The following is a 144,179-nucleotide window of genomic DNA, read 5'->3' as shown; positions in this document are numbered from 1 at the left end:
CTGCCTTCCTTGTTCTGTCCTCTCCCAGAAGATCATCAGGCTATGTTCTGTTCATTAAGTGTTCATGAAACACAATGGCATACACAGAAATGCAGAGTCTTCTAAATCCTCATGTCCCCAAGTGATTTGACACTGTTTTTTGCATTGTTTTCCTTAACATTTCTTATTATCTCTGGTAAGAGTCTTGTTCCATGGAATGTAAGTTTGGGAAACAGTATTAGCACATCGGAAATTTTCATTGACACACCACCTTGAAGTCTCAGCCAAAAAAGCAAACACTTGAATTTCCAAGCACCCTGATGAACAGCTTACTCACTCAAGGGGCTACCAGGGCTGTGGTCTGGATCTTGTCACCATCTGGGATCATGCGACCTCTGAAGACCTCATCTTCAATTCCTGAGGTTCTCAGCATAACATCTTCTGCCACATTCTCACTCCTTTTCTTCCTCTCCCTCCACTTCTGCTGTCAATATTAAGTCCTATAATGTGTACCCCAAAGTTAAAGTGCGACCCCAAACTACCAGACTCATCTACTAAAATGGTATTTGCCAGAAACCATGGATGAATTAGGCATGGAGCTGGCTCATCAGTCTTCATTTCAACAAACTTCCCTGGAGATATCCATAGCTGTACAAACTGAGACTCCCTCCACCCCTCCAATTTCACCTTCTCTCATCACCTTCTTGGTTTCACTTCCTTTGCAGCTGCCCTAACTCTACAGTATCAATTTGCTCACTTCTCTGTGTGCACCCGATCCTGAATCCCATCAGCATACCATCTTTCTCCTTACCTCAGGAGATACCTTTAAGACCCATACTGGATGCCTGAAACAAGATAGTACTGAGCCCTATACATATCATGTTCTTCTTAGGCATGCATGCTTATGAAGAACATTAATTTACAAGTTGTGCACATGAAGACATTAACAACAAGAGGTAATAGTAATAAATTAGAACTGGCATAACAATATACCAAAAAAATGTGATGTGAACACGGCCTCTCTGCCAAATATATTGGGACTGTATTCACCTTTCTTCTGGTGAAGACAGGAAATGATAAAATATCAATATGATGAGATGAAATGAGATAAAAAAACAAACATTATGATGTAGTTTTAGGCTGCTGTTGACCTTCTGACAATAGAGCAGGAGAGGATCATGCAGGTAAGATGTGACCATTCTTCCATAGCCACGAGACCCACAAAGAAAATGAAATGGTGGCTACAGAGGACTAACTACAGTCCTTCATTGCTCCACCAGTAAACCCACATACTACTGGGCTGAAGGTCTTCCTAGCTTTACGGTGCTGGTGCCAGCCAGGGAGAGAGAAGCCCCCACAGCGGTGCTGTGATGAACCCAGAATCTCGAATCCCAGTGTGCTCTTCTGCGTCTTTCAGTTTTGGACTACCTGCATCTCCGTTCTGGACACCGGCTATTCCAGGCCTGTGCTCACCCACCTCCCTGGTATCTCTGATGTCATCACCTGCCTATCGGAGGCCTACTGGACATGGGCCAGCTGCCTCACTTCAATATTGTCATGTGCTTTTCAGCTTCACTTCTGGTCCCTCTCAAAGGTGATTCACCTCGCATTAGCTTCATTTCTTTCCATATGGTATGATTTTCCAAGATTTGTTGTGTTAGATTCACCCCATGCCCTTCCATATCTTTAATATTTGATAGCAAAATATTTTTATATTCTAATTAGTAGAAATCTCTGTCTTCCCTGTACTTCCCCTCCCCCGCCACCACACACACTGCACAGACTAACATGAAAGCAATGGACACATTTAAAGAAATTTACATTTAAGGAATTTTTAAAGAAAAAAAATAAGCACTGACTTTATAATCCAAATACTTTTTATGTTACACATATTTCTTACTTTGATGTGATGAAATTATATTTGATGATTTTAATAGTTACATTGTGTCTTTTAAAAACCATATTGCTGGGCCCAGCACAATTGCAATAGCTAAATCTTCATCTTGCCAGAGCCAATCTCTCTTTCGAGTACCAGTTCATGTCCTGGCTGCTCTGCTTCCCATCCAGCTCCCTGCTTGTGGCTTGGGAAAGCAGTCTATGATGGCCCAAAGCCTTGGGACGCTGCACCTGTGTGGCAAACCTGAAGAGGCTCCTGGCTCCAGACTGGCTCAGCTCCAGCAGTTGAGGCCGATTGGGGAGTGAACCAGTAACCCAGGCCATGAGAAGGACACACAAATTGCATCTACAAGGATCAGAACCAAGAGTCTTATGTCAGTAAGAGAGGCTATAAAACAAGTGTCTTCAATTATTTAAGAAAAATACTACATTTTGGGGGAAAAAAAAGAAACAAAGTAGTAATTCTTGGAATTTAAAAATGAATTAAAGTAAAAATACTAGTGACTGAAATGAAAAACCTAGTGGGCTGATATAATCATAGATTAAATGCTGTTAGCAAGAGATACAGATCTGAAGAAAATAAATAGTGACTAACTGTGGAATGTTACCTTTAGCAACTGTCTTACAAACGTGTGTTTAAAGGCAACACCAAAAACATTAGCCAAAACTCCTTTTTTCTTAGTGCTAATACAAAGCTGCAATATAAAAGCTGTGACCTTCACAATTCAGTGCCTGATCCAATAAAATATTGATCAAACATCTGACACAGCATAAAAAGTGCTATAATAAAGACTTATGGCAAATTTTGGCTTCAGATGAGGTGCCAAGAATTTTCAATAATGGGAAAAAAACCACTGTTTGTCACCAGTGTGAAGACACAGCTGGCTGTGTACTTACAACCAAATTTCCATTTTCTCTTCTTATTTCAGCTCATAGAGGCACTGTTAAGACTAAAATAAGTAGCACTGCCATTTGCCTTAGATATGAGAAATATAGAGCAGATAACTTAATGAGAGAAGTTTGAAAACACAAGTCTATGATTTCCACAAATTAGTAATACAGCATTATTATAGTACTGATAGACTTCTGGACAACTTATTTGGAAATATTCTCACAAACAAAATTATCCATACTTTTATATATATTGATTTATTGACTCTAAACTGAGATATGATGAAGCAAAAATTTCATTATAGTTTAAGATTTATGTATTTTTATTGTAAAAGATTTACAGAGAGAAGGAAAGACACAAAGAAAGATCTCCCACCTGCTGGTTCACTCCCCAAGTGACTGCAATGGCCAGAGCTGAGTCGATCCGAAGCTAGGAGCCAGGGACTTCCTCCGATGCTCCCACGTGGATGCACGGTTCCATGGCTTTGGACTAGTCTCGATTGCTTTCCCAAGCCACAAAGAGTTGGAAGGGAAGTGGAGCAGCCGGGTTACGAACCAGCATCCATCGTGGATCCTGGCACTTGCAAGGCAAGGACTTTAGCCACTAGACTACTACACGGAGCCCTCATTATAGATTTGAAAAAAAAATAATAATGCTGTAATAGTTTCCTAGGAAGTATTGTAATCAATCAAAAGAACATATATGCGTATCTATGATCTTAGCATAAATTATAGGAAGGATCACAGATCAGTGAGAAAGAATGATTTAGTAATTATAAGGAAAAAATAGGAGATGTTTGGAAGAAAGTTAAATATTGCAATTACACCTCAGAAGAAGCTAAATTTTGAGCAAATTAAAAAGTTAATCTAACAGTAACAACAAAATTTTCAAAGAAAATGTGGGTTAACATGTAAATAATTGTTTGAATCATGAGTCAATGAATACAGTTAGTGAGGAGCAGAGATTAAGATAGTAGGTGCTGGAATCGAGAAAAGTGAGTTAAATTTTTAAAAGTAGCAAAGGGCTAAACATATATATTATTTTAAATATTTATATATTTTTATTGGAAAGGCTGATATACAGAGAGGAGGAGAGACAGAGACAAAGAGGAAGGTCTTCCATCCGATGGTTCACTCCCCAAGCAGCTGCAACAGCTGGAGCTGAGCCAATCCAAAGCCGGGAGCCAGTAGCTTCTTTTAGGTCTCCCAGGCAGGTGCAGGGTCCCAAACTTTTGGGCCGTCCTCGACTGCTTTCCCACGCCACAGGCAGGGAGCTGGATGGGAAGTAAGGCTGGCGGGATTAGAACCAGTGCCCATAGGGGATCCCAGTGTGTTCAAAGCAAGGACTTTAATCACTACTCTATCACGCTGGGCCCAGGGCTGAACTGTATTAATGCAAATGTGATATCAATTTGTTTGGTCCAAAGCTTTGCCTTAAGACAGCCTGTGAAGTTACATATGATATAACAAAATAAAATTCTTTAAAATTCAATGAGACAGTAAAGAAAATGGATTCTGGCTATTTAAATGGACTTAATAGTGAGAACGGTGCAAAAAAAAAAATCATGTTTTAAATTTTAATATACTTCCTTAGAAAAACTAGCTTCATTTTGTTTGAAAGGCAAATGTATCAAGAAAAGAGAGAGAAGTGGAGAGAGTTTCCATCCATTGGTTCACTTCTAATGCCGTTAACAGCTGGGACTGAATTAGATTGCAGCCAGCGGACTGGAATTCCAAGTGCCCACATAGGTAATAGGACAATAACTACTTATGCTGTCACTTCCTGCATTTCAAGGTGTATTTTGTAGGAAGCTGTAGTGGAGAGTAGAGCCAGACCTGAGCTCAGGCATTCTGGTGCAGGAGGTAGCCAGCCCAGATGGTAACGGAACAACATTGCCAAATGCCTCTGCTCTGCTTCTTGCAAGGATACTGACCATCAAATTCGGTTCCTGTCCTACTTTGGCAGGATTTGTTGAATCATCCAGCAGCCATCATAATCTGTCTTAACTTAGTTACATCTGTAGTGAGCATGCCTCCACATAAGTTTCCGCTCCTCACTCCCCAGGGGAGGACTTCAGTATGTTGTTGCGCAGCACGCGTTTCAACCCGCAGTCACACTATGCAGGCAGCACCGTGTTTGGCAGAGAGGATAGTTCATGTTGCTTCTCTGGTCCTGCAGGAAGGTTTTTTTTTTTTGGTCTGGCCTCTGTTGTATTTATTTCACATCACAGTGGATTTCAGCTACTTCCAGTAAAGTTCCAAATGACTAGCTCCTGGCTCAGGAATAAACGAGAGATATCGGAGCCAAGTCAACTTGTATTATGCTGGTATCTTCTTGGAAATATCAACAAAACCTTGTAAGATTTACTTTTTTTTTTCTTTTGAAAGAGTGTCAGAGGAGAGATGAGAAAGAGAGGGATAGAGAGAGCTCGTCCATCTGCTAGTTCATTTCCTCCAATGCCTGCAGCAATCAGGCCTGGGTCAGGCCAGAGCCAGGAAGTCTGCCTGGATCTCCCTCAGAGATGGCAAGTACCCAAGAACTTAGATCATCATCTGCTGGTCTCCAAAACGAAGTAGCAGGAATGCTGGGTCAGAAGCAGAGGCGTCTAAAATGGCAGTTTTTTCTTTCCTTCTTTAACCTCTGAGCCACTGCGCCTGCCTGCAGTAAAACATTTTACATTTCATTCTTGTAAGAAGTTACCTGGATACAGCCTATGTCCATCTGGAAGTACACCCTTAAAAGCTGATACTCCAGAACATTTCATTTGCCTTAATTTGTTTTAAAGAGTCAAGACCCTTCTGAAAACAAGACCAATTTAAAACATCATGGAAATTCTGAAATGTATAGAATTGCCATTATAAAATCTGCAATTTGTATGTTAACCATTAACTACATTATTCTTTTTGACAGCATCGTTAGAACATATAAGAAAAATGTTCAAAGATTGTATCCAAGAAAAATTGAAGTTATTTTAAATAAATTTAAGTATTTAGAAAAATGAGGCCTGCATTTGACCAGTGGTTAAGTTACCACTTGGCATATCTGGATCCCATTTTGAAGTCAAGTCCTCACTGTTCCTAATGCCAGCCTCTGATAGTGCCTGCCCTGGGAGGCAGCAGTGATGACTGGAGTCATTTGGAGACTTCCAGCCATGCGGGACACCTGCCCTGAGTTCCTGTCTCCTTGCTTTAGTTTCATTCAGTAACAACTATTACAACCACTTGGGAAATGAACCAGTGATGGGAGTTGTCTGTCTGTTTCTATCTTTCAAATAAAATGAATTAAAATAAGCATTGTAAATAAAATTTAAAGTACTGCTGCTACTACTAAATATATAGGAGCAGGCATTTGGCCTAGTGATTAAAACCCTGGTTCAGACTCTGACGTTTCAACTCACCCTGCCTGGCTTTAATGACTAGTTGTGCTTCCTGACTGCAGCCTCCTGTGAAGGAAGACACGGGGAGGCACCAACAATGGCTCCAGTGACCAGGTCCCTGCCACACGTACAGCAGACCTGACTTGAGATCCCGGCTCCTGAATTGAGCCTCAGCCCAGTCCCAATCATTGTGGGTATTTGGACAGTAAGCCAGCAGATGGGAGCACTGTCTGTCAACCAGACAAATAATTCTAAACTTTTACACACAATAAACTTGTGTTAAACCTTGGCCCATGCCAAGAAATATCATAACCTAAGAACTCATTCAACAAGAGTATGAAAGTGGAATTTGATCAATCACATGCATCTAAGATAAGCCATATTATCAATTCAAGAAAAAAATATATTTAAAAGCTAGTGGCACTCAATCAACGAATGAAGAAAATTCTATATAAATATAAATGTTTCTTATAAGAACTATATAATCAGGAAGATCTCTGACATTCTGATGGTCAAAATTAGGTTTCCTTATAAACTGCCACTGTTTGTATCAGCTTGTTTTCAAGAGAGGGCAGGAACTGGCGAGCCAGCTGCTACGTACTGCCGGTGTCAAGTTTGCCCAGAAAATAAAAATCACATTCTAGCATTTTCATCTCAGATGAGACACCCACAAGCACAGGAAAATTTATTGCAAAAGGCACAATTTTATAAGTGATAAAAGAAGCAGAATTATTAGCAAATCTATTATTTCAAACTTAACACTTAGTCCGTGGGAAAGACAGCAACTGAACAGCAGTTGAATGCTAGAAAATTCTGGAAAAGGCATATGGTGTTGTGTCAAATGCTGAAGAACTGAAGATTCCTTTCTTACAGATAAATCAGAATGCCAAAAAGCAGCCTCGTTCTATTTAATAGATTGCATGTCAAATGTTAGGAAATGGTTGAGAGCTGAATAGATCCGATCAAGACTTACACATGTAGGAGTTCAGCGAGGGATATTTTCAGAGTTCCGCCATGACAAAAAAACTTGATGCAATTGACTGCAAAAAAAAACAAAAAACAAAAAACCCAACAACTTTTGTCCCCTGGAGTTCTGAAATAAAAGGGACCGAAGGCCAGGGAAACCAAGAAGCTGCCCCATGATGAACAATGGCAACAAAATCACCTGTCCAGGTGCTGTGTATTTCAGCCATCTACTACTTAACTAAGACTGGACATGGCAAGTTTCTAGAGGAAAATAGGGAAAGAACATGTACCAAGTGTTGAGAGAAGAGCCAGGGCAGCTGACAGCATCATGCTAGGGAGGCAGTGGGGGTGGGGTCGGAGTGAAGCCTGCACAGTCACTGGCCATCAGCATTAGACTTGAGTGCAGGCATTTGACACCATGGTTAAGCCTCCCTCTCTCGCCCCTCCCCTTGCTTTGGGATGCTTGCATCTTATAACAGAGTTCCTAGTCCAAGCGCTATGTCCTCTGCTCTCAGTCCACCTCTCCGTTTATGCATTCCCTGTGCGCCAGTTGGTAATGGCTCAAGTAGTTGAGCTCCTAGCACCCTTGTGGCATGGCATTCCCAGTTTATGTCCCCAGCCAGGCCCAGCCCTGGGTGTAGCAGGATTTGAGGAGTGAACAAATGGCTAGAAAAATCTCACTTTTTCTTTCTCTTTTTCTGCCTTTTTAACTAAGTAAAATAATTTACACATTATATATGTATTTTTAAGTAGAGCTTAAACAAGAGCGGAAGTTAACTCAGACTATGGATTCAGCCTGTTTCAAATCCCAGCTTCTCTTTTTGAGACTTTGTGATATCTGCCATCCATCAACTACTAACTAGTAGCCAATGTTTATTTACCAATTCCTGTGTGCCACACCCTGTTCTAAGCTTATTGTGTTAGCTTCTCCAGGCGCACCACCCAGTGAGTGAGTGAAAGCAGGCTTCCTTTTCAAGAAGCCTGGCTGTGGGCCTCACATTGTCACCTGTGTTTAACATTGCTCTTGTGTAACTATCAAGAGATGCCAAAATGCCTGTGTGACCTTGGGCAGATTTCCAAACCTCTCTGTTCTTTCTTTCATCTCATCAAGTTGCTATGAGATCCAGATGAAATCATGTTCACATACTCTATGTACTGTATCTGACACATAGCAATTCACAGGAAGATCATTTTTATACTCTTCCCCTTGACCATGTAATTCAATTCTGCTAAACTCAATAGTAGCCCAGATTCTCTCAGGTCTGTACAGTTAATACCCATGGCCAAAGTCACATGACCATAATAACAAAAGGTCCCAGAATCTTGACTGTGTGTGGTTTTTTTTTTTGCTGTTCTTCATGGCACCAACTCCTCCTCTGTCATCTCCACCCCATCATTTCTTCTTCTATCCCTTATTGCCTCTTGGGGTCTTGGGTTCACCTCACATCTGTTCATGTAGAGATCAATGATCCTTTTCCCCTGAGCCTGCAGGGAAGGCCTAGTGCCCATCAAATCCACGGCAGGGAGCTCCTGGTCCTTAGTCTGCTGCCCCCAGACTCTTCTGGGATGAGGACATGACCAGTTGAGTTGACTTCCACAGTTCACAAAGGTACAGCTTGGTAAAAACTCAATGATTTCAATGATTCGTTCTAGATGATTAGAAATAATTTCTTTTTTTTAAAAAAATTTTGTCTCTCCGGACTTCACTGTGGAACATTTGCTCTTAGTTGGTCACATCCACCCTTTGGTGAGAACAACAACAAAACTGTCATTCAACCTCTGACTAGTCTCTCTCCATGGGACTTAGGCCAAGTCTATGTTGCTGGCCTGGGTAACAGATACCATCTGCTAAGCCATAGCCCTGGCTAAACAACTTTAACAGTTGCCAAACACTGCCCCAAACCATTCAATCTAAGTTTAAATCACCCTACGTGCCCAAGATTCTCTTGTGTTTAGCCATAAAAACCTCATGGATTGGGGTGCCCCTTCTACCCCAGGCATCTCAGGGAGCAGGTCACGCTCACTGGAAAACACCCACAGGACTTTGGGCAATGTTTCTGGTATGGTCGCCTAGCTTGGAGTAGGACTGAGGGTGCTTAAATACAAGATCACAGGTTACATTAACACTGCTTCCAGGGACATGTGCCCTGGTTTATTCTCTACCAAAATGTTTGTTGTGGTGTAGACATGTGCTTTGTCTCAAGTTGCTGTGTTATAGAAGGTTCCTCCATCTGGTTCAGACAACTTAAGATTATTTGAAATGTCCTTTCTCAGATTCCTCCTCCTACCTCCCCCCCGCCCGCCATGCCTGTCTCTATCTATTTTCTGAGAATTTCCAATTCTCTATTTCCTTTAACATTGTCCAGAAAGTCTGCCTTCTGTGTGTGTGTGGCCTCACAATGTCCCACACTGCTGTTAATTGGGGGCTGTGGTTTATTCGCTCTGTGTCATTTCAGCAGTGTTTCTCTTTTGGCAAGGAAGCCTTTTTGCATCCCACACTTCCCATTACAGGCGTCTTAGGCTAGGTGCCTGTGGACTCTCTGCTTCTTTTTATCCTTTCTTTTTCCTTTTTCTCTTCTCTCTATTCTCTCTCCCTCTCCCTCCCCCATCCTTCCTTCCTTCTGTCTTATTTAGTGAAAAACCAAGGTTGTTTTTGAATCAAAATATACTTTGGTTAAATGGGAGGCTATCACAGCAGCCTCAAGCTTGGAAAGGTAGCTACCCTGACTGTGTGGGAGCCAGGGCATGAGCATCTAACACCATTTCTCTTTTGTGAAACGCTCTGCAAATGTTTCTGACTTCCTGCTTTGACCCAGTTTCTGAGGTTGAAGGTGAGCAATTGGCATGGCTGTAAGGATGCCAATGGGATGTTCCATTCCCATATCAGAGGTCCTGCATTTGAGCTTGCAGCATGAGCACACGCTCTGGGAGGCAGTGTTGAGAGCTCGAGTTGTTGGCTCCTTGACACTCACAGGGGAGACTTAGACTGAGTTCCTGGATCCCTTTTTGATGATTCTCTCTCTCTCTCAATTTATATCTCTCTCTTTTTCTCTCTCACCTTCCCTTCCTTCCTCTCTCTCTCTCTCTCTCTGCTTGATACTCATCTCTTCAACTAATTTTTTAAATGATAGAATTTAAACTTCACATACATGCACATTCTCTTCGTGTTAGTTGTTTTGCACTAAGCTTAGAGTAAAGAATTGAAGTGTCTCCCGCTTCCCATTCCAAATTTATACATTGAAACCTTAACCCCTAATTGTGATTATATTTGGAGACAGAACCTGTAAAAGAATGATTTTGGACACCCAAACATTTGTTCTTCATCAAACAGGACATTCTTGTACAACCAGCATTATAAACATGTTAAAGGCTCTTATGCTGGGAGTATAAATCATTTTCCTGGTGTCAGTACCAGAATCCAGGTTCTAATGACCAAACTGGGCATCTGTCAAGTGCCCCTATGGCATTGCCTAAAGTTTTTTAACCCTGGAATTTTTTGAAGATTACAAATGAACTAGTTGTAAATGTTCAAATCTTCACTATGGACTCAATTGCGTATCTCCTGTTCAGCAGCTGTGATCATTCAAGAAATGATGCAATTTCAATTTCCTGCTCAGTAGGAGATGGTGAAAATGTTTGCCCTGCTCTAGTCAGATCTGTTTTCACTGAATGCAGGTTTCTCTTAGTTTTTGGTTGGTAACACCTGCTTTTTCTCTGCATTTTCTGGGTAGGATCTCACCCATCTTGTGTGCCTTCAGACATCACTTTTTTTTTTTAATTGAAAGACTCCCCTTTCTTACTCTTTGCTTATGCACCTGCTCAAAGTTCATTTTAAGTCCATTTTCTGTCTGGTGATATTACTGCAAATGTTTGCTTTTTTTTCTCAGTTGTTCCCACAGAAAAGCCCACTGTAAGCATGTATTTTGTGGAAATGTCTTATTTTCCAATTAAAAAGCAAATAAGCCAAAGGGTCCAACTGCTGGCATAGGTGAAGATTTGAAACCAATTAGAAACACACACATACTGATTGGAATATAGCAACAAGGGAGTTTAGGAGACAAGTTTAATCTTCCAGATTCTGTGTTTCTCTAAGATGTATGTGGTTTCAGTGTGCAGGATGGATAGAATTAGTGTCCCAATTTGGGCATCCACCTGGCCAACCTTATGCTTTCAAAACACAGGTAGAATATCCTTCGTGCTAAATGCTTGATACCAGAAGTGTTTGAAACAAACTAAGACATGAATTTATTTAAAAAAAAAAAAACAATCTTTATGTATTTAAATGAATTACAAAGAAAGAGACAGAGAAAGATGTTCTATTTGCTAGTTTATTCTCCCAAAGATTACAAAGGCTTCTAGTGGGGCAGGCTACAGCCAGAATCCTAGAACTCCTTTCAGTTTTCCCAGGTGGATTCCAGGGCCCCAAGAACTTGAGATGTTTTCCAGTATTTTCGCAGGCATGTTAGCAAGGGGCTAAATCAGAAGTGGAACAGCAGAGACTTGGATGGGCAATTGTTTGAGATGCTGTTGTCCTAGGAAATGGCTTAACCTGCTGCACCATAATGCAAGCCCCTAGTTTATTTTATACATTCATTGTATCATGAAGATAATTTTATCAATCACAGGATTGCTATTAGGCATCCAGCTCTTAAAAGAGAATAGTGAGGGCTAGATAAGATGATTCAATGGGGCCACTATAATGTAAGCAATGAATACATTAATTCAGGAGGTTCAATACATTAAGTTAGGAGGTTCTTGTTTCCTGCAGAGGTAGAACATGAAGCAGAGTCCAATATTGTGGGCAAGTAATCTACTTAACATAATCTGTTTAGGAGTGAGGGGGTAGACACCCATTTGCACAGAGAAGGACCCATCAAGAGTGGCCAATGACTTGTCCATACAGGAAAATGAAAAACTGAAAACTATGCTATTAAGGGGATGTTAGAAAAATTCCTTGTAGATCCACTTGTGTCAGAAAAGGACTTGCTCCTGCTTTCCATCTCATATGGAAGAGAGTGATAGCCCAATCACATACACAAATGGGGTAAGGTCCAAGCATGTGCCCTGGTGGTGGATGCTGGGAAGACAGATGTATCAAGCCAGCAGTTAGAGTGGGGTTAGATAGCACAAGTACAAAGGTTCCAGCTTGAGAACCAGTGTTGTGGCATAGTAGTGGAGTTGCCACCCATGACAGCAGCATCTCATAGGGGTGCTGTTTCACATTCTGGATATTCCACTTCTCCAGGCAGTATTTTCTTCTGAACATCACCCTTCAGCCACAATTGAAGTACTACATCAAACATGCCTTGAAAGAATTCGAGTCTGTTTCTCACTTCTGAAGTAGAACTTTTGGTTACACTTTGCCCTGGTATAGCAGACTTTCCAACCTGTGGTAAATGGTTCATCATGGTTACATTTTTGAATTCTCAAAGAAGAGTCCTGTGATATTAGCAAAGACATTGAATGAACAAGCATGTAGTGTCACGATGAAGGTTTCTCCTGTCCAAAATGCCTAATAGCCCAGAACACAGAACACCCTGCAGAGAAAGGGTTAGAGTGCAGGCAGCTGGCACAGGGCCTTCACATAAATTTGTGTTGCTTCTCCTTCCATGAGGTGTCTTGGGGTTATTGAGGGAGGATATTCTTAAAGTGGCACGAGGAAAGAAATTATACAGGATAATACATAAAAACAAACACCCCAAGAAGTCACAGCAGTCAGAACTTCTCTCATTCTGCACAAACGTTAACTGTCCTGTAAATTATTTTCATACTGAAAATGCTAAAAGGAAAAGTTGTCTTCCCCTTTGTGTAGATGTGGTTACAGAACTGCTTCCACCGCTGCATACTCAGAGTTGTATGAGACTCTGCAAAGGGGTAGAGTGTTGCTCTGAGTAAGCTCAAATGATCCTGGACTGATCCCTGCATCCCCAAAGCCCCTGTTCCATGGCTTCTCCTGCTCCCCCTTGGCTGGCATCATCGAGGCCTCCAACACACGGCTCCAGTGTGTTCTGATGAAGCATAACCTAGGCTGTGATGTCCTTAAAAAAGAGTTGAAATGTTGCCAGTGGAATCATCTTTATACGCAGTATAACAACTAACATATTCAGGTTAGGGACTTGTGTTTGCAGCAGGTTAAGCTGCTGCGTAGGAAACCGACCCTCCCTATTGGAATGCCCTGGCTACTCTGCTTCCTAGCAAGTTCATTGCCTATGCAGCTGGGAAGACAGGAAAAGATGGTCTAAATACTCGGTAAGAAATTTATGCATTGACATGGAAGCCCAGAATGGAGTTCTTTACCGCCAGCTTCCACCTGGAGAAGATAAGGTTGCATTTAGGGAATGAACCAGTAAATGGAAGGTCTAGAGAGACCTTCAGTCTCTCCCTCAATCTCTCTCTCTCTCTCTCTCCCTCCCTCCCTCTCTTTCTCCCTGTTTCTCTCCTACCCCATCTCATTTACTGTGTGTCTCAAGAGGTATGTAAGTAGATGTGAAATCTTTTTAAAAGTCAAATTCTGAAGTTGTTACTCTCTGTAGATGAATCCTTGTCTGTCTTCCCCATGACGTTAATAGTGATGCTTGTTTTTGCTTAAGTCTGAGGCACCAAGTTCAGCTCCATCAAGCTACCCTTTAGATACCGATTCAGTCCATTCCAATTTTGCCTCCTAATTTGTTTTTGCATCGGATACCATCTTTTGTCTGACATGTATTCAGTTCATCATCTCAATAGCATCTAACATTCACATCTTTAATGATACTTAGAGCAGGATTTATAAAGTTACTAGCCTGAATATTTGTCGCATCTCCGTTCCATTGCACTTGGAACTCTATGAGAATAGTTGGCAAGTGCATTGCCTCCAGGGCATTGTATTTAGTTCTTTTTTGCACAATTTTTATTTGTTTATTTGCTTGTTTGTTTTTAGAAAGAGGCTTTTGTTCACTCAGTATGAGTTGTATAAATCAAAAATAAATTAATACACTAAATTAAATAATATATATACTTTCACTATAGAAGAAATGGCTTTTGTAGTGGAAAATACATCACAAAATGTAAGGACAATCCACTCCTGGAAGCGGAGGCATGCTTTCTGTTCTGGAGAACTGAAAATGCTGAGGAAAACACGAGAAGCAGCCAACATGTGGTTATCGGGCCGAGCGAGCAGTCCAGCAGGAACTAGCCTGGCATGGGTTTTGTTACAGTGTATATAAAACAGAGACCAATCATAATTTTGGATCTGTAATTAGGGCTTTGATTTAATCTCTATATACCTCATTTCCTTGCAAGGAAAATGAAAAGTAATAACATCAACTGTTCTTTTAAGTAGAAACATTTTTATTTTGTTGGAAAGGAAAAAAGGAAATGAAGAACAAATTTGTAAGAGGAAATGGCAATGGATTTCCAAATAGGGAGGTTTGGAAAACACTTTGCTTAAGGCTCACATCTCCATACTGTCCCTCCAACATGTCCAGCGTAGTTTTACCACAGGTCCTTTGCATGTACTCTGTCTTTGGCTTAGAAAGCCCTCGCCCAAGATTTCTTTCAAAAAGTCTTAATTATCTCAGTCACTTCTTTGTGTGGGCTTTGCCTAACTCCATTATAAAAATCAGACCAGAAACTTTCTGCTTTCTTAGTTCCTATGAGTCTCACTTTGCCTCTTGTAATTTGTTTCATTTCTTCACTGCATGAATAACCAAATGACACAGACATTACTCCAGCCTTTGGCTTATTTTTCATTGCCTGTCACCCTTTACTATTATGTCAGTCCCATGAGGGAGACAACATTGCTTGTTTAACAGAGATATTGTTGCCTCCTAGATTGCCACTTACAGCATGCTAGGTGCTCTGTGAAGTTTTAGAGTATAAATATTTGAGTATGATTGGACTGAGTGGAGTTTACATACATTGACTGTGAGTGTAACCTAAACGTTGATCAAGTCTGTTCAGTGGGGGTTTGAATGGGTTCTTAGCAGTTCAAGAAGCTGACCATGCTTATTTCTTCACAACGCTGTAGGCATTGATGTCACATTGGCAATTTTCAATTGGACATCAGAGTATTCACACCACAGAAATGGGTATATATTACCCCTCATAGCTCTTCTTTTTCCCTAGAGGCAATTGTTAAACATTTCCAGCATCCCATGGACCCTACCCAGACACCTGACTAAAGAATGTGAAGCATGTATTTGTAAACCACATGGATGTCACATATGCTGAAGCCTTGTGTTGACATGGATGGATACGCTTATTAGTCAGATTATCAATCCAATCCACCTAGGGAAAGGGGTTTTTAGAGGACTCAGAATAGAACACAAACTTGATAAAATAGATGACAGGCAGAAAATTCACTTAAACAAGAGTGAACTTAAGAGATTTTGAACTTTGATTGCAATCATTTTGAATTGTAAAATGAATTCAAAGCATAAAAAAAAATTGACCGCAAGTTATGAGAGGTTCTGTAAAACGACTGTCATCAATACATGATTGAAAATTATATCTGAGAACACATGGAAGGCACGTAATCACCCCAGAGTCCTTTCCTCCCTGTGGTCTCTACCCAGGGCCTGGATACAGTCTTTTATGAATGAAAAAAACAGATTGCGGGAGACCTAAGTACACATCAGATTTGCTGTTTTCACTTGTAAGCTAAAAACCATGAATACGCCTCCCTATGTGACATGAAACCATAGCACTTCTCAAAGTTGCAACCACAGGAAATTGCTCCCTAACCAAATTTTCATCATCTCTTTTACTCATTGACCTTTTATGTTGTAACCGTACAGGAAAGCCCTACTCTCTGGACGTGGTTCCCGGTGAGGAGACCGGCCGTGGAAGATGTAGTGTCTCTTGAATTCCCCTAGGCCTGTGGCCACACATGCTCCTTCCTCTTGCTCAGCTTCAGCAGTAGAAAAGCGATGCACTGTGGCATCACTGATGTAGCTACTTGTCTACCTAACAGCCTTTCTACCTGGAAAGCAAATTTCATTATTTAAGTTCCATCTCCAATAGAAAGGCACTTCAAAAAGTTTGTGGAAAATGAAATTAAAATTTCAACTTATTTTGGTGCAAAAACAAACTACACATAATAAGGGTTCTCACAAAGCTCATGGAAAATGCTTATGAAAAAAAAAATGCATGGCTCTCAAAAGAAATGTTTTTGCCAAAATAAACTTATCTTTTCATTTTCCCATGAACTTTTATAAGTCTCTTCATATGTCATTTATTTGCAATTCTCCCTTGCTTTCCAGTTTGTTGGGGAACAACTGAAGATTCTCATTCTCAAAGCATATACGCCTAGATGACCAAAAAAGAAAATAAGGAAAATACATGATGCGATGAAACAAACAAAAAAAAATCATAAAAACTCCTATTTCTGTGAAAACATGACTGTAATTTAATAATCTCAATTATTTGGAACCCATTACTCTGCATGTCTGCTGGTTCACTAACTTAAAATACACTGGAGAGAGATAGGTATTTCTGCTGTTTCAATGAAGTGAGTCCACAAGCATGAATTTGAGTCATTTAAATCAGACAATACAGGAATACATGGTATAAAAGTCTAAAATCTTGCCACTTCTACTGTATCTACTGCACTAACTACAGGAAATCCTTCACAACAGGCTCGGTGCATTCTTCTAGGTGATGTGCATGTGTAGGTTTGAGTATCCATAATGTCATAAGCACATCAGCTTCTTTTTGCTATGCAAGTACATCCTTTAGCTATATTCTTTTATGAAATCTCTTTCTTCTTCTTTTTTTTTAATTTCATGGGATGCCTTAGCAAATTTGTTTTAATCAGAGCTTTAATTCTGAAGTTATTTATTTAAAAATAAAATGAGTCGATTCTAATTTTTGACCACACATCACCAAATGGTGAAAGGTGTACCCACATCTTCCTGAAGAGTTGAGATTTCAACAGAAGCTGGGTACGGGTGCAATGATCCTACCAGCTGGATTTCTGAATTTGGGAGTCAAAATATAGGTACATTACAGATTTTGGAATGTGTTGTCAAAACGCTGTCTGAACAGGATGATCTAACTTATATGCCTATTTTCAGTGTATGTGAGGACATAATTCCCATTGTTGGTTACAACCAATGCATCTTTTCCACCTCTTACAGCCCAGTAGAATGGATTTAAGGGCAGGAAGTTGAACTGCTCCATGTTTGAGGCTAAAAGTCAAACACTTTAAAGCTTCAAGATCTCTGTGTGTGTGTGTTCTCATAAATGCCCATTTGAATCTTTGTAAAAGCTTCTGACCCATAATTTCTGTGACACTGTATTGCCACCTGACACCTAGAAAAATCTCAACTCTTTAGCTGGACTTCGAGGTCTGTTTCAATGGAAGCAGGCTGACCAAGGTTATCACCAGGGGTTGGTTCTGTTGCGTGTATACCCTGGTGGTACAGATCTGGCCTGTGAAACCTTTGCTTGCGTGAGGCAGGTGTCCCTAACACTGAGGATGCCAGGGGACAGTACCATTGCAGAAAGCTGTGGTTTTGAGGAGGACACCGAAGGCTTTGGTGGAGACAGCCTGCCTCCTCGCTGCCCTGCAGGGGTAGTCTGGGTGGATGTGGATGCAGGCTCAGACACTGCAGGGCTCCCAGCCTTCCTCTAGGCATGCTCATTTATCAGGAGAGGGGCTGATTAAGTGTAAATGGCTAAGGGTCACAGGGCCAGGTGACTTGGTGCGTGCTGCCATTCACCTCTGAGGAGTGAGGGTCAAGTGTCAGCCCTGGACACTTTCCAAGTGCTTTCTCTGAAGGATTGTGGTGCCTTCTTGTGGGAACAGAAATCTTTTTGTTAACACACAGAGAAATTCTCATTCCACACAGAGCCTCTAAGACAGGAGAAGCCCTGTGTGAAATGCTTAGGGGAAGAGTGAGTACTAAGGTGAGAGAGATTGTGTTACATATAAAGACAGGGGTATGTGGAGCCACTAATGTTCAAAATAGTCATATGTTCTCACAAGTCCACATGCAGAGGGAGGATGCAAAAACTGCAGTGAGGAACAACAATTCGTGGATGTGGTTTAACGTCTGTTTATCTTTTTCAAAAATGTAGTATTATTATTATGTCAGAGGTCATTTTCCTCATAGCATAAAAAAATGAACAACCTTAAAATAATCTGACTCACTTTGCACTTTTCTCTGATGAAAAGTGCCAGAAATGTAAAAGATGTAATCATACAGTAAGGACACTGAAATATCCGTGTCATCTTTCCTGGGGATAAAGTATATACAAACTGAGCATCCTCCTCCTGAAAATCAAAACCTTGAAATGCCTCAGAATCTGATCTTATGAGCCCTTCCACAATGGAGTGAGTGGAAAATCCCACAGCTGACCTCATAAGATGGTTCATAGTCCAATGCAGGTGCACCGCATGTATTATATACAATTAGCTTCAGTCTACTTTTGCGTGGTATGTACGAAAGATAAATAAACCTCATGTTTAGGTTTGGATCTCATCCCAAAGATAACTCATTATTTATATGTAAATATTCCTGAATCTTCCCAACCCCTGACCTGAAATCTGAAGCTTAGATTCTGATCTTGATTAAGAAACTCAGGGCATAACAAGAATGTGTTTGTTGAAGCACCCAGAATCCTTTCATATTTACACTGTTGAAGCGAAGATCATTGTCACTTTTATAAAGGTTGGGTGACTTTTACAAATGTGAAATATGGGGCCTTGGCTGACAGCAGCGCTCTGCTGTTTCAATTGAAGGGGCTATGTCTTCTTGTCTCCCCTAGGAAGCTTGTTCAAAATTCTTAAAGGAACTAAAAATTGGAAAGCAAGTTTTAAAAAGCAACTTAAGTATAAATTCTTTGTGGTCATATTTTTTATTGTTATAATTTCCGTATGTGAAAATACTTATGTCTTAAAGATATAGTGTGATAAATGATGGTAAATGTGGTTTTAAAATGTATATTTATTTGAGAAAGAGAGACAGAGAGGCTTCCTGTCCCCTGATTCATTCCTCAACACCTGCAATTACCCTGCGCTGAGCTGCAGACAAATTCCAACTATCCTACCCAATTGCTTAAGCCATTACCGTTGCCTCCAAGGGCCAGCAAGAAGCTGGAATGCAAAGTCAGACCAAAGTATCAAATCCAGACACCCCCTTCAATCACTAAGACAAATCCAATTCTCCTTCCACCTCTACCCCACCTGGAATATATAGGGACTGTTTTTTTTTTTTTTTAATGCAGGGCAATACTTATTTTCCTATAACTTGATGTTTTATTTGTAAGTAAACTTTGATTTTTAGATAATTTTGGGTTCATAGCAGAATTAATGAGAGGACACTTAACCCTATCACTCCAATACACGGCTCTCCACAACATAAACACCCCTACCAGAGTGGTGCATACGAACAACTGATGAAGTTGCATGGACCTCATCATGATCACCTAAAGTTTGTGGTTTATTTCTTTTAGCTGTGCACACAGTGCATGTCATTCATTTGAGGATTCTTTGGCCATGGTTCACATATACTGTATGGAGATAGGCTTGTTTAACTTTAAAGACTAAATTAGAATTGGAAACGGAAAATTGGAGTGGATGAGCAAAAGGAGCATTAGAAGTATTACTTGGTGTCTCCAGTCATATTGTGTTTGATTGCTTCATTTTTAATTTTTACATAAATCAATCTTTTACAGAATTTTATTTTGGATTTTTGTGTAGGCAGTTTTTGTTTTGTTTTGTTTTGTTTTGTTTTGTTTTACTGGAAGCCCAACGCAGGAGATGTTTATCTGAAATCGTCTAGAGAGAAGTTCATGTCATTTCAACTGGTAGGGGAAATGACTATTCAGAAGCCAAGTGGTACATATAACTAGTTTTATAAATCCCATTCTATAGGAGTAACTGCATAGGAGGAAAAGCTCAACAAATATATCAAAAGAATAAATGATTATTTTGCCATAGATTATGGTGTGTGTTCATAACTTGGCATGAATTGTTCATATATGAAATATATCAGGCACCTTATACATACTGATTCCCAGAATCCTCCTTGCAGATTGATTCTGAATGCTTTTGGTAGGTTTTGGAATTTGTATTTTATTAGTATGCAAGGTGAGTCATGGTTCCAAACCCTTTGCCGCAGTACCAGGGAAGGTGGCAATACTGCCGGTTCCTGAACCACCTACAATACAGCTAGCATGTACTTATTCAATGCCTGCCATAGGTGAGGTTCCATTCAGGTACTCATAATCATGAAATTATGCCCACTCCTTCAAGAGTAGGTAGTCGATTCTCTTAGAGGGCTACTTCTCATACCAATGAATTCAGGAGGTTATCTTATTAAACCATACTGCCTTACCATGGCAAGTGAAAGTATTTCAAAAAACTTGTGGAAAAATGAAATTAAAAGATAATATCATTTGGGGGCAAAAAATAAAATCCATGCATAAGTTTTTTTCACAATATGCATTTCTCTGTGAATTCCTAATGTTCTCCTTTTACGTTCTTGAAAATTGCTGCATAATTTAAATGCCATTTTTGGTCACTTATAATGTTGATTATGCATTCTGAAACTTTCCCAGTCCACTCCTCGAAAGAAAATTTCCTAAAACTAAATCTATTGTATCACCTAAAAGAACAACAACTCAATAGAGTCAAGTCGTTGTGATCAGATATCAGATTATAGCTGCATTCAGGTGTTCCTCTTCCATCCTGCAGGAAGTGTTAAAATATAGCACACTTGAAGTATGGTCAATATTACCTCCTCATATTGGATTATCAATACATTTGCTTTAATCTCATTATGTGGCCCAAGATCTTGATTATGGGAATAGAATGGTGTTTAAGAAAAACAGTCCCAGTTTCAGGTAATTAACAAATACTTTTGTGCAACAGAAGGAATCACCACTAAATCCCACATGATCCAAAGTAAGATCATGAATGTCAGAGTCTTTGACACAACTCCTTCCCAGAACAGGGAGAACAAAGTTGAGCATTGTATCCGGCCAGGAGTTGCAGTGACACACCATTTCTCAGATAACATAGGCTCTTCCAGAACCTGATGGATGGATGTGAAGTTACCTGTCTTTTCAGTGTGTGTGTGTTTACTTCAGCTGAATGGTTTCATCTTAAATGTTCCACATTATATATCTATTTTTTATTTTTTATTGAGGTTTTGTTTATATGAAATAATGAGATCAAAACTTCATTTCAATCTCTATTCATCTGTTTAGTCTTCTTGTATTGAATTGGATTCTTTTAGGAATTGGCAAAATAAAAAGCATTCTGTGCATTTTCTGAGGAAATGAAAAAGTTATTACTGTGTCTATGCACAGATCTTCCAAGAGCCAGGAGCACTGTTTTGATAAGGTCAGGTTCACCCTGGTTTGAAGAGGTCGCATCAAGCAAATGGAAATGCATAATGGATCAGAAGCGGGGTCAGTTGTGCCATGGCATTTTAAGCTGAGCTGATGGCTCTACTTCTGCTTCAATATTATGAGTTACATAACCTAGTACTTGCAAAAGATTTATCAAAACGCTGGGTATAAACAGAAGCCTTAGATAAGTTCCAGTTAGAACAAGTATATCGACACCACTTTTTGCCACATTGTAGGAAATCTCTTGCTCATTAACTTTGTTAATCTGCCAGTTTTGTAACTGAAAGTAAATTTGTCAGCATACACAACCCCAGCATCCCTAATGGCTATCAGGATTCTCAGAACCGTGCACCTCTTCTCGATGCTCATCCCCATTGTCAACATCTTCCCCCTGGCTTCTGGAGAACAGCTCTTCTGCTTCCACACAACAAATGTGTGCTTTGCTATACAGAATTCCAAATGAGTCAATTCATTTTCTCATTCTCTGGTATATTCATTCTTTCATTAACCAAATTCTGCCATATTTAAAAAGAGTGAGCATAGTTGGCGAGAAAACTAAGAGGTGGAGATATAGAGTCCAAAATCCATTATTGAAGCTTGAGAACAAAATAGAAGCCTGGTTTAGAAGATCAGATGTAATTGCTCTAATGCTCTGCCTTCCTTTCCATTTCTCTTCTATCTTTCATGGGGTCTAGTTCTCAAGGACAGAACACAGAAAAGGTAAAATTTCAAATTTTATTTTTCTTTTTGTCTTTTGAAAAATGCAGCCCAAAAATGATCATGAGAAGGAAAAGTCAACTACATATACTCATAAATTATAACATTTGAATCAACCTTGAGCATCATCTAGTCATTGCACAGAAATGAAAAACTCACATTTTCCACATGATGAAATTTGATTTGGGGCAAAATATTTAGAATGAGAAGCGAGGGGCTTGTGGCCATTTAAATGTTTCTCTCATCTTTATACACTTACTTTGACAAGTATTTGACACAAATGTTAGATAAACACTTGGGAGCCTACAACCCACATGAAAATACCCTCATTCAATTTCCAGTTCTGCTTTCCACTCCTTCATCCTACTAACACACATCACGGAAGACAACACATGATGGCTCAAGTCATTAAATTCTTGCCACTCAAGGGAAATCCAAATTGAATTCCAGGCTCCTGACTTTAACTTTGCCCAGTCCTAGCTACTGCTACCACTTGTGGGAAATGAATCTGAAGGTGAGAAATTTGTACCACCCAATTCCCCTTTAAATAAATAAAAATTTATTTTAAAAAATCACTTTTATATCTGCTTTCCTCCCTTTTCTCATGTAAAAATACAGAGTGCATTGAAAGGCGCTGCTTCCAAAGGTAGAGCTGAACCCTGTCAGCCTCTGTCTTTTAGAAGAATCAAGACAGATGTATCCTCTTGAAACAATGAGTTTTGACAATCTGTCAGACAGTGGCAGCCGTCTCAGCTTGTCTTTGAGAGTTTGTGGTACATGAGAAAGTGGGGGACCTGAGGTTGTGAAGAGGGGACAGCCATTGAGAAAGGCGATTGTCCCATTGGTGGAAGGAAGAATTGTCAAAGATGAGCCGATCAGCCACCAACTGACAAAAGCTATTCCAGATCTTCAGTTAAATCTAAACCAGTTGTTCCTCTTTGAGAAAAGTAACCAATTATTTGGTTCTTTACCAGGGTGGAAAGAAAAGCCTTCAGGGCATGTTCTGATGTGCTTGTAGGAAGGGGTCACCCTATGGAAATCATAAATCAACAAATTTCATGCTTAAAAATATCAGATTTCATGCCCGCTTACTTTCATCCCCATGTTGTATTAAAACTATGAAGCGTGTGCTACAGCTGGGACACCCAGAGGCCCCCCTTAAGTTCCCCTTTGTGCTATAGCTTTTTTTTATTGTTATTAACATTGCATTATGTGATACAGTTTTATAGGCACTGGGGATCCCCCCACCCCTCCCACACCCCTCCCCCCATAGTGGATTCCTCCACCTTGCTGCATAACTTCAGTCTACGGCCATACCACCCTGAACGCGCCCGATCTCGTCTGTGCTATAGCTTTTTAAAAATTATTTCTCAGGCTGTCTGAGTTACAGACATGCTAAAACAATGTATTAAGAATATCTGGTTATTTTCAACTTTATATTGCTATTTAAAAATTAACTCAGTACTGCTTAGTTGTGACGCCATGAAAAGACACAAAATGGACAAGATGATCATCTTCTCCCCTACATCCCTGCTGTGGCCCACGTTTCCTCCTATCCCTAACATCGGAGGTGATGACCCAGAATTGTCCAATCTCCTCCAGCAGTTTCTTTCACCAAAGACACCTTGGATCCTGCCAAGAACTCTAGGAGATGAGCAACAGACTTCCTTCCTTGTTGAACGCATAGAGAGCCCCCACCATCTTCTTCTTGAACCTCAAACTCTATATCTACTGTCTCTGAAGTTTGATGTCTTGGGACACGCTGGTGAGGAACTAACTTCTTTCTGCCAGTGCTGTTTGAATAGCTTTCCAAGGTCAACAACCATGACTTGGAAACTGGCTTTGCCTATTACTACCTGTTGTTGCACCAATACAAAAGAAAGAATCTTCTACAGCAGTCTCATTTCCAAGTCATACAGAGTCTTAGTCTTTGTGCAGAGCAGAGCTGGAAGGCAGTCAGACTCTCCTGTGTTGCACAGCGCTCAGTGTTGCCTCTCCACAGTAGTCCATCACTGAAATTCTCTATCACGGTGAGCCTTTCCTATCAGAAATGCAGCTCGGCGAGATGAAGAGGTTAGCTACTTGTCCTGTGACCCACAGGAATATGCTTTGGGAAGGAGGCCTGATCTTTCCCACGCGAATCCCAAGTAGATCAGTATTGCAGGTTAGCTTTCGCCTTACCCTAGTCTTCTGTGAAAACCTGGGTAGACCTAAATATAAAAGGCCACATTTAGGACACCTCTGACTGTCTGTTTTTACATTCTCTTCCTAACAAGCTTTTGTAGATGCAGATGAAAATTTTTATACTTTTAAGAAGTTATATTTGTATGACATTCATGTCATTTCATCACAGGATACAATATTCCCTACTTTTGACATAATTTGCTTATTCTTACACTCTTCATAGAGATTTCATCTCTACCTCTGGCTCAGATTTCTGTTCAGATCCCCTAGTATTTGGCATAGATCTTCACTGAAATGGATATTGTATCATGGAATCAGCGTCATGAGTTTGTGAATTAATTGAGTAAATAATTATGTAATATGTGTCAGGTTCATTCTGGGTTTCAAAAGTATTTACTGACTTCAAGCATGATAACAATGTAACAACAAGTTGTTAATATTGTTCCCCATCTTACAAGGAAGGATATTGAAGAACAGAGCAGAAAGATAATAGGTTCAAGGTCACTCAGTTCTAATTGATAAAGCCAGGAAAGGAATCAGTACCGTTTCTACATGGAATGATGTTACTATGGCATTTTCCCTTTGATGTGTCAGGTGAGGTTGTCAGAAAGAGAAGTTGGTTCTGTTCAGTAGACAAATTCCTTTCCAGCTTGGACTTGCTGATTCTGCCTCATGCTGCTTCTTGATGCTCCCCAAAATAATGGAAATACTGGGATGCTCTCACTTCCCTATCGTCTTCCTCCTTTGGCTCAGGGAGACCTGGCCGTTTAGATACTAAGGTATACACATTTTAGAAATATCTCAGATACACTTAAAGAGGTAGATTATGAAGTTTGGATCACAAAAGTTGAAATCTATGAGTTATTTTGCCTCGAGCTTGCTGTGGGACATTTGGAAAGCTAGCCCCTCTCTGAACTTGTGATGTGTCCTAAGTGGAAAGAAGAGACTGGACTGGAATCATGCTAAACTTCCTGGGAGTTCGGATGCTCTGCAGTATCCACGATCTACACCCAACCAATATTTCAGCAAATGTTCTGAGAATGTTGAAAAAACAACTTAAAAATATCTAAGCTATTGTCAACGTTTTGTGTTAAAAAAAAAAAAAGAAAGAAAACACAGGGCTTTTTCTTCAGTTTTCCTCTCACTCTTGTTTTTGTTTATATCAGCGTTCATATTTGTTGTCCCAGAAGGAGAGAGAAGCGTCATACTGCCTAATCAGGTTTTACTGATTTTAATGGTATTATTTTACATTCTATTATTTTCTTTTATCTCAGTTTGAATGTCATAATACAAATCAGAGTAGTCCAAAACAGTGCAAAACCTGTCAAGATTTTCTTGAGGAAATTCACAGCAACTCCCTTTATTTTCACCAACTATTTAGCATGTGCCAGATGGAGAAACTAATGCCTTGCTTCCCAAGGCAGTGAGACCTTCAGAGAGGCGTGTGCACGTGCACACACGCGCGCATACGGACACATACGCCCTGGATTTATGTCTGAACACCCATGAGTCTACGAAGCGGAAAGACCGCCTGGAATTTCCCAGGGTTTTTTGGCAAGAAGAAGTCACTGTGAATGAGAACCCACTGAGCCTCTGCTGCATGTGAGAACTCTCAAGGGGCTGTGGAGATTTTAAGAAAAAGAGGCTCAACCCAAAGAGATTAAGCTTTCAGCAGATCTCAAGAATGGGTCCACACTATATGTTGCAAGCAGGAATTAAGAGGTTAGAGTACAAGATGGCAGCTTTGAGGACTTCTTCAAGGACTTTGAAGCCTCTGACAACTCTAAATGCTTGTAACCCGACTTCATGTCTCAGAGAATTCCGGCTGCCTTTGTCCCCCACTTAATGCTTTAGTTTCTACTGTTAGAATCATCTCACCACACGTGTAACAGGCTTCCACCTCCCTGTCTAGACGTTGCCTGGGACAGCCTGACAGTGCTACGCCTCCAGGGGGCGCCCCTGAGGTCTTGTCTGTGGATGACTTCTCAGCCCTACATCAAGTCATTCATCCTTGTTCCCCCTTTCTCTGATAGACCACAACCAATCCCTGAGAAAGTTCTCGGCCTTCAAGACACATGGAACGTGCTTACTTGCCTCCAACTCCGCTGCTTAACGATGACCAAAGCCATCTTCAACCACAGCCCGGGTTCCCATAGCCGCTTCTGAGCTGGATTTTCTCCTTGACCCTTGCTCCATTCCAATGACCTACTGTCAGGAAACAAGCCGTTGCTATGCTTAATTTTTTTTTTTTAAATTGGAAATTCAGATATACAGAAAAGAGGAGAGACAACGAGGAAGATCTTCCATCCGCTAATGCACTGCCCAAATGCCTGCAACGGCCAGAGCTGAGCCGATCCAAAGTCAGAGGCCCAGAGTACTCTGCAGGTCCCCCGCGAGGGTGCAGGAGCCCAAGGCCCTGTGCTGTCCTTGCCTGCTCTCCGGGGCCACAAACAGGGAGCTGGACAAGAATCGGGGTGTCGGGGCACAAACCAGAGCCCACATGGGATCCCAGCACATACAAGCCAAGGACTTTAGACGCTGGGCTACCACGCCAGACCCTAGGCTTAATGTTTTAAAACAACACTCGTCTTATTTCTTCTCGGGATTTCAGGGGCTTAAACAGGGCTCAACTGGATGTATTTCTTTCAGATTCTATCATGTGACAGCTTAAGATGCAGATGGATTTGTGGCACCCAAGATGGCTTCCCACACCTTCAACTTCTGCTTATGGGCAGCTTGTCTGGGTTAAGCCAGGTTCAGCTGGACCCTCCTTGTTCTGTAGTAACAGCGCCTCTTCCACTCCACCCAGCTGCTTTGCACGGTTCTCACAGCTGCTCTAACAGCCGGGAGTCCCAGACTTGCCCATGTTTCCCAAACGGAAACGACTAGGCATGTGTGAGTACGGCGTTACTTTTATCTAACTCTTTGCTTAAGCTTGACTCAGAGCCGTCCTTCATTGCGTGTAGGAGTGGGGTATGGAAGCAAGTGAGGGCTGACGGTGGGCTAACTCACTCCAAAACAGCGTTAGATTCTGAAGTCCTCAATCCGTGTCCCGAGCTGTGTGGAGAGCGGTCACAAGATTGTTACCTGTGTGCGGACCTTCCCCCTCAGCTCAGAACTCTCCAGAAACTCACAGGAACAGTTAGCACCTTGCCAGTGGGATCCAAGGCTGAGACCATGGTTGTATCCCTTAGCTTCCCGCTCTTCTCTCTCTGCTGGCGAGCTGGGTCTCCTGCCTCTGGCTGTGCTCTTCTCGCAGATGCACGTCCTCCCCTCCTCCTTTAAGTCTTTATTCAGATAGCCCCTTCTCAATTATTGTTTTCCTTGGAACCCTTGGAAATACTACCGCACACAGACTCACACCCACAAAAACAGAAGTTATGGACAGCTGAAGTGAGATTCACCAGAAATAATTTCCTATTTTCTTTTATAATTTCCTATGTTTCAATTTTTTTTTCAAGATATGTGCCTACAAAATGAGCTGAACAAGTTTCAATTTATCAAATGTTGTAAAAGAGAATTTGATTTTTTTTTCTCTGCCTGCCTGCCTTCCTTCCTTCCTTCTTTCTTTCCTTTCTTTCTTAGACAGACATGTTGTCACAGAGAGAGAACTTCATTTACTAGATCAGTTCCCAAATGTCCACTTGGTTCCAGCTGGTCCAGGCCAGATCCGGAAGCCTGGAACTCAATCTGAATCTCCAAGTTGTCAGGGATCCAGCTTCTGGAGCCATCACCCGCTGTCTCTCAAAGTCGGAATTAGCAAAAAGCGTCAATAAGAAGCAGAGCTGAGACTCAATCCCAGGCACTCGGACACAGAAGGCTAACTCAGGATTGTATTATCAATCACTTCCTGAAGTCATCCGTGCTGGTATCCCTGCTCATATTGTTCCATTATGCTTTGGAAATGTGTGTTCTCATCTTTCAGTATAAATTACACTCATCAGAAATTGGAAAACTTGTGACACTTTTCTTTCATGGAACATTTAAAAAGCGTGGGAATCACCTCTTTCAAGAAGATCTGAAATAATACTCCTGTAAAATTGTCTGGATCCAAAGTCCTTTTTGGAAAAAATTTCCTGACAAACTCTTTGTTTTTTTTTTTCTTTTTCTAATTATTATTGGCTCATTGCATGTTCTTCTTTTTCATATTTCACTTGGTGGCTTGCATTTTTCCAGAAATTTATCTTTCAATAGAGTTTTAAATATAATTATCACATTACATCATTTTTCTAAAAATGGTGTCTATACTATGTACCTTTTCCTGTTAATTGTTATTGATACTTCAATGGCTTTTAAAGTCTTTCCCCTGTGTGATTCAAGTTGACTAAAGTTGTCTAAACTATGCCTTTTTTGTTTTACTTTTTGAAGATCTAGTTTCTAAATTTATTAGTTGACTTTTTTTATTATTGATCTCATTGAATTCTGCATTTTAGTCATTTTCTATGTTCAATGTGTTTGAGGTTTATTTGTTATATATTTTAAAACATCATGAAATTAAAATTCAATTACTTTCATTCTTTAATTTGCATTAATGATACTATTAAAGGCATTAATTTGCCTGTGGGAAGAGCTTTGGCAAATCCACATTTTCTTTTAATTAAGAAGCTGATTTTTACTGGAGTTTATAGGTCTGCAACAAAACAAAATATTGAGGACTCTGACTTCCCATATACCGCCTACTCCATAAAGTACAAAGTCCATAGTTTATAATAGGGTCTAGTTTTGACAATTATGAATATAGCCGATGTAAACCTCTTTGGGCAGGTTTGTGTAGACATAAATTTTCATTCCTTTGGGCAAATATCAAGGAGTCTTATTGCTGAATCATGATGTAGGATACTTTACTGTTACACATTGCTAAGTTGTCTTTTAGAGTGGCTTGCGTTTTATATGGTCATCAACAACGAATAAAAGTTCCCAGGGCTTCGCAACACCTTCGTCATTTGAGGTTGTCAGAGTGTTGGATTTTGGTCTTTCTAATAGGTATGTAGTCATAGTATTTCACTGTTGTTTTAATCTGTGATTCTCCAATGACAAAGAATTTTGAACACCATTTTGCATGATTTCCTTGACATTTGCATATCTTCTTTGATGAAGCATCTTCAGGTCTACTAGATTTTTAATCAGCTTCTCTGTTTTGTTATAGTTGAATTGTAGGAGTTCTTTGCATATTTTAGATAACTGTCCTTTACCAAATAGGTCTTTTGTAAAATCTTTCTCCAGTCTATGGCTTGTCTTTTCCTTCTCTTGACAACGACCCTCACGGCGCAGAACTATTTAATTGTGATGAATTCCAGTTTATCACAGATGACACTTTGAGTGTAATAGGTAAGAAATTATTGCCCTGCTTGGCATCATGTAGACTTTCTTCTACCCTATCAAGGTTTTATCCTTTTACATTTATTTTTAGTTCAAAGACTCATTTTGAGTTATTTTGTTGGGAAACATGTTTAAGTTCTGCACCAAGATACACTATTCTCTTTCTTGGGTGTGGGTGTCCAGTTGTTTTAGCACCTTTTCTTGGAAAATTTTTCTTTGATTTTTTTTCTTTTTTCCCTTTATTTCTTCATGTGTACTTTTGGGTAGAATTTTATCTTTCAAGGAGTTAGTTCAATTTTTCTCCTGGATTATCAATTCAGTGGGCACAAAGTGTTCGTAGTATTATCTTATTATCTTTTTGATGTTTATTGTAATGTCTTCCATTTCTTATATAAATATTTTTTGCTCTTTCTTACAATCTGCCTAAATAGTTATTGATGTTTTGATATTTTAAATAACTAGAATTTGGTTTTCTTGTTTCTCCTTTCAGATTTTCTGATATAATTTCATTGATATGTACTAGAATTTTTTAATATTTTCTTTCATTTGCTAATCTTGGGATTTAACTTGCTCTTTTTTTTCTAAGTTCCTAGTGTGGAATCTTAGATCTTTCTTACTTTCTATTATAAGCATTCAATACTGAGCCCAGCACAGTAGCCTAATGGCTGAGGTCCTCGCCTTGAGTGTGCTGCGATCCCATATGGCTGCCAGTTCTCATCCCTGATTCCCATCCAGTTCCCTGCTTGTGGCCTGGGAAAGGAGTCGAAGACGGCCCTAACCCTTTGGACCCTGCACCCACATGGGAGACCCTGAGGGGGCTTCGGGCTCCTGGTTTTGGATTAGTGCAGCTCCTGTCTGTCTCTTCTCCTTTCTGGCTCTCCTTCTCTCTGTATATCTGACTTTCCAATTTAAAAAAATTTAAATAAATATTGTAAAAAAAAAAAAAACCTTTAATCCTATAAACTTTCTTCTCTGTTCCTATAAATATTGAAATTTTATTTCCATCAAGTTCAAAATATATTTTTAGAGTTTTTTTTTTTAATTGGAAAGGCAGCTTTACAGAGAGAAGGAGGGACAGAGAGAAAGATCTTCCAGGCAATAATTCACTCCCCTAAATGACCGCAATAGCCAGAGCTAAGCTTATCCAAACTCAGGAGCCAGGAGCTCCTACATTGGTGGGCCTAGATAGGAAGTGGAGCACCCAGGACATGAACCTGTGCCCATATGGAATCACGGCATTTGCAACGGGAGGACTAGTTCATTGAGCTGGCACACCAGGCCTCTAGTTCAAAATATTTTAAAGATTTATTTATTTGGAAAGCAGAGCTATTTATTTTGATAGAGAGAGAAAGAAAAAGAAAGAGAGAAGGAGATTGAATTTTCCATGTGCTGACTCACTCACCAAACATGTGCAAAGGACAGGGCTGGGTGAGGCTGAAGCCAGGAGCCCAGAACTCCAGCCAGGTCTCACTGGGAGGAAGCAGGGGGCCCAAGTACTGAGCCCAAGTGCTTTCCAGGCACATTAGCAGGGTTTGGATCGTAAGTGGAGTAGCTGAGAGTCGAGTTGTCGCTCACATGGAATACAAGCCTTGTTCGAGATGGTTTAACTGCTTCACCAAAATGCTGGCCCCTAGCTCAAAATATGTCAAGTTTTTTCTTGATACCTTTTCTTGGTTTCATGTGTTACTTACAAGTGCATTTTTTTTTTTTTTTTTGGAATCTCCAAGTGTTCTGGATGTTTTCAGCTATCTTTTGTCATTCCTTTCCGACTTAATTTTATTTCAGTGTAAAAGCAGATATTGTGTTATTTTTTTTTAAATGTCTTAGGGTATGTTTTATGATCCAGAACTTGGACTATTTTGGTAATTGTATTACGGAATGTACACTCGGTTAGTGCTGGATAAAGTAACCCTTTCCTGTCAGCTGGCGGTGCTGTTGGGAGCAGCTAGGTCCTCATGGACATTCCCTCTGCTGGATCTGCCCTTTGTGATGGGAGAACCTGGAGCTTTCCATTTCAATTCATGTGGTCTTCGTTTCTCCTGCATTTTTGTATATGTGCTGCCGAGGCAAGCGCTCTCCTGTAATTTTGAAAGACCATTTCACAAAGTACAGAAATCTAAGTTGATGTTCCTCCTCCTTTCTCATCGCCGGATTTCACCCCATTTTCACATCTGTGTGGTTACCAGGAAGCCTACTCCTTATGTGCAAGGTGATTGTCCCTCCCCTTCAGACTCCTTTCAAAACCTTCTTCTTTCTCTGATTTTTCTTTCTTTTTTTTTAAGTTTTATTTATTTTTATTGGAAATTCAGATATATAGAGAGAAGGAGAGACACAGAGGAAGATCTTCCATCCGCTAATTCACTGCCCAATTGGTCGCAATGGCCAGAGCTGCATCGATCCGAAGCCAGGAGCCAGGAACGTCTTCCAGGTTTCCCACGCAGGTGAGCAGGATCCCAAGACTCTGGGCTGCCCTTGACTGCTTTCCCAGGTCACAAGCAGGGAGCTGGATGGGAAGTGGAGCTGCTGGGATTAGAACCGGCACCCATAGGGGATCCTGGTATGGTCAAGAAGAGGACTTCAGCTGTTAGGCTACCATGCTGGGCCCTTTCACTGATTTTCTGTCTTTGAATATGATACGCTCAGATCTCCTGACTTTGACTTCGTGTTTCTTGGTATTCTCTGAGGTTTTTGGAATTGTGCTTTGGTGTCTGACATTAAACTGGGGAAACTTCTCGGTCATTGCTGAGACCAATCTTGTTTTGTGTCCTTTATCTATTTCTTCTCCTCCCAGTATTTGTATTCTACATTTGTTACATCTTTTGTAATTGTCCTACAATTCTTGTGAGTTCTGTTCTAATGTTTCTTTCTGTTTTCATCTTTCTCAAGCTTCTGTTGTCATATGGTCAAGCTCAAGGATTTTTTTCTTCAGCCACACCCAGTGTATTGATAAATTCACCAAAGGAATTTCTCATTTTTCTTACAGTGTTCCTTTTTAGTGTTTCTTTGATTCTTTCACTTTTTAAAAAGATTTTTTTTAAATTGAAAATGTAGATTTACAGGGAGACACAGAGAGAAAGATCGGCTGTCTGCTGATTCACTTCCCAAGTGGCCACAGCAGCCAGAGCTGAGCTGATCCAAAGCCAGGAGCCAGGGGTGTACACCCTCCATGGTAACTCCCCTCACGTCTTCAGAGATAGTAAACACCTAGACTAAATTATGAGTTGGGATAAGCATACTAATATAAGATGTCAAGCATGGAAAACTCTTTACACAACTCCCCAACCACTGTTTCCTAAGTTTAAACTATTACGAAATAAAAGAAGTAAAGATGTATTTGTGCCACAATCTTCTCCTTAGAAATTCTGGTCTTGTGAGGTTGTATTCTCAGCGTATTGCCTCAGCGCCATCTGCCTTGCCTGCTTTTTCTCCATAGCACTTACCTATCTGATGGACTATGCACTGTAATGATTAACCTTGTTTTATCACATAGCTCTCATTCCTAGAATGTAAACTCCATGAGGAAAGAAATTTATATCTAGTTCTTTCCACGTCTTTACCCCCAGGGCTTGGAACTTCTGAGAGTAAAACTCACAAAGCTATTAAATAACAGGAAATTATGTTAGTTTTGTTTATCTATTTTTTAAAAAAATGTTTATTTTTTGATAAGGGGAGAGATAATGTTCTTGTTCACTGGTTCTCTCCTCAGAGGATGTCAAGACTGACTGGACCCAACCTGAAAGCCAGGATCTCAATCCAGGCACACTACACGGTGACAACTAAGTCAAGAATTCAATTATGTCACCATCACTAACTCCCAGGTCTGTATTAGCAACATGCTGGAGTCAGAAGTCAGAAACAGGTATCAAATTCCATTTCTTTTTTAATCGGAATAGCTTCTCATAGAATGTATAGGCTTCTAAATACATAACCCTGCCAAACTGTAGCACCTTCGTGGTGATTCTAAAAACCGGAAGTTCAGAAGAACACTTTCTCCTAAATTCTGAAAGCTGAAATCCAGGTTGTGCCATTTTTTTTTTTTGTTGTTGTTTTGAGTCTTCAGGAATTGCCTCTGAAAGACAGCTTGATTCCTTTTTCTAAAAAGAGCTCTGACCCAAGACATCCTTCTAAAGGAAAATTGAAGGAGTCACTAAGTTTTCAAAGACCTTTGAGATGATGTCTGTAGCTCATGTCATGAATTAATATGAAACGATTGCATTTCAGGATATCATTCACTGCAAAATACATGATACCTTATAACATTTCTCAATCCTTGATCATGAAATCTGAAAGTGAAGCTAAGGCAAAAGTGAACAGAGAAGTACTTGTAGCCATCTTTAAGATAATGGTCAGGGCTGTCCATTAATTAATGTGAATCAGTCCAAATTTGCCCTTTTGGTCCATCAGACAAAAATTCAACTGTTGGAAAACGCCCTTTTAAATCCCTAATAATGTAGTAATGTCCCTTCAGAGAGAAGGGAGATAACAATGGATGAGAATTGTTCAAATGTTTTCTAGGAGAAGACTTTAGTTGCAAATGAGAGCAAATAGAACTTAGAGAGAGAAAGAAAACAGTGTATGTCATGTTGGAAGCTATGACATGGCAAAAGACTGAAAGAATGCTTAAGCATGGACTATCTCACGCATCTGTGTGCAATTAGGCAGCTGTGAGAATATTAGGCTGACTTAATTTAGAAGTTATATTAGAAAGTTTATTGAAATAATGTTGGAAAGAAAAGTTTGGAATTACCCTAGGTACAGGGTTAGGGCCTTGAAAGACAGGGAAAGTGGGCATGACACAGAGGGTAAGCCTGTAATATATTTTGAATGTCACCTTGAATTCTGATCCAACTTTCTATTGACGCACCCCCTGCCCAGGAGACATCAGACAATGACTCAATTACTCAAGTCCCTGCAACCCACGTGGGATACCCTAGCAGAGTTTCTGTCCAACCCCAGCTATTGCATACCTTTGGAGAGAGACCCATTAGGTGAAAAATATCTCTTATATTTCTTACATTTTCTTTGTCTCTCTCTCTATATATCTTTGCCATTAAAATAATAAATAAATGTTTTAAAATTGGGCAGAATCAAGGAGACTTGCAATAACAAATAAGAGAAAACTTTGCAGAAACTCAGCAAAGGGATGTCATGGTTTATACTGCAACAAGTTGAAAAAGAATTCTTTACCCTCAAGATAAGCATTTGTCCAGGAGGAGAATAAAATTAGTAGTATCTAACATGATATACTAGACATGAAGTCATCAGGCCTCAAAAATGAAAACATTCCCAGAAATTTAAGATTTTTCAAAAAGTTCACTAAAACGTGAAGGATTTCAAATGAAATTAGGAGTTTTGTAAATGTGAACTTAGTCTTTAGTTTTGGTAGTACAAGGTTCATTTGGTACAATTTAATTTGCTCTTAAATGATCATTTGTTGCATACAAAATCTGAAAGTACTTTTTATTCACAAACTACTGTCAAATGTACTGCTTAAATTTGCCTTTACACATTATTAGTTGTTTTACAAATGGATATGCAACGGCTAAACTCATTTTTCCTAAGCCAAACTGTGGGAAACAGACATACATTGGAGAGAATAACATGTACACATTATTGGTAACATAAGGAAAGTGATTTTATTTTCTGGCTTTTGTGATCTTCCTTGTGTTGAGCAGATACAGAGAGCACTTGGTTTCAGAAAGAGTCTAAAGGATGAAATAAACAAATGAATGAACCTACAAAAATACCTAGGCTATAAGGGACTTCATCTAATGAATCTTGTGTGTGAAACAATCATTATCGTCAGTTTCTGTTTCTTCCAATGAATCGTTTCTATAAACTTGGTGAACCTTTGGAAGTCAAAGTTTATTTGGATATCAAGTCTCTTTCATTTGTTAGCTTACTTTTGCATTTGGTGTGAACACTGGCTGACCGACTTCTTGGAAGACTGCCTCAGCTGGGGAAGCCAGGGGTGTTTGTGATGGAGGTTATGAACCATGTGGTGTCACAGATCTGGTGGTCTTAGCTGCCATAGGATGAGGGGTAAGGCTGGGGGGCCTCGATTCTTAGTGAAATTGCCCCCCATTCACTTCTCAACTTAAGCTGCCCTTTCTCTTCCCAACTGTTAGAGCTGCAGCTCTAAGCTACCTTTTCCTCCACTCTCAGATAAGAATAACACGGATGCCTTATAGAGTTGTGGGGAGAGTGAAATGACACAACTTACATAAATACCCGATACATTTGCCATCTACTATTTTAGCAGTTGTACTTATGTGTTCAATCCTGAGATACTCTTCCTTGCAGCGTGGATACAAATAAGTTCCACCTATTTCTGACAGCTTCTTTTTTCTTGCATAGATGCATTGGCAAAGTCCTTCTAACAGCCTCAAGAAGACCCCACTGGCTTCTAAGTAATTTTAACCTGCCATACAACCAATAGGGGTTTTTTTTTTCCCCATTCATTCATTTGTTGCTTTCCCTCTTTTGTTATAGATTGGAGTCTCCCTGGCCTATTTTCTTCCTCTGTTAATAATGAGATAACGGCTCAGTCTGATAAAGTTGCATCATTTTCTGTCTAACCATAAAACTGGCATCAGCAGTGGAGCTCCATTTTTCTTCCCTTGCCCCACATCACCACCCATTCAAGTTCAAAGGGGGCAAAGACCCATTCAAAACTCTCCAGGGTGGGAGGATGGAGACCTGGGGGAGACTTCCCCTTGCTGGGCTCGGTACTGAGCTGTTCCCTGCCAACTTTGACAAAGACAAGGCCCGAGGAAACAACAGAGGCGCTTGCACCAAGTTGTTTGTCTTGACCGTCAGGTATCATCTTGTCTACAAATGTAGATGTTGGAGTCTCTTTTGTTTTGTTTTGTTTTCTGGTAGACAGCTGCTTGCAACATGTGGTTATTTGGGGATAATTGAGCAAGCCTGGTGCTGAGGCCCGTGACACAGAAACAACAGCTGAGGCTGGCCTTCCTGTCTGTCTGGAACAATGTAGGAGAGCTTCTTGCACTTTTTCCCCTACTCATTTGCAGCCACAGAGGATTTTTCTGATTCTTCTTCTTTTTCTTTTCTTTTACATCTGCAAGACACTTCTGACACATGAGGATGTGTTTGAACATCATAGTAGCATTTGGAAGCGCCTGTTTCATTTGACAGAATTTGCAAATCACATTTTCCCCCTCAGAATAACTCCCAGTGTGGAAATGTTTCCATATGCTACAAGTTGTTCTCATCATTTTGCTGAAGGCAAAACAAAAAGAGGAGAGCTGTAGCTGCGTTGGTGACTTGCAGGAAGGAGCAGGCTACAGTAAGTAACACATGCTTGGCAGTGGTGCCCCGACCCCCGCTGCTTCCGGAACACGGAAGGAACACCTAGACATCTCTTTGCAGAAACCAGGTAAGCAGCTTCTCCTTAGAAAGAAAAACTTACCTGAATATTAATTTATTCACAATTTTGCAAGCTACCATGCTGAAAGGCTCACTTGTCGTGACAGCACTTAAGCTCTGCTGCATCAGCTGTTCCCGAAGCTTCGTATCTCAGTTGTCTCGTTTCTGCAAATCAGAGAGAGCAAACAACAAACAAAAAAACCAAAAACAAAAAAACAAAAACAAAAGCCCACTTTTTTCTGTGTTTGTGCTCAGTGCATTCCAAGATGCTTCATGATACAAATGTGGGCGAGGTGGATGTAGAGGCAACAGCTACCTTAGGGAGAGGAGCGCTTGTCTCCTTCTCATCCTTCTGAAAAAAGTGACTGTGGTTTATCAAGGCAAAGGTACAGAAAGCAAAGTAACAAGCAGACAAACACTCATCAAAAACCGTGATTTAGAAGAACATGTGAATAGGCTTTAAAAACATGATGGGGCAGATGTTCGGTTTGATGGAAAAAGACACCGGTTAGAATGCCACAGCCCGCATCAGAGTGCCAAGGCCGCTTCCCGGCTCCAGCTCCTGTTTCCCGCTTCCTGCTAATGGCAACTGGGAAGGCGCTGGTAGTGGTTCATGTCATCAGGCTCCCGCCAGCCGTTGGAGATGCCAGGATTCAGGTCCTGGCTCCCAGCTTTAGCCCAGCGCAGTGGGTACTGTTGCAGGCCTGCAGGAAGTGAACTTCCGGATGGACATGTTCTTTCACTCATTCTCTGAAATAAATAATGAATTTTAAATAGGCGTGATAAACTGTTGATTCTGTCTTCATTGTTCTCTATTCAAAATGGCTGATATTTATCTATACATTTATTATTTCAGCAAAGATGTGTCAGGTATCTATTCTGTGAATAGGCAAAGATACCAAATGAAATCATGGGCCCCCAAATGGATGGTAAACAAATTTTAAGGGGCAATAAGTAACAGGATTTCATATTGAAACACAGAAGAGCAAGCACATGTGAAGACTTGAGAGCAGTAATGTGCAGGGAGCAGAGGAAAGGCCCACTTCTCACGCAGGAGTCACTGGCACAGTTATGGGAAAGGAGCAGGTCCCACCAGTGTTCATGGTGGGATCTCAAGACTGCTCACATCATCAGGAACTTTATTACGGTAAAGTGACTAGCAGCAACATGAAGAAAAGAAAATGAGAGAAAGAGATGGAGGTGGGGCTGGGGTGGGGAGCATGGAGAAGGAGAGAAGCAATAGGTAACTCGCCAGCTTGTAGTCTGCTGTCAATCAAAATTGATTCTTCCACAGAATCCATACATCCACAGATCCATACATCACAACTTTACTTTGTACTGATTGTAAAGACTAGAGTACCACAGGAAAGTGACTTAAATACTATATTCCAAATCAAGCTGAAAAAATCAGAATAGCCGCAGGCCAGTATTGTGGCCTCACAGATAAAGCCACTTCACCTAAGGGAGTCCATTCAAGTCCTCACTACTTTTCTACTGATCCAGCTCCAGACAAATGCCCCCTGGGAAAGCAACAGAAGATGAGCCAGAGGTCTGAGATGCTGCACACCTGTGGAAAATCTGGAAGAAGCTCCTGGCTCCAGCCTGGCCCAACCCTGGCCACTGGGGAGTGAACCAGTACAGGGAAGCTCTCTCTCTCTCTCTAACTGCTTTTTCAGATAAATAATTTTTTTTTTTAATTTGTCTAGCTACTCTGCTTTAGTTTGACTTGACTTTAAGAAAATTTAATCCTGGGAACCAGCAATTGGAGGTCTAGAAAAGCGCCCAGAAAGTTTGACATAGGGCTCTGGGATCTCAAACTTCTCTTTGAAGACTCGGTTCAGCAGGCAGTTTCTAAGTGTCATTGTGTCTCAGCAGTTTCAAAGGTTTTCTTTTAGATTTTGGCCCATCACCTAGTCCTTTCCAGAGCCTTCGTACGTGTGTTGCTCTTTTTTCTCTCTGTGAGGTAGATCCTGTCTGGGAGCATATTTGAGAGAAAGAAAGAAGGGGCCATTGGGCGTTTTATTTCTTAACCAAATTCCATGAGTCACATCTGAGATGACGAATTTTAAAATAAATACAATCAGGTCTCCATCCCAAGGCTTTTTTGCCTTTGAACAATGAGTCGTCTGCTCATTGCCCTAACATATGCTAAAAACAAAACAAAACCAAAGAAAAACCTTGGCTATAACTTCTGAAGCTGAGGTGAACTTGTTGGGGAAAAGAAAAAGCATTTCAGATCCTGGGAGGGAAGTTTCTCCTTGTGTTTGAGCCAGGTCCCAGCCTCAGTGATTCTGTTACATTCTCTGATGCTTGGCGTGCTATTGAGCAGGGCCTTCCCCATTGTTACAGGCTGGGTGTGCCCATGTGAGAAGTGCAACATGAGGCATCCAAACGATGAGAGATAGAGAACTTCAAGGGAAGGAGAATGAACTAAATAGTGTTCTTTGTTTTCAAAGCACATGGTGGCCAGATAAGCCATTTCATAAGCAGCATCCTTTGGGCAAAGAAGGCAGGCAGTACAAGGTTCAATGCCCATGCTCCAGGTAGACAATTTGGAGTTTATGCTGTGCCTAGAGCCACACCTTTTACTCTTCTTACTGTCTCCTTATCATGAACTCTGATTGAAGCTAAGTCTCTGTGACCAATCTAGCACACACACCAAAAATGATAGTGATTTAATTGTATTAGATCATTTAAAATCAAATGTAGGTGAGTCTCCCTTTGAGTGGCAGCATCATATGCCCAACAGCAGGTCTGATGGAGCAAATGATGCTCATCATGGATTCCTTTTATCCTTCTGTCCCTTGCCCTACTCACTTGTGGCCCAGAAATAACCCGAGGGGAGATTAAAAAAAAAATTTTTTTTTTTCAAAGCCAGATGAAATGACAAATGCCTACTACAATGGCTGGAACACAAAGAACACGGCCAGGGATCTGATACCCAACAAAGAGCATGCCCACTCAACCCACTGTTTGTGAGCTCCCAAAGTTTGCACAATGAGAGCACTTCAGGCGAAGTTCTCAGCAGATGTAACAAGATTCAGCCACATGATTTTCATTAATGTTCCTGGGAATCCTGCAGTGCAAACCTCAGGCCTGTGCTGAGAATTTTGTCTATTGTTTTATATCCCCCAAAGTCATAAGCAGCTGTTACGTAAATGTCATGTTGCTTAAATCCCAATGTACCTTTAGTCCTTGCACTCTGCTGGTAGACAAGTATATATCCGTCCAGTGTGGTCAGATGTTGTCCACAAGAAAAGCATATAGCCAGTGCTGAGGGAGATAGGATGGTTTGTATCTATATTTACCTTCCCGGTGCTTAGAGGAGTGAAAAAGGCAGGTTGTGCAGTTCACAATAGTGAGTGCTACAGAGTCAGGGGTGGCCTTCCACAGGCAGGACAGTGGTGCTTGCAATTGCCTTCTTAATAAAACCATCATTGAAATGAACAGAGGGAGAGAAATAAAAACCAGTTAGCCAAACCCTTTTAATTCAATGTCCCAAAGAAATGAATATGCCATTGCTAAACAAAGATGTCAAACAACCCAAAGAAATGAAACAGACCTGCCCCAAACTATCCTGTTCTTAAACTGAGATTTGCCAGCAAAGATCCAAGCAATGACCCCCCTTCTTCCAGATCAAAGCCCAGCCAAGTACTTCAGCATTTAGTCTTCCCCTGACTGCTCTCCGGATGCAAAGAGCCCGAGCAGCGAATACCACTGCAAAATGGCCAAGATCTGCACCACGCGAGTGTCCACTGCCTCCGCCTGGGAAACAAGTCACACACGTTGATGGCAACAAATAGACTTTGAGGGTCAAGTTTTCCATTCTTTATCAAGGGTTTCATTATGTCATCAAAGGTTGATGGTTTGGGGAGTACCATGACAAATTTTCCCTATCTCCTGCAAAGTGACAGAAAATAAATCACCAATGGTAAACTTAGTTTGATTCTGCCCTGTATGCTGGAATGTCCACACTGGGTCGTGTAATTCCAATCTTTGTTTTGCTGCTTGAAAACAGAATCCCAGGGATGATGAGTGACCTACCCAGCATTAGGACCAGAAGGAGCACTGTCCCCACCAGCTGGTTCACACGACTGTGCTCTTTCAAATAGCCTGAACAGAGGAGAATTTTTAATGTTTAACTATTAGCTCACAGTTGATTCATGTAATTCTCAAGTTTGGGTGTAAATACCCTTTGATTCAGCCACAATCTTGTGCATTTTTTGTTATTAAATGGGCAATTTTCATTTTAATTTTTTTATGTTTCTTCTTATTTCTACTTTGTTCAAAAAAGATCTTTTAATAGGTAAATATTTGTGTAATGACATAGGTTGGGTAATTTCTGAAAAGAAATGTAGTTCCAAATACTCATCAATAATTTGCATTTATGGTATATATATTTTTTCTTTTTGAGAATGTGCCCAACATTGGGCAGCAGAATTATCGTTGAAAGACAAAGCCCTGGAGTCCAGTTCAGGTCTCTGAAGACATCTGTATGGAATGTCACTGAGCTGAGCTATTGATCGCCTGGAGTTTCCTAGTGGCTTTCTCTGGGAAATCAGTGTGTTGGTTTCACTTGCCTCACAGTGATAGAGAACAGATACAACATAAATAAGAGGCCTGGTAAAATGCCAGAGTCTTTAGGTGTTCAACCAGTAATTTCCATTACTTTCATACCCTAGTAGAAACGAGATTTATCTCTAGAGATTTCTAACTTTGTCAGTGTCTGATATGCTAGCAATGTTCAAGCTCTTCTGTAGCCAGAAAAGCCAACACACACACATGTGCAAATATAAGGCAAATGCTCTGTGTCTCCTGCATTCTCTCCCTGCCCTCATTCCCATCTTTCTCTCCCTCTTCCTCCTCCTCCTCTTCCTTTTTGTTCTTCTAGTGTGACTTAGCATCTCGTAGCTTCCAGTCCTCCACTAATCACCTGCCCTGAGCAATCAATGGAGCCAAAACATCTAATAGATTCCGAGTTGCTAAATTTTTCATTATTGGTATTATTTACACTTGCTTTGTTTCAAAAACTGTATTCAATTAACTTAAGGCTTTATAAATCTCAAAACAATTTCAAAAGTGTACATTAGATTTAAGTGAGGAAGACAGCATCCCATATAATTTTACTGCTCTAAGTAAATGAAATTTTGCTATTTTCTTGCTTGCTTATCATAATCCAGTTAAAAATTAAAGTTTCTGGCTATAAATCTCCATGATTTAAGATTATATACATATTTTTACCCCATTCAATTTTAACCCCTACCACACACAAACATGAACTCAAGCTGGATCAGAAAGATTTCTTTATTTTTATTTGAAAAGCAGATTTACAGAGAAGAAGAGACACAGAGAGCGAGTTCTTCCATGCACTTTCCAGCGGCCACAGTGTAAGCCAATCCGAAGCCATGGTCCAGGAGCTTCTTCTGGGTTTCCTACCATGATGCAGAAGCTCCTGCATTTTTACATGTATTATTACTATTAAACTTGTGGAGGAAGGAATAAGATTATTTTATAACCTTGTGTTGTACAAATATTTCTTACGTATTCTAACTAAAGTTTGACTCATAAAAGAACACATTGATAGAGATTTAATGAAAAATTGGACCAGTGCCATGGCTCGGCAGGCTCATCTTCCACCTTAAACTGCCGGTATCCCATATGACACTGGTTCGTGTCCCAGTTACTCCAGTTTCTATCCAGCTCCCTAATTAAGGCCTGGGAAAACAGCTTAGCATGGCCCAAAGCCTTGGGACCTATATCTGCGTGGGGGACCTAGAAGAGACTTTGAGCTTCAGATTGGCCCAGCCCTGACCACTGGGCCATTTGGAGACTGAACCAGCAGAATGAAGATCTTTCTGTCCCTCCTTCTCTATGTAAATCTGCATTTCCAACAAACTTATTTACTTTTATTGGAAAGGCAGATATACAGAGAGGAAGACAGACAAACAGGAAGATTTTTTGTCTGCTGATTCATTCCCCAAGTGGCTACAAGGCCAGAGCTGAGCTGATCCGAAACCAGGAACCAGGGAGCTTCTTATGTGTCTCCCACGTGGGTGCAGGGTCCCAAAGTTTTGGGCCGTCCTCCACTGCTTTCCCAGGCCACAGGCAGGGAGCTGGATGGCTGCCAGGTCACGAACCAGTGTTCATATGGGATCCTGGCACTCACAAGGTGAGGACTTTAGCCACTGGTTTTCTGTCCTGGGCCCAAAAATAAATAAACTTATTTTAAAAAAAAAAAAAAAAGTTAAAATTTCTCTGTTAAAGCCATTGTTTGGAGAATGAAATGTCTAGAAGAAAGTATTTCCAAATTATCAATGTGATACAGCACACATATATATGTACTGTATCATGAATTCCCAACATTGAGTAAGAACACAAATACTCCTCTATCAAAATTACAAGAAGATGTGAGCAGACATCAAAGGAATTGTTAACTATAGAATAATTAACTATGGAAAAGTATTCAATGTTATTTATCATTGGAGAAATGCAAATCAAGCTAACATGAGATGTTACTGGGCACCCATTAAAACACTTACATTACAAAGATTGAAACAAAGTGAGTGAATTTGGAATAACTCGAACCTTCCTATTGTGCTGGTGGGGATGTTAAATGCTCTAATGACTTTGTAACGCAGCTCAGCAATTTCTTTAAATGTTTACCATACTTTCTACTATGTTATCCCACCATTCCACACGTAGGTGTTTACAAGAGAAACAAAAGCATACGTGTAGTCAAAATCTTGTGCGTAAAGTTCTTGGTATACTGAAATGATAGAGAACTGGAAACAAATGCTCACCAACACAGGAGTGGCTAAAAACTGCGGTATATCCATATCATGGAATACTACTGAACATGAAGGAATGAACTACTCATACATGCAGCAGCGTGAATGGACCTCAGCATCATTATGCTCAGTGAAAGCTGCCATTGGAAAAAAAAATAGCATAAATTATGTAATTACAATGACACATCTGAAGAGTGAAAGCTAATCTGTATTGATACAAACCAGTTCCGTGTTAAGTTGGAGGAGGGAGTGTTGAAAAGGGACAGCGAGTAAAGATGCACAAGAATCTCTTAGTCCAGAGCAGGTAATTCTCGCTGTCACTTACTGAGGACATAAGTGATGCGTGGACAAATGCATGAAAAACAGGGGAGGTGGGAGGCTCATCTAGGCACCCAATCTAAGCTTGGGTTGTTCTAACTCTGGATCCAGTAAGGGATTGGTCGTTCTAAACAACAACAACAACAAAAAGGTTTAGAAATCATGGAGAAAATACGAAGTGGGAAAGTATAAAGCAGGTTCTTTTTGTCCTGCTATTCTTTGTGTCCCACCCTCTGGCTTCAGCCAATGGTCTTTTCTGGGGATGGCACCAACACTTTCACCCTTCTATAGTTTCTTTCATCACTTTTCAAGCTGTGGATTGGCTATCAGTAAATCAGTTCCTATCGGGTTGCCCAGCAAACAGCCTTCCCATTGGCTCCCCAGTGCTTGCTGGCCTACCTTATCTTTAAAAGCCTTTTAAACTCCATGTAGACACACAATCCTAAGAAGGGAAACGTTTGGGATTAAACAATCCAGTACAGTTTGTAAACATTTGCCTTATATAGACCTGGGTATTATGCATGAGATACAGGTGGCTCCTTTGTTGTAGGAAAGAGACACACAATACTTCTGAAATTTGAATAGCTTTAAAAGTTCATCAGTTTCCCAGTTGTGATTCTTTTATTTTTTTGTTTTGATTTTTGTATTACTACAAATATTTTTTGGGGATAAATTTGATCTGTACCCTTTGCGGACTACACTTTCCCACCTTCATACCGTTTTGTCTTTTCCCCTCAATCTTTATCATCTTTCCTTCTAAGCCCTATTTTACAGTGAAAACCTTGTCCATGACCATGAAAGGAAAAACGATATCCTGAATGGTACCTGAGTATTAAGATTGCCATCAGAAAGTGTGAAAACTTTTTTTTCTCTTGGGAACAAAGCATTCAGCAGCCTGTTGTATTGTTGCATGGGTAGAGGAGTATTATGCACGGTGAGGTTCATGAGAGACAGAGAAAGTTTGCAAACTAAGCAGCAATCAGGCTGCACCTTGCACACAGCAGTAGTTCTGCTGGCCAGTGATTAATGTGGATCTGCCTAGAATTGCTTTCTGAGTAGCTTTGAACCTCTCTTAGAGTGTGACCTGGCAGTTGAAGAGAGAGCTAACTAGTCCACAATGAAGCCGACCTCTGACCTTGGCCTCATTAGCTAGCAATAGGCTCTCAGCCCTTGTACTTCCCATCTTCAGATAGACTGAAACACGATCAGATCAGCTGTAATTCAGCCTTTAGGGTTATAAGGGCATGTAGGAATGAACAGAGTCCCTGACTGGTAGCATTTACAAACTTTTCTCACTGTGAGTGCTTTGACTTGTGTTGTGGTTAATGCCATCATAAATGCGATATTTTTAGAACATCAACGTACCCCAATGAAAAAATAAACTGAGATGGTCATTTCTTTTTTCATTTTATAAAGCATTGGAAGGGTCTAGAGAAAAAGTGATTAGTCTGTTTCTGCACAGAGCAGCCATGCTGGGGGTCTGGGCTGGTCTCAGATTTTCCTCTGTGCAATTTTCTGAAGAACTATGTCTTTACACTGAGTCTTTCTTGTGAAACAGTAGGATTTGGGCTTCATTCCAGGTATACGCAAGTATTTATTATTAGTTCTCGTAATCATAATCACTATAAACATTAATGCGTTTTAACAATCTGGCAGCCGGTATCTTAAATCCCCAGGAATCTTAGTGAAATCCCAAAGAAAACTTTGTAACAGTTGTTTGGGGGCAAGAGGGGTAGCATTTACAAGCAGGCAAAGACCAGTTTTCCCAATTTCAAAAAGGCCTGATTGATGGTTCAGGATTGAACTTGTGTTTTGGTTTCCTTGGCCTTTGGACTGTTGCATCATTTGAGCAGAGAAAAAAAAAAATGTAATTGGGGCACATATAATCCAAATACCTCCCGGCAGGATTTTTGATGAAGGGCCTTAACCTGGAAAAAAAAGTGTGTAATTGCACCAACATCAACGTGTTTGAGTTTGTTACAGGCTCTGCCAAGCTCATGGGCCATTTGAATTCCTTGGGTTTATAATATTGGGCATTTGCTTGCTTCTCTGCTATCAGAGGGCATTGTCTCTTGGTTCAATCAATGTGCTGTTGACAAAAAGAAAAAGAGAGGGAGAAGGAAGGAAGAAACGAAGAATGAGCCCCAAGAGTTTTTAGAATCTTCACAGCTCTTACAAATTATGATGATTTAAGTATGATTGATTCAGAAACATATGGATTGAATTTCCTTTCACATACATGTGGGTTCAGACATTAAAAGGGAAAATTCCTTGGAAACCTGTTTGGAGGTTTATCAGTCTCATGGATTTGCATTACATCTTTAAACACACTGGATTTAACAAGTGGGCTTGAAACCACAAGGCAGGCACCAGCAGGTCTTCCTCAGCCTCCACTGTACTTGGAGATGCTTTATTACGGCAATTAGCCATCACATATACTTGACTGTTTGTCTCTCTGAAACACGGGCTTCTCAAGGCCGAGGATTGTGGTTATGCCTCTGCAATCCCTAGCACTCAGGACACTACTTGCTAGAGATCCCCAGATGCCTAGACTGACTGAAGCCTCCACTTGAGCCCCCTGAGTCCTCTTAGGACCTGACCCTTCAACCGCTGAGCTTATGTGACAGGTTGGTTCACCCTGGAAAAGCTGTAGGTGGCCGAAGGCACTGACTCATCCTCAGGGGCCATACCACAAGGGTTTCAAAACCTTCCAGAAACCACATTTAGAATTGAATTCTGGGTGGGTGATTCTCACTAGGGCTGTCAACTCTCTGAGATTGTTTTTCCCCCTCGAAAGTTTGGGTTTACTAAAACTCAGAACATGTTTTCCAGAGAACATCCTTCCACAATCTAAACCCATGTATATGTTAGAGGAAATTTAATCCCTGCACCACTCAGTTCATTCACATAGCTCATCCACAGGCTCTTTAGTTAGAACAATTGGGTAAAGATGTTATTGTCGGCTCACTGTAAAGCTGTGTTATTCTAAGTGATAGCTGGGGCACATCATGTTACCTGCCTATTCAGTGGCCTTCATTCTGCTTTTCTAATTGTAATTTCCATTCTACTCTGGAACTGGGAGTTAGGCCATAGGGAACTGGGGTTGAAGGTGTGATGTCTTTTAGGCTATGCTTGGAGGTAAATTCATTCTCTTTTCTAATTGGTTTGTTTGAGCCTGTGCAAATGACCCCCTGAGCACTGTAGGCTACAGGAAAGACTTCTAGCAGCATGTCTGACACTTAAACAGTGACTGGAACTAAATCCTTCTTGTCTTTGCACATTGTTCTTGGACCTATGGACCCTTGCTCTGAGAGGAAGCACAAGAAACTTTAATGAAGGCAACCTGGAACCCTGAGGTTTCTAAACTTCTGAGTCAACCAACTCTGGGAATGAACTTTCCCAAGATATCTTGTCATGAGAAATGCAGAGCCCACAGAATTTAATTAAGTAGCCTGCTATTCTGACTTCCAAAACTATTCCAAATAAGTATAGCACATAAACTATGGCTTTAGAATATCTAGCTTAGAGTCTGATGCAGAGGCTCAACAGGCTAATCTTCCATCTGCAAGTGCCAGCATTCCACATGGGCACCAGTTCATGTCCCAGCTGCTCCACATTTGATATAGCTCCCTGCTAATGTGCCTGGGGAAGCAGCAGAGGGTGGCTCAAGTCCTTAGGTTCCTGAACCAACATGGAGGACACAAAGGAGGCTGCTCGTTCCTGGCTTCGGATTGGCCTGGCTCTAGCCATTGTGGCCATGGAGGACCTCTCCATCTCTTCTTCTTTCTGTAATGCTACTTTTCAGATGAAAATAAAATAAGTCTGTAAAAAAAAATGGATGTCTAGTTTAGCATAGAAAAATTTAGAACCTAGATGAAAACAAAACTCTCAATTGCAAAACTTGACTTTTTATCTTTCATAGTTAACTGCTTGTGAAGTTGAATGGGAATCAAAAATTAATCTTAAGTAATTACACACAATAGTAAATTGGCATGTGTGTGTGTTCATCCTATCCTCATTTGCATGTATTCAGTTGCTGGTTATATTTATTTTTTTAAGTAAAAGCAAATTCTAGAATAGTGTAGCCAAACAATCAGAAGTACAAAAATCATTAATATTTCACCCATACTCTTTCCAGCAGTTAAATCTGACTCTTATAATTCATAAGTGAGAAATTGCCAAATTATTTGAGTGTGGTAAATTACTTAAGATGATTAAACAGGAATTACTGTAATTTAGTCCTTCCTGCCTTCTTCCACTTTTTGTCTTTAAACCATGTTACCAATGCCCCGATGGCTCTGAGATCTGCTTCTGTCTGCTACTGATCCTTGCTTACTGGAAAATAATCTAGAGTTAGTGCTACAGATTTGGGGAAGGCTGAAATAAAAGTTTGATGTGTTCCACTTTTCCTTTACTAAATTATCACCTGCATAAAAACACAAGCCTAATTTTCTTGCATTCTGTAATACTATAGATCCAGCACATGGCAAGATACTGGTTAATACAGTTAGAGATTGGCTGGTTTTCCAATGTAAATTCAGCTGAGCTTGTTTAAAATCATGAAACAACCCTTGAAGAATTAGATGTGATTGGGTGATGAAACGAAGCTAGGATACATCAGACAGAGTGGACAGTCTAAAAAGGCACTTGTACAAAAGCAGACTTCAACGTGAGCAGGGGCTTGTTACTCCACTTCCAGGACCAGGTGGTATTGGGAGATGGGAAATGTTGTAAGGTCAGACAAGGCTAGGTTGTGAAGGCAGATTAGCCATAAGAAGTGGTGGCACTAAATGTCAGCCTTTGAGGACCACTGAGATTATAACATGCACATGAAGTCCCTGGTTCCAATTCAGTGGGTCAGGGTGAGACCCATAGGCTGAATCTAGAGATGTGTATAAAAATGTGTAGCCCAGAACTTGATTTTATTTAGGCACCCCACCAAGTAACACTTTTAAATTGGCATTTTTATTATTTGCAAGATTCACATGAAAAAAAATCTCCAGAAATCCCGCCCCCTAAAGTGCATATCTGCAGTCCTTAATACCATGTTATTTACAAAAGAAAACAAATTCACCTCTGTTGATCATCTTCAGGAAAACATGAAGTGATGATATCAAACAGGATTTCCTTGTGGGTAAAAAAAAAATCTAATTGCTTCCACGTGTAGGCTTGAAGAGGTAGAAAAGAACTTTATGTATCTGAAGCACTTGCTAATGATCAGAGGTGACATGAAGAATTGTCATGAGTAAATGTATGGCATAAAAGTTCAAAGAGTTGGAGCCTAAAATAACTTAGGAAGGTACCTCTAGTCATAGAGACACCAATATGCTTGATTAGACATTTTAAGGACTTATTAAATCCACGACCTCCTTCTTCATATCCCCTCAAACCCATACACACATACCACATGAACTACAGACTTCCAAACCAACCACACGGGCACATGGAGAGCGCTTGCAGAGCAACCACATGGGATCAATGTTTTTGTTACACAAACTTCATATAACTGTGGAAAAAGGGGGGGCAGGCATTCAGATATAAAATTCTTGCCAACTCACACAGAAAAGTTACCAATACCTTCATGTCTTCAAGGTAAAAAAAATTGAAGGAATCCTGGAGGTGGGGGGAAGTGATAAACTCTTTTATAATACCTCTTTGAAAATCTTTCTGGTGCATAATGTTGATCATGTGATCAGGGAGTAGCCTGAGATTTTATTTGCAGTTGAAACTGGTTTCGCCTCCAGCTCTGTCTCTTCATGGTCACCTCACCCAGGACAGATTATTTTATCACAGGAAATCAACTCCCTTGTGTTAAAATGGGACTGATGAAAACCCCTGACTGCACAAGGCTGTTGCCACACTGAAGTTGGCTGATACTGAAGGGATCCCTGGCACAGCATGAAATCTTTCGTTTGAAACCTGCACATTTCAGGTGGTTATTGTCCAGCGACTCTCCCAATACATGCTCAAGTTGACATTGGTGCCTACATGACATGTGTCCAGGAAACATTCTTCAGATAACCAAAAAAATCAAAATTCAACTAATATTGCAAACAACAGGCAAGAATTTTATTGGGAAACATTTTGGGGTGAGATTAGACTTTTAAAAGGCAAATGTTGTATTGAAAGGAATAGTTTTAAGTGAAATAATTCTAGATTCTCTCAACAAAACCAACTTGTAGAATCCTACTTGCCCGTTTCATTATATTCCCATTGTTAGTTCTTCATCAAAAGCCAAATCAGATCTAGATTTTAAGGAAATTATTTCCTAAGTCTCAGGAAAATCTGTTTCAATATTCAAAACTCCTGAAAACCCCCGAAAACAATGAAAAGAAAAACGTCAGCATAATCTACATAATCTACCCAGCTAAAAAGACTGAAGGAGTTGTAGCAAAACCTCACTGAGAAAAGCATACAGGTTTGATGTTCCTCCACGTTGCATTTTTAACCACCTGAGACGGATCCTGCCCTTCACTTTGGAACAAGTCCTAGGCTGGGCAGATTTCCACAAAGGGAGATTTCCAAAGCTGAGTTCACTTGGAGCTACCTCTCCCACTCAGCATATCAACCATGTTGTGGTAGGTGGGGAAGGCAAGAAGTTGATTCGATAACTACAAAAGCTGGCGACCAAAAGGCTGCGTGATTATTCACAAACACTTTCTTCCTCATAAGTTTCTACCATCTGGCATTCAACAGAGGAGAATGAAAACAATTTTACCATGATATTAGAGCAAAAACTGAATAATTAGAAGGGAAAAAACTCTTTCCTCCACCTCAAGACCCACGGAAAATCCTCCAAAAGATTTTTAATTTTTATGCAAAAGATACTCTGCTTTGCTGTGATTTTTACAACAGTTTCTGATACTTTTTGTTAAGATTCTCAGATGTTGTTCGATACATGTGAAGATTATTACAATAATTTAATTTCTGCTTAACTCCAAAAGAACAGCTACCCAAATTTAGAAATTTATCTTACAACCTTAGCTCTTTTAAAAAAAAAAAAAGATCATGAGATAAAGTGGAGAGACAAAGACTGAAGGTCCTAAACACTGGCTCATGTCCTCAAACAAATGGAAGGGAAGGTTAAGGGACAGAGCTTAAGTTTGCAGCCAGTTATTCAAGTACCTAGTGACTTGAGTTATGTCCTCTGCCCCCAAGGGTTCACATGAGCAAAAAGCCTGAGTGGAGAAGCAGAATAGGGTAGTGAACCCAAGAACTATGATTAGGGAATAGGTATTTTAAATGCTGGGCCAAACACACATACCAATATCCATTTTTTTTTAAATTCAAGTGAAATTAACCACTTAGGACAAAGCTGTTTAGGAGATAGGCAATTCTGTGGCTCCTCCAAAAGATAAAGATCTAATGTTTCTTGGGGAGGAAAATCAAATTTAGACTTTCCCTACCTAATCCCTACTGGTTTTTCCCATAGGTTAAAGCAAGAATAGGTATAATGATTCTGTTATAGAAATGCTGTGGAAATTCTACAAAAACACTCTCCATGAATACACTAATGAATATAATGAATAATACACTCCTTAAAAGTATGCATCACTGGTATCCAAGTTATACATATTCTTCCAACAAATATCCTTTTACTATTGCTTATTTCTTATTTACTTATTAAAGTGGTTAACACTTGAGTATTGGATTTTAAGAATAAAATAGTCAACATCGCAACAAACTAAAACCACTGATTTTGATGAAGTTTATACTTAGATAAATGATACAGAAATTGAGCCAGGTAAAGAACTAATACACAAAGTGTGTTAGAGGATGAAATGAGTCAAGGAGCAAAGTAAAACATGAAAGAAAACCTGGGTGCAAAGGGTGTGTGATGAGTGATGGTGGGAGGGAATATTGCAACTTGGTTTAGCATAGTTAGAGACATCCTTGAGGGTGACACTTAAATAAAATCCTAACAATTGAGAGGGGGGATGTTGGAGTACAATATGTGGCTAGTACTTAGGCAGAAAACAGATTGGAGAAGTCCAGAAAATTCACCTTCAGGATGTTAAGTCCACTGGGATAAATACAATCAGACTTACAGCCTAAAGCAGATGCAGTGGCTAGCACGCAGGGAACAAACAGGAGGGCACTGGAGGAAAAATGGGAAGGAGCTATAGAAATACTACAGACAAGGTAAGATATAGCACGGTGAACTGGGTGCGATTTTCCACTCAAAATTTCTTTGTTGGAATCTAAATCCCCACTCCCCTGTTAGAAGTAAAAGGGCTTTGGGAAGGTGGCTATGCCATGAACGTGGATACCGTGTGGATGCCACTAGCACCCTTGTGAAAGCGACTAGGAAGGGCTCTCCTGCTCGGTATCTCTGCCACGTGTGTGTCAGGAGAAACCAATGGTGCGCAAGCTGAAGGGCATTGTTACCAGAAACGCACCTGCAGGTACCTGATGTTGGACTATGAAAAATAGAGTTGGGTGTTTAAAAAAGAAAAAATCCCACCCAGGTCACAGTATGGGGGTCACAGTAGCCCAAACTTTATGAAGGTAAGCATTATTTGTGCTAGGGCTGTTGCCGCAGAGTTGATTGGACAATGATGAGTTTGAGATGCTTCGGAGACAGAATCCCGAGGACGTGGTCACTGTGCAGACATTGGAGAGGAGGGAGAGAGCACATGCTTTCCTTGTGATTGGTCCAGCCTGGTGCCAAGATATTTCTGTTTGACCAAGGTCTCTTTGCTCCTTGTTAGGCACTTCCAGCTAGGCAAGTGACATACTATTGAACATGAGCAGTGTAAGTTTTCATAGGTGGTTTTTAGCCAGGTACTTACTCCTTCCAGAGATGGCAGCAAGTCTGACCTGGCTGTAACAGAAAGGTTTACGTGTCGTTAGGTTAAACGCAGAGTCTCTGTAAGGGTTGGAACCCACGCTGGCCATGAGATGTTCACAGCAGGCAAGGCGGTAATGATCTAGAATCCCTGGCTCAGCCGAAGCAGGCAGGAGGCACAAATGTGCCTGTGGAGGAGCCTGCCAATGGGTTCTTGGAATGAAAAGAGCTCCTCTTTCCCTCTGCTCCAACTGGAACTGTTCACACAGGGGTCTCTTCCCACAGCTCTAAGTGTGTGTCAGGCTCACAAACACAGAAAGGAAGGTTTGCTTTAAGCTGCATGGTTTAAACAAAAATTATTGGCTGTAGGAGGCCTATGAATTGCTGTGGGCTACATGTCCTGTGATAGAATGCCATTAAAAAACACTGTCTTGTTGGAATAGTGGCCAGTTGGACTGAAGTTATTTCTTTGCTATTGAACAGGTAGCATGACTGTGATTCAATCCCCAGGGAGAAAGGCATTCAAGATCCCAGGTGTCTCATAATGACATCTGTGAGCAGATGAGTGCCCACCTTGAAGTCACTAATGAAACACAAGGGAGTAAATAGTGTGATTCAACTGGACTGGATGGATAAGCACTGCCCACTGTTCTGCATTGGTAGTAAGGGCCTTTGCAATCAGGGTGACCAGGCAGCTGGAATTTAACATGTACGTACCACCTAAAATTAACTCCAGTAAAATCAGGAAAAAATGCATACATCAGTAATAACATATTGTAAGTTGCATTTCAGGGTATCATTCAAAAACAGTTTAAAGAAGTACCAGCAGAGCCTAGATCAATCCTGCTTTCAAATAATGAACTGGGGAAAGGAAGTGTGTTCTCTCTCCATCTCTCTTCTCATGCAACTTTTTTATGAAGAAATAACAAAAACAAGCAATTTAGCATTTATGATATTGGATGATTCAAATAAAGTCACACAGATGCACACAAAACATACACGTATTAACATACAGTAGAAAGGGAGACAGAAACTGAGGTAAAGCAATAGAGGCAGAGAAAGGAAGAGAAAGGGAAGTGACTAGAATAATTAAAGCATTGCTATTTTGAAGGGTTTAGACTAATTTGTCATTTTAATATTTTGTTTTCTAAAGTTTTCACATTGAACTTCTAGTACCTAGAACCCAGTATATATAATTGCATCAAAAAGATTTGCTGTGGCAGCCTAGTGGCTAAAGTCCTGCCTTCCACGCGCTGGATTCCATATGGGCACAGGTCCGTGTCCCAGGGATCCCACTTCCCATCCAGCTCCCTGCATGTGGCCCGGGAAAGCAGTCAAGGACTGCCCAAAGCCTTGGGACCCTGCACCTATGTGAGAGACCTGTAGGAAGCTCCTGGCTCCTGGCTTCTGGTCGGCTCAGCTCTGGCTGTTGCAGTCACTTGGGGAGTGCATCAGTGGACAAAAGATCTTTCCTCTCTGTCTTTCCCCTTCTCTGTATATCTAACTTTCTAATACAAATAAATAAATCTTTAAAAAATTGCATCACAAACGGGCCACTACAAAAAATAACTCAAAAAGTAAAATGAAATATGCATACATGTCAACATTCATTCATTATCTAGACCCCAAGCACAAACTCTCTTAGTATACTCCAGTTGTTGATAAAATACTGACATCACCCATTCATCACTGTTCTGTTTATGTGATCCACCCCTGCACAAACTTAAACACCTTTTTCTTCAGAAAAGAAATCTCGTGCTTTCACAGGGCCAGTCTTCCAAGCACATTGTCCAGGAGTTATGATTTTTTTTTCTCATCAAAAACCATGAAAGTTTGCTGAGATCCTAAATTCCTGAATCTGAGAGAATAGCTCGGTTGGGCAAACCTTTGAATTGCAAAAGTCGACACAAGCATTGTAAAGGTTTGTGTAAGTGACCCTGACTCTCACAACACACTTCTATCCTCTACATAAGAACTAGCTCCTCAAGAGATCGTAATTTCTGCTCTGAAGGGAAACAGAGAGGATCAGCTAGCACACTTAGAAAGATGCACTCTACCCTTGTAAAGAATTTGCATCCAAACATAACATTCCTGAGACTGTAGCATTGAAGAAAGAATCACAAAAGTGGTCTAGTCAGACCATCTCATTTTAAAGATAAGCACTGTGAACTCAGTGAAGTAAGGTTACTTCTCGATTGCCCCCTTACTGTCAATGGCAGCAGTAAAGTCTCAACATTTTGCATATGGTCTATTTTAACCAACATGCATCTACAGAGCAAGGGACAAAAGCTCCCAAAGTTAATAAATGAGGAAAATGAGAGGAGAGGATGTTTGAAAGATGGTTTAGAAACAAAGATTGGGCTGAGTCAGAAGGTTATTCTTTGCCCCTGGTGAGAAATTCTTGACTTCTCTTGGAAATATGAGTGACCACATCAGAATACACAATACATACTTGATTACCTGAAGTAATGTGTGCATCTGGCACTAATTTAGCTGCATAGTCCATTGCTTCTGGGTTTTTTTTTTAATTATACAATTTATCATTGTCTGGGATGGTGAGAATCCTACTGATATTGTGAACCTGCCCAAGTCCTACTGAATTAGAATCTTTACGAGTTACTCCAGAATGTCTGAGATATGGGCCACCTCCACAGGTGGTCCTTGGGTTGGAAACTTTATCCCTGAAGCAGCACTATTGAGAGGAAGAATCCATAGCATGGTTAGACCAGTGATAGTGCAGGTGGCCCATTTCAATGAATAAATGAAGGACATGGTCTATTGTCCATAAAGTGGGTTATCATCAAACTGGATTTGTTAAAGATCATTTGACTCCCTGTTGATTTCTGTCTCATGTATTTTCCCTTATCCACAGCATGAAGAGGCACAGAGGCCCTCACCCAAAGTTGACTCCACGTTTGTGGACTTTTCAACCTAAACTGTGAGTCAATCAACCTTTTATCGTCAGCCGATTATATAGTCTGCAGTGTTGTATTAGGGCAGACAAAAGCACAGAGCTTGAGATTCATTGGCAGAAGACACATATAATGTTTTGTTCTTCTCATCTCGTACTTTTATACTAAATAAATGCTGCGATTAATTTCCTGAAGATGAAGTTATTTAAATAGACACATACCAACCCCTGATTTCATCATTCCATTTCTTCTCATGGAGAAACAAGCCCTGATTGAAGCTTCCGGATTGTGTTATGCCTTTGCTTTCCAGCCATGAACACTGCCAAAGGCCACGTTGTCAGGATGTCATATCTACCATAGAGCTAGAGTCTATCAACCGTGGAACTTTGAATCATTCATCATAACCAGGAAAGTTTCAAGATGTCTACAGTCTTTGCCTCTATCACCTTCTTCTCACTCTCCTGGTCATCGATCGGTTCAGACCCTCAACCTTCCTACCTAAACGATCAAAAGCGTTGTCTCCATCTCCTTTCTGTTCACAGAATTTGCTGGTTTGGTCTTGTCACAGAGCTACTTTAATCATGTCTATGTTTCTTATTAGTGCTGAAAGTAGTTCCCCCTTGCAAGAGCAGCCAAATAAAGTACGACTAAAGCCACTGAGCTGTCTTTTGAGACCCTCTTCTGCACTGCTTTAACTTACATTTTATCCCTCAATTTTGTTATGGGCCTAATTACTTCCACTAACAAACATATCTTCATCAGCTTCCATGTCTTTGCTTTTACTTTTGGAATAATTGAACTTCCTCCCTCATATCTACTAGTCAGAATCTCAGCCATCATTTTTAATTTCTTCAAGAGATATCCCCTTGGTAAGTTACTTATTATTTTCTCTTACTTAATATGCTCCGGAAACATTCTATGAAGCCTCTGCTTTTCCTATCTCTTGGGAGATGTTTACATTTATTATTTTAAAAATTATTCTCATAAGAGTCTCATTGTATGTAACAATTTAATCAGCAGGTTTCATACATAAATTTCACTGAATGTCTTTGAAATAATACTTATTCCTTTGTCTGGGAATTTCCTAAATTTCAAACAAATTTATATTCCAGCAATAACATGAGATTTATTTTACTGACAATCAAGAACATATCTCAAAATTGATACACTGCATAAAATAACATAGATTTTAAAATATATTTATCATACTCTTTTTTTTTTTATTTTTTTTTAAAGATTTATTTTTATTGTTTTTTCATTGGAAAGGTGGATATACAGAGAGGAGAGACAGAGAGAAAGATCTTCCATCCGATGATTCACTCCCCAAGTGAGCGCAACGGTCGATGCTATGCCGATCCGAAGCCAGGAGACTCTTCCGGGTCTCCCACGCGGGTGCAGGGTCCCAAAGCTTTGGGCCATCCTCGACTGCTTTCCCAGGCCACAGGCAGGGAGCTGGAAGGGAAGCGGGGCCGCCGGGATTAGAACCGGTGCCCATATGGGATCCTGGGCGTGCAAGGCGAGGACCTTAACCACTTGCGCCACCGCGCCGGGCCCTATTTATCATACTCTTTACAATTAATTCAGAATCTGTATCATTAAAACCCAACTAACGGTAGGCAGGACTCCACCAAGAAATGACTTTGATTAAAATCCAGTCTTGATATTCCTTTGATTTTCTATCCTAATGATAGTGCTGCTTTTAGAGACAAGGCCACTGTTGAACTTGTGGTTTAAGGGATGGCATGGCAGTCCTAACAGGACACAAATTAATGCTAGATACGGTTTTTACTATGCACAACACCTAGGAACTAGGTAAACAGAGCCAAATACCAATTTACAATTTGCTGTGAAATTGTACATGGCAGGTGTTTGGTACAGGGGCAAGTCTTCCCACCTCCTTCACTTCCCATGCAGATTCTTATTAATGTCACCCTGGGGCACAACAAGTACTCAAGTACTTGTTAGGGGTACCCAAATGGAAGACTCAAATTGAGTTCTGGACTCCTCACTTCAACCTGGCTTGGTTTAATTGCTGTGGGCAATTGAAGAGTGAATCAGTGTATGCAAAAATTTCTTCATATCTCCCTGTTTTCAAGTGAATACATATATAAAATTGTAAATATTTTAAATAAATAAAATAAATTGCCTAAGGAAGTCAAACAGTTTTTATTTCTCTATTTGTCATACATGTCATTGGATAAGGTTTTGAAGAAAAGCATATTTCTTTCCAAGAACTAAATCTTGTATGTACCAGTGTGAAGAATGATGACTCTTTTGTTTGTAGTTTTGATTATAATTAACTATGAGAGGAAAATTATTTGCCCTGAACAATTTTTTTCTACGTAAGTTTAAAAAATTAGGCAACTACTGCCAGAAGGATTTTGCACAGCCATTCTCAAGAACAGTCATGAGGAAAGTACTAAGAATTCAAGTTTGAATATATATTTCTTAATCAAAGCATGTAGCCAGAACACACGTTTCTTCCATGACTGTTTGATAGAATGTTTCCAGCAAATTTCTTACTTTTAGATAGAGGGCTGTCAAAGCACATTGAAATCTCATGGGTCCAATTCTCTCCAGGGAAAATAGCACACTCTCAGACACACAGAAGAAACCTCAATCCACTGATTTTTTTTTTTACTTACACATAGTGTACTGTCCAGTCTACTTATATAGATAACCTGGCTTGTATATTAATTGTTTGGCTGTCTTTGTCTTCCTTTGTTGCAGGGACTGGATCCTTATTTAAAATAAATCTAGCAGCATGATAGGCTAGACAAGAACTTGAGCCTTGGGTCTAATCTGTCTACTTCTGAGCCCTAACCTTGATCTTACTACTCACAAAATCCCAGCAAGTCTCTTAGCATCTCTTTCTTTTCTTTTCTCCATCTTTAGAATAAGGATGATGATGATTGTGATAATGATGCTGTCTACTCCATAAAGCTACTAAAAGATAAACACTAAGGTGGCAAAATTACTAAAACACGCAGGGAAAATACTGTAGAAACAGAGTTCAGACAGGTGAGCAATTGCTGGAGGGAGTGAGTCCCAGCATGCTAAGACTCTTCTCAGACATACTATAGAACTTCAACCACTTGTGGAAGACAACAGAGTCACCGGCATGCGTTAGGCAGAATTAGTACATAATGCCATAGTGACTGGTGTCACATCCAATCCAGGACCATGACTTTCAAGTGAAGCTTTAACTCCTCTGGCTACCATGTCAGGTTCCCCAATACATTCACTTTCCCACTTAAAACACTATTCCTTATATGCATTGTCCTGTCATCTTCTCACCTTGTATTCCACTTTACTAGAAAAATGCAAGCCATGCAGAGAGAATTTCAACATGCTCTCCCTTCTACATCTGCTCACCTATGTTAGTTGTAGTCTTAACTACCCATTTCCATATATGAATTGTTCATGCCCTGCCATTGGTTTGCTGGATATTTTACTGTTCTCTTTCAACTATGCAGAACAGTTTCTCCAGCATTTTTCTCCCACATAAACAAGCTTCTGCTTTGTAGAGACTGTTCCCAAACAAACAGCCTAGTGTCTACACCTGCTATGGCTTAAAAATCGCTTTAGGTTTTCCCCGAAGCTTACGTGCGGAAAGCTTGGTTCTGAGTGTGGCGGTGTGAGAGCTGGTGGGGTTCTCCAAGTGGAACCTACGAAGAAATCATTGGAACATCTCTGTCAGAAGAGCCTAAGGGAGTTCTCTTTTTTGCTTAGTTCTTGTGAGAGTGTTTACACAAAAGAGAAAACTTGTCCTGTCCCAACCGCTGGCTTTCTCTCTTGCCTTGTGATTGCTTATGTATGTGTTAAAGCAATGGAAACCAGATGAGCACAACATCTTAAAGAAAATGCTATCTTGATTCCACACTCCATCTGCCAACCTAATTCTGTCCTTCCCTTCACAGAGAAGAGTGTCTTGAAAGAGTTGCTCCTTGCTGTCTCAACTCCTCTCCTCTTTTTTTTTTTTTTTTTTTTTTTTTGTGGTAACCCTACTCCAAGCAGGCTGTCATCCCAACCACTGCTCTGAGTTTGATTTGTCAGAATGATTGATGACTTCTGCTTTGTTCAGGACAGTCAACAGTCCCCTGTCTTCCTCATTTCATATAGCCTATGAGTAGCATTCGACACTGTGATGACTCTTCTCAAAACACTGTCTTTGACTAGCTTCCAAAACACAGTATCTACCTAGTTTTCCTCCTTTAATATCTGCCCTTTTTCTCCCACCCTCAAGTATCATTTACTGGCCACTCTTTATTTCCACAACACCTTCATTTTAAGCTTCCCAGGTCATTCTCTGGGCTTCTTTGTGTATTTCTCTTACGTCTTTGCTTTTACATCATCAACACTGACTCTCTGAATTCTAAACTCATATGTCCAGCTGCTTACTTGACATTTTTTACTTACTTAAACATATTTCCAACTAAACATGCACCAAACTGAACCCCTGATTCTAGTAGAAATCTACCATTGTCCTGGTTCAAGCCATGTCAACAAAAGACAATTCCAGTCTTCTGTTTCTTGGTCTATAAAACATTTAATCATCTTTGGTTCTTCTTTTCTTTCACACCCTAAATTTTAAAAGTCAGTATCTTCCTTTCATTCTTTTAAAGAATTGAAGAATTTTCAGGTGCCAGTACTGTGGGTTAGTGGGCAGGTCACTGTCTGCAACCCTGGCATTCCATAAGATGTTGGTTCATGTCCTGACTGCTCCACCTCTGATCCAGCTCCCTGATAATGCCTGCAAAAAGCAGTAGAAGATGGTGCAAGCATTTAAGTCCCAGCCACTCATGTGGGAAATGTGTAAGAAACTCTTCGTTTTGGCTTAACCCAGGCCCTGCCGTTGTGGCCATCCAGGGAGTGAATCATCAGATGGAATATCTCTGTCTCTGCCTGTCTCTCCCTCTTCTCATCTGTAACTTTGCTCTTCATATCATCTTTAATACAAATTATCAGAATCGGACTCCAATATGCTGCTCTTCCACAAACTCTTTTACTTTCCGTTGATTTATTGGTCTATTAAGCACTCAATGCCTTCTTATAAAGTTCACAAAGAATTAAAAAACAATTTTTTTTTGAAAGGCAGATTTCCAGAGAAAGAGAGGGATCTTATATCTGCTGGTTCGCTCCGGAAATGGTTACAACTGCCAGGGGTTGGCCTGTTCTACCATCATAATCCAGAAACCTCTTGCAGGTCTCCCATGTGGGTGCAGGGGCCCAAGGCTTCGGACCATCTTCCACTATTTTCCCAAACCATTAGCATTGAGCTGGATTAGAAGTAACTCAACAGGCATTTGAACCAGTGTTCATGTAGGATGCTATTTCCATGGGCAGAGGTTTAACGTGATATGCCACCATGTCAATCCCACAAAGCAGTTTAGTTACTGACACTTGGATACACCGAATAGTGGTAATATATTTTGGTATCTTCTCATAAAAGAAGACACCCTTTGATTCCTTCACCATAGTTTGCTACTGAGATAGCCTGTCTTCACTAGGGCCTACCTTGTGCAATTCAGACATTCACTAATGTCTACTGAATGACAAAGGTGAATGCATGCTTTCCATTGATTTTCTTGTTGCCTAACTGACAATGCCTTAAACTGAGTTGGCTCATATGTGTAGCTTCAACCAGTCAGATTCTACAGTCTTTTTCTGGTTCCTATATGCTGGTTTGGTATCCATTATTTTATGAGTAATGTTTAGATAATTTCTCTCTAAATTTGCTTCTTTTCATTTGTCCACACTGGAGCCTTCTCCCTAACACCCATACTGTTTTTTAGTGTTACCATTGTTGGCTTGGCTCAATGCACGAACTTAATGTCATTTTCAGAACCAGAAATTGTATTTTGTATTTCATCATCAAGATCTCTTCTTACTAAAAGACAACAATTTCAGCTCTGGAGAACTCAACCACTTTCATAGTTAGAGTCAGAAAACTTTGTTTACTTAAGATTTGTTTTCCCCAATTAAGACAAGTCCATATACACAATAAAACATGTCTCTATATTTACAAAAGTCTGAAAAACTCCTTCATATATTTCAGGTTTAGACTTTGGTGTTGTATATGTTTTGGTTTTATTACAAATAAGATTATACTCCCCCTCACTACACTGTTCCCTGATCCAGGAATTGAAGAGAGAAAGCTATGGAATGGCCAACAGTCTTTTTGTAGGCAACTTTTGGAATAGCAATGTGTAAACAGAAAAGTCTTTTTTTTTAAGATTCATTTTATTTTTATTGGAAAGTAAGATATATGGAGAGGAGGAGAGACAGAGAGAAAGATCTTCTGTCCACTGATGCACTCCCCAAGTGGCTGCAGTGGCCAGAACTGAGCCAAACATAAGCCAGGAGCCTGGAGTTTTTTCGGGGTCTCCCATGCAGGTACAGGGTCCCAAGGCTGTGGGCCATCCTCAGCCTCTTTTCCAGGCCACAAGCAGGGGACTGGATGGGAAGCAGGGTTGCCATGATTAGAATCGGTGCCCATATGGGAATGCAGCACATCCAAGGCAAGGACTTTACCTCTAGGCTACCACACCGGGCCCCAGAATAGCTTTAGAACCAAGAGAATGTTGTTGCAGCCCATGAGGGAAATGACCATTGTGATAAGGAACGGTTACTCTTCAAGAATCCCTGATCCATTTTTGCAAAATATCTAGAGTCTAGGAGAATCAAAGTTATTTCTTTTCCGCAAAAAGCCTAACAGAAAAAAAAAAAAGAATTAGCTAATCCTGTTTGTTTATTTATTAATGCTAAAGTATGGTTTGTTAACTTTTCTGATAATTAACTTTAACTTTCTATGCAAACAGCCAAATTGTCTAGAAGTCATAACACACTCCTATTGTCCTTTCCAGGTTTGTCACTGTGTTTCTTGATATCCAATGTGGTGAGTGTATGTCCTTTTTCTGCCTGACTTTAACAGAAGTACCTTGAATGTTTCATTACTAATGTTTACACTGGTTATGACTTTCACACCTCAAAAAGTTTGGGGAAGTAAATAATTTTATTCTTGTGTAAAAATTATTGAGATTATTTACTTTTTTTTCCATAATGCGCATGTTCATGAGCTTTCCGAGGACAATTTATATGGAAGGATTTTCAAAGATTTTCTACCAAAATAAGTATATTTTAGTTTCGTTTCCCATGATTGTTTTGAAGTACCATTATAATCTCTATATATTATGGTTATGTTATTGCATCCCTATTTTATTATTTTAATTTCATGTTAAATACACTTTCATGTCTCTTCAGTATCACTTAAAATAATTACATGACTTTTCTCTCAATTTTATGATTAATTAGTCAAGTCTCAATACTGAATTTCCTTAATACCTTATATAAATACAAATTGGGATGGTGATATTATTCTTTCAGTAAATACCTGAATTTGAGATTGTTAATAATAAGCTGTATTACGTTCAGGCTTCTGTTTCTGTTCTTGTGCATATTCGCTTTTTCATGCGATTATATTACACTTCCGCTACCATCACAAACAAGCCGTTACTTTTTATTTCTCAAATTTTGTTCCTTTATAAATTAGTAAACCATTACAATGATTTTTCCAATAAATATTTAAAATAAATTACCTATCAATGGATGGAAGATGTTTCTCTCTCTCATTCCTCCTGCAATTTTGCCTCTCAAATAAACAAATCGTAGAAAATAATTTAAAATGTATCTTAATTCTTGTATAGAAGAGTATGTTTATTTTTTAAAAAGATTTATTTGTATTGCAAAGTCAGATATACAGAGAGAAGAGACAGAGAGAAAGATCCTCCACCTGATGATTCACTCCCCAGGTGGCTACAATGGCCCGAGCTGAGCTGATCCAAAGCCAGGAGGCTGGAACTTCTTCCAGGTCTCCCTTGCAGGTGCACTGTCCCAAGGCCTTGGGCCGTCTTCACTGCTTTCCCAGACCACAAACAGGGAGTTGGATGGGAAGCTGGTCTGCCAGGGTTAGAAACAGCAACCATATGGAATCATGGCTCATTCAAGGCCAGGACTTTAGCCACTAGCATGTTTGGTATTTGAAAACAGTAATGGTAATATACCACATTGTCTCTCCCTCAGAATGGATAGAATGATGGCCCCTGCTCTCTGTTAAGCAGAATGTCTTATGCCCTCCAACCCTCAGGCTTCCTTCTTTCAATGCCACTGGCATTGGACCTTAGTCTTGTTAAATGTTTGCCTTCCACTGCTGCCTTCTAATAAGAAGTCTCTTCCCCCCCAAAAATGTATTGATTACACAGACTTCCCCTTCATTTCATATCATTTTTTACACATGTTCCATGTCAGTGTTGTCCTTTTCCCTGGGTCACTGGTAGCCCATCTGGGAATCAGAATGTTTACATATAAGGTCCTTTCATGTGATGCTCTCTTGAATAAATTCTAAAAATTTCTCTGAGGCTTTAGCATCATTTGCTTTACTGCTACCTCTTTCTAGCAGTGCCCAAACCCAGCTCATTTGCCATTGTTCTTTGTATGCTACAATCTGGCACATCCAAGATATCATAGGTGAATTTATTCTCCTGAACTTAGGCAACAACATCTTCCATTTCCGCATATAATTTGTGTGTCAAATAAACCTTGAATTCAAGCCCGTATCTCTTTTCAGTCTTAAAAGAAACCATTACTCTGTGTCTGGCATTGTGGCACAATTGGGAAAGCTATCACCCACGATCCCAGCACCTCACATAGGCACTGGTTTGAGATGTGGCTGCTTGTCTTGCAATCCAGCTCCCTGCTAGTGCACCTGGAAAAGCAGCAGAAGATGGCCCAAATCCTTGTGCCCCTGGATGCAAGCAGAAGACCTGGAAGAAGATATGGACTCCTAGTTTTAGACAGCCCCAGCCATTTGGGTATTTGGGGAAGGAGCCAACAGGTGGAACATTCTTTATTCTCTCACTCTCTCTCCTTTTCCCTGTGTAACTGTCTTCCAAATAAAATTTTAAAAGGCATTCTATTGATGAATGCTTCATGTTCAATAGCTTCAGCAAGCAAAACCAGAATTTGTCATATTTCACATTCACACAGGGGAATGTGAACAGGGAAATGACTAGGATGATTTCACAAACAGAAAATCAGGGGAGAAAATTTCTGCTTTAGAAGGGAAGATGGCTCTGACACATATCGAGGTTTTCAATTAGATCCATTCCCCTGACATCCGATTGGTTCAAAGAGGACAAGGTGAGGTAACCTGTGAGAAAGAGCAGTGTGTGGTCAGTCATAGCTGTTGCTAATGGGATGGACAACACCTAAAGGGGATCTTGCAGGGACAAAACAGGGAAAGGTAGAGAATCCACATGCCACTATTGGAGGGAAAGGAAAAGAGAGAGAGTGTGTGTGTGTATGTGTGCTGATCTACATGTAACCAGATAGACAAACATGTGTTCTAATGCTGACCAGTGGTGTGAAGATAAGAATTTAGAATTTAAAGCCACAGTATTTACACTTATAGCTCAGTTCTGCTATATGCACTGATTAGTTAACCTCTATCTTCTTATCTAGGGAATAAAGAAGCTTCTTAGAACTGCTGTGAGGCTTAATTTAGTTACTGCTACATAAAATGATTGGCAAATAATAAATTTATAGGGATTGGAGTAGTGACATAACAAGCTAATCCTCTGTCTGCTGAAGCAGGCATTCCATATAGATGTTGATTCATGTCTCAGCTGCTCCACTTCCCTATCCAGCTCCTCCTCATGGCCTGGAAAAGCAGAGGAGGATGGCTTAAGTTCATGATCCATTGCACCCATTGGGAGACAGAAAAAGCTCCTGGCTCCCAACTTCAGACAGGTCCAATTCTGGACATTGCAGCCCTTTGGGAAGTGAACCAGCAAATGGCATCTCTCTTCTGTCTCTGTCTCTGTCTCTATCTGTGTGTGTGTGTGTGTGTGTGTGTGTGTGTGTGTGTGTGTGTGTGTGTGGTGTAATAGATTTCTGTTAATCTTCTGATTCTTGTCTATCTTTTATGCTCTCCTGTAGTGGGGGGGCCAGTCAATCTCTACTGCTCCCATGGAGCTCTCAGCCTCTCCCCCTGCCCTTGCTATCAGATGAAAGTCCTTTCCAGTTCATCATTACCACTTTTGCTGCAAAGAGCTTTGACACAAACCCACCTCAGTGGGCAACTGTTTAGCTCCTGTTCTGAGCAGACTTTCTGCCCAAGCAGAGCTACCAATCATAATTGGTCAACAAGATGTGCTCGTGAAGAATAGCAGGGTCTGGGTGGGCATTGTAACACGGAAAGCTGATCTACCCTTAGGAGGCCCTCTTTCCCTATCAGAGGACCAGGATTTGAGTCTCAGGTCCACTTGCCACCCAGCTCCCTGCTGTTGCGCCCTTTGTGGGGCAGCAGTAACACCTCAAGTATGTTGGGTCCTGCTACCCATGTAGGAGACCTGAAAGGAATTTCTGACTCCAGACTTTGGCCTGGCCTTCACCGAGCTATTGCAGGCATTGGAGCAGTGAAACAGCTATTGGAAGCTATTCTCTCTCTCTCCCTCTGTGTTTGTGTGTGTCCTTCTTTGCAGACCTGCCTTTCAAATAAAAATAACTAAGTAAATAAATATTTTTTAAAAAAGCAACAGTGAGTCAGATGGAACTACTTAGGCAATCCCAAGTTTCCACAATCAAAACTGTATGGTATTACATTATTAGAAGTTTATGTTAAAGATAGTATAGGTTGAACATGACCCTGTCTTTTGTAAAAGCCATGAGCCCCAAAACTGTAAGCATTGTGCCCTCTATTACTAGACCAAGCCAGAAATGAGAGTCCACTGCATGAGGACGACAGCCCTGGACACTTACCAACTGGGGGCTTCGGCGGGAGCCATGAACCTCCCTCTCTCTTCCAGTCATTGTCAGTGGCTCCCACTCAGCCTTCCACTAGGCCTTCATAGCACCTACCATTGTAACCATGTCTGTATTTTTACCTTCATACAGGTAATTAACTCGTCAAAAACAGGAGCCTTACTTGATCAAATTTCATGTACATAGTGTGCAGAAATGCAGCTGGAATGAGAAATGCAGGTGATACCAATGTGCTCATTAAGTAATCACATGCGCAGTTCCAGAGGGGGCATCTTTTTTTTTTTTTCAAATCCTGCAATTCATTCATTCAATCATTATGCTATTTATTCAAGTGTTACTGCTCTGAGACCAAACTGGGCAGAATGAAAGAATTTTAAACTTGCCTTGCAAGTTTACTGTCTACATGTCTGGAAATCTAATTCAAAAGGGAAAAAAACACAAGATCAGAATCCAGCCAAACAGCTTCTCTATCCAACCACCCTAAGCACTCCGGTCCTATGGTGAACAGTTGCAAATTTAATAGCAAATATACAAAACATATCCACAAATTAAATGTTTAAAAAGTCTACTTATCCTTCATTCACTGAAACGTTGAAGAAATTATTCACCGCAATCAGAAGCTACAAGAGACAGGAGTGGCAGGGGTAGAGAGAATAACACCATATTAGAGCTTCAAGTTGATTTTAAAAAAAACCCACTTGGAACCCACATGAAGTTGAACTGATACAAAAGCCTGATTAATAAAAGGCATGGTTTAGCTCTACCATTTAATGGTGGCAGCATACCGCAGTAAGTGAGAGTGCTTGATGCTTTCTGTCCTACCTGCTTGTCCAATGACACTACTGTGCTAAGAGCAAGAAACTATTCCAAAAAAGAAAAAAAGAAAAAGCCATTGCCCTCATCACGCTTTTGCACAAATATTTACACTGCATTTTATATTTTTTGCTTTCATTATTCTGAAAGGGATTTTATAGTTTTTCTGACATATGCCAAAGCAGGTTTTTACATTTTGCAAGTATGCAAATAGCAAATGGAATAAGAAATTCATGCAGATGCTTTCCCAGATTTTCAAATGCAGAACATCGTGTTATGCTGGTTCCAGAAGTTATAATTGCACTTAAAAGTCCTGCCTTGGTGTGGCATTCGGGGACTGTAGGGACTCTGCACACTAATTCATGTCTGACTTTTACAGCTTTGTAATTAGCCCTATTCATAAGGACTGGCTTATAGAAAACACATTTCTTCTCTGGAAGGAGAAGCAGTGATTAATGATGACTTCAAGGAGTCTTTTGGGCTCTTGCAGAAGACCATTCAGTAGAGTATTCTAGCCATAGCTGGGAATTTCTGCCACAGTCCCAAATCACACTTCCTTGCTCCCGGGGCACTCTTTCCTCCATCCTTATGCAGAAGGGGTGGCACACGTAATCTACCTCTGACTCCATTCTCTCTCTCTCTCTCTCTCTCTCTCTCTCTCTCTCTCTCTCTGTCTCCCTGTTTCTCTTAGTAATCTGTGCTAAGTGCTAAGCTTTCAGGGATGCCTCCTTTAGGAATCTTGCAAAACTGCACCATTCCTTTCTTCTTAGGAATAAAGGAAAGCTCTTTCTAGAACTGGAATGATTTCCTTGCAGACAAACTCATTGATTACTCCCCATGGCTGTGCCACAGAGATTCATGCTGTCTCCTACTGCGACCAACATAGTGAAAGCCACGAGTATCTTCCCTCCAAACAGCTCCAAGAACTTCACTTTGTTAGGCGACTCCCTCCAGAATATCTGCTGGACAGACAGTGGCTCATCATCTTATGCTTTCTGGTTCATTCAGGACATCTGGCCACCCCATGTGGGATGCCATGTTCTGTGTGCCCTCCAGTTGAAGCAGGATGGTATGTCTGTGCATGAGTGATCTGGCTGCCATAGAAATGAGATCAACTAGAAAAGACAAAAGTGATAAAATTCACTAAAAGATCGTGCTTGCTTTAGACAGCAAGTGGGTTACCTACAGTCTCCAGAAATCAGGCGTGTATCTCACCTAAACGTTTAGGTGTTTCATTTGGGTTTACTTTCATGTAATTTTAATCTAACAGTTCTGAACAATTTGCAATTATTGCTCTCCTAATCTGCAATTACTTCAATGATATTTTTGAAGAACATGTACTCTGGAAGCCCTAAAAAAAATGCTATGGGTTCCACTAATAACCACCATTGAGTTTTCTCCACAGAACCCTAAGTTTCCCCAGAACATTCCCACTGCCATGAGTGGCAGTTTTAGAAGATTGGCAACCTAGAAGATAGAAGTCATAAGTTCCACTTTTCCCCACATTGATTAGCTCTGAAATTGTGAGTCAGACACTTAGCCCCTAGGTTTTCTAAACCTGAAAATAAAATACTAGAAATTTTGTGAGAAAATTATTATTGAGAAGAGGAAAGTTAAGAAAAGTTCAGCTATAGCGAACTTAAATATAACAGATGCAAAAACGAAAACATGGTTTAAGTAACTCTCACCCTGTTTGAGACATTGAAATTCCAGCATGCTTTGAAAGGTGTGAGGTAATATACCCCTGTTATACAAATGAAATAAATAATAACGATTATTATCTGCAAGTAAACTAGAAAATGTGTCATTTTCCTTCTGATAAACATCATTAAAGAATTTTACTTTTATTGTCAGTAATGATATCACATCTGATTGGACATGGATACTTAGTTGTTTCTAAGTTTCTGAACTTTCTCAAGGGGATGGTTTTCTTTGCTCTCTGCCCTGCTCTATACCCTCTCAATAAAGAAGCTTTGAAACAGTGCTCTACTACAGAGGATGCCTCCCAAAGCATTCAAACCACTCAAATCAGAAACCACCAGGTACATAGTGAAGCAATGAACATCTACCTTCAGTTTGCCTCTATCTTTGCATCATTTCAAACTTGAATACCCAGCTTTTAGAGAGGGTGAAGAAATTAGGCATGGCACAGAGGTGAGTGGTCAATGAAAATAACACTTCAGAAAGTTTTTTAGGCAACATGTTTCAATGTGTGCAACTTGGACAAGCAACCTTAGCACCAAGTAAGTACTTGTTAAAAATGCAAAAACCTTGGTTCCAACTCAGACCTACCAAATCAAACACCCTAGGGTGGAGTGTAGCTATTTGCCATTTAACAAATCTTCCAGGTAATGCTGATGCATGCTAATGATTAGGAATCATGGGCCTAGATAAATCTCTTCCACAGCACCGGACTGTCTCAAGAGAAAAAACAAACAAAACAACAACAACGAAGCAATGAATTGATAAAAAAAAAAGACACGCACTAGATAGGTATATGTTGTTTAAGTATTTACAGACAGACATTATTGTAACTTCTGCTGTATAAAAGTGAACAAAGTACTTACTCAGAGGGCTAGCAGAAGTGACCCATAAGTAGACCAATAATAGTAACACAGTAGGCAAAAGGAACACCTAACTAGACCCCCATACAAATGCATGAAAGGAGTCAGAAAAGAAGTTGTGAAAATGAACTGTGTAAGAAACATCAAAGGTGTATTGAAGTGGGACAAGTGGACTTGTCCAACAGACCAGACAGCTCGTTCAGAGTTTATCCAGAATAAAACATGCATCTTACCCAGTGCTGCCAAGGAGTTTGTGTAGGATGCAAGGCAGAGTAAGAGAATGGGAAAAGAGGAATTGTGAAAGTGATCAAGGGGCAGATCATTAATTGCAGAGAAGCATGATTTCATTCCTAGGAGCCATTAAAGCACTTCTCTGTCTGAGTCTCTTTCTTCCCTTAGCACAGATGTGAGCATGGCTAAGAGCTCAACCTCACTTTCTCATACAGCATCTTTAGGTTCTCATCAAGAGCTGATGGCTCCCAAGCCCATCCATCCAGACCTACCTCTTATCTAACTTTCCATAACGACTTTTCTATTTGAAGGTCTAAAAAGTATTTCAAATTCAACCTGGCAGGGGCAAATCTCTTAATATGTTTTCCCTTTGGTCTAATGTCTCATTCAATCTCCTCAGCTCAGAAAATGGCAATCCCATTTACCTTTCTTTTCAGTCAAAACGTTAACCTATCCAAGAGCCCTGTCTTTTCCCATTGCTTACATCCAAGCCATGAAAATATCCTGCCAACTTGGAGAGTTTTGCTGACTCAAGCTCCAAAGAATATTTCGAAATTTCCAGTGTTTCCCAGTCCTTCTATTTCTTTCTTGATGGAAAAGGGCTTCTAGTAGCTTGTAACCCACAATATGGTGAGGTTTCTGATCATCTTTTGATGTTCGGGTTCTTGTTCTGTTGTATCACGGGCTCAGCTTTGCACGAAGATGCGGAAATTGTTTCTTTCAAGCTACACAGTGAGATGAGGCTATGGAGTAGAGGAAAGGATTGTGGATGTAGAGTTCTAAGAAAAACTATAGTACCTGGACCTGCACAGTGGCGTACACCTATAAATGCTGGCATCCCAGAAGGGTACTAGTTGGTGCATTGGCTGCTCCACTTTCAATCCAGCTCCCTGTTTATAGCCTGAGAAAGCAGTGGGGAGTGACTCTAGTCCTTGAGCCCTTGCAACCACATGGGAGAGCTGGAAGAAGTTCCTGGCTTCATATTTCCTCAGCTCCAGCCATCGCAAACATTGGAGGAGCGAACCAGTAGATGAAAGAGCTCCTTTCCTCTCTGTTAAAATTTGTCTTTCAAATAAGTAAATAAGTAAATGTGATAGAGTTACCAAAAGAATAACGGATACTGAGCTAGCAGTGAGGAGATTTGCAGCACTCTCTCCACAGCCCCGTCTCTCACCTTAGCCACTGTGTGGGGAATGAAGCAGCAAATAGATCATCTCTCTTTCCCTATTTCCTCTTCGAATAAAATGAAAACAAACCAAAAAATTCAAACAATTGTTAGTTAACTGTCTTTTCATGGTTTTAGGAAAGTGTTGACATGGCACAAGAGCAAAGCCACAGAATCAATACAGAAATTGATGTAAGAAATATAGAAATACAAATTTTTTTCTCTTTAAAGTTCTTGAATGTCCCCAGGAAAAGACCATTATAATCCTGTCTTATAGAAAGAATATCCAAAAGCTATACATTCTATCTTCTCTGAGCAACCAAAATGTGTTGGTAACTACACCTACTTTCTACATGAAGGCATCTCATTTCTTTACTGACAGGAAAAAAATATAGAAAAATCAAAGTTATTTCCCAAAGGTGCTCCCTTCTTTGTCTGTCTTGTCCCCAAACAGACTTGATGTTGAAATCTCTTCTTTCTCTGGTAGTTGATGCCATGGGATTTGATCCTGCCATCTGATCTTCCCTCATTTCAATTTCTCAGGTGCAACCTGCAGGCAGAAATATCCTACCTGCATGGTGAGAGGTAAGCTGGTTGGTGTGGTGGGTAGATTTTATTTTAAGAGTATTCATTGCTCTTAAAAAAAGACAGGTTAGCCTGTTCCCTACCTGAAATACTTTGGCAGGGAAATAGAAGGATATAATTACAAGCTAAGAAGAGAATTTAAGGAAAACAATGAGTATTTGCTTCCCTGTTTATTTTTCTTACCTTCATCTGCAAGTTGCACAAAATGATAACTGTTTTCTGTGCTTCCATAATGGCAAAAAAATGACTATCATTTATGCAAACAGGCAAAACCACCACCATGGAAAAGGTCATCTCTTTAGAAGCATAAATTAATCTAGAAGTAAACAAAATTGATAGCTCCTCAATCACAAAGAACTTTGACAGCTTCATTGGGTTTTCCTACAAAGATCACAATAGTTAACGCTTGCAATTAGCTTTTGAAATCAACTTGGAGCGCTCTACACTTAGAAACTGGCTTAGTCAGCAGGGATCATGTTTTTCTTTTTGTTATCCTGATTCTTTCTGCCTTTGCCCTTGTTTGAATTTCTGCTTTCTTCCTTCTTTCTTTTTCTGTTTCAAGGTTTTAAACACGTGCTTTTATCCTATCCTGAGGTCTCAAAATCCAAAACTCTATGGAATATTCGAAGGACAGTGGCGCTTAATAATATGACCAAGACATCCAGACAATCTTGTTGTTGAGGATGAGAAAAAAACTTCCATAGATGCATGCTTCAGTCTATCTTTTGTTTTATTTTGCTACTTTTCCAAGGCAAGATGCCTGGCCTCTTCTTTCACAAAACGCACAAGGAAAGTGGAGTTAACCTTTGCAAGCTGTCTTAAATTTTAGGCTCTGTTTGTCAGCTACTAGAGACCTCACCAAAGCAGTGAACTGAGAAACAAAGAGAGTGAAACTGCAAATACTGCCCGAGAGGGAAGCATTTATCCTAACACAATAGTCCTTTGTCTCTCCTGAATTTGGATTGAGTATCTGGTTTAGTGTCCAGATACACTAACCATAGGCACCTGACTTTTTCAAGGACAAAAGTGGGGAAAGAAAAATGGCAAAGGTATTTTAGAATTCAAGTGTGGTCAAAAGGATTTGCTACGGATTCTGGCCAGAACAGTGACTTCTCATCCAGAAAGCTTCCACCCATCGGATGACTTGGTCTCCCCTTTCAGTTCCACCTAAATGATTCTTTAACTTAAATGCATACAGCAATAGATGTTAAAAAAAAAAAAACTTATGAAAAGACGCATTGTATAGCACACAGGGCTTGAAAAAATGTTTGTGTTCAAGATTCACGGTAAAAGGAATAGGAGTTGCTCTCATCTTTCTTTTTTCATTTATGACCCACTGAAACTACAGAATTGTAACAATTAAAGCAATTAGCTGCTTCATGTTTATCATTATATGAGTATCCTGGTAACCTTACGGCCATGCCTGACTGTTTTCTGGAACAATCTAGCCCCGAGTGAGGCCCAGGGATTGTACAGAAGGGTTGAAATCCAAAAAGCTCCTTAGAATAACATTTCAGGGCGTCACTGCTGTTTGATCTGTTTCTTTTTAGCCTGTCCTAGAAACAGTGCGACATTGCCATTTTTAAGGTGGGGGGTAGGGGGTGGGGGATAACATCTACATTCCTCATGTATCTCAGAAATCTAAATTAAAACATCGAGGAAGCAGTTACTAGGTTGTTCTGACAAAGATAACAAGGCTGTGAGGATTGGATTTAGAAACGAACATTGCAGGGCTCTCTCGATTGTATCCAATCTGGAATGTCACACTCAGACATACAAGGAGTTAGGACAAACTTAAATAGCCAGACCTTATGAAGGGGGAAACATGTAGTATTGCACGTTATTATGACTTGAAGGGCTTGGTACCATTATTATAGAATGCTGTACCATTTTGTTTCAATTAAGGAACACAAATAAATCACAATAAAAAATGTTCAATAGGTTTGGAATCACAATATATAGTCATCACAAAGCTACCACACTGTTTAAATCGCCTGTTGAGATCCAGCAGTTGGTAATGACAAACAGGGCTTGGGGACCGAGGGCCTCTTTCCCAACGTTCTGGAAACCACTTGGAGTCCCTTTCCTCAACAGTTACTGAGGACTCTGTGAGAAGGGACAGGCAGATCCAAGTGTCACAGGCAGACATGTGGCAGATACCAGCAGGACCAAGGCTATTGAACCCTTCCTGCTGCTACTATGAATCTCAGTCGCGCCATCCTTGGGGCTCTAGGCCACCTCCCTATCACATGGTGATGTCCACCACTGGGGTAGAGAGAGGGTCTCTGCAGGAGGGACCGTCCCCCCAGCCAGCCTTGAATGCCACTAGCTCCCTTTGCCTTGGAAAGAACTGTCACAGCCCCTCCTGGCAGCCCTTCAGCCCCAAACTGATCAGACACCTCCTGCCATTGCCGTGACATTAATATCAGAGTTGCTAGAACAAAGCAAGGAGCTCTCATGTGTTGCACAGAATTTATTTGCACTGCACATGCTGCCTTTATTAAGCAGGCTGCAAGCAATGGATAAATGTATTCCCAGGAAACAGATCCCTGATAACTTAGGAGTCTTCCAGTCTGCCTTGCTGGGAGCACAGCACTCCTTATCAAAGAGGTGAGCTCTGCTCTTCAAATAAATGTTATATTGTGCCTTCCTACAATGGAAATTGGGTGAATTCCTTTTTTTGCCCTTTCTTTTTCTTATTTATTTTGGTTTTTTTTTTTAAGAAGTTCTCTTACAGTCTGTTTCTCTTTCTCTATTGTGACTGTAGAAAATTTGTGATGGGATTCCCCTGGTTTGCTTTTCCACCTTCCCATGCTGAGGATTGAAAAAAATCACACAGATTTGTTTTACTACTGTGAGCTTCAAAAGCAGCAAGTTTGCATTTTGAAAAGAACAGAGATTAAGGCATTGGCAGCCTTGAAATAGCTCTTTCTCAACTTCCATTCCCATGAGGTTATCCACATAAAGTTGCTGTTAGTACAGGGTCAACGTGATGAAATGTATTTGTTGAGTCTCTTTGGTGCCAAAGCTTTGGCCAGCCATCTGATCTACCTGATATGGTACTATTTCAGAAATGTCCAGTCCATGGAGCAAGTACCAGGCCTGTGGATCTTCAAACATGGTCGTGATAACTGAAACTGCAGCAGACAAAAGCCTTGCATTTTCTCTCGTTTTCCTTAGACGTGGACCTGTGGGCCTGTGGGGGCTATGATCAGGGTTTATAAATTAGTGACTTTTATTTTGGTCATGTAACCCAATTGTACCTAAATTTAAAATGCTGTGAGGATTCTGATATTCGCCTCACAATTCTTTATACCTTTCTCGGAACCATGTATCAGGATTACACTGAAGTTTCTTCAGTGAGAATGCAATACACACAATGTTGTGAAATGTGGAGTATGATATAAAACAAGCTGCAAAAGCAAGCCGGCAAAGCAAAAACAGCATGTCAGAGCATGGAATAAACAGTAACACGGGGACCACAATGTGAATGTGAAGAAGATAATCCCAAATGGACTTGGAAATTATCTGGTATATTAGAAAAAAAAAAAAAGAAAAATTAATTTTTTTTTTTTTTTACCATTTCACTCCACAACTTAAGACTCCCTGATTCAGGAGCCAACACTGTGACAGAGTGGATTAAACCAGTGTCTGCTGCTTTTAGTTCATTTCCCTTAGTTCAGTTCAGCTTCCTGCTAACATGCTTAGGACAGCAGCAGAGACCCACATCCTTGGGCCCCTGCCCCCATAGGAGACTAGATGAAGTTCTTGGCTGCTGACTTTGGTCTAGCCCAGGCCTGGCCAGTGCAGCCATTTGGAGAGTGAACCAAAGATTGGAAACTTGATCGATTTTCTCTCTCTCTCTCTCTCTCTCTCTCTCTACCCCTCTCTTCTCTCTTCTCTCTCTGGTACTGCCTTGCTAATAAGTAAATAGTTCTGTTTTTTATAAACTCATGATTCAAAGATTACACATAACTCCAAAATACAATGTAATAAAACAACATGTCCAATTTGGATACTAGCTCTCTAAGCCTTTAGCATTACTAGGATCACACACTAACCTGAAGCACCCTCTATTGGGAGATCTTAAACTGAGGTGGCAAGGGTGGAAGGCAGGTTAAAAGACTAATGATGGCACTTCTTGGTCTTCAAGATTGGACCTAAGAAAAACATTCAAATATACGCAGCAGGATCATGAAGGGATGGAGAGGAGTAGAAAAAATAGGAGAGGAGATGCTGACAAGCACAGGACATCACCACATGGGCACCTTTCCATGCCCAGGAATCAAAATTCAAACATAAAATCTTTGAAGAATAAAAGATGCCAATAAAAGTGACAGCCCACCAATTTATCTTGCTCCAAATATAAAAGATGTTTTAAAATAATTCACAAAGAGGCTAAGCTCTATCTGTGACACCAGTGTCTTATATGGGTGTTAGTTCATGACTGATTCAATTCCAGTTCAGCTCTCTGATAAAGGTATGGCAAAGCAGCATAAGATGGCTCACGTCTGTGGGCCCTTGTACCCTTGTGGAAGACTGGAAGAAGCTCCTGGCTCATGGTTTCAGATTGACTCAGCTCCAGGTATTGCCATTTGGGGAGTGAACCAGTAGATAAAAGATCTCTCTGTGTGTCTCTCCTCTCTGTAACTCTGCCTTTCCAACAAAAATAAAACACATTTAAAAAAAAATTTTCACAGAAACCTGTGAGATGTGGAATGGGAAAAAGTATTAGCTTTGAAAATGACACCGCATAGCCAACAAATTCCAGACCTCAAGACTCCCTCCAGCTTCTAGAACCCTGGGGTGGTCCTGGCTTCTCAGCCCACCTCTCATTGTGCTACAGCTGGGTAAAGGATCAGTGCAGAAAAAGAAAAGGGGGATAATAAAGAGCCACAGGCATGGAAAATGGAGAGAGCCATGCAGGCCCCACAGGGAGTGTGGACTCTGTTGCCAGGGCATTCTGAAGAAAAAAATAACAGCCACGATAATAGCATTGTCCATGGGGCATGTTGCCTTGCCAGGCACTGTGGCCAGTTCTGCCTAAAGCACTCATTCCGTTTTTCATACTGGAGAGGGAGACTCTGGAGGTGATTTGCACAGGTGATCTCATTTGATTTTTCATTACAACACTATGAAGTATGACCATCCCTTATCCTCAATCTTGTATCTGCAAGATCAACAGCATTTCAGAACTACTGAAACCATTTAAGCAGGACCCTTGGAGCATGCTCCACCTTGGGGACCTTGGGATGACATTGGTGTTCGTTCTCTATCCCCAGGTGCTGAGGCAGCTGGGAGGCTGGCATGGCGCACCTTTAAAAGATCAGTTCAGTGCCTTCTCCTCTTGTTTCCCCACCTCCCCTAGATACAGGAAGAAGAAAAAGAAAATGTGGGAACAGTGATGTCACCCACATTCCCCTGACCCTTCCCACCCTAATCAACTATGTAAACATCAAAAATAACTTAACAAGAAAAAAAGCAAAAATAAGATATGATCCCTGTTTTAGAGTTGAATTGCTTTGAACTTGAATTTTTTTCCCCTTTAACTGATCTAGTCACGTATTCAACTACGCATTACTGAACACGCACACTTTTGCACAGCCAGGTAGTACGCATAGGACAGAGAGCAGAGCGGCTCCTCACAGAGCTAATTTGCTAGTACAGAAAAAGGGGAAAAGTGAATCAGACACTCACATAGATGACTGCTCAACAATAAAGGTAGAAGACTCGGAAGTAAAACACACATTCCTGGGAAATCAGAGAATAGGTGAGTACGGAGTGAGCTGCCAAGGTTCTCCTCTGGAGAGGTTTGCCTGAAGATATGCTCTCAAATTGGAATTGAAATGCTGAGGAGGCCCTAATGAAGCAAGAGAAGAGAGAGAGAGCTGGAGACAGGGAGAGAAATTTAACTATAAAAGCTCCACCCTTCTCCTAATCCAGAGATAAACTTCTTGTATCCAAAATGCTTTAATACTGACATTCATATGTAAGATAGAGAAGGTGCAAAGGCCTATAGCTCCAGTGAAACTGGGATATTGGAGTCAAAAGATCTGGAAGATGAAGCTAGAGACAAGACTTTACAAGTGCATGCTATTTGTGGTTTCCATGCAATGTTTCATCATCCACTTCCTATCCGAAATTTAATAGCCTGGACTTTCACATCTATTTCCAAGTGTTGGCCCATAAACCTGCTCCCCTGTCTGACTTTGCCCAATGGACCGATTTCTTGTTACTCTGAAAATGTGGTTAGGGTTAGGGTTAGGGTTACATAAATTGTAAACATCGGTTCATACTAACTGTTGTTGCCTGTTGTATTATTTTATTATTAATTTTATCATCATTTGTCATTATTTGTTAATTTTTGGTTGGTGGAGGAGAAAGAGAAATGAGAGAGAGAGAGAGAGAGAGAGAGAGAGAGATTCACAGAATTAAAGCACAGACATAGCCAAAAGTCTAGAAGAAAACTAACAAAGAGCCAATTATAAAGCAGGAAACATCTTGAATCTGAAGATGATGATAGAGTTGAAACCAGCTAGAAATGTGAATTCAGGAAGCCATCGGGGACCCCAGAGGGTCTGTATAAGCTTAGGACCTTGTTGGACGTTGACATGGGGTTTTCTTCTCCTGCTCTCCTTTGTTGACCCCCATAGTAAAGCAGAGGCTCTCTGTAGCCCTGTCTTTAACAAACATCAGAAAAGGATGATGAAGCTAGCTCCAGGAAATAGTTTTCAGATAAAAAAAATGAATGTATAATCCAGTGTGGATGTAAGGAGGACATGTGTAGTTTTCAGGTGCAGAGCTGTGCTTGTCTGTGCCAAAGAACCTAGCCCCATGCCCTGTGGGCCTGTCTGTGCATCATTCCGTCATTTCTATTTCTGTGGTCAACAATAGTACAAAGAGCAGTTGAGGGTTCCAATTCTATAAGCCATCAAGTGAGAACCAAAGCATCACAGAAGAATAAAGATTGCAACTTTTAAGACACTTTTTCTCTTCTCTTCCATTTTTTTTTTCCTCTTCCGATTTGTCAGCAAAAACAAAGAGCCCCAGTTCCAACCCCATTTTTTCTTATAATGCTTCACATAAAATAGTTTTCTTTCTTGCACAAACTAACTTTGGGGATATATGGGGAAAGAAAATGAAGGATGACAGGCAGAGCATTCATTGTAACCTAAAGCTTCCAATGAGAATAAATAAAATTAACTCATGAAATGCTTTATAGACCATACCAGAAATAGAGATTAAACCGACATTAGGAGGCATGGGTTCAAGTTTGAAAGGCACTTAAACCAGAGCATGGACTTTGTTCGTGAGGTCGACTAGATGGGGACAGGTGCTGAATGCACAAAGATTATATCACACAGTGCATAAACACTCACAAGTGAAGCAAAGTTACCTCTTCTGAGTAAGGGCAGGAAGGGTTCCTGTCACCAGGAACAGAAGGAGTCACTACTTGAGGTTAGGATCCAGCATGCATAATAGAAGCCCTGACATTTTGCCATCGTTGTTGTACTAATGTCTGACTCAACTGAGAACCGCATACCTTCCAAGGGCCTCACTGGAAGCTGAATCAAAAACATTCTATGAACTAGTGAAAAACTAGTGTCACAAACACAATCTAAAATTAGAGTTACAAGGCAAGGGAGATGCCCAGAAGCATAAAATGAATCAACATCTTCACTAAACAGAAGAATCACGTGTAAAAAATAGAGATAATAGAAAAAGTCTCCTTCACACTGTAAATGTCATGTTCTCAAAGAGATGAAAGATGGACTACTACACACATGAAGACAGCCACAAGCAAAGGCCAGAGGTTACAAAAATGAACACAAGAGATTACGCCAAAAAATAAAATTAAAGGTTCACTGATAAGTTAACTAGTTACTGGACAGAGAACAAGACAGAGTCTTGGGGATGAAGGTAGAACTAAGAAGGACTCTCAGAAAGCATTACACAACGGTACTTTCAAAAGTTCGGGGGAAATGGGTATTATTTAAAAAGGTAGACCTAGATCTCAAAAGAAGACTTTGTGTCAAACTAAATTCATATCTTATCTTAATTCCATATTTCTGCTTTTTGAGATATTTTGTAGAACGATGACATTTTTGCACCCCATAGAAGGGCAAGAGACAGGAAACCTCAAGAGGTTCCAATTTACCAACTGACTGAGAAGGGGACACAGGAACAAGTTATGAGGAGATGTGTAAAGATTTGATGGCTGAGCTTTTTCCAGTACTTAAAATGAGCCCTAGGTTTCCCCTGCTGGAGAGCTGGGATGCTTAAACAAACATACATAGCTGCTTCTAGCATGCCAATTTGTAACTACATCCAGAATTCAAAGAAACCCTCACGTATGAACAAGGAGGTTCATAAGATAATGTTCTCTGACACATAATTTGTCTCAGGTTCTCAGCTTCATCTATATGAGAGTAAATAAATAAAATTAATATACTAACAGGGAATAACTCATAACAATCCAAACAAGTCAATTAGATCATCAAAGCATATTGCCGAATAAAAATGGGAAGTTGCTGAATTGTACACAAAACATAATAATTCTCATGAAATTCTTTAAAAAAACTGAAAAACACAGTACATTTTTAAATAAAAATAGATATTTAGGGACTAGTGCTGTGGCACAGCTCTGTGTTAGACTGCCATTGAGAGCATCTGCCTCACATTTGGGCATTAGGTTCGATCCTACCTGTGCAACCTCCAATCCAGTGCTCTACAAATGTGCCTAGGAGTGCAGCAGTGGATGGACCAAGTACTTTGGCCCCATCACTCACATAAAAGACCCAGATGAAGCCTCTGGCTCCTGGCTTACGCCTGCTCTAGCTCTGATCATTGCAGCCATTTGGGGAGAAAACTGGTAGATAGAAGATATTTCTCTCTCTTTCCCTCTCTCTCTTCCTAAAACACTGCCTTTCAATAAGTGAATTTTTTAATCTTTTAAAATGTAAATCCATGTTTATGCATGGATTTGTTTACACACATGTCGTGGTAGGATCGTGAACATGAGATTTAATTTACTATGTATGTGTTTTTGATGGGGTGAACAAATAAGGTAAAACATTAACAATTCTTAAATTTGGATGTGGTAAATTTACATTTTAAGTATTATTTTTACTATTTTCTGTAGAATTCACATTCTGAACTATTTTGTAGGCATGAATAAGATTTGCATTCATATTAAGCTAAATACTGTTTGCTGCTCAAGAAATTTCTCTCTTTCTCCATCCCACCTTCATTTCCCTTCTCCTTCCTTCCTTCCCTTCTTCCTTCTTTTTCTCTTAAGTTCAGTAATTAAAATTCATGGGGCACAAATTAAATTACCCAACATAGGACAGGCTAGAATCCAAACAATCAAGTACTTTTCTTTTTTAAACTTCCCTCTGTCTGCTCCATTGTAGAAGAAAATGTCAGTTAAGGGAGAGGCTGCAGGGAGCAAACATCAGGTTCTCATCTATGAGTGGTTGCCTATTTTTCAATAGGTCTAGGCGAGGCATGTGTTTCTCTCCAACATATTTATTTTTGTTTACAAAATCTCAGGTATTTTTTAAAATTTCCTTATTTTTATTTGAAAGGTAGAGTTACAGAAAGAGGAGGAGAGACAGAAATATCTTTCATCTTCTGGTTCAATCTCTAAATAGCCACAATGACTCAAGTTTGGCCAGTCTGAAGACAACAGCCAGGAATTTTTTTTCTGGATCTTCCATGTGGGTGCAGAGTCCCAAGGCCTTGAGGCATCTTCCAATGCTTTTACAGACCATAAGCAAGGATCAGGATCAGAACTGGAGCAGACAGGACTTAAGTGGGCGCCTTGTGGGTTGCTAGTGCCACCTGCTATCTCACAGACCCAGCACCTCAGGTTTTGTTTTTATGCTGAGAATGATGAACCAAGGACAGCTTGTTTTTGACCTGCTAATTCTTCCATGTTCCTTTCTAGAAACCACAGAAATAGCAACAAACATAGAATATTAATAATTAATAGGACTCAGGTTACAGAGTCAGGGAATTGAGGCATGGCTCACCTCTAAGAACTTACTCGAAGACTTGCCCAGGGCAGAATAGGAACTGTCACCATGCCCTCCAGTTGCCACAGGACCCTATGCCATTTGTTTGTGATTCACGTCAGAGCTTGACTTTCCTCATGCTGAGGAGTCATTCTTTTCCCCTATCTTTTGAGAGTTTGCAACTCTAGGTCATGGGGAGTGGCTTTTTTTTTCTTATTTACTTCTTCTTGTTTTTGATTCAGAAGTCCTAAGAAATCTAAGGGCTTGTCTCTTTTGAAAAGATACTGGAAAAATCCTGACCGTGGGATCTCAGTTCTTGGCTCTTTCTTGGGTCCTGTGCCAGTGTCAGCACTGGTACAGGCTCTGCCCAAGTGAGGTCCCTGCCGTGGGCAGCAGAGTAACCAGCTGCAGCTGCAGTGGCCCTCGGGCTAGGGCAGGGTGGGTAGACACAAGATCTTGCAGCTGCTGTGCTGGCTAGGGGAGCCCCCACCAGCAGGGTCCTAACCAGGCCAGAGGCGGCTTCCACAGAGATCACGTGCCCTGCCTAACTTTCAGACATAAGTGGCGAGAGACAAGTAAAAGAGCAAAATGTGGAGTCTCTCACCGGTTATCATGTGTGTGTTTATTGCCCGGCTCCTTTTCTGAGGAGTATTGTTCCATGAGCCTGCTCTGTGGCACAGGATTGCAGGCTCACACGGTAGTGATGAAACAGGAAATGAGGTTTGGGACAACATAGGAGAACACCACCGGCCAAGTGTGTGTGCTGCCCTTCTCTTCGTGTGCTTGCTAGTCTTGTTCTTTTTCAAAGGCATGCCTTCCAGAATGGGAGCAGTCATCATGCTGTCCTCATGCTAGAACCCTTCCATGACAAGCAAGATGCATTTGGGGAGCAGGTCCCGGGTTAAATAAACACCCATAAAGGAAATTAGTTCTAAGCAGATGTTGCCAAATGTATGGAGTTCAAGGCCAGCTACAGGAGTAGTATGCAGCGATTTCTTTAGAAATTGAGGCTGATATTCGTGCATAGCCAAGAAAAATGGAACTCAACAGGTATAACAGAATAAAGGACAATGGCCAAGAGGTTTGTGAAAATATACTCAGTTGTCCAAATTATCACGAAAATGCGGCTCAAAACCACAATGATATCAAAGGTAACAGGAGTTGGTCAAGATTTGGAGAAGCTAGACCCTTTCTGCAATGTTGGTGGGACTGTAAGAATAATGCGAACACCATGGAAAAAGTCCTGGAGTTTGCCAAAGATTAAAACTAGAACTCAATGCCAAATGATCCGTCAAAAGAGTTGAATCCAGAAAATGAAGTGAAATTTGGCCACCACTGTGTGACTTTGGATACATTCTCTGAGCTCTGGTTTCCTCTTCTACTACGAGGGGATAATGACTTGCAACTTCCTCGAAGGGCAGGAGAACATATATGATTGTGCACATAATGACCCTTGCGTAGTGTTTGACACATAGTAGATTTTCTTTTGAAATAAGCTACCAACCAATACAATTACCATAATGTTATAGAGAAGAAATGGAGGATGTTGTGTTCGTCCTGGGGTCCTTCACTGAGTTAGAAGAAACAGGCTTTGGCACTCCTTAGAGCTGTTTACCTGCACTTTCAGAGTCTAAGAGGTCACTTAGGAAATATAGCAAGGAAGCACCCATTTTCCAAGGCATTTTTCCTTGTCTCTGGGTCTATTCCAAACCTTACAGGCACAGATACCTAGTTCTGGAAGCACGCACTTCCTCTGCGCAGAATCACTTCAGAGAATTTGATGAACTTGACATGCATATCAGAATGCCCATAAGTAAATTACATGGATGAAGGTTCTTATCCCTGATGTGACCTCATGTTTGTGTTATCTGCCCCACTGCAATACCATAACAACATGAAGATAAGGTCAATACAGTACTACTGTACACTGCAGATGGCTCTGCAGGCATGTCAGTGTTCAAAGTCTGTAAGATCAGTATGTCATCTGTAGGCTGAGTTTCCCCGAAAGTACTGGAATAATCAGAGAGAGCTGTTAAGGAAACAAGGAATCGAACAAGAGCCGCTTGTGTGGAATGTTTGAAAAGATCAGGAAACCTAATCACCACATGGCTGAGCTTGAACTCTGATCACTACACTACCCTGCATCGGCCAGACCAGAAGAGCATTCTTGCCAATAGTACTTGAAACTTGAGTCCATTCTTGCCCAGGCAGTCTCCTTCACCATCCTTTCTGGATTGACTTGTATTCCTTTTTATCATCTTCACCTTTTATTGAGATGGGAATGAAAAAAGTGTATATATTAGAAGCACACCATGTAATATATTTTTAAGACATTTATTTAACTAAAAGGCACTGTGACACAGAGAGAGGGAGATAAAGGGAGAGAGTGAGAGAACTCTACCATTCATTGGTTCAGAGAAAGAGAGAGAAAGAGATCTTCCCATCATCCACTGGGCCAGGCTGATTCCAGAGTTTTGAAAGTTCCTCTGGGTCTCCCATACAAGGGACAGGACCCAAGGACTTGGGCCATATTCTGTTGCCTTCTTAGGCACATGAACAGAAAGCTGAATCAGAAGCCCAGCAATTAGGGCTCTCATGGGTAGTCTCACCTGGAATACCAGCTCTACAAGCAGCAGTTTAACTTACAGCACCACAACACTAGCCTCAATGTATTATCTTGATGTATATGCATGTATGTGTGTATGTAATGTAAGGTTTTATACAATCAGGCTAATCTATTACCTGACGAAATGATCTCTGTTTATATACATGTGTGTTAAGGATAAGTAAAATCTCCTGTTTTAATGAATTTCAAGTACAAAGCTAGTAATTATAGTCTCTAGGCAATGCCATAGATCTTCAAAACTATTCATCTTCTAACAGCAAGCTTGGACTCTGAGCCATATTTTCCCCACCCCTCCCTCAGTTCGGCTGTTGTTTTGATGAGATTATCTATCTATCTATCTATCTATCTATCTATCTATCTATCTATCTTAGATTCCACATATAAGTGACTCTTTTGTGGTGTTAATTTCACGAGCCAGGGAAGGTGTTAATGAAAATGAAGATGAGGCAACATCTTTCTCTTTAACACAGTGTTTATACAATCCCCGGATCACGGAATGTTTCTTTTATGGAAAGTAGTTTTATTCCAGCTATTTCCATGTTGCTGCAAGAAGATCTATACTTTCATCTGTAGTCTGAAACTAAAAACAAATATATCTTGGGGGTTGGGTTTTGTTTGTTTGTTTGTTTGTTTACATTTTTTCCTCTCCTTCATTCTCTTCTCATAACTTCTTGCTGTCTTCCTCACTCGTCTCCCAAATCCCTTGTGGCACTAAGTCACAGTTCTCTGCAGGATCTCTTTGGCCCACAGTTTGGAGAGAAATTTTCTCTCTTCTTCCTGTCCTTTTACACTCACATGTGCAACAATAATCCCCAAAAAGATGTGACCTGGAAAAGTAGGTGTTATCCCTCAAACCAGCAAATGTCATTCAATAGAGGATATTTTTTTAAGACAAGAATGTCAATTCAGGACTGAGACTGGAGACTAGGCAATCAAACTCCACGTTTTCCCAAATGAATAAATGAATTAATCATGCAAGAGTGGAGGAGGGCAACAAAGATGTCTGTTCGTGCCTGTGAGGGGTCTGCTGTCTCCAAACAGAATGAGATTCACGTCCGGGGACCTGCAAAGTCATCACAAATACAATTCACATTTGTATTTCTAGTTTAATTGCTCGTGGCTGAAATGGAAATAATAGAAATGAGGTTTTGTTTACATAGAGCATGAAACTTTGTCCTGGGAACATTTGCCTTCCTAGTAATTCCCAGCAATGTGGACACTGGAAGGTGACTGACTGTATGGGGTTTTAATAGCAAGAGCAAAGACAGGCAATGCAGAAGTTCACAAAATCTCACAGTCTCAGTACATGGAAGAGCTTCTCTTTGTAACCTTAAAAGTGGAGGAGCCATAACTGCTCGCAAGGAGAAGCGGATGCATTGATGATGTCAGCATTTTACGATTGAAGCTTACCCCTGCCCCCTTTGTGTGTGTGTGTTTTTTTTTTCTCCTGTCAAATCCGGTCCAATCTCCTGTTGCCTGATGCTGGGAAATACTCTCCTACTAAAAAACAGAGACTTCTGGAAAACTCCAGTTCACAGCGCCGCACTGTGCTGCTGTTTTGAAGCAATGATGTCATAAATCTACTCAATGAACACCCACAAAATCATCTCACTGTGCTCTACTGTTCCAAAGTAGAATCTAGCCTGTGCTCTTGAAGGATCAAGCAGCTGTTCACAATGTTCCCCCAATACACCTCTGGGCTTCTTATTCACGTTTTCTTCTGGCAGCCACGATCACCTTCTATCACATCATGCCTTTCTTTGTCATATCTCCTCTGCATTCTGCTTCCAGCTTGCTTAAAAACTCGGAACTCAGGGGTGCTTTGCATTTTCTCCATTTTCCTTGTAGATTTCTTAGTAAACCATCTGGAGCCTCTCTGACTTCCCCTTTGCGGTTCTCTTTAACCCCTTGCTCACGCCCACATCAACTAACCTTGGAGGCTCCACAGCTCCTTTCTCCCTTGTCATCTACAGCCCCTTACCTAAAATTTACCAGGACTTCAAAATGAGGCACGTAGAAAAATACATGCAGTAGCACATTTCAAGTCACTCAGAGAGGAGTTTGAATCTCTGGTGCCTTTTCCACTAAAAATAAAGCAATGCAAACAAATCAAAATGAGTTTGGCAATAATGACTTCAGAGTTGTCCTTTGGGTGAGAGGTCACACAAAGGAACTTGTCTGGGGAGTGCCTGGCATGCAGCAGCTGCTCAGCAAATATTTATCCCTTCTCTTATTTAATGCCCATCACTAACATGAAGCAGGGCTTTGTTAACTGCCTAGCTTGTGAGTTTTCTTCCTTCTCTCACTATGTGTCCACATGCCTTAAACCAAATCCTTTTCTATTCTCAACAAGAACCATATACTGTTCATCTTCAAGCCCATACCTTACATTTCAATTTTTTATTTATTCATTTTGTTTAAAATGTAGGCAGAGAGAGAGATACTCTTTCATGTGCTGGTTCTCTCTTAAATGTTTGTGGTGGAAACCAAGAGCCAAAAGCTCAATTCTGCCCACCTAGATATCTGACAGACTCAAGCATATGAGCCACAGCCTGCTGCCTCCCAAGGAAAACTTTGGCAGAAAGTTGGAATAGGAAATGGAGCCAAGACTCTATCACAAGCATGCTGATGTGATAGGCAGGCATCCCAAGCAAGATCTTACCGTGCCAAAATCTTAGGCCTCATTTTGAAGTCCCTCAGTTAGTTAAAGCTCAGTGTAGGATTCATTTGTGCTTTTCTCTATATCTCAGGTGAGGACATGCACAAATGTAACAAATTTCCAAAGTAGCTGTGACGTTGTTATCAGACCAAGAATCAGGGCTAGATGCTCACCAATTCCCCAGAGACAAGTGTTGGTGAGAGGAAAGAGACTTATTTCAAGAAACCACCTTCCTGCAGGGGAAGAGAAATCTCTGGGATCCAAAATCCATTCATTCTCAATATGCCAGCAAGAGGATTATAAAAGCCTTGTTCTACTGCTCTCCCAGGCCATTAACAGGGAACTGGGCGGGAAGTGGAGTAGAATCTACACCTGCATGGGATGCCAGTGTCACAGGTGGACAATTAGCTTGCCCCAACAGGGCCATTTTCAGGGGGATATCAGAAATAAAACCATGATCATTTGGCCCAATTTCAGGTTTTGCTCTGGTGAGAGCTCTTGTCAAGGAGCCCAGCCTCAGTTGGGTGGAGGCTACTTTGTCAGTTGAGTCAAAAGTCTACCAACCCCAGTTTCTTTCCCTTAGGAGGTCTCTTACATGCTTCTACAAACTATTCACTAGACTAGTCGCAGGCAGTTAGTAATAGCAGTAGTAGGTTTTTGTTATCTAAAAGATGAGAAGAAGAAGAAAAGATGCTTTTACTACAGCCAGAGTCATTGGCAAAGCAGCAATGAGCTGGGTGGGACTGTACCCAGTAACACTTTATTCACATTTTATTTTTACACCTCCAGATCCCATTGCATCTGGCTTTTTCAATGGGAAGGGGGAAACTGGAATTTTCCCAGGACACTTGTTCCACCTTTGTCTACAGAGAGGCTTCAGACCGCTCACTTAGCCCACATGGCAGGGCTCAGCCCTACAGGAGGCCTGCTCCTACAACTCCTGATGCAACCCACTCAGAGAAAATGGACTGTCTCCTGCAGCAGGCGCTTTACCAGGCAGAGAAGGAGCAGAAGCAAGTGAGACCATGCCATGTGCTCTCAGTTGAGTGGAGAAAATGCTCAGAGCTCTAACAAGCTGCCTTGATCCCATGGAATGAGGACCTGTGGAGGAGGCAACAGAGGTTAAGCTAAAGGACAGTGGCACCTTGCACGAATCTGCAGAAAGATCCTACTCCAGGGATGTGGGAAGGGGTGTATGTTGGCGAGCTCAGGAGCCTGGGACAGGGAGGAGAACAGACATTGGTATGTGGGCATCTGGTATTTGCCTCCAGGCTAAGCCAGCCTCCCCACCCTTTCACTTGCCCACAGTGCAAAACCCTTTGGCTAGGAAGGGCACATTTCAAGCAGCAGGGAATCTGAAGCTAGGGAATGTGGCAGGCGTGGCAGGGGACCTGCCCCATACTGGGTTTCCTGCCTGCAAACATAGTGGCTTGTTGAAGCACAGTGTGAAGAAACCTGCTTCTTCATACCCTCCCACACATGATATCATCAAATGTTTTAACTTCTATCAAATTCGTGCATGTAAGATGTATCTTGCTGCTTGTATTTCTCTGCTTCCTCTGAAGGAAAATCACTTTTCTATGTATTGAACTATTAGGCTGATCATTTTTATTTCCTCTTCTAGGAAAGTTTCTTTCTTTTTTTTACTATGCCAATTTTATCATCTTTTCTATCTTTTCTGCCTATTGACTGTTCAGTGCTAGTCCTTATGTAATTGGATCTTTTTTGTCTTTGAAGACTTTTATTTATTTATTTATTTATTTATTTTGGAAAGGCAGATTTACAAAGAGAAGGTGAATCAGAGAGAAAGATCTTCCATCTGCTAGTTCACTCCCTAAGTGGCAGCAACAGCTGGAGCAGAGCCAATCCAAAGCTAGGAGTCAGGAGCTTTCTCCAAATCTCCCACATGGGTACAGGGTTCCAAGGCTTTGGGCTGTCCTTGACTGCTTTCCCAAGTCACATGCAGGGAGCTGGGTGACGGGAAGTAGAGCAGCCAGGAATGAACCAGTGCCTATATGGGATCACAGCAAATGCAAGGTGAGGATTTAGCCACTGGACCAGCACAGGGCTCATATAGTTGCATTTTAAGCCAGAACTGTAATACTGCAATATACATGAAGAGAGAGAGAGAGAGAGAGAGTCTGGGTTTTGAGACTTGAATTGTATGTTACAAATATTGTCCCTCTTGCTTGCTCATATTTTAATTTGCAGAAGTTCTATAAAAATGCGCACATGTGGGCCAGAGTGTTTACTAGCAGCTTGTAATGGGAAAAGCAGAGCAACCTGTAGGAGCTAATAGTGCTTTCAGCATTGGATATCTAATTAAATTTTATCATATACATCTTGTTACCTGCTCCATAGCAATGAAAAAGAATGAAGCATCCCCCCAGCTTTACTATTGGATGAAAAAATTCAGGCAGGTGAGTGACATTCAGCCTTTAACAGTTCTTCCACAGGCCCTTAGACCCCCAGCTCCATTGTCACCCCAGTAAAGTGGACTACAAGCCAGATCTTTTTTTCCTTTGGAAGCTACTGTATTGCAGCTAATAAAGCCTTTCCTCCTGGTAATGGATGAGGAATTCAGGGGGAAATGATTCAAGTCACCTTTACACTGTTCCTATGATGTCATGCCTACTCTGTATTCCCACTCATATATGTTACTGGTTGCAAAATTCCCCCTGCTGAGAACTGCAACAGGCCCATAATTCAAAATTCTCTTTACAGAGAGGCAAAGCAGGAAGGTCAATGAGGACGTTCCTGAGCAGATTCTCTAGGTCTCTGTAGACAGGCAGAACCTATTCTGTATGCTTCAGTACAAGCTATGAACCATATAAACCACAACCACACACTGCAGAGATTAAAGCAAGAACAGTAAAGTAGCCCACTAGATACTTTTTTGGTTTCTCTGCTAAGATTTGAACCAAAGCAGAATTGAAAATATTACATCATCAGAATTAAAAATGTTCTATCATTGTAAACTTCTTTCATGCAGCTAGGCCCAAGATGGGTTTTTCTGTGCTGGACAGGTTAACCAATAAAGATATTTTTTCCCTTCTCATTTTCCCTAAGCAATAAATTGTAACAACTATTTATCTAGCATTTACATTGTGCTAAGTTTTACAACTAATCTAGACTTAAAGTATACAGAAGGGAGTACATTGGCTATATGCCCACACAACACCATATTTGTTTTTCAAGTTTTATTTATTTATTTGAAAATCAGAGTTAGAGAACAGGAGAGGCAAAGAGAGGTCTTCTATGAGCTGGTTCAATCCCCCTGCTCTGTTCTCACAGTCCTACAGGACAACCACAACATCATGTAGTACTAGGGATGGGAACAGAGGGCTACACAAGGGTCTGCAAAGAGGAGATAATAGTCAGGGACCATATTAGAAGCTGCCGACCACAGCCACGGTCTTACCTGTGTAGAGCTAGCCATCTCTTGCAGGACAGAGCATACAGGTGATCCATCACACTGCCCAGAATGGCAGGAACATAATGAACGGTGGTTTCAAATATGCTTAAAGAAAGCAACCAGTGAGTTGGAATGAACTGAAAGAGACAGTTTTGTGTAGGTCTATGTGCATGCAAGTATGTGTGCGTGTGCCTATGTATGCTGTGTTCACATATCAAGAAAAGTAACACAAACAAAAGACTCAGCATTAAGGCTCTTAAAGTATTAGTTTAACAGCACTGATGCAATCTCCTCATGATGTAGAAACAGTTTCTTTCCAGGAGTACAATGTGCTTGACAAAGCCACAAACACCATGAACCAGGTCTGATAGAAAACAGGAAGTTAGAATAAAAGTAACAAAATGACATTCTATCTACCTGGTATCCATCAAGTCTGAAAACGTCAGTGAACATACAGAGTTGTGTGAATGACATATTCAATTATTTTTTTTTAAAAAGCTGCATTTCTAATTTAAGGACACAGTTATATAAACATATATATTCATATATATGAATATATTTTCATACATATAGACACTTTTTTAAAAGATCTATTTTATTTTTATTGGAAAGTCAGATTTACAGAGAGGAGGAGAGACAGAGAGGAATATCTTTCATCCATTGATTCACTCCCCAAGTGACCACAATGGCTGAAGCTGAGCCAATCTGAAGCCATGAGTCAGGAGTTTCCTCTGGGTTTCCCAAGTGGGTGCAGGGTCCCAAGGCTTTGGGTTGTCCTCCATTGCCCTCTCAGGCCACAATCAGGGAGCTGAATGGGAAGCAGGACCCTCAGGACACGGACTGGTGCCCATATGGGATCCTGGCTCTTGCAAGGCAAGGATTTTAGCTACTAGGTTACTGAGGCAGCCCCATATAGACACATTTTTGAAACATAATATGTAAAATTTACGTTTAAGGAAATTCTGACCTAAAAGCAAGCAAAGGCCGCCTGTGTCAAAATCTTTCTCCAACGGATAGTCCTTCTGCAGAATCTACTCTTTGGTTTTCAGAAAGCTTTACTGCAGACCCTGCAGACCCTGGAGTGGGCTGGGGAGATACTGCTCTGCAAGTTTTAAGTGCCCCAACTATGCTTCTTTAAGTTTTCCAACCAGCTGTAAGTGCTTGAAATTTAATGTGCTTATTTTCAGCCTTGTTTTTTTCTCCTTATCTTGGAAAAATGCGTACTTGTAAAGGGAGTTCTGTGTCTCTTTTATAACTTATCTCTGTATTTCAGGACCCACACTGCTGTCTCATCTCCTCCTGTAGCCGAGGGACAGAGCCTATGCAACGTGCTTTCCCTCCTCTGCCCCTTCCATCTGCCCGGGTCATTGTTGGGGAGGGCTTTTTTGATGCAGGCAACTAGATTGTGTCAAACCCAGAGCACACACTCAGGAATCGGGTCGGCTGCAGCATGCCTGGGCAAACCCCCGTTGGTGGAGCATTGCCAGGCTGCAGTTTCAACGCTGAAGTTCTCAGTGCCTCGCTGGGCACTTGAAGTGTGGACGCCCAGGAATCAATCCTAGGTGAGCCTAGTGCATTGTATTCTCCACTGCTTAGTGAGTAAGGCTTCTTGTACTGTTCAACCTGGGTTTAGAAGCCTAGTTTTTTAAAAAGTGATTTTTCTTCATTTTTTAAAATGAATTTTTATGAGTATAAATTAAAAACTTCTGTTGAGAATGTAAGAACACAGGCTATGATGTTACAATGAACCCCGGCATACAGAAAGGCAAATTTTAGGTGCATGGTTCCATGAATGTGATTGGAAGCTTCTAATATGGTCATCACCTTTTGTACAGGCCCCCGTGTAGCCCCTCCGTACTCCTCTCTGCAATACATGATGTCATGGTTGTTCTATAGGGCCATAAGAATGGAGCAGAAGGAGTACTCTACGACAGATAGATAGATAGATAGATAGATAGATAGATAGATAGATAGATAGATAGATAATAGATAGATAGACAGACAGACAGATTCCCCTCCGTCTGTCCCCCTCCCACCTCCCTCTCACTTATGTACTTCTTGCTCCAGGATCATCACTTGCTCTGGAAGAAGCCAGATGTCACATCTGGAAAAATGTATGTAGCTCTATGGAGAAGTGTCCCTGGAAAGGAGCTGAGATCTCCAGCCAGAAGTCACATGGACAATCCACCTTCTAAGCAGAGCCTTCAGATGATGGCAGCCTCATGAAAGACACTGACCCAGAATCCCTAAGATAAGCTGCTCCTAGGCTCTGGGCCCTCAGAAATGCAACAGTAAATAGTAAGCTTGGGAGTGATTTGTTTTGCAACATTTAGCTAATGAACATCCTGTCACAGATGCAACAGGATACTTTTCATGAAGTTCATATCCAACGGGTCTGTCAGGGGCCTGTTTTGGTAAGAGTCTTAAAGACCTAATTGTATGGATACCTGCTACATTCAGTTTGAACCATCTTATCATATCCTAGCAGTAGAAGTACAATTATAGACACCATTTCTGGAGAAGAAAATTTAAAAGCAGGCTCAGGATAGTAGCCCATTTGCTAAATTCCTTGCGTTGCAAACACTGGGATCCCATTTGGGTGCCTGTTCATGTTCCAGCTGCTCCACTTCCCATCCAACTCCTTGCTGTGGCCTGGTAAAGTAGTTGAGAACAGCACAAAGCCTTGGGACCCTGCACCCATGTGGGAAACCCAGAAGTGACTCCTGGCTCTTGACTCCTGGCTCCTGGCTTCAGATCAGCTCAACTCCAGCCACTGGGACCACTTGAGATGTGAACCAACGGATAGAAGATCTTTCTCTCTGTCTTTCCTTCCCTCTGTAAATCTAACTTTCTAATAAAAAGTAAATAAGTCTTTTTTGAAAAAAAGAAAATTAAAATGTAAGAAATACCATTTGATAATTGCCTGGTCCTGGTGGAAAGCTGAAGGAATGTGCAGGACTTGTTTATCATATGACTGTGAATGACTTTTGGAAACTCTGATGCCTCCTCTGTAAACTGGGACTTATAGTGAGAATTGATATTTTAATATGACTTCACAGATGGAGACTCTGCCACTGAGAGATGAGATAGTGCACCCAAGGTTGCCCAGCTTGGTCCCAGAAGTCTCTCCCTGTGGATGAACCCACTTCTCTTTCTTGTCTTCCAGTAACAGCATCACGTTGTGGTGGCGCTGAGAAAGTTCATGTGTGTGAATACCTCCACCAGTGCCAGGACCTAAGATTCACACGGCCAATGTCAGTGCTTTATCTTTCTAACCCCACGGCTAATTCCTGGGTCTCCCACTCTGGGCTTCTCCAGGATCTTCCAGGACTGGATGATTGGCTGTTATAATTTAGGATTTTTTTTTCTAGAAAAGATAAGGATAAAGCAAGCTTGTGACATTAGTATAGTCTAGACTTTTCCTTCACCTCTACTTTCTTTTCCACTCCACTTTTGGAGTGTCTGAGACCCTACAACCTTGCAATCCTTTCTACCAGGAATATTCTCCCTGTCTCTTGCCTTATTCTAGGCCACCGAGAAGAAGAGCAGCTAGCAACATCTCCCACAAAAGAAGGCCAAGGAGATGAGATGAGGAAGCTGATTTTATGAAAAACAAAAGTAGGAAGCAAACAGGGTCATCAAAGCCAGACACAAAAACAGGAAATAGGAATGTTTTAAGCAAGTACAGTTTGGCTTTGGTTAAGTTACTCAAGACATGCAGCCATCTGTTGATAACTGACCAAACAAAAATTATTTCAACATAGCTTTAGAAACCTTTCAGTAGTTTTTTTTTTTACCCCAGCATTTGCTTTTCCCTGATTTCATTCCTGCTAATTTATTGCAATATTATGACTAGTTCTAGATTTCTCCTAGTTGTGAAAACTAGTTGTTCATTCTACATGTTTGTATTATGTTGCTTGTTGCAGAGAAAAATCACAAAGTAAGTTCTGTTTCCCCTGTGTAGTTCCTGGTCTGACAGGAAGGGGAGAGATGAAGGTCAGATTTCTGGATCAACACACAGACTGGTCTTGATGAGGTTGCAACCAGGCCATCCCTGCTGGGATTGCATTCTTTAGGAACATCTCATCCAGTTCTACCATGAGGCAATTGATGTATTAGAGTTGTTGGGAACTAGATGGGGCCTAAAGCTGCTGCTAAGAACTTGGAGGAATCACAGGAGGATCCAACGAGCCCAACAGTCTCCACGATGGGCTTTGAAATAACCACAGGTTATGATCCTGGAAATGACAGAACATGGCAACAATGAGATGGCTTCATGGCTCTCCCAGCCACTGGAGAGTCTCAGGAAAGACTTCGAGTGGCACCCTGTAGAGGAAGATGGCTCCAGAATCTGCAGCTCTAGATTTGCTATAGAAACTGTTCACTTTGCTCGTTCTCCCTTTGTGTTTCTAAATGCAAATACTCCACACACACTTGGGAAAGAATGGCTAAAAAGAGAGTAAATATGTTTACACATGTGGTCCTTTGGGAAACTATAAAGCAGCAATACCCTGATCAGCTACTACCACATTCCCAGACTCCTTTAAACCGTTCCATGTAATTCCAGCATGTGGTTAACTCAAAATCTCTGTCTGAGATGCTGAAAGCACAATGAATGCTCATGGCATAAAAGATGGAATTCTTTAATTGGAAAATTCTGAAATACACTGATTTCTTTACTTTTGCTGGATCACTTAACCATGAAGAGGTTAACAGTTCTTTCAGTGGATGCAGTGTTGTTTTTTTCTTTTTCTTTTGGTAATTCTAGTATGATTCCAAACATTTGGCCTAAGGAAGGCCCTTGATCAGTAGAAATACTAGTAGTAAAATCTAAGCCTTTCTTGATTACCACACCATAGCAATTATTAAGTACTGGAAAGGTTATTGGGCTACTTTGGTAAGTGCTGAGGGAACTGATTTCTACTCAATTGGAGCAGAAATAAACATGGCTGGCCATTTGCACTTGTGCAGTGGTTGAAGTTCCCCCTTGGCATCCGTAACCCACATTGGAGGGCTTGAGTCTTGGTCCTGGGCCCTCGCTGGCTTTCAGTCCCCAAGGCACATTCATTTCAGGACTGTTTCCACCACTAGGGCTGCTGGATTTCAGATACATCTTGGGATTAGGTAGTATGGAACCTACACAGTCAACAGAGCATAGAGATTCAAAGATACTATACAGCGATTGCTTACCGTTTGTGCTCCTCCCGCTCAGAGTCCCTGGCCCTCCACAGAAGGATCGCTCCCAGAACCCCCGTGTTCGCCCACAGCAGTGACTTACTTATGGATCAGGTCTGTATTCTGCTTGTCTGGAAGGTGGGACTTGAACAAAGAGACTGTGGCTAAATCAAGCATTGTGAAGAAGGCTGATGATCATCAAACAGAACCATTTTGCAGAATCCAAGAAGCACAGGAAGGGACCCCTGATGTGGGCCCACGGCTGCGGCCGACAATCTCTGACATTTTTTGTTGCACATCTCACTCTTCTCAGTACATTTCATTCACAGAAACTTTTTTTAAAACAGAGATTAAAAATACTTAAAAGTATTTCCCAGATTGAAGGGTGGGGGGAATCCCAGTTGCTATAACACTGTGTCACATAATGCAATGCAATTAATAATAAAAAAAAAAATATATATATATATATATATTTCCCAGACTACTCTTTAATTCTTCAATTCTTAGATTTCCATGATTTTGAATTGCATAACTGACTGTATTTTCATTTGTTGAATTACTCTATGAATTTTTTCCTTTTACTTTCTATTCGTGAGATCAAAGCAATTCTTTAGGGGTAAACTGCTATTTCAAGGAACTACAGAATTGAGTTCTAGGACCAGAAGCTGAAATTTCCTCTAGGTCAGAGTAAAACTTTGATACACATTAAGAAAGTAAGAGAAACGTAAAAAGACTACCCATTCCTATAGCATCTTAAAGAGTTGTAAAAATCTGAAGTCATATTGTTACATTTGATTCTGAAAACAACCCTGTGAAACAGACAAAATTATTTCATTATTTACAAGAATAATTTGAAGCATTGAAGCATGTTTTACAACTCTAAAGATAAACAGTGCTTTCAAAGCAAGGTTTTTGAATCCTAGCTATACTAAATTTTGTATAATCATGTAAACATAAGCAGCTAATCTCATAGTAAAACTTGAAAACTCTACTTTTTTTCTGATGTATTTCTCTTTGCAAGGGAAATTAAAGCCCAATATCTTTTCTTTCAAAATAATGTCAGCAGAGAGTATTCTTTGTTTTGAAGGTTAAGACATTTTTTACCTTTTTGGATGTGGATTTTTAAAAGAATACATCATACTTTTCTTTTGGGTCTGGGATAATGATGAATTTTTGCTATTCGTATTTTAGCTTTTGGAAATCAAGTCCTTTTTAAATTCCTAATAATACTCTGTTAGTCACATAGTGTCACTAAAATAAAACAAAGCAAAAATTTCAGAACCTTTAAAAGGAGGCCATAAATGTTATGTAAAGCAAAACTGCCACTGACACCTTGGGAATTTTTAAACCTACTCTTCTGAATGGACAGGGGTAAAACAAAGGTGTCCTTATTTGTAAGGGCAGCATATTGTCTAGGTCTCATGCTCAGAGAAATTTGAGCCAAAAAACAAGTGACTTTCCTCTTGTCACCAAGGAACAATTCTTTTCAAGTAGCCAGTGGGCTGTGCCAGTTCATTTTAAGAAAGATATTACAAGCAGAATAAACTTTGAATTAATCATTGATACGTCTTGGCTGTGAGAATTTCTTTATATCATTACAGGTATTAAAAGAAAATGACTATAAAGTCCTAATAGATGCATGAAGAATTCAAGGGCTGGGTAAAAGATTTTTGGCAATTTCCTTCTCAAATGCAAAAGAAATAGCTTACCAAAAAAATTTTATAAAAAGAGAAAGTAAAATCATCACCACTTTTATGAGCATAATTATTAGTGTTATGAAACTTGCCCCAAATATTTTGTATTAGGAAAAGTGGCCTTAATGATGAGAAGTTCCAAGAATCCTAAATACCTTAAAGATGATACGATGTTCTAAAAGGACAAACACTGGATAGGAAACAGCTCTGAGAACATCAAAGAAACAATGTGCCTTTAGAAGAAGACAGCAGAGGAAATTATGTGGGCCTTCACTCAATTTTGTTGTGAAGCTAAAGGTGCTCTAAAATAAAATCTATGAAAAATGGTATAGGTGAGCTTTTGGTGCAGCAAGTCAATGCCTACAATGACCAAACACCATGTCTGAGTGTCTAGTTCAGGCCCCAACTACTCTGCTTCTGATTCAGCCTCCCAGTAATGCATACCACAGGAGGCAGAAGATGCTTTAACTTATGCCCCAGCCTCCCTCAAGAGAGAACCACTCCTGGGCTCTTGGCTACAACTCAGCTCAACTGATGTTTCTGGGAGCTGGGGGAGTGAACGAGTCAATGCAAGATCTCTCTCTCTCGCTCTCTCTGTCTCTCTCTCACACACACTACACACACATGCGCGTGCAAGCATGTTCATGCACATACACACACTTTCCACCTTTCAAATGAAAGTGGTGAAAGGATAAAGCACCATGATTTATACACTTTTCAAAAAATGTAAACGTGAATTTATTTGCTAGGTGGAGAGACAGAGAAAATGAAACGGACAGGAACAAGATCTGATATCTGCTGACTGACTCCCCAAATGCCTGAAATGGCCCCCAGCCAGGGCTGACTCCAGGAACCAGGAAAGTTAGCCAGATCCCCAACACGGGTGGCAGGCATTCTATTGCTTGAGCCATCACAGCTTCCGCCCAGGGTCTGCATTTGGCAGATCAAGAGCCAGAGCCAAATATCTATCCTGGGTATCTTGATAAGGGATGTGAGCATTGCAACAGCTAAGCTAAATGCATGCCCCTGCACATTTCTTTTTACTTACTCAAAGATATTTTGGAGAGTAGACCAAGGAAGGAATTGACACAAAGTCATTTGAGGAGAGACCAGTGATAGCCACTAGATCTCGGCATAATTTTGTTTCAACTTTTTTTTAAGGACATCAGGCATTTTATCATGCTTGCTACACAGAGGTATTACTATTAATCCTGTGATATACTCTTTTTCAGTCTAAAATAAGCTGAGCTTTCACAGAGTTCTTCAGCACACTTCGCCTTTGTCTTTCTGCCTACTTGATTGGATGTCACCAGCTCTCTATGTGCCATGCGTCAGCATGTTCTTTGGAGATTGCAATGGAATCATTTTTAAGTGGATGATTATTTAATAATCACTTTGGGACCATTTGAATGACCCTCAGGTTTTAGAGATAGGTAAATGACCCTTCCCAATTTATAGTAACATTATATTTTAAAATCTAGAGAAAATAAAACAGATGTTCAATACACAATATCTTTTGTATTCATCTTTCTATTGATACAGAAAAATTTATCACAACTTTGGCAACTGAATACAACTGAGTACAGCATGCAATTTTGTTTCACCATTTGCATGCACCAGGAGTCTGGGCACAGTTTAGCTCACTGTCTCAACAGGCCCTCACTAGTCGAGGTTGTAATTGGGCTGTGTTCTTCTTTGGAAGTAAGACTGGAGAAGAATCCTTTCCTGACTCACTCACACTGCTGGTAGAATCTGTTTACTTGCAGCCTTAAGGCTGTCCGTTGGAAACTATATCCAGGAAGTAGGGGCTGCTGTGGGCCTCCAGGACAGGAGGGCTACTGGTTTCACTAAGCCCACAGGAACATTTAGAGGGAATCCACTAGTGTGACAGTCTTATAATTATCCTGAAATAGCATCATTTTCACCGTAGTCTGTGAGTTAGAACTAAACCACTAATCCTGAAATTTAAGGGGCCCAGAATTATAAAGGACATGAACCCCTGGAGGTTGGAATATTTGGATCCTTTAGACTCCATGCACACCCCTACTCAGATTTGGGAGTTGTTATGGCATTAACAAGGTGTAACATATTCACAAGTGTTTGCTACATCCATTAATTATATTGTATTTTTCATATGCCATTCACTGATACAAATGAACTACTGAAAAGCTAAGCATAAAACGCACTAATTAACTGGTAAATATATCATAAATTTTTTTATTTAACTTTGGTTTTTGTAATTGCATTGAAAAGAACACAAAGGTTAGAATAGATTATGAAAATACTGATGGAAAGAATGCAAATGAAAAATTTAAGTGTCCCTGCACATCAGAAACTGCTACACCACAACCTGTGTAACCAGAGTTTGATGCTTTAAAATACAAAGCACACCTACAAATCAATGAGGAGCAAACACACCAATTACAAACACAAACCTTGTACAAATAATTCACAAAGTAGCAAATAAAATGTCAAATGAGCAGGTCTCACATTAAGGAAGCAAATTAACTCCAGAACTTCTTTTTTTTTTTTGGCCTTTATGATGAGCTAAGATGGACAGGATCCGTGGTGCTTCATTTTGACTCAAGGTTGAAGAAAGAATTAATCATGTATATTTCTTCTCAGCTGAGAGAACATTAGGTCGTTATAGTCATTTGCCAAATGGCTCCAGGTATCAGTACTCAGCCAGACCTTCTTATGAAGGAAATTGTTGTCACCACATAACAAGAAAATTTTCGACATGCAAATATTTTTTAACCTCAAAATTCCACTTCCGGGAACTTACTTTAAGATAAAAACAGTAAGTCACAATAAAACATGGTCGTCTCAGTTTGGGTTTTAATAGTTAAATCCTGGAAGCCACTTTAAAAAGAAGCTACTTAAGCTAGTAATAAACCTTTTAGAATTTTACCCTATGATCAATCATGTAATATCAATATCCAATGACTTGTAAATATATTTACAATGTATTGGCATAAAAACTCAGTTCAAAATGGTGTTAACGGTATTTTATTTTGTTAATACACAAACATACCATAATGTCACAAGTTTCTATTTCTTGCTTATTTTTCTGAAGGCTTTTTCCGACTACATATATATACATATATAGTGTGTGTATGTATGTATATGTATATGTGTATATATATATATATATATATATATAATTTTTGTTTTTTCTTTGGAAGCCAAAGATACAGAAACATGTAGACTGGAAGTTTCCATTGGCTGGCTCACTCTCTAAATGCCCAAGACAGTTGAGACTGAGGAAGGCTGAAGTTCAATCCAGGTATTCCACCTGGGTGACATGTCCCACAGAGAATTTGGGCCATTACCACCTGCCCACCAGGCTGTCCATTAATAGGAGATTGGAATTGGAAGCAAAGCCAGGACTCAAACTGAGATTCTCAGAAACAGAATACGCTCATCCCAGGCAGTGTCAACCACTGAGCCCAACGCCCATCTTCCCATAATTTGATTCTCTGTATTCCTAAATTCTCTTTGAGCATGTATAACTTACAATAAAGAATACATTGAAAACAAACCACATTTATAACAATATAAATAACGATTTTTCTGTTTTTTAACTAGATCCATCAACATGACTTTGTTTAACTGTTTTCCCTCACTGTCACTTTGCATACTTCTGGATTTAGTTATATGGCTGGTCAACAACATATTGGTAAAACTTCAAAGTAGGTTACACTAAGATTTCATGATTAGCCACAAGCGATCAACGCAGGCTAATTTTTAGCTACCTAAATGAAAATTAGACTTAGCATTTATGTGTTTAACTGATCAAATCTATTTGGGGCTTGTGTCTTCTGTGATGAGATTCAAATGCAAGTTGGCTCCGTCATCAATTTACTGATTAACCAATTAGAAGTTTAAAAATCCACTATCTATAGCAAATAAGTGGGGGTGATTGGAAATGCTAATTAACATATGACTTACCTTCAGAAATAGTTATTCCTTATTCCAATTTATCCTTTCTGGCAACATTGCAGGGAAATTCCAAGGTGCCCATCTGAAGGTCACACTATTGAGGAGTGCTTGGTGGGTCAGTGCCCAGCTTTTATCACACTGTCAGACCGTAACAGACATGCACTGTTTGAGAACACTTTAAGCTTGCTTATTTAGCTTTGAAGAGCTTTCTGTACTGCACTGTTTACTGGATTTTCTCCTAGGAGTCTCCATTTAATTAATTTTTGAGCCACAAGGAAGGAGGAAGTCTTAGTAATAATACAGTATAAATGGCGTTACTTATGTTCTCTGTTTCAATACAGTAGGAACCAGGAATGGGTCAGGCCAGCCTCGTCTCTGGATTCCTCAAATATCTTAAACTGCTGCTTGAATGTGTTGGGTTTGGCACAACCTGCAAGACCCTGGGCCAGGCACTGTTTCCTCTTTGATTTTTAAGCCCCTGTGTATTTCAAGGGAAACTTAATCCATATGTTTCTGATTCATTTACACTTAACTCATCAAAATGTTGTCTTGAAGGAGCTATTTGATATCCAACAAATCTTTGGAGCCCTTTTCTAGAACACTTTGAAAATCTTTATTTTGATCCCCATAGTAAAGAAAGAAAGTTACTCCCTCAGTGTGTGCATGCACACGTGTGTGTTTCAACAAGCAGATTCAGTCACACTAACGCTCGAGTTCCATCTAAAACTAACAAATAAGATGTCAGCCCAGATTTTAAACTCACTCTAATGTCCCATGTACTAATTAGAGTCTCCTGGGGGAGGGGGAGAGGAGGATTTTCATTCTGATCTAAACTAGTCCCCAGCCCATGAAAATGTTCACCATCTGTTAGCAATATAGGACCTAGATGTGGCTGACAGACATTGCCCCAATCTTTGGTTCCAATCCACACTGAACCATTTAGAAGTATTTTGTTGTTACCATGGGCTTTTTTTTTTTTAACCTCTGATGTTTTGGGTTAAAATTTTATACTCTAACCTTGGAGAAGAATGAAGAAATGTAACTGCCAGAGTCTGATAGTTGTCTTGCCAATATCCTGGATTAAGGCTGCTTAACTAGCTTAATTTATACCCTCAGAATCGACCAGATTGTTGGTTTTAAATTCTCTTTCACTCAACTCTTTCACTGTTCATGGAAGTGGTTCATTTTTCCTTTCTCCAAAAATATACAATATGACAAGTTGAGATGGTATTTTCTGCCATTCAAATCAGTGAAAGGGAAGTTGATGTCAGAAGGGAGAAAGCACTTATGTTACTGACTATCTCCTAAGTGACAAGCCCTTTATGTATTTATTTATTCAATCTTCAACAAGATTTTATTAAGGAATCATTAAATCCCAGTGTGGTAGGCATTGTCACAGGAGGAAATGAAGGGATGAACATATAAAAGGTTTTAGTGTGCCATGGGCATTTGAAGTGGATGGACCTGCTGATGTCCCTTGCTTAAATGGCAAAGGTGGTGCTGTTGCCGAACAGTAAGTGCTAACATTTAGCTGATTCTAGACACCTGTCAGGCACTGTACTAAGTAGCCTAACATCATTACATTAGACCCTTATAGAAATTTTATTTCCCCATCGTTTAGGATTAGAAGGCTGGCACAACCACCTTTTATGGACAAGCCACTCTCATGTCCCTTACTGTGCTGGCTGGATTCAGCCAGATACTCTACTAGCCCATTTTCACTTAGGAGAATTATGTTTTCTCATAATCCTTGCCATCATCTGTGATTTGGGTATGTTGTTCTCACATTTTTAAAGGAAGAGTTCACAATTCAAAAGATAAGAAAGCTGTACGAGGCCACATAGTCAGTGGGTATCAGTGCCCACCTTTTACCCCACGTCTGTTAGGCTGGAAATCTGGAGTTCTTTCCCATCAAAATATCTTGCATCTTGTACTCCAGTCACCTTCAAATGTGTTCATTTGGCCAAAGGCATGAATTCAAGAAAGATTGGGTTGGGAACCATATCCTTCCTTTTCTTGTAGCCTATTTCACAATTCACAAAATAAAAGATGAACTGTTACAAACATTCTCATCTTTCGTTTTCGTTGATCTCATTGGCAAAGATCTCAAGATGCAGTCACACAGTCCTTTTAAGGACTTGCCTTTCTGTGGCTGTTACTCATCTGTCTGCTGTACCTGGTCACCCATGTTTGGATTGGGAGGTGTTTTTTTATTTCATTTTATTTGGTTCATTTAGTTTTACATTCCTATTACCTGAACACAGTACTTTCCTGAGAGCCTTGAAAACCACTCCAAGGGTGAGTCTGCAAACCTCAGGGCAGTCATTAAACAGCACCAGCAGAATTCAGCCTTTACAGGATGGGGTATATAAAAGGAAGCCTGTAGGGAGAAAATGGTAAGGCTAGATACCTGAGCAAGGGTGATGACAAGCTCTGGGGAAGTGCCAAACATTTCATCCCATGCAATCTTGAGTAATACTGGAGCGCCTTGACATATTCCTGGCACAGCTCAGGGAGCCTTCCCCCCCTACCTTGACATGCTTATGTGCAAATAAATGCAAGCATTGCCCAAGTATAATAATCACAGAGAGTTCTGTGTAATGAGGAAAATTGCCTGTAAATATCTGACAGCTGATTTAGGCTCCATTTGAAGTGGTATGAAAATCAACATGTTCCATGAACTTACCCTTGCGTCAGAGTCTCCTGGAGTCAAAGCTATCCCTTAGTTAGAAGTGAGGCACTTTCGGAGACTGTGTTAACCACTTCGGGGCCCAGAGGTAAGTGAAAGGATTGACTAAATATGGGATTTTCTACTGGTATCACCGAAGTATGCTGTTAAGACACCAACTGATCATTTTTTAATCTGCTTGTTCTGGGCTACCACATCAGTAATAAAACAGGGAGACTCTCCAGTAAGGCACATCTTACTGTAGAAATGAATCGAGTGCGGCCTTTCACCAGTCCTCCACAGACAGGCCTTGGGCATCTAGCTTAGATCTGGGAGCAAAATATCACCATTTTAAAATTGTAATAGTTGCTGCCACAACTATTGTCTTTCTTGTCTTTCTGACACTAAACCCCTTCTTTTAAACACTCAAAAGACCAGAAGGAATTGCTCCTTTTCGTGCTCTATCCGCACTCTGCATCATCTTGCAGTCATTCCTTGGTTCTCTGCTTCTTGTCTTTCTGTGTAAGCCAGTCGTGCATATGTGTGCTAGTACCCTTAGCCTCCAACCTGATTCCTCAAATGTTTTACCTTCTACCCTTGAAAAATAATAGAAATAGTTTATCTCCATCCTTTCATTTCCTTTGATTTTTCTCATTCTTAATTTTTCCCTTCTCTTCCATGATTCTTGAGATGGTCAGGGCACTAACTAGGTACTCCTTGGCACTTCATTCTCTGTCTCCTCTACCCACTTGAATCTGAATTACCAAAGTCAGTGTGCCTCTCCCTCTTGCTGAAATCAAGTGGAGGTCCACATTTCTAATTCTGATTGACACCCCTGGGACTTCTATGAGAGACTTCTAAGAGAAACTGGCCATCTCTCTTCTTACTCCCCACTCCACCCTTTCTGCTCCCTTCTATAGATCTGAGTCTCCTTACTAAAAGGTTTTGTATCACCACTGTGTTTCCGCACAACCCGATGCCTGTAAACCACACAGATTCCTGCTCCCTGCCTCTGACTCTTCTTTGACTAACTTGGACCTAAGCGCTTTATATATATACAGTCAGATATATGTTTGGAAAGGATAAATACACCCATGCAGTTCTGGAGCTTTGCCATACTTTCAAACTAGCACTCTCATTGATTTTGGTGCTGGTGACATGAAGGCCTCATTTGAACAGACTCTACCTGAAAACTGATACCTCCCAGGTTTTATCCATGCTCCGCAGGTCCCCTGGGAATAACACTTTCACACCCCTGAACTTCAGTTCCTACCTACCACAGATGTCTCATCCATCTTCTCTTCCAGCTCGAATTCCCTCCAGCTCCCCGCCCCCACCTCTTCCTTCCCTTCAATCACTCTTCTCTCCTTCTGCAACCTAAATCTATGGCTGGCACTTTCTGCTAGATATCTCTAAATTCAATGCCACACAAGATAGTGAAATGTAAAAAAAAAAAAAAAAAAAAATAGAATTGATCTGGCTGTATTTCAAACCATACTACAAATATAAGCCAAATAAAAACATAAACAAATCCCTTCATTTCTTCTCCGAATATTTCTGATTTTTATTGATGCCTTGACCATCTGTGAGCCGTGTCCTCCCGAGACCTTACAATCTAAGCCTGGAGGGTTTCGCCTTTGTGATCAATTATCACAAGACATCTAGATGCTGTTTTCCTAACAACCTGAATCAATCTTTACTATTAACATTTCATTGTTATGCAGTTACAGACATCTCTGAATTCTTTTCCATTTTTTTTTTCTCACTTCCTCAATCTGAAACCCAATCACATCATCCTTGCAAAAACATAAGCACTGCAGGCTGATGCTCAAATTCCTAGACTTGCAGGTTTTGTTCTGGAGCAACACTTGCTGCCACCTCACACACACACACTCAAAGTTTTTTGCCTTTGCCCAGGTTTTGAGGCTCTCCCGCTGCTTCTCGCAGGCTCCTCCCACAAGCTGAAATGCCATCCCCTGGCATCCCTTCTCTGTGTCTGTCCTATAGCCAACTGTAAGAGACGTACAGTCAATCACTGGGCCCATGTCTAACTTCACCCTCACAATCTTTCAGTTAGGTATCATTATCCTAATTTTACTAAACAAAATCAACACAGAGGAGTTAAATTGATTTATCCAAGATGACATAATTAGTAAGCCATGAAACCATACTTTACCCCAGTGTGTAAGCTCTAGAACGCTGGAAGTGTGACATCTTCCCTTGGGAGCTTTTTTCCTATTTCCAATTCCTCTGTGCCTTTCTGCTCCCATGGCACCTGCCTCACGGCTCTGTCAGGGGGAACATTTCTCACTCTGCTGTTAGCACTTTGAAAACAAACAAACAATAAAAAAGCATAAAACCTTTCTGGACAGATTTTTTTCTGATCACAGCTTTTGACAACCTCAAAATCTAATGCAGGTGATAGTACATAGCAGACACACAATGAAGTGTCTATGGTTGGATAAACAAGAGGGGGAAAGAAAGAGAGAAGAGAGAGGCAGAGACCACAATGAGAAATGAAAAGAGAAGGCCCGGCGCGGCCTTACCTTAAACGCAATGGGATCCCATATGGGTGCCATTTCTAATCCTGGCAGCTCACATCCCATCCAGCTCTCTGCTTGTGGCCCGGGAAAGCAGTTGAGGATGACCCAAACTCTTGAGACCCTGCACCCAAGTAGGAGACCCAAAGGAAGTTACTAGCTCCTGGCTTTGGATCGGTGCAGCACCACCCTTTGCAGTCACTTGGGGAGTGAATCGTCGGATGGAAGATCTTTCTCTCTGTCTCTACTCCTCTCTGTACATCTGACTTGATAAAATAAGTAAATAAATCTTAAAAGAAATGAAAAAAGCAAGAAAACTGACTCTAACACTGTCTTATTCACCCTTACATCTTACTTGTCAAAGTTGATCTTACTATATTTCAATCCATACTACATATATAGACAAAATAAAAGCACAAACAAGCCAGAGCCCCCCTATTTCTCTTCCTAATAGTACTAAGTTTCCCCCCAATTTCCACATTGATGCATGCACTATGTTCTCAGAAAGGTTTGTTGAAGTGAACTGACATCTAAACGATCTCATGTATTCTCTTAGTAAGATGATGCTGATAGTTTAATTACAAATCAGCAAGCTGAGCGTCCAGGTTTTCCCTAGCAAGAAAGAGAGAAAGGGAAAGAAAGAAAAGGAGGAAAATCTTTAGTAGAGTTCTCTAATTCCTATTACAAATCTTATATTTACTTTAAAATACATATTATTTTGTATAAATACATACATTTCCCTAATTATCTCCCCTTTGATAAACATTTCATAAATTAATCAAAGTATTCATTTATTCACTGTGTCCCAGACGGTAAGAACATGTTGTTGATATTCACTGCTTTAACCAGAGCCAGTAAATCACCAATATTACTTACTAGGGAAAAGATCTAAAGTCAAACATTGGACACATAGATAATTAAATAAATATCCTTGAACCCAACTTATATCCAAGTGTGATAATGTGAACAAATTTTAACCAATGTATAGGGATATGTATTAGAAAACACTTCCAAACCTCATCATAAGACATTCAGTGTAATTATCCACATTCTAACCTTCTTCATTATTTGCTAGGTCAAGTACAAGGAGTCCATGTCGAGTTCTGGGTGATAATGGGATCATGGAACAATGTGATGACAACTCCTGTGTGACCATGTGGAAAATCATTCTTTGGGCCTCCAATTGGATAATATGTGATTAAAAGCTAAACTTTTGATTAGGTTAAACACTGATATCTGAAATTACTAATTAGATATAATTATGGGTCTATCCTGACTAACATAGGGAGCCCCATGAATGTAGCCACTTTTTGGTACCTCCTTCTTTGATGGAAAAACTGTATGAAAAACAGGCAAAGTTCATTTAACTAGCAGTTTTAATATTGTTTAGTGTTCTGTCAGGATGCTGATAAACTAGCTTTTTCATAGGTGACTATGAATCTTTAGGTCAGAGATGACTCTAACATAGACAACTATGACTCCAGGTGAGTATGTCATATGCATGTCATGCAATTAACACCCCTTGAGGAAATGACTGTGGATGATCTAATAAGCAAAGGTTTTAATACATGTTATGAGGTCTGTGTTACAGGTATAGGAACCTAAGGCCAATCAAGGATACTCCAAGTCATCAGGTACAGTCAGAGCCAAGGAAAAGGCCTGCCAGTAAGAAAGCTATAGTTGATCCAGGTACTATGGCATCTACTGTTTGAACAAGCTCCATGTAATTCAGGGCCCCACTCTAATTTAAGAACATGGCATTAAGGATAAAAGGGAATTCTTTGTAATGAACATAAGCATGAGATTTGGCAGAATAGACTGAGACTGCTTCTCAGGTAGAGATTGAGCTCAGTTTTGTGGCATAAAATCTTGACAACAATGATTTGACCTTATAGGAGCTATCTTCTTCAATAATAGTAAGTCTGAAGGTTGTGTTTTTCTGGCTGTGGAAGTGACTACAAAGCATCATCAAGATCCCTGGTTCCCTCCATTATTCTGTGACCATATCTTTAACATTCAGTTCTCATCCTCGGGCTTGTTGCCCTATTTTTGCATGATAATTGCTTCATATCTGGTTCTGCATCTGCATTCTAGTTATGAAAAAGAAGGGAAAAGCAAAGATAGAAAACGGATCCTTTCAAAATAGCTACCTACAGCTTTCTCAGGACCTCTATTAGAAGTTAACTTATATAAGCCAAACCTGTGTTTGTGGATGGATTGTGAGTACTTACATTTTTCTGAACATATTGTGTACCAAAAATAATCCTCTGTTAGTAAAACACAAAACAGCAAAAACAAAAAATAAAGCAACAATAGAGATTGAGCACAATTATATACAAGATCCAATCACTCACTCATTAAATGTAGAGAATTTGAACAGACACAACTCTACATCAAGGGGGCCTAGACCTACCAGAAGAAACCAAAATACATCAACACAAGACAATATACAGGTTTATTACCTCATTTTATTTTGCCTTATAAACATTGTGCTATTTACAAATTAATGATCTGTGGTAACCTCAAATCTAGCAGGTCAACAGTATTATTTTTCTTTCATTGTGCGTTCATTTCATGTCTCTATGTCATATTTTGGTAATTTTTGCAATGTTTTAGGCTATTTAACTTTCATTACGTATGCTTTTGTGATCTTTGTTCGATGAGCACTCAATATTACTATTGCGACCACTTTGTGGTGTCATCAATTGCATCCAGTTGAGATGGCAACTTACTTGACACGGGTTGTGTGTGCTTGATTGCTCTGCTTATCAGCCATATCCCCTGCCTTTCTTCCTCTCCCTCAGTGTCCCTATTTTCTAAGACACAACAGCATTGAATCTCATCCAGTCAGCAATTCTACAATGGCCTCTAAACATTAAGTAGAAGGAAGAGTCACGTCTCTCACTGTGATTTGAATGCTAGAAATGTTCCGACTTACTGAGGAAGGCATTTCAAAAGCTGACCTAGGGTGGAAAGTATGTTTCTTGCAACAAACATTAGTCAAGCTGTGTATGCAAAGAGTAAGTTCTTCAAGGACCTGGAACGTGCTCTTTGAATGTGCATACGATAAGGAAGTAGAACAACATTACTGCTGATAAGGAGAAACTTTCAGAGACCTGGGCAGAAGATCAAACCAACCAGAGCATCCCATTAAGCCAAAGCCAAATCCAGACCGATGCCCTAACTTTCTTCAATTCTTTGAAGGTTGGAAGAGGTGAGGAAGCCACAGAAGAAGAGTTTGAGTTTAGTTTGTTGGTGAATAAGGTATAAGGAAGGAAGCTGTCTCTAGAATATAAAAGGACAAGATGAAGCAGCAGGTATTAATGTAAAAGCTGAAACTGATTATCCGGAGATCTAGCTAAGACCATCTGTGCAAGGTGGCTATACTTTCTCATTTTCAATGTATGTGAAATAGTCTTCACTGGAACAAAATGTGATCTAGTTCACTTATAGCTAAGGAGGAGAAGTCACTGCCTGACATCAATGCTTCAACTGACAGAATGACTTTTGTCAGGGGCTAATGTACCTGGTCACTTTAAATAGAAACCATTTACCAGCCCCAAATCCTAGTCACTGTGTGCTATAAATGAAAATGCAAAGCCAGACTGGTAGCACATCTGCTTCAACATGGTTTACTGATTGTGTTAGGACCTACTGCTTAGAATAAAAAAATTACTTTCAAAATATTCGTGCTCATTGACAATATACCTTGTTACCCAGAGAACTAACGAAGATGAGGAATGAAGTTCCTTTGTTTTCATCTCTCCTGACACAATATCCATTCTGTACCTGTGGATCAAACCAGCATTTTGACTTTCAAGTTTTATTATTTAAGCAGTACATTTCAAAGGCTGTAACTGTCATAGACAGTGATCTGCCTGATTGATCCAGACAAAGAGAATTGAAAGCCTTCTGGAAGTGATTCACCATCTTAGTTGCCAATAGGAACATTTGTGATTCATGGGAGGCTGTAAAAATATCAACATTAACAGGAGTTTGGAAGAAGTTGCTTCCAATCCTCACGGATGACTTTGAGGGATTCAAAACTTCAGTGGAGGAAGTGTCTGCAGATATGATAGAAATAGCAAGAGAACTAGAATTGGAAGTGGCATCCGAAGATGTGGCTGATTTGCGAAATATCATGTTAAACATTTAATCAAGGTGAAGTTTGAGGTGCAAAGAAAGTGGCTTGCTGAAATGAAAACTACCCATAAAGAGGCCTGTGAGCATCAATGAAATTAGAACAGGAGATTTCTAACAGAATATAGATTTTGCTGATAAAAGAGATCTTTGAGCGGCTCAAATCAAATATTGAAAGTTTTATTGTCATGCTGCTAAATGACGTTTTGGTGTGACTCATTCTTTGTTGTCTTATTTCAGGAAATTACCCTGCCTAGTCCAACTTTAAGCAACATCAGCAATCATTAGTAACAAAGCAAGACCCCCACCAGCAATGTGCATTTAGTTTTCCTAGAAATGGATAGAAAAGAGAATTTTTTGGTATTTGATAACACAGCGGGTTTGACTATAAATAACAGCAGTATATTGCAAAAACATTTTTAAAAGGTTATGAGAAGATTTAATGGTTTTTCCTTAAAGAATTGAGAAAATAGATATACTCTGATTTGAACACTAATGTATAAATATGCACTATGCTAATGTTTTGGTCAAAATATTTAAAATATATAGTAAAGCAAAATTTTCAAATTTAGGGAAGATAAAATTGATAATATCTTTGAGAAATAAGAACAAAATATAATTATAAGAGAAAAAAAGAAGTGCTAGCTATATCATCTGCATTACAGAAATTTCAAAAAAGGAGAATCTATAAAAATAGAAAAGGAAATTATTGAAGAAATAACATGTGAAAAATGATACCCAAAACATGCTTTTCTAAACTTGAAGAACTAGAGAGTACTCTGCAAAATGAATGAAATCAAAACTACTCCAAAAGCTTGGACAACTTGAAACACAAGAATAAAAGAAGCTTTAAAAGTTTCTGGAGCGAGGAGCTGAGGCAGCAGAGAGAAAGCAGATTAAAAAAAAAAAAAAACAGGTCACACACAAGGAATCAGGAATCAAATTGAAGATGCAAGCTAGCTCTCATGTTGGAAGCTGGGAGGCAGAGGATCTAGACCTCAGAAAATCTGAAGAAATGGATGGTGCTTTGAACAACTTGACATTTTAAACCAAACACAGGAATTGTGTTGCAAAATATTTTTTAAAATAAATTGAGACAATTGTATTGGAATTTATGTTGAACTTTATAGGAGGAATTTATTGAAGTTCTTGGAATTAAGAATAGGATGCCACAGACTGCCTTAGCAAGAGTTGCTAACAATGTTGGGGCTAACCCAGGTTAGAATAAGTTCAGGAGAGCTCAGCCTTGCAAGTGCCAGGATCCCAGATGGGTACCAGTTCATACCCTCAGCTGCTCCACTTTCCATCCAGCTCCCTGCTTGTGGCCTGGGAAAGCAGTCAGGATGGCACAAACCCTTGGGACCCTGCACCTGCATAGGAGAATTAGGAGAATTGGAGGAAGCCCTTGGCTCGTGGTTTCGAATCAGCTCAGCTTCAGCAGTCATTTGGGGAGTGAACCAGCAGGTAGAATATCTATCTCTCTTTCTTTCTGTAAATCTGTTCTGACTTTCCACTAAAAAATAAATCTTAAAAAAGAGAGAGAGAGAGAGAGAGAGAGAACGGAGAACTGATTAAGTAGAATCTACAATTACAGTCAAAACAAGTTTAATGAATTGGTTAGCCCAGGACAATTCTAAGCATGTTTAGCGCCAACAGAAAAAAAATCCATGAGATGTACAAGACAGAGTGAAGAGTACTGAGTGCACATAGGTGGAGGTAATGACCTTGGATGGAACAAGGCCAGTTCCAGTCTCTTCTAAGAGGAGGGATACAATGAAGGATTGAGAAGACGTTGCAAGAGTTTGGTTTGAGTAACTTCTCAAAGGAGTTGGTCAGTGTTACCAAGATTTGCTCTATTCAGGTAGAAAGTGAGTGTGGAAGACTGAGATAGTTTACGAGTATCTCAACGACTTTCCCTAAAGGTGCAGTTTACCCATACTGCCTTTTTATGAATGAATCTGAAGCCAGAGCTTCCTTTTAATGGCAAAAGAACCACCTAAACAGAGACAGCAATGACATTTTGTTCATAAAAGAGAATTTGAAGATAAATCCAAATTGTATTTCTGTGTCTTGAGCATACAACATCCCTAATAACTGCTCAAAAAAACATATGCTGAATGTTTAAAAAATGAATAAGTAAACAGTTTTGTTTGCCTTTCTTTTGGAAGAAAAGCTTAGAAGTTTTCTTGGAACGGCTGGAAATTAGGTCACATAGTGTTAAAAGCAATAATAAATGAAGAGAGAGATAAAATTCCTGTAAGAATTTAAGACATTTGTAGAATGTGTAGCCTTTGCAAAGAGAATGTCTTGTCCACACTACCAGACACTAGACAGATTGGCCATGTTGCTGAATGTCCCCGAATCATGACTGCTTATGTTTAGTCCAATTCGTTTGGTTTCCAGTCAAACAGGGAAACAATATTTATTATAGTGGCTAAAGATTTAGCAAACAAAGTCATCTCTGTATCTTTAGCAACAGAAAAGACTTGTGGTACAAATATTTAAACAGAAAATCTATTTTTCAAAAAGCACTTCTATTTTTATTTAGAATTCACTACTGAATGTTCTATTTATTTGATCCCATGTCAGAGTTAGCCTGTATTTCCTCATCCACTGAAGGTCTACTGGGTGTTGAGAGAAACAAGTCTGAGCACACAATTGCATCTTAAATCTGTATTGAAGGATTCCAAATTAATGTCCTTTGTTAAATCATTCCCCCAAATAAAAAAAAAAACTTTTCAGTCCTCTTTTTTCTCTCGTAATTTGATTTTCTACAACTAATTGTGTCAAACCTTTGAACTGAAGCAAGAATATAGACCTTTGAACCAAGAAGCAGTATCTTTAAACAACTGTGATGTAAAGTAAGCAAATGATACAGGTGACACGGTTGGGTAGAAGGAACCTCCAATGGACAGCGAAAGAACAACGTTCAGATCGCTCCAAGGTCTGTTTCGCAAATGGGAAGAAGACTTCTGGCTGTGATTACAAAAGTCAAACAGAGAGTAAGCACAATACCATCCAGCCTGGTGGCTATTTTTACAACACAGAAATGCAGATAGCTAACGTTAAATCCCCCTAAGGATTTCGCAGTTTGGAATGCCATGGTGGAACATCAATATGGAATTTTTGGAGTTGGATGTTAATATCAGGGTGAGGCAAGTGTTAGGAGACGCTGATGGGAATGGGTAGACCAGAAGAACTGGACCGTGACTGTTCAGCTGTTGACTTTGAGGACTAATCCACGGAATGTAAGATGAGTGACCACAATAAACTCTACCAAAGAAGCTCCAGCACATGAAAAGGGAGGAGAGAAACTGGCAGGCGTGAAACCATCATTGTTACATCAGGACGCAGGCGTCGGTTATTTTCAGAGAAGCCTGTCTGAAGAGTAGCCCTGTGTTGGCCTTGCTGGCGTTATCTCATCTCTTCTCTGTGAGCGATGGGGGAGACTGAAGGCTGTTCTTCTCCAGCCTTCTGAACGCTCATGTTCTCCGCTTTATTTCTTGCCAAGGTAGGAGTGAAGATGTGTTGAAGACGACTGTCTCAACGATGGAAAGTGACTCTGTGAAGAGGAATTCAGCATTCTCAGCCAAACCAAGAAGGCCATTAATTTATACTATAAAATGGACAGCCAAAAATCCCAAGAAGTGGCACTGCTCTGCTCAGAAGCTTCTTGTAAGGATAAACAAAAACCTTGGTTGTTCCTGGTGACTGGCTGTTTTTCAAAATTTGACCAAGTTTCAGAATGGAAACAATCAAGCAGTGATGTCAATGTCCCCATGGTGTCCAAATATCATTTCTAAACATGTTTCCACCCATCACTAAGCTCTATCTATATACCAGAGTATAGCTGAACTCCTGACAAACAAAGCCATGTTCACCCTCAAAAGAGTGATTAAAATATTTGGAGATGGGACAGTAAGTCGGTTTGTCTCAATTCTCTGCTATGTTTTAAGAGCCCACATTTTGGTGGAGACATTTCATAAATAATCCTAACTTTGTGTCCCATAGCTTCAAAAAGATCCTTCAGGGCCGCCAATATTCTCATAAAGCTCAAAGTCCCATAAACATGTGGTTTACTTCCCAGCATTCTCTGCCCCGTGCTTATTATTACTGACAATGGGGCCTGTGTTACAGAAGCCTGAGGTTGTGGCTAATGCTCATATGGAAAGAGCATGGAGAAATATTTTTTGACCTTTAAACAAAAATTTTTGTGCAGAAACATAAAAATAATGATGATAATGAAAATATTCTTTAAAGTGGTGTTGTCCTTGTAAACTAACAAGAGCCACCAGGAAGAGCAAAAACTGAACTTACTTAATGTTCAAATATGGCTGCTGACACATCTCCCTTTCTTTGTGATACTAATGGGATGAGCTCTTGTAGCTGCATACACAGCTGGAAGACGCATGGAATATGCTAAACTCATGAGCAAACATCCACCTGAATATTGTTACACAGCAAACTTGGACATAATAGGGGTTACCAGGCATCTCAATTTACCTCATGATTCAAGGCCCCTTCCAACAGGAGTCCCGTTTCTCTCTCAGTTATCTTGATTCAGATGATGAATAATTTGATCAACATTTTTAGTCATCTCTTCCTCAGATGTTCTAGAAAGCCAGGCATCCATGCTTTGTGGAAAGTTAACACAAGAAAGAGACAAGATACGTTCATCAAGACAGCTGTTTCCAAACCATTTAATACGTTGGTATCACAAAAGACATGATCAGATTTCAGCTCTTTACAAGGGGGAGGAAAACATTCAGTCAATAGGATCTGACCTATTCTGTGAAGGTCTGCCCTGGTAAGCAGTGAACATCTCATCCTTGAATGCATTCAGGGAGAAGTTCTTGTGCAATCTGTCCTGCATTGTTCGTACTGTACCGTTGACAGTACATGGAACCCAATGTTACCAGGCCTTGTCTTTGGAGCTTCCGCCTTGCAGGGTTGGTGTGGGTCGAGGAGTGCTTTTTTCCCCTGTGATAATTGTAAAAACAAAATGAAATATAGCAAATATAAAAGGAAGTTAAAATCACCTGAAATCACACCAGCCATAAATATTCAAAGGCCACCCTCTCACACATTACTCCACAAGTATTTGACTTATAAACAGCACGATGTAAGTGGTTTTACTATCATTGGTGATGTTTACATGATTTTTCACTCATTTCTCCCCATTCCACCTGAGTGTAATCAGTGTTATCAACTGATATTTATTCTTACATAAATCTTTCTCCATGCAAGTATAATCATACTCAGAAGTATAAATATTACATACACATGTGTAAATAATGGTTTTGGCTTTATTTTTTAAAGTGGAGTTTTATTATGCACATTTCCCAACATCTTGCTTTTTCCAACTTGACAGATGATAATCTGCCAAAACAACTGGCATTGATATCATTCTATTCAATATCTCAAAAATATCGTTATGGTATGACTATCCTCCAAGTTATTTATTTATCCTTCAATTTTAACATTTACTGTACAGGTATTTGATACTGCCAGTAAAGCTGTAATCAACACAATTGTCCTAATAGTTTTGAGGTTTGCTTTAGTTTCAATGGAAAGATTCCAGAAGATGAGATTATTGGATGCAAGAATGTATGTGCTTTGATATTTTCTCAACAATTTTAAATTATTCTCCTTCCCACCTTCAATGTGTAAGGGAATTCCTTTCTCCACAGCACAGTCAGGAGTTTGGTAGCATCTATATTTTATCGTTACTTTAATTTCCATTTTTCTGATCTGCAGTGAAGTTGGGCATGTTTTCCTATGTTTCTTGGCATTTGGATTTGCTATTTGTAAAGAGCCTATTTATAGCTTTTGCCCACTTTTCTTTTACACTGTTTCTAAAAGTTCTTTGTATATTATGGGAATAAATCCTTTATCTACCATATGTGTGGAAAATATTTTTCTGAGTTTATAGTTTACATTTGAATTTTGTTTATGGTTTCTTTTGCATCATTTAAATATTTATTTATATATAACTATGTTTATGCTTTCTTCTGTGGATTTTTTGGTCTTCTCTTTTAGTTATGACTCAACTCTGAGTCTTGTCACTATGATAGAAAACCACCAGTCCAGAGACTCTCAAAATTGCCTGCGCGCTCTTTAGTTTGTAATTGCAAGTGTGTTACACTATCAAGAGTTCACCCTTCAATTTTAAATGATGTGAAGTGAGCTTGCTGTCAGATTTTAAGGTAGTTAGAGTCAAATGAAAAGGTAGATAGCTTTTAAACACCCAGGACATTTACAAAAAACATGGTACAACTTTAAGTAAACTAAATTGTTTTTCATATTACCAAATTCTATAGGAAACGGTCATGAAGAGAAAAAAAAAAAAAACACTTTAGGCCATCGAACTAACTCCACATTCTTCGGGTCGTTCACACCCCCAGTCTGCAAGTGTGTGCATCCTCCACTACCCTTCCAGGCCACAAACAGGGAGCTGGATGGGAAGTGAAACAGCTAGGACTCGATCCCAAAGTGGTTGCTGGCACACAGGTGGAGGGTCAGCTCACCAAGCCACCATACCAGCCCCAAGCAGCCATTTTTTATGAGAATACATCTGGAAAGTCACCATTATGGCCAATACTCAGTGGAGAGGGTGAGTACCCCTAAAGCAAAGTGGAAAGAGAACAGAAACCAGCAAGTGGATTCTTTGGATGTTACTTTTTTCTTAAAGAAATCTAGAAGACATCACTTGCCAGATTTTCATCTCTACTGAGAAACATGCGGTACTTAATTGATTCCTGCAGAATCTCTTAAGCCGATGAAAGGGATATGTCTCAAACAAACTTACTTGCTGGCTGTTTTACATGCATGTGCACGCACACAACAAGAGACACATCACTGCCCTGAGATTTGACAGCCAGACTCCCAAGCTTGCCCACTCACCAAACCAAGTGTGAGTCATCAGTTTTCCAGACCCTTCTCTCAGGATAATTGAGACACCAGTTGGCCACATCTTTAACTCCGTAACCCCTCCTTAAAGTGATCTGTTTACTTTAACAAGTGCAATGAAGTCAAAAAGGAAGACCCTTCTGCTGAAGTTATTTAACAGTTTGCTTTGGGAACCTGACTTTTCTTCGTCTTCTTAAAGTAGCGTAAACTTGGCTTTGAAGTGTTACAGTGGATAAAAGCATTGTAAGCACTACATCAATGTCTTCTTGCAGTGTGTGCACTTCTGACAAAAGTCTGTGCATTTAAACCTATGTTCTCTACAAAGGAATAATGAAAGCTCACTGGTTAGGTATAATCCCCGGCGCTCCAACTTGAGCATTTCTGGATACAGAGGGATTGTCACTCAGCCTGGAATAATCCTGATTCCTTCTCTCCTTACACTTACCGGGAAGCAGCTACATGTTGTCTTAGAAATTCACCATTCCCTGAAAATGGGGGACACTACAGTTCCAGGATTCCAAGTTTCAGCGGAGTCTTTGGTGTCTTCTTCCACAATCAGCTTTCTCTTTCATTCCAAAACCATACTCCCAAAGGGGCCAGATTTGTCCTCCAGCATGCAGCCTGTCTCATAGACTTGTACACACACAGCGTTGTGACTTCCATAAATGATAAGCAAATATATAGCTCTACTTAATTCTTCCCCATCCCTGTGCACTGGTGCCTCCAAAACTGTAGTCCACTAAGTATTATATCTTTTGGGTTTGATTTTTTACTTATACATTTGGGCAATAGAAAAAGGGTAAGGGTGAGGGAGGGAGAGAGAGAGTAGAATCTTCTACCTGCTGATTGATTCAGCAAATGCCCTCAATGTCCCTGCAAGGAGCTAGGGATGCAATCCAGGACCCCCATGTGGGATGGCAGGAAACAAATTATTGGAACTATCACTGATGCCTCCCAGGGGAAACTGGATTCAGGAGCTAGAGCCAGACAGCAAACACAGGTAGATAGATACCCTGATGTAGATCTCAGGCGTCTTAAGGGCCAGGCCACCTGACCACCCCTTCAGATTATGTGAGTCTATTTCTCTCTCTCATGTCTTGAATTTGCCCAGTCCTTTCTCAGTCCTGTTTCATCAGGTGACAAGTGTTAGTTGGTCTCTCCCCAATGTGCAAAGTTTACTTTGTGTCATGGACATTCTCATTTCCTTGGAAGATCAGATTTCTCTCTCTAGCACACTGCTTCTGCAATTTATGTCTCTCCTTCACAGAGTAAGAGCTCCTGCTACCAGAGGGGAGTCTCCTCATCTTGGGGCCCTTTCTATAGCAACAGATCCCTTTCGCCTCCTCATCCAGAATATGATTTTCAGTTTCTCTTGCCAGCTCCCTTGACTTCTTAAAATCCTGCAAAAATCTCCTCCTTCTTGAACAATCCTAAAAATAACATCCCTTTGGGTGTCTTCAGAGGACGGTGCTGTCGCACAGCCCACTAAGCTCATGCTTAGGACTCCCCGTGTCCTGTATAGAAATGCCCATTTGAGATTCAGCTGCAACGTTCCCAGTTCAGCACAGGAGGAAGCAAATAATGGGTCAAGTACTTAGGTAGGCACCTGCCATTTATGCAACAGACCCAAAGCGAGTTCCAGCCTCCTGGCTTCATTATGGCTTAGTTCTGGCTTTTTTTGGAAAATAGGAGAATGGGGCCAAGCGGCGTAGTCTAGAGTCTAAAGTCCTCGCCTTGAATGCACCAGGATCCCATATGGGTGCCAGTTCTAATCCTGGCAGGTTCACTTCCCATCCAGCTCCCTGCTTGTGGCCTGGGAAAGCAGTCGAGGACGACCCAAAGCCTTGGGACCCTGCACCCAAGTGGGAGACCAGGAAGAGGTTCCTGGTTCCAGGCTTTGGATCTGCGCAGCACCGGCCGTTGCGGTCACTTGGGGAGTGGATCGTCAGACAGAAGATCTTCCTCTCTGTCTCTCCACCTCTCTGCACATCCGACTTTGTAATAAAAATGAAAATAGGAGAATGAAGCAGCAAGTGAACCATCTTCCTGCCTGTCTATATCAATTTACCTTTCAATTAGAGGAAAATAATGAATTGGTTTTTAAAGATTTGTATTTGTTTATTTTATTGGAAAGTCAGATATACAAAGAGGAGGAGAGACAGAGATGAAGATCTTCTGTCCATTGATTCACTCCCCAAGCGGCTGCAATGACTGGAGCTGTGCCAATCCCAAACCAAAAGCCTGGAAGTTCTTCCGGGTCTCCCACATGGGTGCAGGGTCCCAAGGCTTTGGGCCTTTGTCTACTGCTTTCTCAGACCACAAGCAGGGAGCTGGATGGGAAGCGGGACCCGCCGGGATTAGAATTGGCACCCAGTTGGGATCCGGTGCTTGCAAGGCACAGACTTCAGCCACTAGGCTACTGTGTTGGGTCCAACAAAGTGTTTTAAAGATGCATTTTTTTTTTTACTTGAAACAATTGCAGAGGGGGTGGAAGAAATCGAGATCTCTTGCATCTGATGGTTCACTCCCAAAGTGACTTCAACAGCTAAAGTTGAGTCATATCAAAACGCAAAACTTCTTTCCCACATAGGTGGCAGGTAGCAAGCCCTTGGGCTAGCTCTCACTATTTTTTCAGGCCATTAGCAGGGAGCTGGATCAGAAGCGGAGCAGTAGTGGATACTGGCGTCCCGGAAAGCAGCTGTACTCACTGCATCACCACCCTGGCTCCCACAAAATTTTTTTCAAAATAGGAAATCTGAGGGCTGATGTCGTACCACAGTGAGTTAAAACTGTCATTTGTGACATTGGCATCCTGATTGCTGTACTTCCTAACTAGCTGCCTGCCGATGCACCCAGGCAAACCATGGAAGATGGCCTAAGATTTTGAGTCCTTGTCACCTATGTGGGAGACCTGGGTGGAGTTTCTAGTTTCGTCAGTCATTTGAGGGAGTGAAATTGAAAATAACAGATCCTTTTTTTCTCTGTCTTTCTCAATTTCTCAGCGATTCAAATAAAACAAGAAATCTGTCTTTGGTCTTGAAGTTTCATGAGTTCTCTCTGGGTGACTTACTTCAATACACAAAATCTCAACTGTCATCCGTGTGTATTTGCTTTAAAACATGTGTGACACTTGAGATACAGAATATTTAGAAAGTTTCTGTTCATAAAGGAATTCATCATTCCGCCTGCCTCCTCCAACAAATCCACCTCTCCCTCTATACAGAATCCTTCAAGACTCCATGGGAAAATGTGCATTTTGGGAAAACTAGACACAGAATTCAGGTCTTTTCTGCATCAACACAAACCTGTTAATTCAGTTTTTACATGAACCTTTTAAAATCCCCTCCAGTACTTCCCATGTTGATGTCAGTGTAATTTACCTAGTTATTCTGGGAGGTATCATGGACACTTCCTGACTTTTCAACCACCACCATCCTACCACTAACTTTCTTCCTCACTTGACCTTTGTGGGAGGCTACGTCCAAACTACTGTAATGTCACCGTGCTGGCTCAGGCTGAGTTGCAACAATGGTAAATGATTGCTTGATCTCGAGAAGGACCACTGTCAAGGCATGCTCAGTTCCATGGATGAGAAGACTGCATTCAAACAAAAGTCCAATCCTGTGACCTTGCTGTCTCAGTTGCTTCAGACAGAATTCTATATCTGCAGGAACTTCCTTCAAAGGAATAAACTTGAGGTGATATCATACTCTGACCTACGCCTCATGCTTTGGCCCCAGAGAGCTGTTGGGACTTCTGAAGATTGCATGGTCTTTCTCCTCTTCGTGGAGGAGTCGTAGTTTTTAGGTCTAGAATATTCTTTAAAGTTTTGACAGATTGAATGAATGCATATATATGCAAATATGTATATTCATATATGCAAATCCGCTTAATTTTTCCTTTAAAGGCTTTGTTGTTCTTTTCATAGGTAGAAACAGGTTTTTCAAACCTTTGGGATTTGAAATTGGGTCATACTGAAGGGTAACTGACAGCATATTGAGGCAACGTTTTAAAAAAGATTGAAGGCAAGGTACAAGATGGTGACATGGAATATCTGATTTAGAAGAGTTTAAAAAACATGTATCACCCAAACACTCTTCATACTCTAGCCTCCAGTTTTCTGTTATCCTGTCTCCTTTTTGCTTTTTTCCTTTTTTCATCTTCTCTGCCTTTCCATACTTTCTTCTCCCACTTCCCGGTGTCAGTATATTGAGGGATGAGTGAGTTTTGTAAGTAAATTTAGGTATCTCAAGTCTTCCAAACAAACTTCAGATTGTTTCCCTCTATTGTCATAAAAAGATGCCCTTTAGAGATAAACTTTGTTCACTTGTACAATCACCCTGTCTTTAAAATGACTGTGCATCCCCCTTGCCATGCACATCATTGCTGTCATCTTTCTCCAACTCTGCCACAAAACATGAAAGGTGAGGCTCCTCTGGTCATGATAATAAGCAGTGAAACTGCAAGGCTCCAATGTCTTCTGTGGAGGTAGAATAAGTTAAGCAGCTGATTCTCCCACTCAATTCCCTGTGAATCTGAACCAGAAAGAGTCTTGTTGGATGAATGGACAGGCCCAAGCTTGGCTTAGAGCCAGAGGCAATGGTTTGGTCTTTCTAGCATAGTGAACGTCACAAGAAAACCTATGCATCTTCATCATTTATCATGAGTAATGTGTGTTCAACATGTTGCAAACCCCATAGAATATAACAAGTCCGCTGTTTTGCCAAAAAAAAAAAAAAAAAGAAAGTAGCATCAGTAAAATGGCAGTTGTAAGTGACTCTTGGAAATTCCTCCATGGATTCAAGCCCTCTAGGCCTTTCTCTTGCTCCTCTCCCCAGGCATCCTATATTCTGCTCTCAAGTGACCATTGTTCACACATCTGGATCTCACACATTCCTTTTCTTCACGTGGAATGTTCCATCAGTACTTGTCCATCCTGAAACACAGAGCAATAATTACCCTTGGTGAACTTGGATCATCCATTTAAATATTTTTAGTTCGTTGTTTCATTTATTTGAGAGGCAGTGAGACCCAGAGGACGATGTAGGCATATAGAGAGAGCTTCAATCCATTCTTCACTCCCCCGATTACATGAAATAGCTGAAGCTAACCCCAGATTGAATTCAACAGCCGAGAACCCAATCTGAGCCCCCCATGGATGTGGCAGGACCCAGCTACTTTCGAATCACCTACTACATCCCTGAGTGCACATTAGCAGGAAGCTGGAATCAAGAATGGAGGTGTGACTTGAATCCAGGCACTCAGTTCCAGAATCTTACCTAACCAGCATCTTCCCTTCTTGCCCAGTGTCTGCCCAAGTCCTCTTTTGTTCCTACTTCTATTACATCTGTGACCCTACTGTACAGTACTCACCTGACCCTTTTTCAGCCCTAGCCAGGCCATATTCTTTAATTCAGGAATGTGTCTTTTTACCTAGTAGGCAAGAATCCAATAAATATTTATTGAATCAATGAGCAAACAAGTGAACAAACAAATGTTCCTGGAGGGTAGAGGGAAGTTTTCCCCCCATCTGTACGTAATTCTCCTTCTTTATGTGTCACAGAGTGGATGTTTCATTACAGCTCTGTTCTGGTGAGGGGTGTCCAGCTGGATGTGTCCTGAGCAAAGTGGAGGGATGTCATGACCACCTTGGCATTGTGCTTGCTATTGACATATAGAGCCTGTGGCAGCTTGCTGCATTCTGAAATACAAGAGTTAGTGGAGTTGATTTATGTCCTGCTAAAGGAAGCTGCCAAAGGTCAAAGTCTTGGCCAGTGTGAAAACATCCCAATAGCAGAAACTCAGACCTGCTTCTCTTGCTGGGGAGAATGAAGTCCTGGGTTCCCAGGGAGAATATAGTCTTCCTATTTTAAACACTACAGAAAATACTTAAAGATGGGGAGATCTCCAACTCTTTTGTTTCAAGAAGAAACTGTATCTGGACAATTTAAGGGAAATTTTAGTGACAGGATATTATGTGTCTCCCAGAAATACTGGAAAGAAAGTAGAATGAATTCAAAATCCGTTCCCTGAGAAAGAACAGCCAGGACTCACAACCAGGGCCATCGTCAGGCCACCAAGTCAGCCTGGGGGTTTCTGCTGGTGTGTTTTCAAAACATGGGAAGCTGCAGATTTCCAGCCCTGACAGCTAACTATCTCCTGGAAGGGAGCAAGGGATTGCTGCCATCATAGCACATCCTGAACTGCTCCCTCTTCATTGTCATTAGTTCCAGCTCAAAACACAACAGGTTGTATTGAAGTCATGCTCCCTATTCTAGGATGAAGATGGAATGAGGAAGAGTGCAGTTTCTACAGTGGGAGACGGGATCTGTTTCACAATTCGGAGAATGTCTCAATTATAAAACAAAAACTAAAATGATGATAACCCTCCCTAAACACCCAAGCCTGTCTTCACATGCTAGTGGCTACATCAAGGAAATAGTTATTTATACTTGAACATATTTCTTGAATACATTTTCATGTCACCCAACATCATAAAAATAAGACAGCCAGATCATTACAAAATCAAGGACTGCCTTATGAAGCATGCATTTCTAAGGACCACAATGATGGGTTAGACTAAGCCTTGTGAGGAATAAATGGGAACTGAATGTTTACACAAACAAGTGGTCAGTGTCCATTGGGCTGTGCATCTCAGAGCGATGAGCCATCTTTCTGGCCTGGGAAGGTCAGAGAAGACTCAAGTAACAGTGACATTGCTGCATTACATTTCCAGACTTGCTCCACTCATAACCTGTGTCTGTCATTCTCATTTTGTGAACCTCAGATCTTTTGTTAACCTCATTCCCTGGACTTGTGGTATTCTTCCACACTCTCTCTACTTACCTGAATTCTAACACACTTTTAAAAGATTAACTCTAAGAAGAAACTATGTTGAATGTGTGCTTTGGATGTGTGTGTATGTGTCTTTTGCAGAAATAACTTCCTGAAAAAACAATGTCACTTCAACTGCAAAGGAAGAATTTTGTTTACTGCATACCTGTTAGCAGGTAATGACAAACCTGAATCATTCTGAACTGCTTTCCAACCTATAATATTCCACTGGATTTCCTAAGCTTTTGACACTGTATTCATCAAAAACATTCAAATTAGCCTTTTACTCATTCCTCACATCAATCCACTGTAACCAGTAAGTTATTGTATTTTGTCACTCTGCTTTTCTCACTGTGTCTCCTGTCATGCATCTCTCTTTTACCCCTCTCTAACAGCATCTTTACAGATGACCATAGACTGTTTATATTCTTCTCTGCGACATCCTTGATGACAGCCTGTATTGTGCAGAGCACAAGTCACGCCATTTCACATGTCCACTTTTTCCAGATTTTTATTACAGAACATTGCCCTTCCAGTCCAGGAGAGCCGTGAGCTTGCTATTTCCTGCTTAATTACAGTGAATTCCTTTGCCATGATTTTAGAGATTCTGTATTGTGTAATTTCACAAACTAGTCAATGTCGTGCCAGAGAACTCTCCAAATGCAAACTCTGGTAGGCTAGTGCTCATCTCACCATGCTTCACTTTCCTTAAATGGAAAAGACTTAAAAAACAAAAACGCAGCCTGTCCCATTGTGTTTCTGGTCACCTGGCGTGTTCTTGTTCTCTGAGTCTGTCTTCACAGTGTCCTCCCTCTGTGGGAGTAGTTCCACATCTCTGGGAATTTGAAAGCGCACCCTTCCCTTCTGGTCCTGCGTCAGCTACTCTCTGATTTCTCCTCTTTAAAATGTACATGTCATTGACAACTTAGAGTACACAATCAGACATTTCAAGGTTTTGTTTTTTTATCATATGGTCATTAATTCAAGCTTGTTGGTCTTGGCTGCTTATCTAGAATTTGTGTTGACAGTTTAAAAAGCATGTACTCTATTTGGATAATCCTTCAAAGACCCAACTTGATGCTAACTAAAAATATTTTGTGTCATTAATAAAGATTGGTTGGTGTCAAATCTTACAAAACTCAGGTTTTCTCATGGGAATATTAGTTGCAAAATACCAAATTAACTTACTTTTTCATTGATCATACCCTGATTTCAAGAAAGATTCCTTATGTGTCCCTGATTTTTAAAATTTACCATTTTTAAGTATATATATATATACATATACTTAAAATGTTAAATTTATATATATATATATATATATATATGTATAGAGAGAGAGAGAAAGAGGCACATTTATAGTGGGCTAGAGAACAAAGATCTTCAATCCGCTGGTTCATTCCCCACATGCCAATTCAAACCCAGGAGCCACAGGCTTCTTCGTGGTTTCCCATGTGGGTACAGGGTTCCAAGGTTTTGGATCATCCTCCTTGGCTCTCTCTTGTGCTTTCCCAAGCCACAAACAGGGATCTGGGTTGAAAGTGGAGCAGCTGGGTCATGAAAGAACCAGTGTCCATATGGGATGTTGATACTTGAAGGTGGAAGATTAACCAGTTGAGCCATCATGACAGCCCCTTGAATTTATCATTTTTAAAAGCTGCCTGAAAGGAGAGAAAGGGGCAGCATTTTCATCTCAGCAGCCTCAAGCTCTGAATCCAGCAACTCAATAAGTGCTAACCCCTGGCTCTCCAACAGTTCTATCAATGGAATGGTTAGTCAGAATGTCTGTAATCATGAACGCATTTCTGATACACACTCAGTCACATCACAAAATGCTCAAAGTACCTAGATGTCCCCAGATTCCAAACGTCTATTCTGGAATGTTTCTCTGAGGCTGTCTTAAAACCACTTGGGCATTTTCCCCAAGAGGATCTTAAATGTTTTTAAATGATAAATATTTGAAAGGATGGCTGTGCCAATCATCATGATTTGATTATTTCATAACATGTGTCTAAATATCACATTGCACTCCATAAATGCGTGTAGATGCTATTTGTCAATTAAAATTTATTGGAGGCTGACCTGACGAGTGTTTTCTAATTGAGTAGCCAATGATATTAATCTAATTTGTTCCTACCAGGGTCTAAAGAACTCAGACTCAAGGCAACCTATCTGTGCTACCTTGTGTTACAATAAGTTGTCTAGAGGAAGCTAGGAACCCTCCCTAAACGAATCAAATGGAAGGAAAAGAATTTTACTGCAGATTGGGATAAATGTTTTCCTTTTCTCTTGATGGGAATAGGAAAAAAAAATTTATCCCTGTGCTTCCTGGAAGACAATCTGCAGCCGTAAAGGAAACTAGCCTGAAGATAAAACTGCTACGTGGAAGAAGGCACTGAAAACATCGCAAAGAAATAAAGGGTGATCCCCATCAGCTTTGAGCCAGGAGCCAGCTCTACCTCTGGATTTCTTCTTAAGTGAGATGACAAATTTTTGTGTTGTTTAAGTCAACTTGAAACTAGGCATTTTTTACTTGCTACCAAAGTCCTTTAACGAATTAATCAGAATTCTTATCCTGTCTCTGCTGCAAAACAATCTTGTGACCTTGGATGACTCATGCAACCTCCTTGGGCTTCAAACTCTTAACGTGTAAAACGGCAGAGACCAGAGATTGCAAGATCCCTTGAGAAGGTAGTTAAAAGCCTAGAGAATTGTTCAGGGTTGGAATCAGCGATAGGAATTTGTAGCAGAAATATTGCTCAAGAAATGTCGTTGAGGGCCCGGACCAGAATGTTTTTTGTGATTAGTAGAATCCTGGGTACAGAGTTATGACCCTTCCACATTACTTGACATAAAGCTTTGGAGGCTCTCAGGAGATATTGCCTCATTCACTCTAAAAGATGCTGAATATACCTTGCTTTATTGAGTGTTGACTCGAATGATGACAAAGTAAGAGATAGCTTTTCACTGTTTTTATGATGGTATTATCGCATTTCAATGCAATGCTTTAAGTATGGCTTTTGTGTGTGTGTGTTAGAACCTCCATGACATATTCTCAAATGATTGCCAAAAAGTCTAACTCTTTCTAAGATCACTGTACTTTGTATTTCAAGACTCCTAATCTTTCCATCCTCCTGCCCTCCTCTTAGAGTTCTAATCTTCTGGCTCACAAATCCTAACTTATTGTTCATTAATCATCAAAACCATTTTCCTGGATGCCAGCCTTGCTTCCCTGTCCTACTCATCCTTATACTAAGTTAGTGACTAAAACTGCCCAGCTTACTTTCTGAGTATCGTTTGAATCTATTGCCTCCACATCTTCTCTACTCTTGTTTTACTATACCTTGATTGTTATATTATCTCTTAAAAGCACTGACAATGACCCAAACTTGCCTTCTAAGACCCACATGATTCCCCAGCTCAAATTTTTCAGTAGCTCCTTATTGACTGGATCATCCATTCTAAACCTTTAACTTCATCCAGAAAACTGTTCTCACCTCGTCCCTCCTTCACCTCTGTCCTACCTTTCCATCATCCTGCCCACTTGTAGCACAAAGCTATCTGTCAGCTTTCATCACCATGCCTCTATACCAACTATTGCTCTATCTGTAATTCCTGTCCTTTCGCATCTCCTCAAATGGTGCCTCCCATCTGTTCATCAAAAACAAGCTCTATAAAGCCATTTCCACATTTCCAGCAAATTGATCACATCGTTGCTGCCCATGCACACCAATCATGTCAATCTTTATAAGACCAGAGCTCCTAGAAGCCAAGGGTCATATTTTACAATCCTATACCTGACCACCATATTTAACACAGCAATAGATATCTCATCTTTCTTTTCTTAATTTTATAATACTTAGTACTTTTTCATATTCTATATAGCTTTATATTATGCATGATCTAAGACCATCTAAAAACCAAAAAGTCTTTTTCTTCTTCATTCACCAATAGATCTGAAATGCTTGAACCCCTATTAGGGCATAGTAAGTGTTCAATAAGCATCTTTGTTGAGTAAATGAACACATCATTGAGTATTTGGGACATGGTACCATTTTCAGAAGGTACTAAGTGCTCACATACATACCTAATGTTTATAGCATTCACAATAATAGCTAACATTCATTGAACTCTTGCCATTTACACACCATTTTTTAAGTCCTCACAACACTATGAAGCAAGTTACTACTACCTTCAGTTATAAGAAATTGGAGGTCCTAAGAACCTAAACAAATTGCCCAAGACAATAAGTAGTTGAGCTTAGATTCAAATATGCAGTGTGAGTCCAACACCTGTGATCTTAATCTCAAATCATTGACCATGTGTTTATTTTTCTTTCCATCATATATGCTTTCTGTTCCGTCTATTTTTAACCTCTAGTAGAAGACAAGAGGAGGAGTTGATATTTCAGCATTAAAAAAAATGAGGAGGCAACTTGTGTTAGAATTGTGTTAAAACAATTGTGTACTTAAATATTTTAGAAGAAAGTCAAAACAGTGGATGAAGATTGTGGATGACCTGCAAGGAGCTGTGAGACACTCCCTGGGCCTCAGAGACCTGACATCACTCGAAACTAGTGTCCTGCCTTGGCACTGAGTGACCGACCCTTCTCTCAAAAGAGCACAGCTGGGAGGCACCTGCTTAATCTTGATACCCTGTCCAGAAACCCTACCCTCACTCCTGGTATCTCAGGACTACCTGGGGATGCACATAGGCCGGGTTGAATCTGAAAGTTTGAGAAGAGTAAATTCCATCTGCTGGCATTATTTTTATAACATTGCAATCACCTGGTGCAACAATTAGCATTCTTCCTGTGTCTAATGGACCACTGTGGATGCCGGGTTATAAAATCCAGAGTAATGCAATTTATTGTTTATTAATACCTATTAATGTTCTGCAACTCTTGTTATGATTTTTTCTATACTGTATGCTCTAAAAGATAACATTACAACCACATAACTTTGGCAGAAGATTCATGATATATAACATTCTATTTTTTAACACCACATTACAAAAATTTTGCCCATTTTCGTCAACATCCTTCGAAACTTCTGTCTGTAACAGGAGATCTATGAGTTATCTTAGGATACAACATTATTTCCCTAACCATTCTAGTCATATCAGAATTTGGAGCTGTTTTAAATCTTTCTCTTATAAATAATTTTGCAGCAACTGGTATTGTGTTATGTCATAGAAGAGATTCCCAGGAAGGAAGTTAGGAGGTTTGTTTGAACTATATATTGCCAAGTACTTTACATGAAACTTATATTGATTTAAAATGCCACCAAGTGACAGAGAGAATGACCACTGCCACACTGCTTTACTAGGACTTAATAATGTCAGGACTTTAAAATTCTGGACAATTATGTGGGGAAAATATCACTGTAGTTTTGTTTCCTTTCTTGTCATTAACAATGGACCTGTTTGTAAACCTCATGCATTTTTTGTTTGAAGGGTTGTTTATACATGTCCTTTACTCAATTTTAATGTAGTTTATATAAGAACTATATTTATGCAAAATGTCTCTGTTTTAGAAATATCAGCCTTTTTTTTAAATTATTTTTCTCAGCTTGGTTTCAATTCTTGGCCGTATTCATGTGTGTTTTTCATGCAAAGTATAAAGAAGCGTATTTTACATTTTTTGTTGCTTTTAAAATTACAGAAGTTCCTTCCCATCTCCAACATCAGCACTTGTATCTTCAAGACCACCCAGTGGTAGTACAAGCTGTTCAATTGTGAATAATTTCAGAGCAGTTTCCAAATTCTGGATCATCTAAAAGTGAAATTCATGTTTTTCCATCACTAGGCTTTGAATTTATTTAATTCTTTACAGGCCTTTCAAACAGATTTACTACATCTCTTGGGCCCTTTCGTGGCATTTTTCTTGCTTGGGAGCAGAAGCAATAGCTCCATAGGCAAAAGTGAGGTCCACTCGAGCAGATGAAGAGCCCTGTCTGCAATCTGCTGCCCATCCATCTCCCTTCCCCCTTAAAGACTCGGGCGTGCAGTGATGTTGAGGCTCTGGCTTCCATCCCCACAGGAACACTTAAGCCCTTTTTAATTGCACACATCCCAGCATCGCAAAGTGCTGAGACCCATACTCTTGTGATAGGGTGATGTCACGGTCATGGTTATCGGAAAGTGAAGTCGAACTAGATGGCATGCCTGGAAGTGAAGCTGCCCTTTATCAGCTGTGAAATTCTGTACAGGGTGTGTCAGAGCTGCAAAATCCGAGCTGATCTCCCCGTGAGGATGCAAGATCCCTGAAGGGCATGCAAGTTCCTAGACGTGGCATTGTCATCACGGGCAAAGTCAACCTATCCAAGTCAGAAATGCTTAGATAAGTCTATCTTGTGGATTGTTGTTGGGAATGTGCCTGACAGTGATTATATGAATATACACCCACATTCACACGTAAACACCCAGACCAGCAGGAGATCAATGCAGAAGTAAACAGAGAGAAAATGCCATTGAAGGGCTCAGTCTTACAGCCATTTGATGAAAAAATATGCAGTTGTTGCTTGTTATAACCATACCCTCTGACCCTGTCAAGTCAAGGAAAAGGGATCAGCCTCTGCAAGCAGAAGCAACTTAAAATTAAGTGCAGGAATCAGGGCCGGTACAGTGGCATATCCAGCTAATCATCTGCCTGTGGTGCTGGCACCCCATATGGGCACTGGTTTGTGGGTACTGGTTCATGTTCCAGCAGCTCCACTTCCAGCTCCCTGCTTATAGACTGGCTCAAGTCCTTGAACCACTGCATATATGTGAAAGACCTGGAAGAAGTTCTTGGCTTTTGGCTTTGGACTGGCCCAGCTCCAACCATTGCAGCCATTTGGAGAGCGAACCAGTAGTTATAAGATCTCTCTCTCTCTCTCTCTCTCTCTCTCTCTCTCTCTCTCTGTCTGTGTGTGTGTGTGTGTTGCCCTCCCTGTAAAAATACACCTTGCAGCAATGTGGACTTTTCTGGAGTGCATATTGGTCAAACATTGGTTCCTTAGCAAGAAACTTTTTTGCCCGCTTATAAAGGATTAGTAAAACTCATGTCCAAGTATTCTAAGGAAGGCTTTAGATTCAATAAGGTACCTTTTGTTTCTTCAATGAATGTGATGTCTTGAGTGGATTTACTGGTGCTTAGTAAATAGCTGTTGTCCTAACATCTTTATTTCTTTCAAAAGACCAAGTCTTCTGCTTTGAGTGTTTTGACTTCATCCTGGGTGCAACTCTGGCAAGTGGGGAGATGAGGAGAAGTTTGGGGCTCGTGTCCATTAGGTTTCAGGAAGGAGAGGAGCTGGACCCCATGGTGGCACCTGGCTGACTTCACATCTTAATCAAGGACACAGCTGCTGCTAGCAGTCAGGGGTTTGGCTTTGTGCAAACAAGATCTGGAGCCTTTTCCCCCATGAACCCCTTTACCATCTCTCAAACAGATGGGTAAATATTCTCCCTTGGGAGTCACCAGTGTGGTATGCTCCTTTTGAGATTAATGAGGGAGAAAAATTGTTGCCAGAATTTTAGTAAACACTGCCCCTCCAGAAAGCTTCTGGAAGAGGGTCACTAATGTGGCTGTGAAGAAACAAACCAGCCCCTAACCCCCCACCTAGAACTGCGTGCCTGACACCCCTGAGTATTGGAGGGCCTTCTCCTGGAGAGGGACTCCGTGCCTTGTGAATGCAGACTGACCACATTAGCTCAGTAACATGAAGAAAAGATGAAGGGAGGCAAGAGCTAAGTCAAAAGGATGAGAAACAAGGACTGAAAGGTGATAGGCAGGAAACGGCAGCCAAGGAAAGACTGCAGGTAAGCAAGGAAGGAGGAAGTGAGAGAAAGGGAGGGAGGACTAGAGCATGTTTGGTTTCCGAACAGGGGAACGCATGCGCTCCAGAACAGAGTGGTCCTGAACGAAGCAGGGCCGTTTGACTTCATACTAGATCATCCTCTCTCACACACCACAACTCTGCAAGTTCAGGTATGCTTCCCATCTCGGCAAATGATCATTTCAGTGTGCCTGTCACTCTCCTCTGTTTACTTGCTTTCCCCTGTTTGCACCTTTGGTCCTCTCAGCTGAACCTTTGACAAATGTTCCTTCCCTTCCAGGGCTTGCTGGGGAGACAGCACCAGTGAGGCAGAGGGGCTAGAGCAGGAAAGTAGAGAGCAGAGGCAAGGAAAGAGGGAATGTGGAACAAAGGTTTGTTTTAGCTGAGGGGTGGGGTGTCTTCCGCCAACAACCCAACTCCCTGGGCCTGGGAAGGCCTGCCCCGCTAAACTCAATTCCCGAAGCAGGTTCCACAGGGTTGTTAGTTCTGGTGCTTCTCCAGAGATAATGCTAAGGGACTGCTCCAGGAAGCGACTTAGGGAGGCATTGTAGGGAGGTTTGTAGTGATGCTCAATCATCAGCCAGCATGTGATTACTCTTGAAATTCTACTTCCTTCCTTTCTTTTCCTATTTAAACGCTAGCTGTTGAACGAGGAAGTACAGGAGGATAGCTGTGATGGTGCTTAGTCTCAATTGCCTCTGTGCAAGCTACTGGTTTCACCCTCCCTGGCACGTTTTCGCTCTCTTGAACCTTTGAGTTCACATCCACAACATGACAGTGCTGACACGCAATTCTGTCCACCTCTCGGAGCTGGCCTAGGTGCTTGGCAAGGCTGGACAAAGTCCTAGCTAAGAGCCTGGCGCAAGGAAGTTACTCACCAGCTGTCAACTTTCTGAATGACATACGTTAGTGTTTTTTATGCTAATTTATTTGAAAGCAGAACAACAGAGAAAAAAAGGGAGACACACTCAGAACACACTTCCATCTGCTAGTTCACCCCTCAAATAGATGCACTGGCTGGGGTTGGGGCTGAGGCTGAGGCAGTCTGAAGCCAGGAACCTGAAACTCCATCTATGGACAGCAGAGACCTAAATTAGGCTACCTACTACTTACTTCCTTCCCAGGTTCATTAACAGAAAGATGGATTGGAAGCAGAGCAGCTGTGGCACAAACAGGCCACACAGATTCATGATGTCAGGAGAGCTAGTGGTAGCTTCACTTGCTGTGCCACAGTGCCAACCCCATACAACAGTTTGGCTCGATGTTACTCTTCTATGTAGCTTCCCCTGACTTTACAGCCCAGGCATGAGCCATGTCCTCCCTTCGAAACCTCAGAGACCCTGGTCACTTCTCATCAACATACTGAGATTGACTTGAACAGCACACTGCCCCAAAGAGAAACCATCCCATGAGCTCCACCTTTCTCGTTCATCCCCATGCCACAGCACGATCACAGCTTCTCCTTGGATACTACTTTAACCAAAAGACAGAAATTTCCTCTGAGCAGCTTTGTGAAAAATCTCAGCTTCCGCCCCCATACTTTTCAAAATTGTGTAGGCTAGAATGGGCCACCCTCTTCTCTCCATTGTATCATTTTAACCATAGCATCATTTGAGGGTGGAGCAATTCAAGAAAATTACTCCTTTTTCTATTCCCAAAGCCTCTGAAACGATAGTGTAAACAAGAGACTTTATTTATTTACAAAAATAACAATGTCATGTGAACAAAGGCCACTCTGAACAACTAGGAGCACTGTATTTAACACACTTGTTACATAGGAAATATGATGCATTTATTTTTTGCTGTGAGAGAAAACTGACCTGACACTTGCCCTTTGACACTAATAGATTATTTAGATTTCTGGTAAGGGTGTTTCTACTTATTTTTAGTTACCCTGTTTCTGGCTTTGTTTCCACATGTTTTAGCCCGGGCCTGTGTGTTGGTGCTTAGTTCTTTACCTGCCGCACATCCAGAAGCAGTATGAGCTGCACAGAACATCTGGCTTGATCATCTACTTCAGCATCTCAAACAATACTAGATGGAAACACATCTGGAAGGTAAAGCAACAGGTTGCAATATCATGTTACGTTGTGCTGCTTGTTCAAGCCATTCCTGGAGTGGAGACAGTTCAGCTACTGAGTTGTAAGACCACAAGACAAACCCCAAGCTTGTACTCTCCAGCTGTGGGCCTCTGAAAAGCATGTTATCTGCCTAAATTTTGATTTTCTCACCAAAACAAGGGGCATAATGACATCTATTTTGAAGAATTTCATGGAAATAAAATAACATTGCTTACGTAAAGCTTTTAGCTTACACCTGGCAGGAAACAAACATAAAAATGTTACTAGCTCTTATTTTTTTAAGTCTGACCAATGTAATTTTGTCCAGACACATTCTTTTTATGGCCTTGGTAGACAAGAATAAGAAATGGGCATAATTTATCTTAGCTTGATGAGTATCCTTGCTTATGGTATTATTATCAAGTTCAATGAACTTACTCTAAGCTTGTCTTTGATATAAAAATGCACAATACACCATGGGAAAGAGGTATTCCTTACTTTTATTTGAACATATGGAGATACTTCAAATAGTTCATGGACAACGGAATTATAAGTCTGTTTTGGACCCCAATATTTTGGAATCCATACACATGATGGGTCTTCACACAATTCATAAAAATGTGCATTGTGAAAAACCATGCATGAAATGAATCAGCAAATGCTGATTATCTTTAAGTGTTTCCTCTCTCTCCCTCTCTCCAAGTCTCTTTCAAACAAAATGAACAGATCATCAAAATGATATAAAAAATTGTACAAAGGAACTTCAGGAAGTTAGTGGAGAAGTAGAACTGAGGTAATTTTACTTTGATGCAAAATATTTAAAATCATAGTACAGATTTTCATAATATGCGTTTCCCATGAATATGTATGAATTTCAAGCTATTTTTGTACCAAAATACTCATTTTAATTCCAGTTTCCTCAGACTTTTTGAAGCCTCTCATGTGGTAGAGGTAATATAAATATGCCTAAGTCCATTTTTGCAAGAGTGAAGGTTTGGTCTTTAAAAAAAATAAAAAGAATGGGTTCAAGTGTCCATGTTGACTGTCCTGAGTAGGCAGAACAGGAGAGATGAGAATGTGATTGGATGGAAATCTCTCAGCATTCAACCATGATTTGCTTTATATTTATATAAATAACTGGCTCAACTACCAAAGTTGGTTATTTTGATTCAGGAATAAATGATTCTGCACCCTCTGTGTCTCTGCATATATAAATATATGCATTGGGTTCATAAATGGAAGAAGCTTTTTGCTAAGCCTTCTTCCCAGCATTGATTCTTTCGCTGTTGCTTGGGGGTTGTTTCTTTCAAGCCACATTATGGATTTTAACCTGATCTCTTGTGGAATCTGTCATCAAATTAGAAAAAAATAATGAGTGGAACCTATGCCTATAATCATGAAATCCTTCCCTATAAAATGTTCTTGTCACATGTTTTATGGACTGCAGAAAGCAAGTGGGTATAGAAAACCATTACAGGTAGAGTGATGAGTTGAATCTTTGATGATGGGTTACTCTGCCTTTCTAATCTGGGGCGTTTTCATACTTCCTGCCCCCTGAGGTCAGTCGGAAAGGAGTATTCCTAGACTTGTCCAGTGTTCCTCAGATGCAAATCCCACTTTCAAACATAAACACATGGTAGAGTTGAACTTTCAGTGTTTTCCCATTTTGTATTCTTCAAAAGAAGTGAATGTCATCTACAAAACAAAGAGGAAAGAAAAAGGATGAAACAACAGAAAAGCAACAGCAGCTGAAGAAACCAGACACTGATGGGGAATAACATAACTCTTTGATTTATGAAGAATGAATTAAGGAAGATAGGAGCAGTTGTGATCAGTAAAGATGTTTTTAAAAAGTTCCTAAGACGCAACTTAACACTGCTCAGCTACACACACTCACATGAACTGTAATTCGGCAATAAACGGAGGCATACAACATACTATTATGCACAGTTTATAAGGCACAGTCTCCACAAGAAGTAGCACAAATTACCATGATTTCTATTCTACCAGGCCCCTGGGTGGGTAAGTTACGAGGAGAGCTTAATATATAGCACTCCTAAGCAAAGCATTGAAAAAAGCCAATTGAATTGTACTCAGGGCTCCTAGCTATGGGATAATTCTTTCCTCTAAGAGAAAATGAATGGGTAGGCTCTGGTTCTTTTGCCTGGAGCTGGAAAAAAGGACATTATTTGGGGATTTTTACCAACCCTTCAGTCGTAGTCCTTGTGCATCTGCCTTCTGCCGTCAGTCCCAAACCACAAGCTTTTAATTTTCCCTGAAGATTAAACCAATATTTACCAGTAAGCCTGCATTTATCCTAAAAACCCTTTACTGGAAACTATTGGTTTCAAGTAAATGTTAGATCTTGTTTAAGAACAGTTGCTCCTCCTTAGTGAAGCCGGCAACAGGGAGAAAAAATACTGCCTTTCTGATAGGGGAACTAGGAGGAAAGTGTTCTGTCACGTCTATCGCATAGAGCAAACTTTCAGTGTGTTCCTTCTCATTTGTTTTCCAGTTCTCATTAGCTGTGCAGTCCAGTCCCAACCCTTGGCAAAGAATCGTTTCCTGGGGAGGTCTTCTGTAAAGTCAAATGTAAGGAAGCAGAGAGTGTAATAAAAGAGTGAAAAGAAGTCTAGTCTGGATAGAGATAGACTAATAAACGTGGGTCAGAACAGAAAGCACTCAACGAATCAAAAAGCATATTGTTTCCAAAATGACTTGCTGTAAGCCCAGTGTTTGCCCCAGTACAACTTGGCAAATGTTCATGTGCTTAAGTCCAACGAACTTCAATTTCAGTAACAAAAACACTGCAGACTATTCTCATGCTGCTTTTTTTAAAAGATTGATTTAGTTGAAAGCCAGTGAGGAGTGGGTTGAGAATGAGAGAAACATCAGAGATGCGAGTCTGTTGGTTCACTCCCCAATATGCCTGTAAAAGCTCAGTCAGGGCCAGACTGAATGTAGGAACCTGATATTCTGTGCACATCTCCCAGAAGGGTGACAGGACCCAAGTACTTGGGCCATGATCTACTGCTTTCCCCCACCGCAGGAAGCAGGTCAGGGAGTAGAACAGCTACAGTAAAGACCAACACCCTCCTACTGGATGTAGCTTATGCCAGCATGCTGCATCTGCCCCTCAATTACAAATTTCTGATGAGGTTCAATCAGTATCCACTTCTAGATTTTGATAGCCCATGTAATCTTTCACTGACAGAACCAAAATAATTTCCATAAAAATATGGAGAAACGTTATACAAGATCTAAGGAAAAAGACCACACACCATGGGTCGACGGTACAGACTGAGCTAAGAACATCAACAGGAACACACATGAGGTCATTTGAAAGTGACCTGCCATTTTTCCAAAGAGATGTCACACCTCAGACAAACCCCATGCAAGTGGCTTGCATGTGGTCTAAATTATTCTCATGAGCAAGGAAGACAAGCTGAAGTCCTCTCAGCTCTGTGGTCTGCTTGGGTTCCTGTGTGAGCCAGGTGCTGTATTTTTCCCCTATTGTAGCTGCCAAGCAATTCTATGTAGAGGGGAAGCTGGGAGAAGGATCAGTTTTCATGCCCAACATTTTGGTCCAGTCCCAAAAGCTAGCTGGAACTCGAGGTAAGTTCTACTATTCTTCGTTGGCATTGTGCTCTGCCAATGAAATAAAGACTCCCCCACACTTCTGAAAAAGCCTGGCTCAGGGCAATGGAAGGAAAGTCCTGCAGATTCCTCCCACAAACTTGACCGTCCACTGTTCTGGGAAAGACAGCTAGTCTTGAAATTGAAATTTGGTCCAGAAAATACAGACTTTGGTGGCTACCACAACTTTTTCCCTGTCAAACAGGATTGATCATTCCAGACAGTGTGGAAGGCTAAGAGACCATTTCAAGGTCTGTTTTTTTGATCACGTGATCCTCTTCCAAAGTGATGAAAGAGAGAAGTCGGGCATTCTACATTCTGTGGCTGAAGTTCAGGGGTTGAATTCTAACCCTAGTTCTGCAGGGAGAGTGTGTCTTCGTCTCTGAGAGTAGGATTAAGAATGTGGTTTTCAGACCATGTGATTGTTTCAGTTGGTTAGGTGTTAGATCCTTTCTGAAAGTAAGACTTTAGGAGAATCAACTGATACAAAATAGATAAAGATCAATGCAGCTTTGATGAGTTGGTTGAAACACAGTGGGAGAGCCACAAGAACAGATACCACAGAAGCCTACTCCCAGAATCAGCTCATCTTTAAAGACCCTGTATGTTCTAACATTGCTGGCAGCTGTATTAATCTTTGGGTTTTCATGCTATCCCTTGTCTATCCAGGCTTACTTACTTGTGAACAAAATCAGATTACTAACTGTAGCAGGAACAAATGGCAAAAAAAAAAAAAAGTGTGCACCGAGTTGGAGAAATCATTGTATGCTAAGATATCCATTCCATGAATGTGGAACTAAAGTGCTAAAGTGGAAGTTTTATTCTACTACTCCAAACTTACTCATCTTGTGATACAAATTTAGTAAGAAACTTACAAAACTAGATGGGAAAATAACAATATAGCATGACTCTATAAATAATGGGCCATACTAAGAGACTAGTACAAACCAGTATATGAGCCAGAATTCAGAACATCAGAGGAGAGAACTTTAGAGAGATTAGTGCCATTGGAATTGTCTTGTGGAAAAGATGGTTGTGAAATAAAATTCTTACAGGCAGGACTGCTTCTAGGATGACTGGAATAAGATGACTAGACAGGCTGCATAACAGAAGAGCCATGCCTGGTGTTGAATTGTTGGATCATCACCTCTCAAGTTAATGCCCCTGTCCTAACTCAGACCCTTTCCAAGGACTACACGCTCCAGCCATCTCTCTGCAATCCCATAATCATAGAGATAATGAACAGTGTACCATTGCTCTCTAGGATCTTGCTTCCCTCTATAATGCCTTTTACCCTCTTGGATTGGTGCCCATGGCATCCTATTGATTAAATATTTTGAATATTGCTGCTTTTAGTAGCATGCATACAGATGGCTTTCCTGGCCAAGCACCAGCCTCACCCAATGCTTTGAGCTAAGTTACTGGCTTCCTTGGAGATTCTGTAGAGCACTTGCGCTTTTGCGGTAAAGAACAATCTTTTTTGTTCTCATCAATCGATCGTCAGGATTGTTGGATGGCTACCTCTGGTTAAGACATGCGACCCTTGACTTCCGAGTGTGTCCACATATAGCTGGTCACCTTATGGGTTGGTCAGTCACAAGTGGTCTGTGATATGGCAAGTTCAGCAGTGACCAGACCTAGTTCCTGCCTCATGGTGTTTAAAATCTTACTGTTGGAGCTTCCTAGGACTGCTTAATAACTTGTCACAAACTTGATGGCTTAAGGCCACAGAAATTTATTCTCTCACACTTTGAAAGTATGAAACGAAATTGTGTGGAAAGCTGTCCGCTCTCCTAAGACTGCATGAAAGAATTTTTTTTTGCTTTGTCCAGCTTTTGGTGTTTTTTTGGCTTGGAGATATGTAACTTTAATTCTTGCTTCTGCCTTCTCACAATCTTTTACTATGTGCTTGTGGCTCAAATCTCCCTCTGCTTTTCTGCTATAAGGACAATTAGTGTTGGACTTATGGTCACCCTAATTCTAAGACAATGTTTCATGGAGGCTTTTAATTTGATCACATCTGCAAAAACCCTTGTTCCAGATAAGGTCACGGTCTCATGTTCTGAGGGCTACAACATAAACTTATTTTTTAGGAGCCAACACTCAACCAATGCCCTTACTTTGAAAAGAAATAACCACAGTTATAAAAAAGAAGTAGAATGTAAAAGATGGAGGCCTCTCAGGAAGTACTAGAGATGCGGATAGGATAAAGCAGGCTTCACCAAGGTTATGTTGGTTAAGACATAAGGGATCACTGGCAGAGGAGTGTGCAGTAGAATATTCCAGGGATACGTGTGATGATGGGCACAGGAGAGAGATGCAAGAGGCTGAGCAAATTTAGGAGACTCTAGAATGGAAGGAAGAGAGAACATCAAGAAAGCAGATTCTAGAATTTTCGCTAAGAGCAATATGAGTTCACTAAAACATTTTAATAAGGTAAGTGGAAAAAAAATAGATTTGTGTTTCTAAAGTATCATTCCAGCTGCCGTGTGGGAGAAAGATTTGGCAGGAGGCAAGAGAAAATCGGGGCCATCTATTGCAGATGATTATGGTATTTTAGGTGAGACATTACAGCAGAAATGATGAAAATAGAGATATGCGGTTTTCTCTGATGGATGTATAGGAAATCAAATGAGGAAAGTTTTGTTCAAGTTGAACGTGAGGGATAAAGGAAAAAGCCAAAAATGACAATCAGGTTTCTGAATTGAGCAATTAGGTACAAAATTATGTCATTGCCTGTTACAGGGAGCACTAGACAAAAGGACCAAGGAAAAGTTTATCCAACTGCTCATTTTATAATGGAGAAACAGAAACACTGGAAAACTATATGATTTAACCAGATTAAGAAGAAAATAGCAGCATAGCATATGGAAGAAGCAGGGGTTCCTAACCCCTGGGGGTATTTTCTTTTCACTTTCTATAGGGTTATCTTCTCTGAATTTTACCTAGATCTACAATTTAGCGTTTAATTTCGGACCTCATGGTTTTCTCTGAATATAAAATTCAATGCTTATTTTGCATAAGGCACACCTTCATGACATTGGCTTGGTTCACCCTCTAAAATTTCAAGTTCCTTTTGCTTACTAATCATATTTAGAAAATATGCCTTAATGTGAAACTGAGTATGGGGATCTATTCCTTATTGTCATTCTCAAATAGACTTGAAAGTTCACATAACTTATAAATTTCTGTTCCTTACATAAACTATTTTACTAAGTCCTTTCCATATCATGTCTATTCTCCCACTTAATTTCAGCACCTCATTTTAGGACTTGCTATTGTGGCCTCTAATTTATGAAAATTCACTTGCTGTTTTACTGATGTTTTCTAATAAAAAAATATACATTTTTAAAAGAAAAAAAATTAACATTCATTCAGTAAAGGACAAGAATGAAAACTATTTCAATCCTCGAACACATGTGAAGCTTTGGGTCAATTAAATCTCATGTTTGGGGTTGATTAGGATTTGATGAAAACTGATCTTTTTCTAATGACTCCTCTAGTAATATTTCCAATCATTATCGCATACTCAAGTGATAAACTCTCTTATGAGTATTGATACTCTATTCTTTCCTGGAAGAGCTGCTTCAGTTTTTATGCTCTTTGATAGCATAACACGTGTTTATCCTGTAGGATAGAATCATAAATAATATTCTACCTGCACACCCTGTTGGAACCAGGAAAAGGACCATTCCAGAGGCTTGGGCAGGGCTGCAGGGCTAACTCGAAGGAAGTATTACTTTATCTCTGGAAGGTGATTCGATTATTTGGCTGATTATTGTCGTCGGGCTGTAAAATAATCTGTCTTGTGCTGTGTTTGGTGGTGGTGGTGCGATTCTTATTTTAAGAGAGATTCACTACGAATCTGGTGGCAGTAATTCTGTCCAGAACACCAAGACTTATAATTTTGTAAATTCCTGAAGCCATTGCTATATAAAAATACACATCTTGTATTTACATTCATATCGAAATGGCCTTCATAACATTTATAGTACAGCTCCTTGGCTTTCATTCTATATGGCCAACAGGGGTCAGATGACCTACGACAGCTTTTAACCCAAATTGTTTGGATTGCCAGATCATTACCGAAAACACAGGAAGATTTGAAAATTATATAGGCCTTGCTGAACTGGGCCTTGTGAGCTCTGCCTTCACTTGCCCTGTGCAGTCAGAAAGCATTACTAATACACAAACCAGACTTAGGGCTGCTTCAGGCCATAAATTTTCCTTGGTTCCAGTCAGCTAGAGCAGTGGCTTGAAGAAAGGAAAAGAGAATTACTGCTCAACTCACATGCTTTGAAATAAGCCCACTTATGCTAACATTATTTCCTCCCCCGCAAAATTAAACAAATAAACAAAAAGTCTTGAGGAAAGAATGAGGTGGAATCTTATGTTTCAGATTATTATAGAAAAAACAAAATCTAGTAAGATTCCTGCATTGAAAGAAAAAAGTATGACAACTAAATATGATTGAAGTAGTGATCCAGAATAATAGCAAATGTTCCAGGTAGAAATTATACTTAGGTCCTCAATTATAGCAATGTCGTCACAACTGACCCATTCACTGGACAGACACGAGTGGACTCTGCAGAGCTTACGTGTGCTGCACACAGTGCCTGTCTCACTACCTCAGTGGCGCTAGATAACTCAGGACACTGCAATCTTTATGTGGCTGAATTATCGCATTTTGTCAAATTTTAGTTGCACTTTATTTGAATTCCTTCCTTCCACACTGATGTACCATTCCTGTGTGCACAGCATCCTGCACTGCAAGGAAAGCAGATTCTTAGTGCATCTTCCTGTCCAGGAGAAGGCACAACTTCCCAAGGAGAGGCTGTCATGAGAACAGTGAGGAACCGCCATGCAAAACTGAAAAATTTCCCTTGCTGGTGTGTCAAAAAAAGAAAATACAGCTCCCGCATTGGAGATATCAGAGGGAAAAATACCCTTGAAAAAGTAGGATTTGAAAAGGATCTTAAAGGTGAAAGTGTGTGTGTGTGTGTGTTTTAATTAAGTACATTTTTTTGTGGGTAAGAAATGAGAATTTCATGCTTAAATGATGAGGCAAAAATGTGGTTGGATGGAGATTTGGACCAGTAAACAAGTGGTTATGGGTCCTATGTAATATAAAGGTAGAGAGGTTGTTACCTAAAAATCTGAAAAGGCTACCCAGAAATCAAATTCTGTAGGGGGATTTTTCTTGCTGTGGTTGTGTTGTTGTTTAATAGAGCAGGGCTGTAACCAGAGGGGGACTTCAATGACAGTGCCAAACGGTCTAGCAACAAACATTTGAAGTCACAATTAGACTATATCTACATACATATCTACATGTCAAAGGCAGAAAACAGCTAGATGAAGATTGTAGAGAGAGACAGCCACCTTATTTTGTGTCTACAACTTCCAAGACAGGAAGACAAAATATTCCTTTGGTTGGGAGTCTGAGACTTTCAAGTTCTGTAACTTAGAGGAACTGACTTGCTTTACCAGAGAAAAGAAAACTGTGGTAGAAGCTGCTCAGAAACCCCAGCAGTCATCATGCTATTTCAGACATTTCTTGTGAAAGGTTGGTCATCTGCTCAAGTGAGATTGTTCAAGAAGTGTTTGGAAAATCAGGAAAGGATGGTTGAATAAAGATCCACACTAGGGGTATAAATTTAGAATAGTTGAAACCAAGATAAGAAAGAAGATCATGGAAAGAATCTCAGGACACATGGACATGATTGGCAAGGCAAGGAAAGAAAGGCCATGGTGAAGGCTAAAGAGGAGAGAGGAAGAAAGGAAGATGCAGAGATTACAGCATCCCAGAGACCAAGAGCTGGAGGGACGAGGACATTGCAAGGAGCAAGGGCTGGTAAGGCAACACTGGGCAAGGAGCCTCCTGCTCCACTCCACCACATTTCCTGAAGAGGATTCAAAAGGCTCCTACATCCTCTGACCTGCCCTGCCTCCCTCTCCAGCCCACACCCACTACCCATCCGTAATTAATTTTCTACAACAGTTCTCATCTT

The sequence above is a fragment of the Ochotona curzoniae genome, unplaced genomic scaffold (genome assembly GCF_017591425.1).
Source record: "Ochotona curzoniae isolate NIBS_2020 unplaced genomic scaffold, NIBS_Ocur_1.0 scaffold_3835, whole genome shotgun sequence".
NCBI lineage: Eukaryota > Metazoa > Chordata > Mammalia > Lagomorpha > Ochotonidae > Ochotona > Ochotona curzoniae.
Note: the sequence above shows the minus strand (reverse complement) of the source record.